Source organism: Chrysemys picta, chromosome 16 (assembly GCF_011386835.1).
Source record: "Chrysemys picta bellii isolate R12L10 chromosome 16, ASM1138683v2, whole genome shotgun sequence".
In the NCBI taxonomy this organism is placed as follows: Eukaryota; Metazoa; Chordata; order Testudines; family Emydidae; genus Chrysemys; species Chrysemys picta.
The window spans coordinates 4,152,860-4,295,603 of NC_088806.1; the positions used below are offsets into that span (position 1 = coordinate 4,152,860).

At 52.2% G+C, this 142,744-nt stretch overlaps 2 protein-coding genes across 2 annotated transcripts in view; one reads left to right on the plus strand and one right to left on the minus strand.

The window, feature by feature from the left end:
- Nucleotides 1-58,132: 58,132 nt before the first annotated feature.
- LOC112061332 (hydroperoxide isomerase ALOXE3-like) lies at nucleotides 58,133-93,288 on the plus strand. Its single transcript, XM_065569255.1, has 14 exons — nucleotides 58,133-58,397; nucleotides 59,690-59,894; nucleotides 67,968-68,052; nucleotides 69,511-69,633; nucleotides 70,397-70,500; nucleotides 70,891-71,063; nucleotides 71,189-71,332; nucleotides 75,950-76,153; nucleotides 76,849-76,935; nucleotides 79,581-79,750; nucleotides 84,778-84,899; nucleotides 86,368-86,468; nucleotides 90,516-90,686; nucleotides 92,956-93,288. The coding sequence occupies exons 1-14, from the start codon at nucleotides 58,251-58,253 to the stop codon at nucleotides 93,133-93,135; spliced, it is 2,016 nt and encodes a 671-aa protein (XP_065425327.1). The 5' UTR covers nucleotides 58,133-58,250; the 3' UTR covers nucleotides 93,136-93,288.
- A 40,933-nt stretch (nucleotides 93,289-134,221) lies between these two features.
- Nucleotides 134,222-142,744, minus strand: part of LOC101931286 (hydroperoxide isomerase ALOXE3-like) — an 84,080-nt gene continuing 75,557 nt past the window's right edge. Inside the window, exons 12-15 of the mRNA XM_065570169.1 lie at nucleotides 137,181-137,302; nucleotides 136,540-136,640; nucleotides 135,852-136,022; nucleotides 134,222-135,268 (exon numbers count right to left, since the gene is read on the minus strand). Of these exons, the coding sequence (XP_065426241.1) occupies nucleotides 135,089-135,268; nucleotides 135,852-136,022; nucleotides 136,540-136,640; nucleotides 137,181-137,302 (574 nt within the window). The 3' untranslated portion in view covers nucleotides 134,222-135,088. The remainder of the gene's footprint in view (nucleotides 135,269-135,851; nucleotides 136,023-136,539; nucleotides 136,641-137,180; nucleotides 137,303-142,744) is intronic.

Consider the following 142,744-nt stretch of genomic DNA (forward strand, 5'->3'; position numbering starts at 1 on the left):
TTTCTGGATCGTGTTATACTTTGTAAGCCGGACTGAGGAGCCCATGATCCAGTATTTGTTCCCCGTGTTAGTATCTATAGATTGGGATCAAGTCACACCTTAACCTCCCCGCATTTTTCCTCTTATATTGAGGGCCTGCCGGTTTGGTGTGAGAGATCACTCACGCAGTGCCAGGCAACAGAATTCAGCTTGTAGGCAGCCATGGTAAGCCACAGTCTTTTGGCTTCTTTAACCTTCATAGCATGTAGGAATGGTTTCAAACAGCAGCGCCTGCATTTCCCATATCAAGCGGCCATTGGGTTGGCCATTTAAAATGGGTTGGCAATTTAAAAGGAGGGGCTGTGGTTTCCGGGTTAACATGCAGCACAAACCCAACTAACCCCCCCGCCACACACACACACACACACACACACACACACACACACACACACACACACACAATTCTCTGGGATGATCACTTCACCCCTCCCCCCACCGTGTGGCTAACAGCGGGGAACGGGGAACATTTCTTTTCAGCCGAGCAGGAACGGACACCTCTGATTGTCCCCTTAATAAAATCACCCTATTTCAACCAGGTGACCATGAATGATATCACTCTCCTGAGGATAACAAAGAGAGATAAGGAATGGATGTTGTCTGCATGCCAACAAACACCGGGACCATACGCTGCCATGTTTTGTTATGCAATGATTCCAGACTACGTGCTACTGGCCTGGCGTGGTCAAGTGTCCTACCATGGCGGACGGAATAAGGCAGCCCTCCCCAGAAACCTTTTGCAAAGGCTTTGAGAGTACATCTAGGAGAGCTTTCAGGAGATGTCCCTGACGGATTTCTACTCCATCCCCATACACGTTAACAGACTTTTCCAGTAGCTGTACTGGCCGTGATTGCCAGGGCAAATTAATCATTAATCATTAAACACGCTTGCTTTTAAACCATGTGTAATATTTACAAAGGTACACTCACCAGAGGTCCCTTGTCCGCCCTCAGGGTCTGGGAGCACGCCTTGGGTGGGTTCGGGGGTTACTGGCTCCAGGTCCAGGGTGAAAAACGTATCCTGGCTGTTGGGGAAACCGGTATCTTCGCTTCCTTGCTGTGAGCTATCATCTTCCTTGTCTCCAAAGCCCACTTCCATGTTCTGTGATTCTCCATTGATGGAGTCAAAGCACAAGGTTGGGGTAGTGGTGGCTGCACCCCCTAGCATAGCATGCAGCTCAGCGTAGAAGCAGCATGTTTGCAGCTCTGCCTCGGACCTTCCGTTTGCCTCTCTGGCTTTGTGGTAGGCTTGCCTTAACTCCTTAATTTTCACGCGGCACTGCTGTGCACCCCGTTACGGCCTCTGTCCTTCATGCCCCTTGAGACTTTTTCTAATGTTTTGGTATTTCGTTTACTGCAACGGAGTTCAGCTAGCACGGATTCGTCTCCCCATATGGCGAGCAGATCCCGTACCTCCCGTTCTGTCCATGCTGGAGCTCTTTTGTGATCCTGGGATTCCATCATGGTTACCTGTGCTGATGAGCTCTGCATGCTCACCTGTGCTCTCCACGCTGGGCAAACAGGAAATGAAATTCAAAATTTCACGGGCCTTTTCCTGTTTACCTGGCCAGTGCATCTGAGGTGAGAGTGCTGTCCAGAGCAGTCACAATGGAGCACTCTGGGATAGCTCCCGGAGGCCAATACTGTTGAATTGCGTCCACACTACCCCGAATTCGACCCGGAAAGGCCGATTTCAGTGCTAATCCCCTCGTCGGAGATGGAGTAAAGAAATCGATTTAAAGAGCCTGTGGCGGGGCCAGGCTACCCCGCCTTAGCCCGGAAGGAGTTAAGCCCCAGGGACTGACAGCGGAAGTCCCGCCTCCCTGGGCGGACTGGGCATGCTCCAAGTGCTGTAGGAGTATAAAGGGAGGAAGACCAGCTCATTCTGGGCTGGAGCCCGTAGGAGAAGGACCTGCCGGGGAAGCTCCTGCAGCGGACCAGCCACAGCCATTGACTGCGCCGGGAAGAGACGCCGTCCACGGCCCGCCGGCGCCCCGGCGGTTGGAGGAGACCCAGGGGACGACCGAATCCGCCGAGTACCAAGGTCCCGACGACTCCTGGGAGACCACAATGGAGAGCCTGGTAGGAAGGGACCCCGGGAGGGTGACCGAGTGGTATCTTCCCCCCCCGGGGAAACTCAGCGTCTTTCGGTCGGAACCCCCGCTGAGTTGGTGGAAAAGCCCTACGCTACGGTTAGGGCCCCGGGTCAGGGCCCCCCTACTGGGGCTGTCACACCCCAAGTCCTGGACTCTGGCCGCTAGGCCACGCTACCCTCCACCCAAGGGTTGCTTCTTGGACTCTGACCGCTAGGCCACATTACCCTCCACTCGAGGGTTGCTTACTGGACTCTGGCCGATAGGCCCTACTGCCCGGTAACCGAAGGCTGTGTTACGGACTCCTGCCGTCAAGCCGCGTCTCCCTGAGGAAAAGGGGACGTCATAGACTCTGGCCGCTAGGCCATACGGCACTGGACTGAAGGGCTATTTGACGGATGGTGGCGGATAGTCGCAACCTTAGGGGCGTGTAAAAAAAAAAGTAAAAAAAAAAAAAAGGGCTTTGTCGTGTGGACGGGTCCAAGCTTAAATCGAGGTAACACTGCTAAATTCAACCTAAAATCGTAGTGTAGACCAGGCCCTTGTCAGGGAGGAGTACAGAAGTTGATTTTAAGAGCCCTTTAGGTCGACGGAACGGGGTTGGTTGTGTAGACGCAGTCATTTTTAAATCGACCTAATGTGGCTAAATGAACCTAACCCCATAGTGTAGTCCAGGGGCGAGTATTAAAATTGACCCCTACCCATAACTGTAACCCTATACCGCATCTCTAACCTTAAATCTAACCCCTAACCAAAACTGCAACCCTATACCCCATCCCTAACCCTAAACGAACCCCTACCTATAATTGTAACCCTATACCCCATCTCTAATCCACCAAAAGTGATTTGAGGGCTGCAGAAATTGCCTGACAGGAAGACATGGTTTAGGTTATGAAAGAGAGGATCGTCGTGTTGTGTAAGAGCCAGAAAATCCCGGAAACTAAAGGGCTTTAAAGCCTCCTGGTGAAAGTCAGAACAAGGACCAATGGCTGGCAGCTTAAACCAGACAAATTCCATTTGGAAATATGACACTTTAGAGATTAGCTAATTTACTGGAGGATAGGTCTGTCCATGGTCGTTAGCCGAGATTGTCTGGGACGCAACCCCATTATGCTCTGCGTTCCACTAGCCTCTCTGGACAACACAGGATGGATCATCCAATAATTGCCATGGTCTGTTCATTCCCTCTGGGGCACCTGGCTGTGACATTCTGTACCTTGGGGGAGCGTACTGTAACCCCCAGATTCCTCATTTCATATAATCATGATCTTACATATAAAGTGGCCAGCAGTGGGTCCATTTTCTAGGCAGAGGGGCCACGAGGCTCTGCGCGCTGCCCCTGCCTTGAGCACTGCCTCTGAACTTGAGAGGGGGGTGGTGCCTGCGGGAGAGAGTCCTCCACCTAGGAGCCAGACTTGCTGCTGGCCGCTTCCGGGATGCAGCACGGTCCGCAGTGCCAGGACATGCGAGAAACCTGTCTTAGCACCCCTGCTGCACTGCTGACCGGGAGCCGCCACACGTAACCCCGTGCCCCAAGCCTGTGCCCCAATCCCCTGCCCCAGCCCTGAGTCCCCCCAAAACCAGAACCCCTTCCTGCAGCCAAACCCCTCATCCCCAGCCCCACCCCAGAGCCTAAACCCCCAGCCCATAGCCCTGACCCCCTCCCACACCCCAACCACCTTCCCCAGCCCTGAGCTCCCCAAACCCTGAACCCTTCATTCCCAGCCCCACCCCGCATCCCTCAACTCCGCACCCCAACCCTTTGCCCCAGCCCTGAGCCCCTCCTACACCTCAAACCCCTCCTCCCCAGCTCCGTTGGGTCATGGGCATCAACAATTTTCTTCAACTGGGTCACCAGAAAAAAAGTTTGAAAACCACTGCTCTAGAAGATCCAGTACAACGACAAGTTCTGGGCCCTGTACAGAAATAACTCCCTGGCCCATGCTATGCCACAGTTCAGTCTGGAAGCTCCTGGTGGTCACTTGTGAGTCATCTTGAAAGGTGAGCTGCCAAATGAAAGTCCAGCTGGGCTTTGTTTCATGGGCCACGTGCTGGGTAGAATCATAGAAGATCAGGGTTGGAAGGGACCTCAGGAGGTCATCTAGTCCAACCCCCTGCTCAAAGCAGGACCAATCCCCAACTAAATCATCCCAGCCAGGGCTTTGTCAAGCCTGACCTTAAAAATCTCTAAGGATGGAGATTCCACTCTAGGGAACCCATTCCAGTGCTTCACCACCCTCCTAGTGAAAAAGTTTTTCCTAATATCCAACCTAGACCTCCCGCACTGCAACTTGAGACCATTACTCCTTGTTCTGTCATCTGGTACCACTGAGAACAGTCTAGATCCATCCTCTTTGGAACCCCCTTTCAGGTAGTTGAAAGCAGCTATCAAATCCCCCTTCATTCTTCTCTTCTGCAGACTAAACAATCCCAGTTCCGACATCTTCTCTGTTTGGCTGGTTTGGTTTGTCTTCGTGTGCAAAGGACCCCCAGCCTTGGGCTGTAACTGCCCTGCTCTAAGCAATTTGTCCTGAATTGGTACTCTCAGTTGTGTCCACCAAAGCCAGCATCGTTACAAGCACCAAGTAAATCAGGAGAATAATTATAACAATAACTTCAAGCTCTTATTTAGTGTTGGCTGACCTTAGGGAAGTCACCGCCCCTTCCAGTGTCTCAGTTTCTCCAGTCATAAAATGTGGATTATGATGCTGACCTCTGTTGCAAAGCGCTGTGAGATGTGCTGACGAAAAGCACTCGAGACGCGCTCAAAATTATTATAACTATTATTCTGCTGATTTTCTTGGTGCTCTCCTTGGAGGAGCTAAGAAAGTGGATTAGCACCAAGAGGTTCTGAATGTTTTTAGAGGCAATCTGCAAAGGGTGGGTGGGTGTGTTTGCCCCTTTTGCTTCTTTACCATGGAGACAGACATTTTCAATGTATTTTTAAGTTATTTTGGGGAAAGGTTTTGTGGAAATATCAAGGATATAAAATCTGCTTTCCCCCAGTGCTTGGGTTTTCAAACTGTGGGGCGCTTCCCCCTGGGACGGGGGGGGGGCATGCAACAAGGTCCTTTCCCGGGGAGCTGGGGCTGGCAGAGATGTCATGCCTCTGTGGGCGGTAGCGGTAGCATCAGGCAGTATGTGCTGGAGAAGATCCAAGGGGGGAGGGAGCCCCTTGCTCTGTATCAGTGACCCGTCCTCTTCCTTATTTATCACTCCCCAAAATTTTGGTGTCCTTTGCACGCCATATCGGAGCTGGCTTTATGCTTCCTTCCGGCTCATGGATTAAAAACATTAAGTAGCGTAAGGCTAAGAACTGAGCCTTGCGGGACCCGCTTGGCAGCACCCTCGTTCAATGATGGTTCCCCGTTGACAATTTTGAATCCATCAAACACGCGCCATCTTACTTTCTAGTTTGTTCATTGGGACATTGGTCCTGTTGCTCATTCTCAGCTTCTGGAAACTAGAACTTGTAATCTCATTATAAAATAAAAAGGTATGAAGTTAATTTGACAGGATCTAGTTTACATAAACCTTCGTTGATTGGCATTGCAGGTATTAGCTATGTCAGCTGCTTTGTTATCTTGCCTGGGAGCAGCACCAGGCGGACGGGTCTATAATTACCCGACTTGTGGTTTTTGTATGGTTTGCCGCACCTTAACACAGATTCATACACATCGCGATCTTCTGGTCTGATATCCTGCATGTTGCAGGCTGCAGAACCGCACCCACTCATTCTCCGCCATTCAGTCTAGCTTAAACCTGCAACTGCCGCATGCCCCATGCTGCAGAGGAAGGCAACCCCCCCTACCCCCGCCGCCCCCGGTCTCTACCAATCTGACCCAGGGGAAAATTCCTTCCCGAACCCAAATCCGGTGATCAGTTAGACTCTGAGCATGTGGGCAAGACCCACCAGGCGGACACCTGGGAAAGAATTCTCTCTAGTAACTCAGAGCCCTCCCCATCTAGTGTCCCATCTCCAGCCATTGGAGATATTTGCTGCTAGTCAACCTGTGATCAACTAATACACGAGACCTTTCTCCTCCTCTTTCATTTCCAACTCATACGTCCCCAGCTTATAGCAAAAATTCTTGTTGTTAGTCTCTAAATGCATGATCTTGCACTTTGTACTATTAAATCTCATCCCATTTCTATGACTCCACTTTACAAGGTCACCCAGATCTTCTTGTATGATATTCTGGTCCTCCTCCGTACTGGCAATACCTCCCAGCCTGACACTTCAGCCTGATTCCTCCACCCTGACACTTCACCTTTCAGCATGACCCATTGTACAATCATAGAATCATAGAGTATTAGGGTTGGAAGAACCCTCAGGAGATCATCTAGTCCAATCCCCTGCTCAAAGCAGGACCAACCTGTCATGGAGTCACCAGGCAATTCTCTGGAACTGCTCCCTATGAAGCCAGTCAGGACTCTCTGGGAGCCTCCTCTCTCTGAGCAGACCGTCTCCAAGGCAAAAAACTTACACGGTTTCGACCTTCCTGGATCTGACCTCGGAGCATTCAGCATCCCCTTCCACACCGTGCACATCCCATAGCGAGTCCACCCGGGTGGGGTCCTGGGGAAGCCAGAGAGCCCTGCACCCCAACTCCGCAGTCAGACGTGACTCTCAGACAGCCAGTAAAACAGAAGGTTTATTAGACGACAGGAACATAGTCTAAAACAGAGCTTGTAGGTACAGAGAACAGGACCATAGGTGTGCGCACAGGGTGTGCCAGGTGTGCCCAGGCACACCCTAATGCAGGGATGGGCAAATGGCTCCACTCCCCAGTGCGGCAAGCCGCGAGGTCCATGCTCCCAGGCCGCAGTGCCCGGCCGAATGCAGCAAGCCGCCAGCCCCTCCCCTGCCTTCCCCCCTCCCCTGGAGCCATGCTGCCATTTGCACAGCGCTCTGGGGGCTGGGCTGCGCACTATAACAACTTTGCAGAACTTGTGTGTGTGAGTGAATGAGATGTTACAGCTATAACTGATTGCTTTCTCTGATTCTTTCTGTATTCACAATAAACATGGCATTTTGCCTTATCCCATTTAATAAGTTCCTGCTGGTTTTTATTTTCTTGGTTTAACATTTTGGTGGAGAATTGCGAAAGGGGAATATTGACATATGTCTTGGCTATTGTGAAAATTGGTGTGCACACCACCAGCTCTAGAGAGCTTGGCACTTCTATCTTGACAACCAGACAAACTGTGAAGGATATAGGAGTTTGTCCACCCTCTAGGTCTTGAAGGATATATATATAGACAGGGGTAAATCAACCTCCTTGCCTTGAAGGATATGTATAGGCAGGGGTAAATATTATTCAGCTACGATTTCAGAATCCAGACTGTGTCACTCACTGAACCGTGTCAGGGGTGATGGAAAGTTTGAAGTATCGGTGTTAGTCTTGATCTGTAAAAAGCAACAGAGTCCCGTGGCACCTTATAGACTAACAGCATAAGCTTTCGTGGGTGAATACCCACTTCGTCAGATGCATCTGAAAGTTTGAACAAGCTTTTAAAAAATGTCCAAGGAAAGGCAGGGTAAGCTGTTGCCTGAAGGGGAAGTCAAACTGGAGGTGGTCCTGACCTCACCTGTTAAGGAAATCACTCCTTTTAAACAGATCTTGTTCTGTTAACCCAAACTCTGAAACATATAGGAATTTGGGCAGTGTAGGATTTTTTTGTGAGTGATATTGCGGTGATTTTACAATTTTGAAAGAAATGTCCAAGGAAAGGCAGCAGGAGGGGTGGGGGCTAGTTATGGAGCCCTCCCTCCTTCCTAAATTGGTAGTGGAACAAAGCCTGTGCCCATGGAAAGGGATGGTTCAGTGAGGAAAGCAGGATCGGGCCCAGACAAGCAGGCAGGCAACAGATAATGAAATTAGAAAACAGGTTGGAAGCCCTGAGGGCAGAATGGCAGGAGTAAAGAAAGGAGTAAGTAAGTACAGCCATGGGGAATTCAGATCCCTGGAACAATACTTGAAATGGTAAAATCTGAGTTGATAAAAGTGTCGATTTGGGAGGTATGCAAGTGATTTAAGGAAAGAGAGTGAAACGTTAACTCTGTAGAGGCTGGAGGGAATTAAGCAGTTAAACTTTGTGGAAAGGACCTAGGGGTTACAGCGGACGAGAAGCTGGATAGGAGTCAACAGTGTGCCCTTGTTGCCAAGAAGGCTAACGGCATTTTGGGCTGTATAAGTAGGGGCATTGCCAGCAGATTGAGGGGCGTGATCATTCCCCTGTATTCGACATTGGTGAGGCCTCATCTGGAGTACTGTGTCCAATTTTGGGCCCCACACTACAAGAAGGATGTGGAAAAATTGGAAAGAGTCCAGCGGAGAGCAACAAAAATGATTAGGGGGCTGGGACACATATGGGGCACTTATGAGGAGAGGCTGAGGGAACTGGGATTATTTACCCTCCAGAAGAGAAGAATGAGGGAGGATTTGATAGCTGCTTTCAACTACCTGAAAGGGGGTTCCAAAGAGGGTGGATCTAGACTGTTCTCAGTGGTGGCAGATGACAAAACAAGGAGTAACGGTCTCAAGATGCAGTGGGGGAGGTCTAGGTTGGATATTCGTAAAAACTTTTTCACTAGGAGGGTGGTGAAGCACTGGAATGGGTTCCCTAGAGTGGAATCTCCATCCTTAGAGGTTTTTAAGCTCAGGCTTGACAAAGCCCTGGCTGGGATGATTTCGTTGAGGATTGGTCCTGCTTTGAGCAGGGGGTTGGACTAGATACCTCCTGAGGTCCCTTCCAACCCTGATATTCTAGGATTCTATGAAAATGTTAAAAAGGAAAAGCGCTAGGGAAAAATAACTCTTGGTTTCTTTGCAGCTGTTCTGAAGGGAAAATGGGCCCTTTTCCAAAGGAATGTTTGTAAATAAGCCAGGCAAAAAGAGACAATCGATTAAAATCATTCGACTATGGACAATTTAGTCAAATTTGCTAAAAGAACATAAGGGGTTTCTGTTGGAACTGCCCCCAAATGTATACAAATGTAATCTATGGACACCTGTGTAAAAATTAAAGCAGTGTAAGAATTTTTAAAAAATAAAGAATATGTGGGTGTATTGATATTTTGAGTAAAATATGTCAGCTTCTAAGTGTAAGCAGAGTCAGGATAAGCTCTACCCTGACATCTGGTGGTGAATTATGGTGAGTGTGGAAAAGAACTCCAGGGGCTGATCTTGTTTGCATAGGCACACCCACTCGCCTGGCATGAAACCACAGCAACTCAAAGTGGTTACTTTGGCTGGTGTGGGATCCCCAGTTTCTCTGTTATTGGGGCAGGAAGAATAAAGTTTTGTTACCCTGATTCTGTGAATCAAGGCCAGTGGAACTGTTGTATGACAGAAGGACTGAGTGAATCATTCACCATTACCTAGGTAGCATTTGCTTGTCAAGGGGCATGGGTTACAAAACCCAGTGAATTGAGAGAGGATGGGGACAGGTATTGGTACCTGGTGGTGTGGGTCCCTTTTGTGGGCCTGAAACACCAATTGCACCTCCTCCTCTCTCCACTGTTGAATGTCAGAGCTAACTTTGATTCCCTTAGGAGTCTGAGTTCACTTTGGGCCAATGGTGCACCAGCACTGGGGCTCCCCTACTACTAGCTGAAATCACTAAGAACTGAAATCACTAAGAGCTGAAATCACAAAAGAGCTAAAGCTACATAAGAGCTGAGATCACTGAGGCTGTGTTAACTAGTGGGGGAGCCTGAAGCTATTGCTAAGCTAACTTAGCTTAGCGGGGGTGAGCGGAGCGGCTCACAGGTCGGCGAGCGGAGTGGCTGGAGGAGCAGCTAGCAGAGCAGAGCCTTGTGGGAGCGGCCCAAGGGACGGCTGGAGCGGAGCGGAGCGGCTCACAGGTCGGTGAGCAGAGGAGAGCGGCGCGGCTCGGCTCACAGGTCGGTGAGCGGAGCGGAGCGGCGTGGCTCACAGGTCGGTGAGCAAAGCGGAGCGGCGTGGCTCACAGGTCGGTGAGCAGAGCGGAGCGGAGCGGCACGGCTCACAGGTCGGTGAGCAGAGCGGAGCGGAGCGGAGCAGCTGCCAGAGCAGTTCGGGGACGGCAGGGAGTGGGACTGCAGGTGGATGGAGCAGTTCGTGGTGAAGGCTGCGGTGGAACCCCACGAAGAAGCAGCCGGTTGGCCTCGGATCACGTAAGGTGCCCCTTAACACCCTGCTCGCCCCCCCCTTTTGAACTCTGGGGCTGCACTGATCATGGACAGAGACTTTGGGGGGTTGTCGGACTTTTGTGATTCTTGGGTTGCTGGACCCAAGAGACTTTGGGATTGGTGGACTTTTGGGACGTTGGTGATTCTGGGGTCGCTGGTTTCAAGAACCAATGGGAGAGGGGTCACCAAATGAAATGAATAAGCAGCCAGTTTAAAACAAACAAAAGAAAGTATTTCCTCACTCAACGCACAGTCAACCTGTCGAACTCTTTGCCAGATGTTGTGAAGGCCAAGGCTTAATCTGCAGCGAGGAAGATTTATTTTAGATATTCAGAAAAACTTTCTAACACTAACAATAGTTAAGCTCTGGAATATCTGGTTGGTCCTGTTTTGAGAAGGGCGTTGGACTAGATGATCTCCTGAGGGCTCTTCCAACCCTAATCTTCTATGATTCTAGGCGGCCAAGGAAGGTTGTGGAATCTGCATCACTGGAGGGTTTTAAGAAGGGGTTGGACAAATACCAGTCAGAGATGGTCTAGGTTTACCTGGTATGTCTACACTACGAAATTAGGTCTAATTTATAGAAGTCAGTTGTTTAGAAATTGTTTTTATAAGGTCGATTGTGTGTGTCCCCACACAAAATGCTCTAAGAACATTAAGTCGGCGGACTGCGTCCACAGTACCGAGGCTAGCGTAGACATCCAGAGTGTTGTGCTGTGGGTAGCTATCCCACAGTTCCTGCAGTCTCCGCCACCCATTGGAATTCTGGGTTGAGATCCCAATGCTTGATGGGACAAAAACAGTGTCGCAGGTGATTCTGGGTACATATCGTCAGGCCCCCACTTCCTCCCTCTCTCTGTGAAAGCAATGGCAGACAATTGTTTAGTGCCTTTTTTCAGCCCAGACGCCATAGCACTGGGATCATGGAGCCCGCTCAGATCACCGCGGCAATTATGAGCACTTTCAACACCACATGCATTATCCTGGAGTATATGCAGAGCCAGAACCTGCCAAAGCAAAACCAGGCAAGGAGGCGACGGCAGCGCGGTGATGAGAGTACTGAGGAAATAGACATGGACATAGACTTCTCACAAAGTATGGGCCCCAGCAATGTGCAAATCATGGTGTTAATAGGGCAGGTTCATGCCATGGAACGCCGATTCTGAGCCCGGGTAACAAGCACAGACTGGTGGGACCACATAGTGTTGCAGGTGTGGGACGATTCCCAGTGGCTGCGAAATTTTCGCATGCATAAGGGCACTTTCGTGGAACTTTGTGACTTGCTTTCCCCTTCCCTGAAGCACCAGAATACCAAGATGAGAGCAGCCCTCACAGTTGAGAAGCAAGTGGTGATAGCCCTGTGGAAGCTTGCAATGCCAGACAGCTACCAGTCAGTTGGGCATCAATTTGGAGTGGGCAAATCTACTGTGGGGGCTGCTGTGATCCAAGTAGCCAAAGCAATCAAAGAGCTGCTGCTATCAAGGGTAGTGACTCTGGGAAATGTGCAGGTCATAATAGATGGCTTTGCTGCAATGGGATTCCCTAACTGTGGTGGGGCGATAGACAGAACCCATATCCCTATCTTGGGACTGGAGCACCAAGCCAGCGAGTACATAAACCGCAAGGGGTACTTTTCAATGCTGCTGCAAGCACTGGTGGATCACAAGGGACATTTCACCAACATCAACGTGGGATGGCCGGGAAAGGTACATGATGCTCGCGTCTTCAAGATCTCTGGTCTCTTTCAAAAGCTGCAGGAAGGGACTTTCTTCCCGGACCAGAAAAAATTCGTTGGGGATGTTGAAATGCCTATAGTTATCCTTGGGGACCCAGCCTACCCCTTAATGAAGCCATACACAGGCAGCCTGGACAGTAGTCAGGAGCTGTTCAACTATAGGCTGAGCAAGTGCAGAATGGTGGTAGAATGTGCATTTGGACGTTTAAAAGCACGCTGGCGCAGTTTACTGACTCGGATAGACCTCAGTGAAAGCAATATTCCCATTGTTATTACTGCTTGCTGTGCGCTCCACAATATCTGTGAGAGTAAGGGGGAGACATTTATGGTGGGGTGGGAGGTTGAGGCAAATTGCCTGGCTGCTGATTACGCGCAACCAGACACCAGGGTGGTTAGAAGAGCACAGCAGGGCGTGGTGCGCATCAGAGAAGCTTTGAAAACCAGTTTCATGACTGGCCAGGCTACGGTGTGAAAGTTTTGCTTGTTTCTCCTTGATGAACACCCAGGCCCCCTCCCCCCGGATCACTCTAGCCACCCTTCCCTCCCCCCCTTCGATCACCGCTTGCAGAGGCAATAAAGTCATTGTTACTTCACATTCATGCATTCTTTATTAATTCATCACACAAATAGGGGGATATCTGCCAAGGTAGCCTGGAAGGGGTGTGGGAGGAGGGAAAGACAAGGACACACTGCACTTTAAAACTTTAAAACTTATTGAAGGCCAGCCTTCTGTTGCTTGGGCAATCCTCTGGGGTGGAGTGGCTGGGTGGCCGGAGGCCCCCCCACTGCATTCTTGGGCGTTTGGGTGAGGAGGCTATGGAACTTGGGGAGGAGGGCTGTTGGTTACACAGAGGCTGTAGCGGTGGTCTGCTAAACCCAGGGTTGTGAGCTCAATCCTTAAGGGGCCCACCACTTACGGGGCCTATCTGGGGCAAAAACCTGTCTGGGGATTGGTCCTGCTTTCAGCAGGGGGTTGGACTAGATACCTCCTGAGGTCCTTTCCAGCCCTGATATCACTGCTCTACAGCCAAAATGCTTCTGAAATAAATGTAGTCAAACTTTACTAATTCTGGGTCACTGAGAAAGAAAATGATGCTTAAAATTGTTGATTGGCTCTAGTTTTCAAGATATGCTATTGGGTCAGTATATACGACCCTTGACTTGGGAATGGTGGGGGATAAGTGAGTCATAAAGGGAAGGGATCTCAGTTTAAACCAGAAATGACTAAAATACATCTTTGACTGGATCTATGAATAAATCTGTGACTGGGTTTGGACAGTACTTGGTTTTTAGGCAAAACAATGAATGATGCAATCTGAAGCTGGTATTGCGTCATACATGATATGAATTGCATCATGTTATTCCTAGAAGTCATGGATGATGCAATCATAATGAAGCTTACATCACTCTGCTGAACAAATTGCCCTATATCAGCTCTAGAAATCATACAGTGTCGTGCTCTCTTATTTGTCAGTGTTTGATTTTGCAAAGGGACACATTTCTGTTTAGCCAAAGTGAGCAGAGATGCCTCGTACTTGTGTGAACAATGCAGATAACTTCTGCTATGTTTGTGGTGAAGTGACTTTTGCATCACAAAAGCGCAGTATAACCACTATGGTTAAGAAAGCCTATCACCTTTATTTTGGCTGCAAAATTGGAGATCAGGACAAGAGGTGGGCCCCACACATATGCTGCAACACTTGTGCAACAAATCTTCGCCAGTGGTTGAACAGGAAAAGGAAATCTATGCCTTTTGCAGTGCCAATGATTTGGAGAGAGCCAACAGATCATACCAGCAATTGTTACTTCTGCCTGGTGCCTCCAGTTGGGAAAGGTGTGTCAAAGAAGAAAAAGTGGACTGTGCATTATCCAAACATTCCATCAGCCATACGCCCAGTACCCCACGGAGAAGGACTGCCGGTTCCTGATGCACCAGAATCATTCTCACTTGAGTCAGATGAGGAAGAGGATGAAACTTCTGGTCCTGAACCATCAATGTCACAGGACCCACATTTTCTCCCATCCTCCTCCTCTGAACCACACCTCATAACACAAGATGAACTGAATGACCTTGTCAGGGATTTGGAACTACCCAAGAGTAAGGCAGAGCTGTTGGGCTCCAGACTACAGCAGTGGAATCTCCTGGCAGGTGATGTTAGGGTTTCCATGTTCCGTGACCGTCAAAAGGATCTTGTCCCATTCTTCTTCATGGAAGGTGATCTTGTAGCCTGCAACAACATCGATGGTGTGATGGCAGCCCTCAACATCGTTCACAATCCAGATGAGTCGAGACTGTTCATTGATTCATCGAAGACTAGTCTTAAAGCTGTTTTACTGCATAATGGCAATGTTTTGCCATCAATTCCAGTTGGTCATGCAGTCCATATGAAGGAAACCTATGACAACATGAAACAACTTTTGAAGTGCATAAACTATGACCAACATCAGTGGCAGCTTTGTGGCGATTTGAAAGTTGTTGCTCTCTTGCTTGGTCTGCAGACTGGATACTCAAATTACTGCTGTTTTCTCTGCGAATGGGATAGTCGTGCAAGAGATTCCCACTACATCAAGAAAGATTGGCCACTCCGACAGTCATTGGAGCCTGGGAGGAAAAGTGTTCAGCATCCACCACTGTTGAATCAAGGAAGATTTTGTTACCACCCTTACACATCAAGCTGGGTCTGATGAAGAACTTTGTCAAGGCCATTGACAAAACACAAGCAGCTTTCAAGTACCTCTGTGGAAAATTTCCAAGGTTAAGTGAAGCTAAGATAAAGGAAGGTGTCTTTGTTGGTCCTCAGATTCGTGAACTTCTTCGAGATGATGCATTTGACCATGCACTGCGTGGCAAGGAAAAGACAGCATGGAAAGCCTTCCAGTTAGTGGCAATAAATTTTCTTGGAAACAACAAGGCAGACAACTACAGGTTGTTGGTGGAAAACCTCCTCAAGGCATACAAAAGCCTTGGTTGCAACATGTCACTAAAGATACATTTTTTGCACACTCATCTAGATTTTTTCCCACCGAACTGCGGAGCAGTGAGCAACGAGCATGGCGAGCGATTTCAGCAGGACATTGTAACAATGGAGAAACGCTATCAGGGCAACTGGAGCCCATCAATGCTTGCAGACTATTGCTGGACAGTGAGAAGAGATGCTCCATTTAATAAATACAAGAGACAAGCCAAGAAGCGCCGAGTAGACACTGAATAGGACTAAACTATGCACAGAATAATTTTTTGTCTTTTGTTTCATTATAAATTTTATTTATATAACCCTTTTGCTGATTTTTAAAGTGTTACATAAACAGGACAGGTGAAATATTATCATGTAAAGCAACCATAAACACATGAAAAGACCTAGGTTTACAATTTATGATTAAAACTCTACTATCTACACAATATACATAGACATAAAATGTACAAACTTAAATATCTTAGAAACAGTAGCCAATCAGTTGTTTTAATTGTCATATTTGAATTCAGCACATCAAAATACATAATAAATAGCACATTTTATCTCTGAAGCAGATGACTTCTCAAAAATTGTAGACCAGTGTATTCAGTGATTTAAGCAGGATTGACAGTGAAACATACAAGGGCAACTGGCTGAACAGCTAGGGCTCTTAACGAGCATCTTAATTGTCAATTAACCAGTTTTATGAATGAATGTTGTTTCATTCATAAAACTTTACTTATGAACAATTTCATTTATCAGTTCTACAAGGATAAATCCCTATAAGAACGGACCCTGAAGACTGAGGGTCTGATTCTGCAAACCAACCTCCAGGAGCATCGGATGTGCATCTGACAAGACCCTGCTCCACCCTCATGTCCAGGCCACCTGGCCAGTGGCTTGGCACGAGCAACTCTGAGGCTGGGAACTATAACAACTTTACAGAACTTTGCAGAGCTTGGCACTTCTATCTTGACAACCAGACAACAAACTGTGAAGGAAATAGGAGTTTGTCCACCCTCTAGGTCTTGAAGGATATATATATATACAGACAGAGAGAGAGAGAGAGATTTCTCAGCTACGATTGCAGAATCTAGGCTGTGTCCCCCACTGACCTGTGTCAGGGGTGATGGGAAAATTTGAACAAGCTTTTAAAAAATGTTCAAGACAAGGCAGGGTAAGCTTTTGCCTGAAGGGGAAGTAGAACTGGAGGTGGCCCCGACCTCACCTTTTGTTAAGGAAATCACTCCTTTTAAACAGACCTTGTTCTGTTAAACCAAACTCTGAAGGCTATGAGAGTTTGGGCAGTGTAGTATTTTTTGTGAGTGATATTGTGGTGATTTCACAATTTGGAAAGAAATATTTAAGAAAGGCACCAGAAGGGGTGGGGGCTAGTTAAGGAGCCCACTCTCCTTGCTAAATTGGCAGTGGAACAAAGTCTGTTCCCATGGCGGGGAGAAAGTAAATAAGGAAGTGGTCTAGGTTTACTTGGTTCTGTCATTTTTATGATTTTTATGCCTGCTTTTGAAGCCAAACTCATGGGTTCAAATCCCCCACGCGGCTGTGAAAGGGGCAGCAAAAATGGCTATTCCTTCCTGTGAAATCCCATGCCCTGCAATAGGAGATGGGAAACTAGATTATCACTGAGGATCCTTTTGGCCTGGGAAATCTGTGAATGCCCCCCCTCATTTTTACAGATGCATGAGGAAGAGAAACCTCTTTCCCATAGCATTGTAGGGCGGCCAAAGGGCCCGACAATCAGATGACCTGCCCTCTATTTCCAGCTCTTGCCTGCTGGCTGATTTCAGGCAACTCCCTTCTGCCTTTGCGTAACTCAGTTTCCCCACGAATAAAATGAGGTTAAGGATACTGGGCTCCATTGATATCGCTGAGTGAAACCTGCCAGGGATTGTCCTGAAAGCCCGAGGACGCCAGGGGCCAGGTAGGAAAAGGAAAACTAATCCCAGCCCACTCCCAGGAGTTTACAATGTGTGAGATGGGGGTGGGCGAGCAGCGAGATCCGACTCAGCTGAGTGGGTCTGCCAGGTGCTGAGAATCCACTCCAGCCCTGGGTAAATTGTCCCAGCAGTTAATTGCTCTCACCACTACTTCCAGTCTCAGTTTGCCTAGTTTCTGGATCGTGTTATACTTTGTAAGCCGGACTGAGGAGCCCATGATCCAGTATTTGTTCCCCGTGTTAGTATCTATAGATTGGGATCAAGTCACACCTTAACCTCCCCACATTTTTCCTCTTATATTGAGGGCCTGCCGGTTTGGTGTGAGAGATCACTCACGCAGTGCCAGGCAACAGAATTCAGCTTGCAGGCAGCCATGGTAAGCCACAGTCTTTTGGCTTCTTTAACCTTCATAGCATGTAGGAATGGTTTCAAACAGCAGCGCCTGCATTTCCCATATCAAGCGGCCATTGGGTTGGCCATTTAAAATGGGTTGGCAATTTAAAAGGAGGGGCTGTGGTTTCCGGGTTAGCACAAACCCAACTAACCCCCCCGCCACACACACACACACACACACACACACACACACACACACACACACACAATTCTCTGGGATGATCACTTCACCCCTCCCCCCACCGTGTGGCTGACAGCGGGGAACGGGGAACATTTCTTTTCAGCCGAGCAGGAACGGACACCTCTGATTGTCCCCTTAATAAAATCACCCCATTTCAACCAGGTGACCGTGAATGATATCACTCTCCTGAGGATAACAAAGAGAGATAAGGAATGGATGTTGTCTGCATGCCAACAAACACCGGGACCATACGCTGCCATGTTTTGTTATGCAATGATTCCAGACTACGTGCTACTGGCCTGGCGTGGTCAAGTGTCCTACCATGGCGGACGGAATAAGGCAGCCCTCCCCAGAAACCTTTTGCAAAGGCTTTGAGAGTACATCTAGGAGAGCTTTCAGGAGATGTCCCTGGAGGATTTCTACTCCATCCCCATACACGTTAACAGACTTTTCCAGTAGCTGTACTGGCCGTGATTGCCAGGGCAAATTAATCATTAATCATTAAACACGCTTGCTTTTAAACCATGTGTAATATTTACAAAGGTACACTCACCAGAGGTCCCTTGTCCGCCCTCAGGGTCTGGGAGCACGCCTTGGGTGGGTTCGGGGGTTACTGGCTCCAGGTCCAGGGTGAAAAACGTATCCTGGCTGTTGGGGAAACCGGTATCTTCGCTTCCTTGCTGTGAGCTATCATCTTCCTTGTCCCCAAAGCCCACTTCCATGTTCTGTGATTCTCCATTGACGGAGTCAAAGCACAAGGTTGGGGTAGTGGTGGCTGCACCCCCTAGCATAGCATGCAGCTCAGCGTAGAAGCAGCATGTTTGCAGCTCTGCCTCGGACCTTCCGTTTGCCTCTCTGGCTTTGTGGTAGGCTTGCCTTAACTCCTTAATTTTCACGCGGCACTGCTGTGCGCCCCTGTTATGGCCTCTGTCCTTCATGCCCCTTGAGACTTTTTCTAATGTTTTGGTATTTCGTTTACTGCAACGGAGTTCAGCTAGCACAGATTCGTCTCCCCATATGGTGAGCAGATCCCGTACCTCCCGTTCTGCCCATGCTGGAGCTCTTTTGTGATCCTGGGATTCCATCATGGTTACCTGTGCTGATGAGCTCTGCATGCTCACCTGTGCTCTCCACGCTGGGCAAACAGGAAATGAAATTCAAAATTTCACGGGCCTTTTCCTGTTTACCTGGCCAGTGCATCTGAGGTGAGAGTGCTGTCCAGAGCAGTCACAATGGAGCACTCTGGGATAGCTCCCGGAGGCCAATACTGTTGAATTGCGTCCACACTACCCCGAATTCGACCCGGAAAGGCCGATTTCAGTGCTAATCCCCTCGTCGGAGATGGAGTAAAGAAATCGATTTAAAGAGCCTGTGGCGGGGCCAGGCTACCCCGCCTTAGCCCGGAAGGAGTTAAGCCCCAGGGACTGACAGCGGAAGTCCCGCCTCCCTGGGCGGACTGGGCATGCTCCAAGTGCTGTAGGAGTATAAAGGGAGGAAGACCAGCTCATTCTGGGCTGGAGCCCGTAGGAGAAGGACCTGCCGGGGAAGCTCCTGCAGCGGACCAGCCACAGCCATTGACTGCGCCGGGAAGAGACGCCGTCCACGGCCCGCCGGCGCCCCGGGGGTTGGAGGAGACCCAGGGGACGACCGAATCCGCCGAGTACCAAGGTCCCGACGACTCCTGGGAGACCACAATGGAGAGCCTGGTAGGAAGGGACCCCGGGAGGGTGACCGAGTGGTATCTTCCCCCCCCCCGGGGAAACTCAGCATCTTTCGGTCGGAACCCCCGCTGAGTTGGTGGAAAAGCCCTACGCTACGGTTAGGGCCCCGGGTCAGGGCCCCCTACTGGGGCTGTCACACCCCAAGTCCTGGACTCTGGCCGCTAGGCCACGCTACCCTCCACCCAAGGGTTGCTTCTTGGACTCTGACCGCTAGGCCACGTTACCCTCCACTCGAGGGTTGCTTACTGGACTCTGGCCGATAGGCCCTACTGCCCGGTAACCGAAGACTGTGTTACGGACTCCTGCCGTCAAGCCGCGTCTCCCTGAGGAAAAGGGGACGTCCTAGACTCTGGCCGCTAGGGCATACGGCACTGGACTGAAGGGCTATTTGACGGACGGTGGCGGATAGTCGCAACCTTAGGGGCGTGTAAAAAAAAAAGTAAAAAAAAAAAAGGGCTTTGTCGTGTGGACGGGTCCAAGCTTAAATCGAGGTAACACTGCTAAATTCAACCTAAAATCGTAGTGTAGACCAGGCCCTTGTCAGGGAGGAGTACAGAAGTTGATTTTAAGAGCCCTTTAGGTCGACGGAACGGGGTTGGTTGTGTAGACGCAGTCATTTTTAAATCGACCTAATGTGGCTAAATGAACCTAACCCCATAGTGTAGTCCAGGGGCGAGTATTAAAATTGACCCCTACCCATAACTGTAACCCTATACCGCATCTCTAACCTTAAATCTAACCCCTAACCAAAACTGCAACCCTATACCCCATCCCTAACCCTAAACGAACCCCTACCTATAACTGTAACCCTATACCCCATCTCTAATCCACCAAAAGTGATTTGAGGGCTGCAGAAATTGCCTGACAGGAAGACATGGTTTAGGTTATGAAAGAGAGGATCGTCGTGTTGTGTAAGAGCCAGAAAATCCCGGAAACTAAAGGGCTTTAAAGCCTCCTGGTGAAAGTCAGAACAAGGACCAATGGCTGGCAGCTTAAACCAGACAAATTCCATTTGGAAATATGACACTTTAGAGATTAGCTAATTTACTGGAGGATAGGTCTGTCCATGGTCGTTAGCCGAGATTGTCTGGGACGCAACCCCATTATGCTCTGCATTCCACTAGCCTCTCTGGACAACACAGGATGGATCATCCAATAATTGCCATGGTCTGTTCATTCCCTCTGGGGCACCTGGCTGTGACATTCTGTACCTTGGGGGAGCGTACTGTAACCCCCAGATTCCTCATTTCATATAATCATGATCTTACATATAAAGTGGCCAGCAGTGGGTCCATTTTCTAGGCAGAGGGGCCACGAGGCTCTGCGCGCTGCCCCTGCCTTGAGCACTGCCTCTGAACTTGAGAGGGGGGTGGTGCCTGCGGGAGAGAGTCCTCCACCTAGGAGCCAGACTTGCTGCTGGCCGCTTCCGGGATGCAGCACGGTCCGCAGTGCCAGGACATGCGAGAAACCTGTCTTAGCACCCCTGCTGCACTGCTGACCGGGAGCCGCCACAGGTAACCCCGTGCCCCAAGCCTGTGCCCCAATCCCCTGCCCCAGCCCTGAGTCCCCTCAAAACCAGAACCCCTTCCTGCAGCCAAACCCCTCATCCCCAGCCCCACCCCAGAGCCTGAACCCCCAGCCCATAGCCCTGACCCCCTCCCACACCCCAACCACCTTCCCCAGCCCTGAGCTCCCCAAACCCTGAACCCTTCATTCCCAGCCCCACCCCGCATCCCTCAACTCCGCACCCCAACCCTTTGCCCCAGCCCTGAGCCCCTCCTACACCTCAAACCCCTCCTCCCCAGCTCCGTTGGGTCGTGGGCATCAACAATTTTCTTCAACTGGGTCACCAGAAAAAAAGTTTGAAAACCACTGCTCTAGAAGATCCAGTACAACGACAAGTTCTGGGCCCTGTACAGAAATAACTCCCTGGCCCATGCTATGCCACAGTTCAGTCTGGAAGCTCCTGGTGGTCACTTGTGAGTCATCTTGAAAGGTGAGCTGCCAAATGAAAGTCCAGCTGGGCTTTGTTTCATGGGCCACGTGCTGGGTAGAATCATAGAAGATCAGGGTTGGAAGGGACCTCAGGAGGTCATCTAGTCCAACCCCCTGCTCAAAGCAGGACCAATCCCCAACTAAATCATCCCAGCCAGGGCTTTGTCAAGCCTGACCTTAAAAACCTCTAAGGATGGAGATTCCACTCTAGGGAACCCATTCCAGTGCTTCACCACCCTCCTAGTGAAAAAGTTTTTCCTAATATCCAACCTAGACCTCCCGCACTGCAACTTGAGACCATTACTCCTTGTTCTGTCATCTGGTACCACTGAGAACAGTCTAGATCCATCCTCTTTGGAACCCCCTTTCAGGTAGTTGAAAGCAGCTATCAAATCCCCCCTCACTCTTCTATTCTGCAGACTAAACAATCCCAGTTCCGACATCTTCTCTGTTTGGCTGGTTTGGTTTGTCTTGGTGTGCAAAGGACCCCCAGCCTTGGGCTGTAACTGCCCTGCTCTAAGCAATTTGTCCTGAATTGGTACTCTCAGTTGTGTCCACCAAAGCCAGCATCGTTACAAGCACCAAGTAAATCAGGAGAATAATTATAACAATAACTTCAAGCTCTTATTTAGTGTTGGCTGACCTTAGGGAAGTCACCGCCCCTTCCAGTGTCTCAGTTTCTCCAGTCATAAAATGTGGATTATGATGCTGACCTCTGTTGCAAAGCGCTGTGAGATGTGCTGATGAAAAGCACTCGAGACGCGGTCGAAATTATTATAACTATTATTCTGCTGATTTTCTTGGTTCTCTCCTTGGAGGAGCTAAGAAAGTGGATTAGCACCAAGAGGTTCTGAATGTTTTTAGAGGCAATCTGCAAAGGGTGGGTGGGTGTGTTTGCCCCTTTTGCTTCTTTACCATGGAGACAGACTTTTTCAATGTATTTTTAAGTTATTTTTGGGAAAGGTTTTGTGGAAATATCAAGGATATAAAATCTGCTTTCCCCCAGTGCTTGGGTTTTCAAACTGTGGGGCGCTTCCCCCTGGGACGGGGGGGGGGATGCAACAAGGTCCTTTTCCGGGGAGCTGGGGCTGGCAGAGATGTCATGCCTCTGTGGGCGGTAGCGGTAGCATCAGGCAGTATGTGCTGGAGAAGATCCGAGCGGGGAGGGAGCCCCTTGCTCTGTATCAGTGACCCGTCCTCTTCCTTATTTATCACTCCCCAAAATTTTGGTGTCCTTTGCACGCCATATCGGAGCTGGCTTTATGCTTCCTTCCGGCTCATGGATTAAAAACATTAAGTAGCGTAAGGCTAAGAACTGAGCCTTGCGGGACCCGCTTGGCAGCACCCTCGTTCAATGATGGTTCCCCGTTGACAATTTTGAATCCATCAAACACGTGCCATCTTACTTTCTAGTTTGTTCATCGGGACATTGGTCCTGTTGCTCATTCTCAGCTTCTGGAAACTAGAACTTGTAATCTCATTATAAAATAAAAAGGTATGAAGTTAGTTTGACAGGATCTAGTTTACATAAACCTTCGTTGATTGGCATTGCAGATATTATCTATGTCGGCTGCTTTGTTATCTTGCCTGGGAGCAGCACCAGGCGGACGGGTCTATAATTACCCGACTTGTGGTTTTTGTATGGTTTGCCACACCTTAACACAGATTCATACACATCGCGATCTTCTGGTCTGATATCCTGCATGTTGCAGGCTGCAGAACCGCACCCACTCATTCTCCGCCATTCAGTCTAGCTTAAACCTGCAACTGCCGCATGCCCCATGCTGCAGAGGAAGGCAACCCCTCCTACCCCCGCCGCCCCCGGTCTCTACCAATCTGACCCAGGGGAAAATTCCTTCCCGAACCCAAATCTGGTGATCAGTTAGACTCTGAGCATGTGGGCAAGACCCACCAGGCGGACACCTGGGAAAAAATTCTCTCTAGTAACTCAGAGCCCTCCCCATCTAGTGTCCCATCTCCAGCCATTGGAGATATTTGCTGCTAGTCAACCTGTGATCAACTAATACACGAGACCTTTCTCCTCCTCTTTCATTTCCAACTCATATGTCCCCAGCTTATAGCAAAAATTCTTGTTGTTAGTCTCTAAATGCATGATCTTGCACTTTGTACTATTAAATCTCATCCCATTTCTATGACTCCACTTTACAAGGTCACCCAGATCTTCTTGTATGATATTCTGGTCCTCCTCCGTACTGGCAATACCTCCCAGCCTGACACTTCAGCCTGATTCCTCCACCCTGACACTTCACCTTTCAGTATGACCCATTGTACAATCATAGAATCATAGAGTATTAGGGTTGGAAGAACCCTCAGGAGATCATGTAGTGCAATCCCCTGCTCAAAGCAGGACCAACCTGTCATGGAGTCACCAGGCAATTCTCTGGAACTGCTCCCTATGAAGCCAGTCAGGACTCTCTGGGAGCCTCCTCTCTCTGAGCAGACCGTCTCCAGGGCAAAAAACTTACACGGTTTCGACCTTCCTGGATCTGACCTCGGAGCATTCAGCATCCCCTTCCACACCGTGCACATCCCATAGCGAGTCCACCCGGGTGGGGTCCTGGGGAAGCCAGAGAGCCCTGCACCCCAACTCCGCAGTCAGACGTGACTCTCAGACAGCCAGTAAAACAGAAGGTTTATTAGACGACAGGAACATAGTCTAAAACAGAGCTTGTAGGTACAGAGAACAGGACCATAGGTGTGCGCACAGGGTGTGCCAGGTGTGCCCAGGCACACCCTAATGCAGGGATGGGCAAATGGCTCCACTCCCCAGTGCGGCAAGCCGCGAGGTCCATGCTCCCAGGCCGCAGCGCCCGGCCGAATGCAGCAAGCCGCCAGCCCCTCCCCTGCCTTCCCCCCTCCCCTGGAGCCATGCTGCCATTCGCACAGCGCTCTGGGGGCTGGGCTGCGCACTCCCGCGGGGCAGCGTTTGGCTCCGCAGTGAGGCAGACATGCTCCTCGGCCCCCTGGAGCCATGCCGCTGCGCACACAGCGCTCTGAGGGTCGGGGCTCCGCGGGGAGTCAGACATGCTCCCCCCTCCTCATGGGTCATGCTGCCGCGCGTGCAGCGCTCTGGGGGCTGGGGCTGCGTGCTCTCACGGGGCAGTGTTTGGCTCCCCGGGGAGGCTAGGAACCTCATTTCATGGTAAGGAATCCGGGGCCAGGGGAGTTGGATAAGGGGTGGGGGCAGTCAGGGGACAGGGTGGGTTGGATAGGGGGTGGGATCCCGGGGGGGTGGTCTCTGGAGGGGGCAGTCAGGGAGCAGGGGGGATTGGATGGGGCATGGGAGTCCCGGGGTCTCTCAGGGGGCAGGGGGTGGATAGGGGTCAGGGCAGTCAGGGGACAGGGAGCAAGGAGGGTCCTGGGGGGGGTAGTTAGTGGGGGGTTCTCTGGAGGGGTTGGTCAGGGGACAAGGAGCTGGGAGGGTTGGATGAGTCAGGAGTTCTAGGGGGGTTGTCAGGAGGCAGGGGTGTGGAGAGGGGTTGGGGGAGGCAGGAAGCAGGGGGTTGTATGGGTCAGGATTTCTGGGGATCCTGTCAGGGGTAGGGAGCAGTTGGATAGGTGTGGGAGTCCCGGGGAGTCTGTCTGGGGGTGGGGGGGTGGATAAGGGTCGTGGCAGTCAGGGGACAGGTAGGGGTTAGGATCCTAGGGGGGCAGTCAGGAGACAAGGAGCAGGGAGGCTTAGATAGGGGGTGGGGTTCTGGGGGACAGTTAGGGGCAGGGGTCCCAGGAGGCGGTAGTCAGGGGACAAGGAGCAAGGGGGGTTGAGGAAGTGGATGGGGGCTGGACTAGAGCAGGGCAGGGGTGGGGCTAGGGCGGTGCTCCCTGGGTGCACACCCTAATGAAATGGGCTGCGCACGCCTATGAATAGGACCCCTCAGTCAGGTCCATCTTGGGGGGTAGGGAGCCCAGACCCCGGTTCTGGGCCTCCCTCTGTTTCCCCAACCCCACTTCCAACCCTGATATGCTGTGATTCTATGATTCTAAAGGTTCATTAACTAGGACAAAGGGATCGGAGAGTTATTTACAGGCAAAAGCCAGCAAACAGCTACCGACCAATGAGCTGCCAGCGAAATCATAGACTCACAGAGTATTAGGGTTGGAAGAGACCGAGGGAGGTCACCTAGACCAATCCCCTGCTCAAAGCAGGACCAACACCCACTAAATCATCCCAGCCAGGGCTTTGTCAAGCCTGGCCTTAAAAATCTCTAAGGATGGAGATTCCACCACCACCTCCCTAGGGAATCCATTCCAGTTTTTCACCACCCTTCTAGTGAAATAGTATTTCCTAATATCCAACCTAGACCTTCCCCCACTGCAACATTTCCCCATCAACACGCCTCTAGCTGCTGAAACATCCAGTCCCTGTAATGCATACAAAGTCCCGCCATATTCTTTGATGGTTTTTAAACCTGTGGAACTCCTTGCCAGGGGATGTTGTGAAGGCCAAGACTATAACAGGGTTCAAAAAAGAACTAGATAAATTCACAGAGGATAGGTCCATCGATGGCTATTAACCAGGATAGGCAGGGATGATGTCCCTAGCCTGTTTGCCAGAAGCTGGGAATGGCTGACAGGGGATGGATCAATAGATGATCACCTATTCTGTTCATTCCCTCCGGCACACTTGGCGTTGGCCACTGTCGGAAGACATTAATGATCGGGAGCATGGTGTGGACTGCACCCTCAGCAAGTTTGCAGATGACACTAAACTGGGAGGAGTGGTAGATACGCTGGAGGGTAGGGATAGGATACAGAGGGACCTAGACAAATTAGAGGATTGGGCCAAAAGAAACCTGATGAGGTTCAGTGTGCCCTTGTTGCCAAGAAGGCGAACGGCATTTTGGGCTGCATACATAGGAGCATTGCCAGCAGATCGAGGGACGTGATCATTCCCTTTATTCGGCATTGGTGAGGCCTCATCTGAAATACTGTGTCCAGTTTTGGGCCCCACACTACAAGAAGGATGTGGAAAAATTGGAGAGAGTTCAGCAGAGGGCAACAAAAATGATTAGGGGGCTGGAGCACATGACTTATGAGGAGAGGCTGAGGGAACTGAGATTGTTTAGTCTGCAGAAGAGAAGAGTGAGGGGGGATTTGATAGCTGCTTTCAATTACCTGAAGGGGGGTTCCAAAGAGGATGGATCTAGACTGTTCTCAGTGGTTGCAGATGACAGAAGAAGGAGTAATGGTTCAAGTTACAGTGGGGGAGATTTAGGTTGGATATTAGGAAACACTATTTCACTAGGAGGGTGGTGAAGCACTGGAATGGGTTATGTAGGGAGGTGGTGGAATCTTCTTCCTTAGAGGTTTTTAAGGTCAGGCTTGACAAACCCCTGCCTGGGATGATTTAGTTGGGGATTGGTCCTAGATATTTCATCATGACATAATCTTTAATTAAAGATTCATCTTTAATTCCTGGTCTCTCTGGGCCCACCCTAATTACTCTTCTGATGCAGGAAAATAGATAAGGGAGTGTTATTTACTCCTTCTCATAACACAAGAACTAGGAGTGGTCTCACAATGAAATGAATAGGCAGCATGTTTAAACCAAACAAAAGGAAGTGTTTTTTTCACACAACATACAGTCACCCTGGGGAACTCCTTGCCAGAGGATGTTGTGAAGGCCAAGACTATAACAGGGTTAAAAAAAGAACTAGATAACTTCATGGAGGACAGGTCCATCAATGGCTATTAGCCAGGGTGGGCAGGGATGGTGTCCCTAGTCTCTGTTCTCCAGAAGCTAAGAATGGACAACAGGGGATGGATCACTTGATGATGACCTGTTCTGTTAATTCCCTCTGGGGCACTGGCCACTGTCTGAAGACAAGATACTGGGCTAAATGGACCATTGGTCTGACCCAATATGGATGTTCTTATGTTCTTATGACAGTCCATCATGGCACGCCATGCAAGGTCACTTCAAGACCTGTTGGCCTCGAGCTGTGGAAACCCTTCCGTTCCTGTTCTTCCTGTTGCAAGACCTTGGTATGTAGGGCTGAGCTGCAGCTGTACCTTCCATTTCGGATGCTTCCACTCTGCAGTCGAGCATCCTGATATTCACTCTATTTGGTGTCATGTCCTTTTATATGCCTTTTAATTATAATACCCGATTCCATCAGGTTCCCTCTTCAATGATGGTATCCAGGACATCGCATCCCATCCGTGTTTGATGTTCATTTTTGAATTCATGTACATGTTCGCAGCCAGGGAACAAGCAGAAATCTCTTGAGCTGCACTAAAAGGCAGCAACGGCTTTGAGGTAGATGGAAGATATCTAACAGTTAGACCGGGATGGGGGAGGGTTATTCTCCTAGCCCTCTGTCCTAGCCTTGGGGCCAGGGCAGTTCTTCAATCGTAATAGTTCATAATTCCTGGGCCTTAATTGCTAATCAGGGTAAATTAAAGCCATAGCTGTCCTTTAACCCCTTCCTGTCCAGAGCAGGGTTTGGACACACAGGCATTTTGCTACCCATAGACACATGGCTTGGTGTTGGCTGGATGATTTCACTTGAGCCTCGTGCCTCCCTGCTGTATTGGGGAGACAACCCTGATCTTCTCCCAGAGCTGGGGAGACAACCCAGGAGTCCTGGCTCCCAACCCCCCCCCACTCTAACCACCTGCCCCCCTGTACCAATGCTGGTTCTGGTGGGACACTTCTGAGAGTGCCAATTCAGGACAACTTGCTTAAAGCAGGGCAGTTACAGCCCAAGGCTGGGGTTCCTTTACTAATAAGGCACCAAACCAGCCAATCAGAGAAGACTTCGGTCTCACCCCACTGGCTGACCACAAGTCACACAAGCAATTCCCTCAGACACTCCAGTTTCCCAGTATCCCCACCAGTGCCACTCGAGTCATTATAGGGATGAATGGTTATGAAAACCAAACCCCAGTAAAAGAAAAAAGGTTCTCCCGATCCCAAATGACCAAGCCCCAGACCCAGGTCAGTATACAAATGAGATATTACTCACAAATCACGCTCTTGCCAATCCTTTAGAATCTAAAATCTAAAGGTTTATTCATAAAATAAAGAAATATAGATGAGAGCTAAAACTGGTTAAAGGAATTAATTACATACACTAATGGCAAAGTTCTTGGTTCAGGCTTGTAGCAGTTATGGAATTAACTGCAGGTTCAAATCAAGTCTCTGGAGTCCATCCCCAGCTGGGATGGATCATTCAGTCCTTTGTTCAGAGCTTCAGTTTATAGAAAAGTCCCTCCAGAGGTTTGAAGCAGGATCAAAGACAAGATGGAGATGAGGCAGCTGCCTTTTATAGTCTCCTCCAGGTGTAAGGACACCTCTTTGTTCTTACTGTGGAAAATCAGAGCAAAATGGAGTTTGGAGTCACATGGGCAAGTCCCATGTCCATGCATGACTCAGTTCTTTACAGAGGGCAGCCATTGCCCACATGCTGTCTTGAACGTCCCCAGGAAGACTTCTTATGTGGATTGGAGTCTTCCAAGGTCCATTGTCAGTTAAGTGTTTCTTGACTGGGCACTTAACTTGCAAATTCCTTTCTCAAGAAGCTGACCAAATGCTTTACCAAGGCTACTTCAGAATTAAAATACATTGATATACAAGTACATAGCCAATATAAATAAACTAAAAAAATGATGCATGCATATGGATAGCATAATCATAATCAGCAAACCATAACCTTTTCATAGACACCTTACACGACAACCTTTGTACAATATTTTCTGTAAATATATAACAGTGGTTGCAACAATGATCTATACAGTTACAGGTTATGTCAGTAACATCACACCCCCTCTGCTCTAACCAGCAGATCCCACTTCCCTCCCAGAGCCAGGAGGAGAACCAAGGAGTCCTGGCTCCCAGCCCCCCGTGCTGTACCCCACTAGATAGAATCAGCCATTCAGAGTGGAACCAGTGTGTGGTTTATTGCTCCTGGGACAGGATCTCAGGGACAGAGTTGCCAGCAGCCGCAGGGGGCCCGTCCCTGGGGCTCGCCGGTCGGGCTCAGATGGATGTGTTGTTCTCGATTTGGTGGGGATCCAGGTAGTGGTAGGGGATGGGCAGGGATTTGTTCCTCTCTTGGATCTCCTGGGAGATCTGGGCCAGGCGCCCCTGGAAGGCTGCGATCACCCGCTTGGGCTCCTCCTCTGTGAAGTGCTCGTCGGGGTACGTGCCCAGGGATCTCTGCAAGGGAATGGGAGGGGGTGAGCGACAGCACGGAAGGGCGCCCTCGCCCAGCGCTGAGATGCAGCCACCTCTGGGGCAGGGCAGTGGTTACACATGGATCCCTCACATGCCCTGGAGCATGGGGCAGGTGTTTAACAGCTGCATAGCAACACTGGGAAGTATCAGGGGGTAGCCGTGTTAGTCTGTATCTACAAAAACAACAAGGAGTCTGGTGGCACCTTAAAGACTAACAGATTTATTTGGGCATAAGCTTTCGTGAGTAAAAACCTCACTTCTTCGGATGCATAGAGTGAAAGTTACAGATGCAGGCATTATATACTGACACATGGAGAGCAGGGAGTTACTTCACAAGTGGTGAACCAGTGTTGACAGGGCCAATTCAATCAGGGTGGATGTAGTCTACTCCCAATAACAGATGAGGAGGTGTCAATTCCAGGAGAGGAAAAGCTGCTTCTGTAGTGAGCCAGCCACTCCCAGTCCCTATTCAAGCCCAGATTAATGGTGTTGAATTTCCAAATGAATTTTAGTTCTGCTGTTTCTCTTTGAAGTCTGTTTCTGAAGTTTTTTTGTTCAATGATAGTGACTTTTAAATCTGTAATAGAATGACCAGGGAGATTGAAGTGTTCACTTACTGGCTTATGTATGTTACCATTCCTGATGTCCGATTTGTGTCCATTTATTCTTTTGCGGAGGGACTGTCCCGTTTGGCCAATGTACATGGCAGAGGGGCATTGCTGGCACATGATGGCATATATGACATTAGAGGATGTGCAGGTGAATGAGCCCCTGATGGTGTGGCTGATGTGGTTGGGTCCTCTGATGCTGAACACTGGGAAGAGTTCAGGCGAGGGAGGGAAGCAGAACCCTGTGGCCAGTTGAAACAACACAGTGGTATTTATGGGTGTTTGAACAGAATCCCCCAAATTGCAGCTGGGCTGAGACACCTGGGTTCATGCTCCAGCTCGTGTGAAATGTCAGCGGGTCCTTATTGTTACCATTAGGGGGGAAGAAGTCTGCTAATTAAAGAGACACTCCCCAGCCACAGTCCAGTGCCCCCTAGCGCCACCCTGGGGCCAGGCCTGCCCGCCTGCCAGGTGAGAGCGCCCCCTGCTGATCCCCCCACTCCCTGCCCCACAGCGCCCCCTAGCCCCACCCTAGGGCCAACCCTGCCTGCCAGGGGAGAGTGCCCCCTGCTGCCTATGCCCCACTCCCTGCCCCACAGTGCCCCCTAGCGCCCATGTCCTCACCGAGTCCCCTGGCTCACAGCAGAGGACCCAGAGGCTGTAGATGGCGACTCTTGTGCTGTTGACCTCAGGGATGGTGTCCAGGTAACTCTCCAGGGAGGTGGTGCCATTGGACTGGAGCAGCAGGTTCCTCATGGAGGCCGGGAATTTGGGCATCCAGGCTCCTAGCTCATACTGCACCGCAGAGAGACCCCCGCAGTCAGAGCAGCCAGGAACTCCCCCCCAGCCCAACCGGGAACCCAGCCCAGCCCAGCCGGCATCTCCTCCTCTCCCCGTCAAGGGGGCACAAGCACAGGGAAGGTCTGGCTCAGCCAAGGGATCTGGGCACCCGGGGCTTGGTCAGAGTCTGACCCATGGCAACGGTTAGGAAAGTCAAGGCGGGGGTTGGGATGCTGAGCGCAGCAATGGGGGAGGAGGCTGGGGGGCTGGGGCAAGGTCCTGAGGTGTCCTGGGTCTCACTGGGGTTGGGTGCTGGGTGGGGGATTGGCTGCTAGAGCAGGGTACTGGAGATTGAGGTGCCAGTGGGGTGGGGTGCAGGGTGGGGATGTTGGTGGCAGGATCCCAGGGCCCAGTGGGTTGCAGGGTGGGGGTGTCTGTGTCTGGACCCCAGGGCCCCATGGGGGGCAGGGAATGGGGCCCCGAGTGCCCAGGCTGGCCTCTCCCTACCTGCCCGTTGTTGAGGGTGGCGTACTGGGCCGAGCAGCAGTAGATCCACATGGTCAGGTACTTGATGAGCTTGGCGATGCTCTGCAGGGACAATGAGAAGCCTGCGGGATGCAGAACAGGCTTCACAGACCTGGACCGGCCCTGCCCTGCTCCGTGGCCTTGGGCTGGGACCCCACAGAGCCGGGTTTGATGCCTCCCTCTGCTGGAGCCTCCCCCGGGGAGTCGCTCCCCTGCTCCAGGCCTCAGCTGGGCCATGTGCCATCTCCCTGCCCTGCCTGTTCCCATGGTGGGGCCTTTCCCAGTGACCCCACAGCCCCATCCCACCACTGTGACCCAGGCCACCCTGTCCCTCCAGGGTCGGACACCTTGCTCCCCGTCCGTGCATCATGACTCCCATGGACAACCGCTGGGATCTGGCCCCATTGACTCAAATGGAGAGATGCCCATTGACACCAGCTGGGATCTGGCAGACTGTCATGCAGTCCGGAGATGCCCCCCAGCCACCCCCGCATGGAGCTCGATGACCAGTGGCTGCAGAGCTCTGGGTTTACATGGCCCCTACCGGACACCTCGTTCCCCAGGAAGCCTTCACGGAAGGTCTCGTCTGCCCAGGCCTGCAACTCGCAGTCGGCCAGGATGTGGGCGTCGCTGCGGTAATAGTGTCTGACGATGCCAGAGACAAAGCTGGAAAGAATAGAGATGTGTCATCTTGGTGGGGCAATGCAGGCCTCATCGCTCCCCAGTGCACCAGCGTCACTCAGCCAGCGTCTGCCAACAGCCCAATGCTACCATGCACCCTTGCCGGTACCTAGTATCCCCTCGACTTTGCCCTTTCCTAGCTGTGGGAGCATGGCCTGGTGGCTAAGCCGCTGGCCTGAACTCCAGGTGATCCTGGATCTCGTCTACGGCAGAGTTGAACTTTTCATTTCAAATTGGACTTGCTCTTGTGGAAGTTAATACATTAAACAAGAGTTGCCATTGACACAAAATGTCTTGGCTTGACTGAAAAACAAGTGTTTTCCATTCACCCCAAATGAGACCTTTTAATGGAATTTGGTTTTGGGCAAAATTCCCAAAAGTTTGACTTTTCCTCTCCATTTTTGCGTATTTACCAGTTTTCATTCATTTTTCCAAAGCCAACCAATCTACCACACAAAGTAAGTAACGGGGGTTAGGATAAAGGCAGGGGAGGGGATGTGACATATCTATCTTCTATGTCTACTGTGATACAGGAGGGCCAGGGAGCACTCGGAGAGTGGAAGAGGGGAAGTATATAGGCCCTAGGCTAATGAAGGCGTGGGTCCCTGTAGACTAAGGAGGGTTGCTACAGGTTAGTTGGAGCACCTGTACTCAATTAAGGCCCTGTTAGCAACCTAATAAAACCCCCTGTTTCAGGCAGTCAGGGGAGAAGGAGAGAGGACTGGAGCTTGGAGATGTGCTGTGAGACTTAAAAGATCAGAAAACCACAGTAAGAGACTCCCTCCCCCAGGGTTTAAGGACCGAAGGTACCCCACCCAAGGGGGAAGAGGGTAAGAACCTGCAAGTGTTGAGAGGGGCTGGGGCTCAGAGTAAGGAACAAACCCAGACCCCTCCCGCGCTTCCCTCCTTTACCACCTTCCTGGGCTACTAGCAGGGCCCTCGGTGCCCCAAGAGCAGGGGCAAGGAGGGGCATCTTAGCCCCCCACCAAGAAAAGCGCAGGACCCACCATACTACATCGGCCAACTTGTCACATGTAGTGTCAGGAGTGGGATCTCTGCGACGTGAACATAATCGAGGGTGGGTCACAATCACCCTGCCTCAAGATGGAGGGTGTGGACCAAGCACTGGTGCAAGCCACTGCCGCCCAGCAGGAAGGTACCCTGGTCCGGGCAGCTATCCAACAGGAGGCCATGGGGCTGCAGCAAGAGACCAATCACCTGCTGATGACCCAGGCCACCCAAGATCGGGCCATGCTCCAGGAACTAGTGAACCAGATGAAGGCCCTTGGGACACGGACCATACGGACCAGCTACTGTCTGCAGAAAATGACCCAGCAGGATGATGTGGAGGTGTAGCTCTGGGCCTTCAAGAGGACAGCCCTGAGGGAGGCCTGGCCCCGAGTCCAGTGGTCGGGCATCCTTGCCCCATTTTTGTGCGGGGAGGCCCAGAAAGCCTACTATGATATGACCGCAGAGGAGGCAGCAGATTACCCCCCGACTGAAGGCGGAGATCCTAGCCAGGGCAGAGGTAATGTTAGCCTTGTGAGCCCGGAGGTTCTGGCAGTACTGTGAAGGCAAGACATCGTGTTCACAACTATGTGACCTAATCCACCTAGCCGAGAAGTGGTTACGCCCGGAGGCTCTCAGCTTGGAGAAAATGATGGAGCTCCTGGTGCTGGACCACTATAAGAGGGGACTACCCTCGGGCCTCTGAGCCTGGGTAGGCCAGAATTACCCCTCCACCTATGATGAACTAGTCACCCTTGAAGAAAGACAACTCACAGCCCGTGAACTGTTCAAAACGCCGGGAGGTGAAACACAGCGTTTCAGGAAACCAGTCCCGACCCTGAGGCCCTGGATCATCGAGAACTCCAGAAAGCCATAGCTGGAAGAACAGGCACCAAGGAGCAGCCTGAGGCCCCAAAGGGACCTGGAGGCACGTGGGAGAGGGTTTGGGGAGCGTGTCAGAGGGCCCAAGACAGAGGGCAACCTCCAGAATGAGATATCACTGTTATGAGTGTGGGGAGTTGGGGCATATAGCAGCCCAGTGCCCCAACAGGGAGGAGCCCATGCAATGTAATCTGGGGGATCCCAGGGACCAATGTGGCCTAAACAGCCTGGTGGAGGTTGCGACGGCCCAACATGAGTACACCAGGCCAGTAAAGATGAACGGCATCCAGACCATAGCTTTGGTGGCCTCTGGGAATGCTGGCACATTGGTCTCAGGGAAGTTAGTGGGACAAGGCCAACTGAGCCGGGCCAAGATCACCAGAGTGACATGTATCCACGGCACAGTAAATTTCTACCCCACAATTCCAACACGGATTGAGATCCAGGGAAATACTACCAATATAATTGCAGGAGTGGTCCCCAAACTCCCTACCCGGTCTTAATTGGCAGGGACTTTCCTGCATTCGAGAGCCTACTCCCGCCCCCCCCCCATTGAGTTAAGGGAGGGAAATAAACCCTGAGCAGAGTTTGAGGTGCCCATGGATGACCCTACCACAATTTTTGCTGGGTTCCCCCAGAGTTATTTTCACCCCCCCCCGGGAAATCCCGGAAATGCAGACAGGAAAGGAGGGCAGACAAAAGATTAGGAACCAGGATCTTGCCAGCAAACCAAAGAGCTGCCCTGGTTGGGAGGAAGCTCCATGGAGACCCAGAGATGGCTCCCAGCACTAGAGGAAGCACCCCAAAAGAAGGAGGGGAGCCCAGGTCAATAGAATCAGGTCAGATCAGTCCCACACACAAATGTTTTGGGGAGGACCAAGCTGATGACCCACTGTATGCAAACATGAGGGAGGAGGTAGTAGAGGTAAATGGTGTGCAGTAGAAGGGAAAACCAAAGGCACAGGGCCATACTATATAATCAAGCAGGATCTGTTGTACCAGGTAGTGCTCTTGGTGCCACGGAAGCTCACAAGGGCCGTATTAGAGTTAGCTCACAGTCATCTGTTTGGGGACATTTAGGAGCAGACAAGACCCTGGATAGAGTCCTAAGAAGGTTCTACTGGCTGGGGATATGGGCAGAAGTCCAACACTATTGCACCTCCTGCCCAGAGTGCCAGCTGCATAGTCCCCGACCTCAGTTACGGGCCCTGTTGGTACCCTTGTGTTGTGGTCAAAGACACCCACGCAATGATTTTAGTTCAAAGACTCAAGCCTGAGGCCAGTTTATTGACGTACAGACCGAAGACTGACACCCCGAGGGCCGTTCGCAGGCGGGCTTTTATTTCGTCAAACCGCAAACGAAGTACAAACAATGTGTCATGAGTTAAGAAATTAGGGTTGGGGTCAGTTCCCCCCCCCCCAGGTACCTTCCTCATTTTTCCGAGAATTGGATGTTTATTTGGGTAGAGGGGCGCTTGGTGGCTTTCCCCAGGGGTGGTACTTGGCACCAGTTTGGGTACATTTCTCAAGACGCATGTTATTTTCCGGGGTCTTTTGGTTAAAGATTGGGGGGGGGGGTTCCATGGGATGCCTAAAGAGGATCTATGATTGGCTATTTTTGCAGATAGCTGGAATGACGGAGTGGGTCACAGATCACCCAAAGGAGAAGCTGCATGAGTCAAGAAATTGCATTTAGCTAAAGTTACCTATTGCTTCACACAAGTGGTTATTCTATTTCATTAGTGCTGCTGCTGGGGCTTTTCTTCTATTCTTTCCCTCCTTGCCCCCCCCCCCCCGGTCATGACCCTTGACCGAGTTTGGCAGGGAATTGTGCAGTCTAGTCTAGTTCAGGCCCTGGCCTGGGCCCTGGCCTGTACTGCTTTCTGTAAGGGTAGTTAGCATAACAGATCTCTGTTGGAGGGTTTATTTTGGGGCCTTCAGATTCACAGCTCTGGCTATTGAAAAGAAGGCCCCCCTGCTCTATTTCCCCACAATTTCCCTCCTCTGATGCCCTATAGGCATCACTACTATCATTAAACCAAGGGATCTAGGGGTTATAGTGGACCACAAGCTAAATATGAGTCAACAGTGTGATGCTGTTGCAAAAAAAGCAAACATGATTCTGGGATGTATTAACAGGTGTGTTGTGAGCAAGACATGAGAAGTCATTCTTCCGCTCTACTCTGCTCTGGTTAGGCCTCAGCTGGAGTATTGTGTCCAGTTCTGGGCACCGCACTTTAAAAAAGATGTGGAGAAATTGGAAAGGGTCCAGAGAAGAGTAACAAGAATGATTAAAGGTCTTGAGAACATGACCTATGAAGGAAGGCTGAAAGAATTGGGTTTGTTTAGTTTGGAAAAGAGAAGACTGAGAGGGGACATGATAGCAGTTTTCAGGTATTTAAAAGGGTGTCATAAGGAGGAGGGAGAAAACTTGTTCACCTTAGCCTCTAAGGATAGAACAAGAAGCAATGGGTTTAAACTGCAGCAAGGGAGGTCTAGGTTGGACATTAGGAAAAAGTTCCTAACTGTCAGGGTGGTTAAACACTGGAATAAATTGCCTAGGGAGGTTGTGGAATCTCCATCTCTGGAGATATTCAAGAGTAGGTTAGATAAATGTCTATCAGGGATGGTCTAGACAGTATTTGGTCCGCCATGCGGGCAGGGGACTGGACTCGATGACCTCTTGAGATCCCTTCCAGTCCTAGAATCTATGAATCTATGAATCTATAAACATCCAGTGGGATGAGAAAATTGCTTGATCTAAATGCTGCCTAGTGCAATAAGGTTTAAGATTTAGACTGTGCACTGACCTTTTATTTTCTTTGGTAACTGTTTCTAACCTCTTATGCCTACCACATATAATCACTAAAAAAAATCTATCTTTCTGTAGTTAATAAACCTGTTTTATATTTTACCTAAAACACTTTGGTTTGGTTGAAGTGCTCAGGAAATCTCTGGTACAAAGACTGGTGCATGTCCCCTCCACATTGAGGGAGGGGCAGACTGGGTAATAAACGAAAACTGGTCAGGCTTCATCGCTCCATGTCTAGTTGGCAGCTGGTATCAAGTGGAGTGCCCCAAGGGTCGGTCCTGGGGCCGCTTTTGTTCAATATCTTCATTAATGATCTGGAGGATGGCATGGACTGCACTCTCAGCAAGTTTGAAGATGAGACTAAACTGGTAGGAGTTGTAGATACGCTGGAGGGTAGGGATAGGATACAGAGGGACCTAGACAAATTAGAGGATTGGGCCAAAAGAAACCTGATGAGGTTCAAAAAGGACAAGTGCAGAGTCCTGCACTTAGGACGGAAGAATCTCATGCACTGCTAGAGACTAGGGACCGAATACCTATGCAGAAGTGCTGCATAAAAGGACCTAGGGGTTACAGTGGATGAGAAGCTGGATATGAGTCAACAGTGTGCCCTTGTTGCCAAGAAGGCTAACGGCATTTTGGGCTGTATAAGTAGGTGCATTGCCAGCAGATCGAGGGACGTGATCTTTCCCCTGTATTCGACGTTGGTGAGGCCTCCTTTGGAGTACTGTGTCCAGTTTTGGGCCCCACACTACAAGAAGGATGTGGAAAAATTGGAAAGAGTCCAGTGGAGGGCAACAAAAATGATTAGGGGGCTGGAGCACATGACTTATGAGGAGAGGCTGAAGGAACTGGGATTGTTTAGTTTGCAGAAGAGAAGAATGAGGGGGGATTTGATAGCTGCTTTCAACTACCTGAAAAGGGGTTCCAAAGAGGATAGAGCTAGACTGTTCTCAGTGGTAGCAGATGACAGAACAAGGAGTAATGGTCTCAAGTTGCAGTGGGGGAGGTTTAGGTTGGATACTAGGAAAAAAACTTTTTCACTAGGAAGGTGGTGAAGCACTGGAATGGGTTCCCTAGGGAGGTGGTGGAATCTCCTTCCTTAGAGGTTTTTAAGGTCAGGCTTGACAAAGCCCTGGCTGGGATGATTTAGTTGGGAATTGGTCCTGTTTTGAGCAGGGGGTTGGACTAGATGACCTCCTGAGGTCCCTTCCAACCCTGATATTTGAGGATTCTTTGGTATAGTTCTGGTGTGCAAGGTTGGAGAGAATTGGCTGGTGCCCTCCTCTGTGTGATTCATGAGTGGCTCAAGGACCATTCATGCAAGCTAGCTGGGTGTGGGGGCAGGTGTCCTTGAAAAAGAGCCATTTGGGGAATTCCATTTTTTTTAAACTTAGAATTCTTTATGTGTCAGGAAAGCCGTGTTTCCAAGCAACTCTGAGACGGTTGGAATTTTCCACATGCCATCTGCTTCCTCGCCATCCTCTGCCCCTCTGCCCCGGCTCCTGCTCCTTACTGCTCAATGGCCGACCAGATCTTCAACCCATCATCCCTGTAGTAGTAATTTGGAATGCAGTCAACCTCGCACTCTTGGATGTCATCAGGGAAGCAGAGGGAGGCATAGGACAGACAGGACATGCCCTTGGCCATCAGCACCTTGGTCCTCTCGATCCCCGAGCCCTGGGAGGGGACCTGAGAGAGAGCCTTCAACCTCTGAGCCACTGGGCTGGGGAGCGGGTTAGAATGAAATACCGTCACAATCTATTTCAGCGCAATGTGACAACTGACAATATGCCCTGTGACAAATGTGTGATGCGTTCCTAAAGTGCGACGTCCCCCTCCCCCCCAGTTCTCCAGCTCAGGTCTCACCAGGGCCCGACAATGACCTCCCGGGTTTTACTCACAACACTCCCATTAATACAGCCTAGAATGATATTAGCTTTTTTTCCAACTGCATCTCATTGTTGTCTTATATCTCATTGTTGTCTTGTATACCACTGTAACTCCCAGATCCTTTTAAGCGGTACAACCCCCCGGCAGCCAGTTATGTCCCATTGTGCAGGTGGGCATTGGATTTTTCCTTCCTCAGTGGTGCACTTTGCCCTTGTCTTCACTGAATTTCAGCTTGCCGATTTCAGACCAAATTTGCGAGCTGTCACAGTCACTTTGAGTTCTAAACCTGCCCTGTTGCAATGTGGGACTCACCCCTGAGGTGCCTCCTTTTGGTCTCTTCTGGGAATTATCTCATCCAGCCTCCAGAGCGCCCTCTGCAGTCCGGAGTCCCACTGCCACTTGGCCCATGTCCCTCCTGGACCCGGTGCCCCATTATCTGGTGTGCTGCCCCCTGGCCATACACCCCTCAGTCTTGGGGTCTCCCTTCCCCAGGGAACCCCCACCCACTATCCCCACCTCGCCTCAGTATAAGGCTACTGCCAGTCATTGTCTAGCCCCTGCACCCTGGGGCACACTGCAGTATCAGCCTACTCATCACTGGCAAGGTTGGGTTTGGACCTGCTGCCTTTGCCTACCCCTGGGCTGCCCTCTGCAACCCCCAGTACCTGTTGGCCTTATGCTAGGCCGCAGCCTGGGGCTTTCCAGGCTGGAGCTCCCCAGCTCCTCTGCCTTTCCCCAGCCCTGCTCTACTCAGGTACTCTGCTCAGGTCCCTGCAGCCAGGTCCCTCCCTCTCAGAAGCCAGAGGGAGTCTGCTGAGCTCCTGGCTCCCAGCCTCTTATATAGGATGAGCTGAGGCCTGATTGGGGCATGGCCCAGCTGCAGCTGCTTCCTCAATCAGCCTAGGAGCTGCTCCCCCCTCCAACAGCCCTCTCCCAGGGCTGTTTAAAACCCCTCAGGGCAGGAGCGGGTGACCACCTCACTACATGCCCGTTGAAGTGCTTGCAACCCCTCCTGCCTTGGTGTCAGCCGCAAAGTTTATCAACAAACTCTCCACTCCCTTATCCGAGTCATTCGTGACAATATTGAATAGTGCCGAACCAGGCCTGACCTCTTATGGGACCCCACTAGATTCCCTGTTTCTCAGTGGACCATTGAGAACCACTCTTGGCGTCTGGTCTTTGAACCACCCATAGTAATTCCATCCAGCCCAAATTTCCCTCGTTTGCACGTGGGATGTGTTGAAAGACTAAAATCAAGATATATCACGTCTACTGCTTCTCCCCAGCCACTAGGCCAGCAACGCTGTCCAAGAAGGCAATTAGGTTGGTTTGGCATGATTTGTTCTTGACAAATCCATGTGGGCCCTTCCTTCTAACCCTATGATCCTCTGGGCACATATTGATTGTTTAATAATTTGTTCCAGTATCTTCCAGTTAGACTGACTGGTTTGTAATTCCTTTGGTCCTCTTTGTTCTTCTTTTTGAAAGCAGATGCCGTGTTTGCCCTTCTCCAGCCCGCTGGGACCTCACCCGTCCTCTAGGAATTCTCGAAGTTAATTGCTAACAGTACTGACGAGCTGAAAGCAGAGGCTGCATCCGCAGAGCCATAGGATGCAAACACTGGGACTAACTGAGATGGAGGCTGGCCCGAAGGATCTACTCTCCGGGAGGTTCCCGATGTGGTTTTCACAGAGAAGAGAGCTTCATGGGTTCCAGGTGAGGTTGGTTCCTCAGGTGACAGGCGTATTTTACTCCCAAGTACAAGGCTTGGGGGGGGGAGTAGGGGCTAATGGTTACAGAAGAAGGGACTGGGAGCCAGGACTCCTGGATTCTCTCCCCGGCTCTGGGAGGAGAGCAAGGTCCAGTGCCTTCTCCCCTGTCATCCACGAGGTCGGGGAGGTGCTAGACCGCAGTGGGTAGAACGTGGCCACCCGCTCTTCTCTCCCGCACATCTGGGCACAGCTGGCCCCCAGGTCTCCTGTTGGCCCTGCCCCTCTGGGGCGGTGGACCAGCCCCGCTCTCACCTTGAAGAGCGAGTGGCACATGGGCTGCTGGCGCAGGGTGGCCAGGGCAAAGGCCTTGTTGACCAGGTGGGTGAGCAGCAGGTGGCTCACGGCCTCATACACCAGGACGTCGGCGTAGAGCACCCAGGTCTTGGCCAGGATCCAGTCCCACTCAGAGTCGCTGGGCAGGGAGATGGGGCTGGCGGGGCCTGGGCACTGGCTGAGCTGCGGGAGGCAAGGGAGAGACACAGGAAGGCTGGGGGGATGGATTGGCACAAACCAAGTGTGTGAATCCTGCTGCTTCCCCCAGGGGAGCCCAGGGTCTGGAACCTGGCTGCCAGGATGAGGGGAGATGATGGTGCCACAAATCCAGTGTTAGAAAGAGGACACAGAGCTGGGGTGTGCGTACACACACAACTGGGCACACACACATAGCTGGGGGTGCATATACACACAACTGGGCACACACATGCACACACAGAAGGGTGTGGGGGGATAAGGGAGCCAGGACTCCTGGTTTCTCTCCCCAGCTCTGGGAGGGCAGTGGGGTCTGGCAGTTAGAGCAGTGGGGCTGGGAGCCAGGACTCCTGGGTTCTCTCCCTGGGGCAGTCCATTAGACGGCAATGCCCTGCCCTGGGACTGTGTAGGGGTGGGGGCTGCTTGGGGGTCCCACTAGGCAGCATGTGGGGCACCAGGGGCTGTTACCTGAATGGCCACGGGGATGAGCTCCCCGGAGGGCTGCAGGTGCAGCAGCCAGAGGGGCGCAGCGATGTACTGCTGGTAGCCGGGACGCCCTCCAGGATTTTATAGTCAGCGCGGAAGACGTTACCCTTCTGCAAGGCACAGGGAGAGCAGAGCAGAGTGTGGTGGCCAGTGGGGACCAGCGCACCTGGGGTGCAGAGCAGAGACCCCAGGGTGTGGGGGAAAGCTGGGATGTCAGCACTGCGAGCTTCCCCACAGCAGTGCCCTCTCCCAGCACTGTAAGCTTCTATATAGCACTGCTCTCTCCCAGCGTTGTGAGCTTCCACGTAGCCGTGCCTCTCCCAGTGCCATGAGCTTCCCCACAGAAGTGCCCTGGGACTAGTCCCTAGAGCCGAGTGGCCAGTGTGAGCGCAGCCACTGGCTCTGGAGTAGGGCCAGCTGGACACCTCTGACCCATGGCTGCTCATGCCCAGAGCGACGCTGGGGAGGGAGCCAGAGCGAGAGCTCAGACCGTGGCCGAGGCCCCCCAGCGGTGTCCCTGGCACCCCACTTACCTCCAGCTCATCCTGCAGGCTGGTGCTCTACCCCAGGGGGGAGGCCACCATGACCGGCGTGATGGGGAAGTTGCAGGGGAGCTCTGTGCAGTGCCGGATCACCACTGGGTGGACCCTGTTCAGGAATTGGTACCTGAAGAACGTGTCCTCTCACCAGTGCACCCGCACGTACTCTGGGGGGGCACGGGCAGGGCAGCCGCGGGGTTAACGGGCTGGGACTCAAGGGAGCCGGGTTCGAGTCCTGCCCTGGGTGTCTGGGACAGTTTTCGGCATCTCTCAGGGCCACCACCTCCCCCCGCTGGAAGAGGGTCCAGCATGACGGGGGGCCCAATCTCAGTGGGGATCTAGGAAGCACCTGGCACAAGGGGGTCCCTGAGCATAGTCGGGGGGATCTGGGCAGGGCCTGCCACAAGCAGTGCTGGGGTCTGTAGCCGCTTGCATCACACCCATCCCTATCACCCTACTCTGTGCATGGGGGCTCCAGTGGGCCCAGGCGAGCGGGGTTCGGGGTGGGGGTGCGGGGTCACCCACCTGTGATCGGGGTCTTGTTGAAGCAGAAAACCTTGTTGATGTCCTCCAGCTTCACCCAGGAGTTGGTGCAGCTCAGGAAACCCTTCAGCCACAGCTCCACCTTCCTGCGGGGGCAGAGAGACATATGAGAGCCCCCAAGGGGGGTTGGGATGGGGATGGCCCTTTCTCCCCCCGAGCATAACAAATAGGGGCCCCCTTTCTTCCCCCCAGAGATGCACTGGTGGCAAAGTGGAGCCACGCTCAGGGCAGCTGCCCCGTCAGAGCGATGGGCTCAGGCTCTCGGCAGACTCAGGCAGCATGGCTGCATTGGTTACAGCTGGGTTTTCAAGCTCTTCTCCCCTACTACAAGGACTAGAGTGAGTAGTATGGGATGAATGGGAAAATGGGGATGGATAGATAGACAGATAGATTGATGGGTGGTGATGGGGAAAATGAGAGAGCGAGAGAGAGAGAATGGATGTGTATGGGAATAGATAGAGTTAGGTTATAGAGTAGGGTTAGGGATAAGGGTTAGGGTATAGAGCAGGGTTAGGGATTAGTCCCTGGGGCTGGGCCTTGGGGACTGGGCTGCACACACACATCCCTCCCACACCGCAGGAAGATGGATGTCTTGCTGAAGGGTCAGAGTTAAGATTACAGAAAGGCTTTAGGCTACACGGTTGGATTAGGGCTAGGAAAGGACTATAGGGTATAGGCAGAGTGAGAGAAAGAGTATAGGTTATGGCTTACTGTAGGATTAGGGAAAGGAGATAGTACAGGGTTAGAGCTAGGGTTTGGGTTTAGTCTCTGGGAATGACCTGGGCTATGGGGGCTGGCAGTCACACATTGACCCCGTGCTCGAGGAAGGGGGAGGTCTTGATGAAGGTTACTGTGTCGGGTTAGTGTATAGGATTAGGGTTAGTGTATAGGGTTGTGTATAGGGTTATGATTAATGTACAGGCTTAGGGTTACTATATTGTGTTTTGTATAGGGATATGGTTAATGTAGGGTTGTGTATTGGGTTAGGGTTACTGTATAGAGTTGTTTATAGGGGTATGCTTAGTGTATAGAGTTAGGGTTACTGTGTAGGGTTGTGTATAGCATTAGGGTTAGTGTATAGGGATGTGTATGGGTACAGGGTTAGTGTATAGCGTTAGGGTTAGTGTATAGCGTTAGGGTTAGTGTACAGCGTTGTGTGTAAGGTTAGGGATAGTGTACAGGGTTAGGGTTACTGCACAGGTTTAGGGTTAGTGTATAGGGTTCCGCTGCAAAATCCTACCTCAGCGCCTCATCGTGGTGCAATGGTGACCCTGGCCGTCTGACAACTATGGTAGCGGAGTGTATGCCCTGGTAGGTCTAACAATGCTACAGAGGTGTCAGACTATCCAGTCCAAGGAGGGGGATTGCTCTATCAAAGGAAAGAGTGTTTTTCCTTCTCTTTAGAGGTTGAAGGCTAACTACGCTTGAGGAGGTACGTATGCCTGCCCACCTAGCCAGTTAATGGCTAAAACAACACGAGTAAAGGGTCTTAGTTCTCTGCACGTCATCAAACCGTTCTTCGGTGGTGGAGTGGAAATTGAGCGATGATAGATTGCTAAAAATGTCAGGTGCTAGACCAACATGGAAAAGGACAACCCTCGCTGTGTGTACTGTCAGAGAAAAACAGAGTTCTCACTCTTTTGGTTGGGTACAGCAAAGTCAGATACTTTATTTTCTCAAGCAATTGCATAGAGGGAGAGAGTGCACTAGGACACAGGGTCTCCCCCTCCTAGGCAGGTCTCTCTACAGGTAAACAATTACAACAAGCATTTATACTTTTTGTTACAGACAATAATAAGCAACAGCTGCATTTTGTTTATACATAGATCATCCTGATATCTTATTTTTCTCACTTATTTAGACTCTAATCTACATTCCATATTATCTACACATTATCTACACAAGGTCACAACAACTTCTCACACAGTTCTTTCCCACCCGCCTCACACAATCCTAGAAACGTTGCTAGAAACGTTGGAGGAGTCGGATTTATCGTCAGTAAGGATTGGGTTTCGAAAGTCATATCATGCCAGCTAATATCATCAGGTTCTCAGTTTATAGGGTGGGTGCGGGACTGTCCCTGCGGAGCGAGTGCCTTGTCCCCCTGGAGGTGGATGGGAGGAAGGTCAATGGATACTGGGACACGGGCACTGAGGTGATGCTGGCCCGGCCCAAGGTGGTGGCCCCAGATTGGGTAGTACCCAACACCTACCTGACCCTGACGGGTGTGGGCAGAATCCCATTCAAGGTGCCCGTGGTGAGGGTACATCTGAAATGGGGGGCCGAGGAGGGCCCCAAGGACATGGGGTGCACCCCCATTTGCCCATTGAGGTGTTGATGCGGGGGACCTAGAGGATTGGCCAACCAATCCCCAGAACGCCCTAGTCATCACCCATAGCCAGAGCCGGCGAGGGGCACTACGCCCTGACCTCAGGGAGGGTACCTCACCGGAGACGCAGGCCCTACCCTGGTGGGGAGGGAGTCCCCAGGGACAAGGCTCAGAGGGGCTGTGGCTTCAGACCCAGCCAATGAGAAGGAGCAGGTCCCCATCCCTTCCCCAGCTGCTGAGTTCCAGGCAGAGTTACAGAAAGATCCCTCCTTGCAGAAGCTAAGGGACCTGGCTGGCCTCAGTGCAGCACATACCATGGGGAGAGGTTGCCAGGAGAGGTTCCTGTGGGAAAAGGGGTTCCTGTACCAATAATGGCTCCCCCAGGGGAAGTGGAGTCACGGGGTATCTGGAGGCAGCTGGTGGCCCCCCAGAAGTATTGCCACAAGCTACTATACCTAGCCCATGACACCCCCGCAGGACACCAGGGAATCCGGCGCACCAGGCAGAGGCTGCTACAGAACCTTTAGTGGCCTGGAGTCTTTACTACAGTTCAACAGTACTGCCGATCCTGTGACCCCTGTCAGAGGGTCGGGAAGGCCTGGGACAAGGGGGAAATGGCTTTGAGAGCTCTGCCCATTATAGAGGAGCCTTTCCAGTGGTGGCTGTGGACATAGTGGGGCCTCTCAGCAAGACGACCCGGTCGGAGAAGAAATATATTCTGGTGGTGGTATATTTCGCTACCCCGAGGCAGTGGCCTTGTCTTCCGTGGGAGATGCACTGCTGACCATTTTCAGCCGAGTGGGGTTCCCCAAGGAAGTCTTGACAGACAAAGGATCCAACTTCATGTCAGCCCTGCTCTGGTGCTTGTGGGAGAAATGTGGGATCTGGCATATCTGGGCTTCAGCATACCACCCCCAATCCAACGGGCTGGTGGAGAGGTTCAATGGAACAATGGAAGATGATGCTGAAAACTTTTATGAACCAGCACCCGCAGGATTGGGACAAGTACTTACCACACCTGCTGTTCGCTACAGGGAAGTGCCCCAAGAGTCTACCGGGTTTTCGCCTTTCAAACTATTATATGGAAGAAGTTACCTTTGGACCTGATGAGAGGCCCCTGGACCTGATCAGAGATGAATGGAAGGGGAAGGCCACTCCCGATGGAGAATCAGTGGTGGAGTATGTCTTGAACTTCCAAGAAAGACTTTGAGCTTATGGGCCTACTGAAGGAGAATCTGGTCAGAGCCCAGAGGAAGCAGAAGGTCTGGTATGACCGCACATCACGGGCCCGCGCCTACGCCACCAGAGACCAGGTGATGGTTCTCATCCCCATGAGAAAAAACAAACTACAGGCCACCTGGGAAGGCCCTTTCAGGGTTCTCAAGCAACTAAAGGAGATCAGAGGGGTGCTGCATTTGTACCGACAGCTGTTTTCCAACCGGCTTGGACTCACCCTGAGACAGAAGCTGTCCCCTCCCTGGAAACAATTTGTCTCTCTGATCAGCTAACCTCTGCCCAGCAAGCTGAGATCAGAAGGGTGCTGCATTTGTACCGACAGCTGTTTTCCAATCAGCCTGGACTCACTAATCTGACTGTCCACCTGCTGGAAACAGGATCACACCCGCCTATAAGATGCTCTCTCTTCTGAGTCACAGGGGAAACCGCTCAGGACCTTGAAAGAGAAGTCAGTGACATGCTGGCTTTGGGAGTGAACCAGCCATCTTCCAGCCCTTGGGCCTCGCCGGTGGTGCTGGTACCCAAAAAGGATGGGTCGATCTGGTTCTGTGTGGACTATCAGAAGCTTAATGCCATCACTGTATCTGATGCCTACCCCATGCCCACGCCTGACAAGCTCCTAGACAAGTTGGGAGGAGCTCACTACCTTACCACCATGGATCTTACAAGGCAAGTACCACTGGATGCAGATGCCAGGCTGAAATCTGCCTTTATTGCCCCTCTGGGGCTCTATGAGTTCCTGACCCTGCCTTTCAGCCTCAAGGGGGCACCGGCCACCTTCCAACGCCTGGTGGATCAGCTACTGAGGGGGATGGAGAGTTTTGCCATGGTGTATATTGATGACATCTGTGTCTTTAGCCAGACCTGGGAGGACCTTGTGTCCCAGGTTAAACAAGTGCTGGACCGACTCCAAGAGGCTGGGCTGACCATAAAAGCTGAGAAGTGCAAGGTGGGGATGGCTGAAGTATCTTACCTGGGCCACTGGGTGGGGAGCAGCTGCCTAAAGCCAGAACCAGCCAAGGTGGAGGCAAACAGAGACTGGCCTGCTCCCCAAACCAAAAAGCAGGTCCAAGCCTTTATTGGGATGGCAGGGTACTATCGAAGATTTGTGCCCCACTTTAGCTCCATAGCTGCCTCCATCACTGTGCTATGCAAGAAAGGGAAGCCAGACAAGGTGGTCTGGACCGACCACTGCCACAGGGCTCTCTGTGCACTGAAGGAGGCTCTGGTCTGTCACCCAGTTCTGGTAAACCCAGACTTTGACAAGCCCTTTATGGTGTTCACCGACACCGCAGACATGGGGCTGGGTGCGGTGTTAATGCAGGCTGATGAAAAGGGGGAGAGACACCCCATTGTGTACCTGAGCAAGAAGTTGTTACCCCAGGAGCAAAACTACGCAGCCATCGAGAAGAATGCCTGGCCATGGTGTGGGCCCTTAAGAAACTAGAGCCATATCTCTTTGGGCGACACTTCACCGTGTACACTGACCACTCCCCCCTGACCTGGCTCCACCAGATGAAAGGAGCCAATGCCAAGCTCCTGAGGTGGAGCCGGCTCCTGCAGGACTATGATATGGAGGTGGTCCATGTGAAGGGGACTACCAATATGATAGCTGATGTGTTGTCCCGGAGACGGGGCACTGAACTTCCCCAGGTCACTGGTTAGAATGACCCCGCTCAGTTCAGTCTAGAAGGGGGAGAGATGTGACAGAGTAGGGGGTGGGGAGGATTGACCTGGGAATGTTGCATGGGAGTTTGACTGGTACTGTCTGCATTGGTGATGGGATATCAGAGTGTGACTTCACTTGAGGGATGATACTGGATCATGTTACCTCAGCCCAGGAGGAGGCTGGGGCCAGGTGACACCTTCTGCCCAGGAAACCTTGACAAAGTCTGGAGGAGAAGCCGGGGATGTGGCTGGAGGAGATTGCTGGAGGGGGTTTCAGTTTGGAGCTGGCTAGGGAAACGGAGGGAGCCCCAGCGCTGGGGTCTAAGCTCCCTGCCCTCCAAGATGGACCTAACTGAGGGGGTCCTGTTGTCTGTACCTACAATCTCTGTTTTGGACTGTGTTTCTGTCGTCTAATAAACCTTCTGCGTTACTGGGTGGATGAGAGTCACAATGAATCACAGGACGTGGGGGGTGCAGGGCCCTGGCTCCCCCACACTCTGTGACAATTCTCAAGCCTCCCCAGGAAAGGGAGTGAAGAAGCTTGAGGGGATATTTTGGGGGGATAGGAATTCCAAGTGACCCTTCCCTGAATATTTGTGAAAATCACTTGGTGGTGGCAGGAATATCTGTCCAAGGCAGAAGACTATGCCTTGGAAGAGTTTTAACCTAAGCTGGTAGAATATAAGTTTGGGGGTCCTACCTTTCTTGCAGGTCCCCACATCTGTCCCCAGAGTTCAGATTTGGAGGGGTATACCCTGACATGGTGGTGCATCAGTGGGATCATTTTGAACCAGAAGCAAGTAAGTTAAGTTGACTTATTTTTTGTAGTGTAGACAGGGCCCAAGCCCTAAATCTTAAAACTAAAAGCTAATACTAATTCCAAACACTAAACCCTCTCCCTTAAACCTAAACCTAAACCCTACCTTAAAACTCGACCCCCAAATCCTGAACATACAGTCAAACTCATATAAGCTGCGGGAGGGAGGGAGCGATATCTCAGTGATTTCAGCCTTGGTCTGCTAAACCCAGGATTGTGAGTTCAATCCTCAAGGGTGCCATTTAGGGAACTGGGGTAAAAATCTGTCTGGGGATTGGCCCTCCTTTGAGCAGGGGGGTGGACTAGATGACCTCATGAGGTCCCTTCCAACCCTCATATACTATGAAACTGCTAACCCAGAAAATCCAAACACTTTCCTTGAATCCTAAGTCCCAACTTCAACACATCCAACCTCCTAATTTTCTACAGCAAGCTTCGCTGAGCCGCAGCACAAGTCTGGCAACCAGCCTCAGCATGGGTGGCTCAGTGGCTCAAAATGATAGACTTGTTTGTTTGCATTCCTTTTGTCTTGTAAAAGCAAAGTGTGGGAGACAGGCTCATTAATTGCTTCGTCAGTCTTCAACTTTCAGTGAGAATTTAATAAAGGGCAAAGGAATGACCTTCCTGCTTGGATAAGCAGGCCCTACTTCATAACAGTGTAGGACTGAAAGAGATCTCAAGAGGTCATCTAATCCAGCCCTCGGCACTGAGGCAGTACCAAGTATCCCCAGACCATCCCTAACAGCTGTCCGTCCAACCTGTTCTTAGAAACCTCCAATGGCGGGGATTCTACAACCTAACTTGGGAACTTGTTCCAGAGCTCAACTAGCCTTATAGTTGGAAAGTTTTTCCTAATGTCTAACCTGTATGTCCCATGCTGCAGATTAAGCTGGTTCCCTCTTGTCCTACCTTTGGTGGCCATGGAGAACAATTGATCCCAGTCTCTTCATGGCAACCTTTTACATTTTTAAAGACTCTTGTCAGGTTGCATCCTCAGCCATCTCTTCTCAAGGCTAAACATGTCCAATTTTTTAACCTTTCCTCGTGGATCAGGTTTTCTAAACCTCTTATTGCTCTTCTCTGGACTGTCTTCAAATTGGCCACATTTTATTAACTATAAAGATAGATTTTAAGTGATTATAAATCAAAACATAACAAGTCCGATTTGATCAAATGAAATAAAAGAAAAACGCATTCTAAGCTGCTCTTGACACTTTCAAGGTCCTTACAAACTTAGATGCTTCTCATCACAGGCTGTCTGGTTGCTTTTCAGCCAGGCTCTCCACTTTGATCAGCGCTTCAGTCGCTTGGTGGTGGTGGTGTCTGTAGATGTAGGTGGAAGAGAGAGAGCATGGCAAAAGTCTCTCCCTTTTGTCATATCCTTTCTTCTTTCTTGGCTTTGCCCTCCCCCGCTTCAGAGTCAGGTGAGCATTACCTCATTGCAGTCCCAAACTGTCCAAAGGAGGCGGGGGTGACTCACTTGAGAGTCCAACAGATCCTTTTGTTGCTGCCTAGGCCAGTGTCCTTTGTTCCTTTGAGGCTGGATTGGGTTTGTCCCATACATGCCCTGATGAGGTGTGAACTGCCCCTCTGCTCTTGGACAGTTTTTGCTTGGGCGTATTTTAAGCCATGAAGACACATTTTCTGCCTCATAACTATACATGTGAAATTACAACCTATAACATTACTATAGCATTACTGTAACAACAATTACAATAACATCACTATGACCACAATGTTCAGTGCATCATGAGCCTTCCGAAGACACCTGACATGACCAACTTTGCATTGGATACCACACAATCATTTTATAAGGATGAACATGGGGGTTCACGAAGTACAGAACATCACACCTACCCCGTTAGTTCACTGCAAGAGGGTTAGTCACTGACTAGCTCGAAGGCAGTTTGTGTTATAATTCTCTTGGCATCCAGCCATTAAGACCATGAGGCAGCGTGCCTCAGTTTCCCCATTCACACACAGCAAACCAGGTTTTTAATGGTTTCTCTGCTGTGATAAGCTTTAAACCTGTTTACAGGTATTAATTGAAAAGTAGCATTATCATAAGGTTTAACATCCATGTCAAAATTCTTATCCCCCAAACTTAACATTAATACCAACATTTTGATCCCAGATGGGTGTTTACAAGTATCTCTATCATACCATGCCCTCTGTTCAGATAGTGTAGTTTGAGGTTGGTTTGTTCATTACTCATGGTGTCCTTTGACTCTCTCCCATGTAATCAGTCACTGGCTTTTCTTTCCCTCCAGGGTTCCTTTCTGTGGGGGCTCTTAATTTAATCATGTTTCTGGCATTTTGGTGCCTCAGGGTCTGGCAAGACAGGTGTTCAGGGGGATCCTGCACATTGGCTGGCCCTTTGGGGAGCGGTCTCCCAACCTTGGGGACTGTACATATGCAGAAAATCCAGCTCCCCTTGTGGGGTTACCCTGTGTTTCTCCCTCCCAGCACTGAGTCCTTCCCTGCCCCTAGAGGGCTGGGATCTGTGCTCTCTGGGCTAGGTGTGTTTCCCCTTTGATCAGATGCACCTTTTCCCAGCAGCTTTCCCATAACTGCTCCCTGTCTCTCACCAGCCTGGGGGGAAACACCCTCCTCTCTGTCAGTTGGGTCATTTGTGTTCTCACAAACTACCACCTGGCAATTTCCTGGTCTGAACTCCTCTGCTGTCACAGGCTTTGGAGCTGCATGTAGATGTAAAGAGACAGTTACTTTTCAAAAACTTTTCAGAAATAGCATCCTGAAAAACTGGGACCTGGATTGGGGCACCCTCCACCACCCCTTTCTCTGTCCCTGCGAAGTCAGGTGTATGACTGCTCCCCTCCAGGAGGTCAGTTACACCGTTCCTTCTCAAAACCTGGGTCACAGGCTGAGTGCCTGGGTGCACAGATGCTGACCCAGCCATCCTCCTAGTGTCCTGGGCATCCTGCCCCAAGTGACTAGTGAGGAGACATTCCTGTACCCCCACTATTCCTTCCCAGTTTCCTCCTCTGGGCTCCCTCCTAAGACACATTTCTCTGTGCTCCCTAGGAAGGGTTCGGTCTTTTGTTCAGCTGCAGACCTCTGCCAGCTAATAACTAGGACAGCTTCCTTAATCCCTGACAACACCTCTCCTGACCCTGTGTCTGAGGGCATGTTGCCTTGCGCTGGAAAGGAGCTAGTCTCAGCCCCTCCCATATGTGGAAGCACCCAGCTTCCCTGTGTTACAGAATCACAGGAATCCTCACCCAGGAGCAGCAGGTTTGTAGAAATTTTGGGGGTGCCCAGAACGTCCAGAGCCCACTCCCCCGAACTCCACCCCCCACCTGCCTAAGGCTTTGCGAGAGGGTCTGGTGTGCAGGCCCTGGGCTAGGGCAGGGGATTGGGATGTAGGATGTATGACAGGTTAGATCACAGAACCCCCCTGGGGAGCTGCTACCTGATGTGACAAGACTACTTCTGCCCCTGCTTTCCCTGCCAGCTCGGGGCCCCAGCACCCTGTCTTGCTGAGCCAGACACGCCGGTCTGCTCCAACACAGACCCAGGGTCTGAATTACTTGCCCCAAAGCTGCAGACTTATCTGAAAGCAGCTTACAGAAGTGTTCTTGTCTTTAGCACTCAGATGCCCAACTCCCAATGGGGTCTAAACCCAAATAAATCTGTTTTACCCTGTATAAAGCTTAGACAGGGTAAACTCATAAATTCTTCACCCTCTATAACGCTGATAGAGAGAGATGCACAGCTGTTTGTCCGCCCCCCCCCAGGTATTAATACATACTCTTGGTTAATTAATAAGTAAAAAATGATTTTATTAAATACAGAAAGTAGGATTTAAGTGGTTCCAAGTAGTAGCAGACAGAACGAAGTGACGTACCAAGTAAAATCAAATAAAACACCCAAGTCTATGTCTAATACAGTAAGAAACTGACTACAGATAAGATCCTCACTAGTTCCAGAATGCTTCCTTTTACAGACTCATATCCTTTTAGTCTGGGTCCAGCAATCACTCACACCCCTTGCAGACACTGTCCTTTGTTCCAGTTTCTTTCACGTATCCTTGGGGGTGGAGAGGCTCTCTCTTTAGCCAGCTGAAGACAAAATGGAGGGGTCTCTCATGGGCTTAAATAGACTTTCTCTCTTGTGGGTGGAGACCCCCTCCTCTCTCCTATACAAAGTCCAGCTACAAAATGGAGTTTTGGAATCACCTGGGCAGTCACATGTCCATGCAAGACTGAGTTCCTTACCAGCCAAGCCACATTCCTGGGAAAGCCCAGATGTGGATTGGCGTCTTCGAGTTCATTGTTGGCTTAAGTGTTTCCTGCCTGGGCACTTACTGAGAATAGTCTTTTCTCAGGAAGCTGACCAACTGCTTCACTACAGCCTACTTAGAATCAGACAAGTATGCAGCCAATATTCATAACTTTGAATACAAAAATGATACATGCATACAAATAGGATTAATAGATTCAATAGACCATAACCTTTACAGAGATATGTTACATGGCATATGTAGCATAAAACACATTCTAGTTATGTTATATATATACACATACAGAAGCATATTTCCATAAAGCCTTATGAGTGGCAGTGACTGTCACAGGATGGTTGATAGGTTGGGCTCTGGGATGGAGTTTGGGTGCAGGCTCTGGGCTGGAGCAGGGGTGGGGGTACTGGAGCGGGTGAGGGTTTCAGGCTTTGGGATCGAGTTTGGGTGTAGTCTCTGGGCTGGGGCAAGGAGTGGGGATGCAGGAGGAGGTCAGGGGTGCAGGCTCTGGGAGGGAGTGCGCAGGGCTGGGGTGCAGGCTCTGGGAGGGAGTTTGGGTGCAGGAGGAGGATGTGGGAAGGGGTGGGGGTACAGGCTCTGGGAGGGAGTTTGGAGATGGGAGGGGGTGCAGGCTCTGGAATGGAGTTTAGGGTGTAGGCTCTGGGCTGGGGTAAGGAGTAGGGGTGTAGGAGGGAGTTTGGGTGCAGGCTCTGGGAGGGAGTTTGGGTGCAGGAGGGGGGGTGTGGGAAGGGGTGGGGTTACAGGCTCTGGGAGGGAGTTTGGGGATGGGAGGGGGTGCAGGCTGTGGAACGGAGTTTAGGGTGTAGGCTCGGGGCTGGGGTAAGGAGTAGGGGTGTAGGAGGGAGTTTGGGTGCAGGCTTTGGGCTGGGGGTGCAGGCTCTGGGAGGGAGTTTGGGGGCCAGAAGGGGGTGGGAAAGGGGTAGGGGTGAAGGCTCTGGGAGGGGGCGGGACCAGTGTTGGGGGGGAGGGGACTGCCATCACATGTGGCTTCCTTCCTCCCCTGCTGCAGCCTGCTGCCCCTCACCATAGCCTCATTGGGGGTGGGGGATGGGGCTGCCCCTTGCCCAGCATGGGGCAGGAGTGGTGGCTTCTGGGGGGGCGTATTACAGGGTCAAACACTTACCGAAACCCCAGCAGCTGAGGTGAGTGAGGTCCACTCCAGATGTCTCCCGCCGGAAGGCTCCTTGGCATCTCCTCCCGGTGGGTGCTGGGGGAGGGAAGGGCTGCCAAGCACGTGTGTGCCTCCTCCCCTAGTCCCCCTCCTGAGGTGCAGCAGCAGACAGCTGCCACAGGCACTGTGGGGGGTAGGGGCAGCAGGCAGGAGCCGGGGCCCACTCCAGGCAGGGCCAGGGGAGAGACCAAGCTCCAAACATTGGAACTTTCAGGTAGTTGAAAGCAGATATCAACTCCCCCCTCATTCTTCTCTTCTGCAGACTAAACAATCCCAGTTCCCTCAGCCTCTCCTCATAAGTCATGTGTTCCAGTCCCCTAATCAATTTTGTTGCCCTCTGCTGGACTCTTTCCAATTTTTCCACATCCTTCTTGTAGTGTGGGGCCCAAAACTGGACACAGTACTCCAGATGAGGCCTCACCAATGTAGAATAGAGGGGAATGATCAAGTCCCTCGATATGCTGGCAATGCCCCTACTCATACAGCCCAAAAATGCCATTAGCCTGCTGGGCAACAAGGGCACACAGCTTCTCATCCACTGTCCAGTTTCTCGTCCACTGTAACCCTTAGGTCCTTTTCTGCAGAACTGCTGCCTAGCCAGTCGGTCCCTAGTCTGTAGCAGTACATGGGATTCTTCCGTCCTAAGTGCAGAACTCTGCACTTGTCCTTGTTGAACCTCATCAGGTTTCTTTTGGCCCAATTCTCCAATTTGTCTAGGTCCCTCTGTATCCTATCCCTACCCTCCAGTGTATCTAACACTCCTCCCACATGAGTGTAATCTGCAAACTTGCTGAGAGTGCAGTCCACACCTTCCTCCAGATCATTAATGAAGATATTGAACAAAACTAGCCCCAGGACTGATCCTTGGGGCACTCCCCTTGATACCGGCTGCCAACTAGATATGGAGCCATTGATCACTACTCATTGAGCCCGACGATCTAGCCAGCTTTCTATCCACCTTATAGTCCATTCATCCAGCCCATACTTCTTTAACTTGCCGGCAAGAATACTGTGGGAGACTGTATCAAAAGCTTTGCTAAAGTCAAGGAATAACACACCCACTGCTTTCCCATCATCCACACACCGAGTTATCTCCTCATAGAAGGCAATTAGGTTAGTCAGGCATGACTTGACTTGGTGAATCCATGCTGACTGTTCCTGATCACTTTCCTCTCCTCTAAGTGCTTCAGAATTGATTCCTTGAGGACCTGCTCCATGATTTTTCCAGGGACTGAGGTGAGGCTGACTGGCCTGTAGTTCCTCCTTTTTCCCTTTTTTAAAGATGGGCACTACATTAGCCTTTTTCCAGTCATTCGGGACCTCCCCCGATCGCCATGAGTTTTCAAAGATGATGGCCAATGGCTCTGCAATCACATCCGCCAACTCCTTTAGCACCCTCGGATGCAGCGCATCTGGCCCCATGGACTTGTGCACGTCCAGTTTTTCTAAATAGTCCTGAGCCACTTCTTTCTCCACTGAGAGCTGGTCACCCCCTCCCCATACTGTGCTGCCCAGTGCAGCAGTCTGGGAGCTGTCCTTGTTTGTGAAGACAGAGGCAAAAAAATCATTGAGTACATTAGCTTTTTCCACATCCTCTGTTACTAGGTTGCCTCTCTCATTCAGTAAGGGGCCCACACTTCCCTTGACTTTCTTCTTGTTGCTAACATACCTGAAGAAACCCTTCTTGTTACTCTTAACATCTCTTGCTAGCTGCAATTCCAAGTGCGATTTGGCCTTCCTGATTTCACTCCTGCATGCCTGAGCTATATTTTTATACTCCTCCCTGGTCATTTGTCCAATCTTCCACTTCTTGTAAGCTTCTTTTTTGTGTTTAAGATCAGTAAGGATTTCACTGTTAAGCCAAGCTGGCCGCCTGCCATATTTACTATTCTTTCTACACATCGGGATGGTTTGTTCCTGCAACCTCAATAAGGATTCTTTAAAATACAGCCAGCTCTCCTGGATGACTTTCCCCTTCATGACAGGTTTCAGAGTAGCAGCCGTGTTAGTCTGTATCCGCAAAAAGAACAGGAGTACTTGTGGCACCTTAGAGACTAACAAATTTATTAGAGCATAAGCTTTCGTGGACTACAGCCCACTTCAAAAGTTTTTTTTCTCTTACTTAATTGGCCTCTCAGAGTTGGTAAGACAACTCCCACCTGTTTATGCTCTCTGTATGTGTGTATATATATCTCCTCAATATTTATTCCACTCTGTATGCATCCGAAGAAGTGGGCTGTAGTCCACGAAAGCTTATGCTCTAATAAATTTGTTAGTCTCTAAGGTGCCACAAGTACTCTTGTTCTTTTTCCCCTTCATGTTACTCTCCCAGGGGATCCTGCCTGTCAGTTCCCCGAGGGAGTCAAAGTCTGCTTTTCTGAAATCCAGGGTCTGTATCCTGCTGCTCTCCTTCCTTCCTTGTGTCAGGATCCTGAACTCGACCATCTCATGGTCACTGCCTCCCAGGTTCCCATCCACTTTTGCTTCCCCTACTAATTCTTCCCCGTTTGTGAGCAGCAGGTCAAGAAGAGCTCTGCCCCTAGTTGGTTCCTCCAGCACTTGCACCAGGAAATTGTCCCCTACACTTTCCAAAAACTTCCTGGATTGTCTGTGCACTGCTGTATTGCTCTCCCAGCAGATATCAGGGTGATTAAAGTCTCCCATGAGAACCAGGGCCTGCGATCTAGTAACTTCTGTTAGTTGCCGGAAGAAAGCCTCGTCCACCTCATCCCCCTGGTCTGGTGGTCTATAGCAGACTCCAACCACGACATCACCCTTGTTGCTCACACTTCTCAACTTAATCCAGAGACTCTCAGGATTTTCTGCAGTTTCATACCGGAGCTCTGAGCAGTCATACTGCTCTCTTACATACAATGCAACTCCCCCACCTTTTCTGCCCTGCCTGTCCTTCCTGAACAGTTTATATCCATCCATGACAGTGCTCCAGTCATGTGAGTCTCTGTTATTCCAATCACATCATAGTTCCTTGACTGTGTCAGGACTTCCAGTTCTCCCTGCTTCTTTCCCAGGCTTCTTGCATTTGTGTAAAGGCATTTAAGATAACTCGTTGATCGTCCCGCTTTCTCAGTCTGAGGCAGGAGTCCTCCCCTCTTGTGCTCTCCTGCTCGTGCTTCCTCCCGTATCCCATTTCCCCACCCCCTACCCCGCCTCTTCCCCCTGAGGCCCCTCCCCCTCAGCCAGGCCAGAAGGTGGAGTCCAGCTGGGGAGCCCGAGCAGCTGTGGGGAGCCGCGGACCCTCAACCTGCCCAGTGTAGAGACACCCGAGACCCTCGCCCATGGCCCGTCTGTGGCTCCGAGGCCCTGTCCCCCGGCCAGAGTCGAGTCAGGGTAAGCGCCGTGCAGGCTGCTGTGGGGAGCCATGGGCCAGGGGCTGCTCTCAGTCCCACCTACCAAGGGCAGGTCGAGGGTCCGCGGCTCCTGGCCCCTCTCCAGCCTCCAACTTGGCCAGGGGCAGGACCTGGGGGTAAAGAGAAGGGGCAGGGCTGTGGCCACGGAGGCGGCAGGGGCCCCTGTCCTGCTCTGTTGGCAATAACTCTGGCCGGGCGCCTTCGCTGCTAGCTGCATCTGGTGGCCTCATGGGGGTTCGATCGAGGTCTGCTGGCCCGGCTCTCTGCGCAGGGCCAGGATGGCACACACCGCCAATGCACCCACGCAGCCAACAACTCATGAGAGCAGCAATCCGCTGCCCGCTGGGACTGTTCCCCGGATCCTGGCAGGGCACTGTGAACTATGAAGCTCTTTGCCTTGAAATAACTCCAGTCCCTTTGTCTCCACTTGTTCCCAGCAATTCGAGGTAACTAGGTGCACCTGGGACCCCCAGCCTCTGCCTAGCAGGGGCTGTTTTGCGATTGAGAGGCTGGAAGAGAAACTGGAGTTATCAAAAGAAGGTCGTGCTGCCCTGGGCCGATGGGGGATTTTGCAAGTGGCTGCCCAGCGAGGCATTGGTGGAAAAGAGGCCCCCCGAGTTGCTCAAAGCAGACCTGAGATGTCCAAAGCCGTTGCCAGAGCACGGGGTGTGACTGTGCATGTCTGTGATAATCCTCTTTGCGAGATCTTGGCTCAGGTGAGTCTCTTCACAGGTGTGTGGGCGCTGGGAGGGACAGCACTGGGGCCAGCTGGCACCTGGCCCACATCTGGATGCAATCATCTGGGAGCAAGTCAGCAAGCCAGACGTGGTCTGCAGGGCGGAGCTGCCAAAGAACGATCTCCGTCACCCGCTGGGAGCTGCTCTTAATGCCCCAACTCACCGACTGGAGGGAGTGTGAGCAAACCACCTCCTGACATTGCCCGATGGCCACCTACACTATCTGGGTGACCACTGGGCAGGGCCTGGCAGCCAGCACCTGCAGCACTATCTCCATCACCCTGGTGGGAGCTCACGGGGAGACCCCCAAGCACCGGCTGGATCATGAAGGCAAGGACTTCGCTCCCGGAGCTGTGAGTATGAGTCCTCCCTCCCCCACAGCAGCTGTCCCCTGAGGATCTCCCAAGGGGGAAATTTCCCAGCAGAATGCCTGCAGCTCTGCATTCAGGCAATCTCATGCTTCAGGACTTCAGATGGTTTTCCTTAGGGGTCAGGAACTACCCCCCCGCTTCCCTGCTTAACAACTGGACTGGTGCATTTTGGGTTTTTTTTCCTCTCCCACCTTCCTCTGAAGCATCAATGCTTGGACACCCGACAGGGCAGCCGGCACTCTGAGCTGGCCCAGAGAATCCTCTTCCTAGCTGCCTGGCTGGTGTGCTTTGCTCACATGTTGGGGTCCAACCAATCATTAGATTGAGGGTCAGGAAGGACATTCTCCCCCAGGTCAGGTTCCTTGAGGGTGTTTCCATCCTCAGCAGCATGGTTCATCTGCTGGAATCATCTGGGCACACCAACCTAATCAATCCCCTGCCATTGCAGGGGCTGGCCAGAGCAGTGGTTACAACCGGGCCACTATCCAACAGTGGCTGAGATCCGGCTGCTTCATGAGAAATTGCAAGAGACCCCTCAATGAAGGGCTAAACTGCCCCCCCATTTGCCTCCTGACCCCTGTTGTTCAGAGCCCTGAAGCATGATGATTTCTAACCCATCCGAAACTCTTAGAAACTGATGAACGAGGGTTGTCCTTATGTGATGATGTGTCTGGTGGCAAAGGCCCTGGACTGGGACTCAGGACACCTGGGTTTGTGCTAGCTCCTTGACCAGGTCAGGTCCCCGCTCTGTTCCTCAGTTTCCCCATTGGAAAGGGAGGATAATAATTTGCCTGTTTAGATTGTGGCTTTTTGTGAGTTTTTGGTATATGTTTGTGCAGCACTGGATGCAAAGGGGCCCCAATCTCAGTCAGGGTCCATGCAAAGCCTGGAACAACGGGGGCCTGACTCCTGATTGGATCTCGCCGTGCTACTGCACTATCCGCAATAGTGCTTCCCTAGATCTCTTGTTCTCTGGAGGGCCCACTCACCCCTCCCCGCTGGGAGCAGAGGCGTGGGGCTCTGGACCTTTTGCAGGCCATTGGCTGCGTTTGACCTGGCAATATATCTGCGCTGACCCCCAGTCTCTGGGCTCAGTGTGAGTGGTTCCCCTGGAGGTCACTTCAGGCAGAGCCTCCATGAGCCAGGGCGGTTCCCCTTTTGCCCCAGAAGCTGGAGCGGAAGTGCAATGAGCAGCGTGCAGGAATTAGGGGGAATCCCTGGTGTCCCCCAACTCTGCAGGGGGTCTAACCCTGCTCTCCCTCCCCATGCCCTAGGTGGACGAATACCAGGTGCCCAGTGCACAATGCCTGGGGCCGATCGTGCTGATCCGACTGCACAAGGAGCCCTATTCCTTCTTCCCCTCGGACAGCTGGCTCTGCAACTGTGTCCAGGTGACGTCACCCGAGGGGGACACCTACCGCTTCCCCTGCTACCAATGGATCGAGGGGTACCGCACCGTGGAGCTGCGAGAAGGGGCAGGTAGGTTCCCAAAGCCAATTCCCCCACTTCACACAAGGGATCACAGGCCCTGCCTGCCCACCGCTCCCTCTTCTCTGCGCCCACTAACCCGCGCGCCTCCTGCCCGCCCAACAGCTGGTCTGCGGCAAGCCCTGCCCCCCCCCCAACATGGTGATTCCAATGGGGGGAAATTTCCCTCTTGACTTGATTGGCAGGATGTCGCCATGTCTTCCATGAATGTTCATGGATCCTCGCTTGGATCAGTAATTGGTTAACAGCTAGACAACAGAGTAGCTAGCTCTGTGACGGTCCGCTCTGATGTTGTCTGGACTGATCTGCTAGGCCTCTCCAATCCTTGACTCTGGGAGCCAGCCTTACCCTGCTCTGCTGTCAGGGCCAGCTCTAGCGTTTTTGCCGCCCCAAGCACAAAAAAAAAAAAAAACCAACAACCACAATCGCGATTGGCGGCAAGTCCTTCACTCCGAGAGGGAGTGACGGCCCCGCCGCCGAATTGCCACCAAACGACCGGACGTGCTGCCCCCCTCTTCATTGGCAGGTTTTCTCACCCCACTGGATATTGCAGTCCTTAATATACAGTCCTTAAACCTGGGCTAATCTCCTGTGTTGGAGTCTTGTCTTCTTCTCAGGGTCTTGGTTGCTTGCAGCAGAGGTGGGTGCAGCAGAAGGGCCCAGCATGTGTCCACTCTGTCTGTCTTATACCCTCAGCCCACGTGCCTGTAGAACACAAGTCCAGGCATGTCTGGGGGCAATGCTGAGTCTTTCCAAGCAAGGCTGAGCAATTCCCCTGGGGTGGCCTCATGCAGCTGAGTCATTGCATTGTAGCTCCCTTGCTGGACAATGGCTGCTCATGGGCTGTTTCACACCCCACCTGGGCGTTGGTTACTTTCCTCGCTGTTGCCTCTGGGGAGCTAATCTCTGGCTGATTCCCCCAATTTACAGCATGTTTTAGTGATGACAATTCTCATAACTTCATATACACAGATATGGATAGAGAAATGACTTTCAGAGGACCATAATCTTTCCCCTGATCATAGAATCATAGAAGATCAGGGTTGGAAGAGACTTCAGGAGGTATCTAGTCCAACCCCCTGCTCAAAGCAGGACCAATTCCAACTAAATCATCCCAGCCAGGGTTTTGTCAACCCAGGCCTTAAAAACGTCTAAGGATAGAGATTCCACCACCTCCCTAGGGAACCCATTCCAGTGCCTCACCACCCTCCTAGGGAAATAGTTATTCCTGATATCCAACCTAGACCTCCCCTACTGCAACTTGAGACCATTGCTCCTTGTTCTGTCATCTGCCACCACTGAGAACAGTCTAGATCCATCCTCTTTTGAACCCCCCTTGAGGTAGTTGAAAGCAGCTATCAAATCCCCCCTCACTCTTCTCTTCTGCAAGTTAAATAACCCCAGTTCCCTCAAGTATCAGAGGGGTAGCCGTGTTAGTCTGAATCTGTAAAAAGCAACAGAGGGTCCTGTGGCACCTTTAAGACTAACAGAAGTACTGGGAGCATAAGCTTTCGTGGGTAAGAACCTCACTTCTTCAGATGCAAGTAATGGAAATCTCCAGAGGCAGGTATATATCAGTGTGGAGATAACGAGGTTAGTTCAATCAGGGAGGGTGAGGTGCTCTGCTAGCAGTTGAGGTGTGAACACCAAGGGAGGAGAAACTGTTTCTGTAGTTGGATAGCCATTCACAGTCTTTGTTTAATCCTGATCTGATGGTGTCAAATTTGCAAATGAACTGGAGCTCAGCAGTTTCTCTTTGGAGTCTGGTCCTGAAGTTTTTTTGCTGTAAGATGGCTACCTTTACATCTGCTATTGTGTGGCCAGGGAGGTTGAAGTGTTCTCCTACAGGTTTTTGTATATTGCCATTCCTGATATCTGACTTGTGTCCATTTATCCTCTTGCGTAGTGACTGTCCAGTTTGGCCAATGTACATAGCAGAGGGGCATTGCTGGCATATGATGGCATATATAACATTGGTGGACGTGCAGGTGAATGAGCCGGTGATGTTGTAGCTGATCTGGTTAGGTCCAGTGATGGTGTTGCTGGTGTAGATATGTGGGCAGAGTTGGCATCGAGGTTTGTTGCATGGGTTGGTTCCTGAGTTAGAGTTGTTATGGTGCGGTGCGTGGTTGCTGGTGAGAATATGCTTGAGGTTGGCAGGTTGTCTGTGGGCGAGGACTGGCCTGCCTCCCAAGGTCTGTGAAAGTGAGGGATCATTGTCCAGGATGGGTTGTAGATCACTGATGATGCGTTGGAGAGGTTTAAGCTGAGGACTGTAGGTGATGGCCAGTGGAGTTCTGTTGGTTTCTCTTCTGGGCCTGTCTTGTAGCAGGAGGCTTCTGGGTACACGTCTGACTCTGTTGATTTGTTTCTTTATTTCCTTGTGTGGGTATCGTAGTTTTGAGAATGCTTGGTGAAGATCTTGTAGGTGTTGGTCTCTGTCTGAGGGGTTGGAGCAGATGCGATTGTACCTCAGTGCTTGGCTGTAGACGATGGATCGTGTGGTGTGACCGGGGTGGAAGCTGGAGGCATGAAGGTAGGCGTAGCGGTCGGTGGGTTTTCGGTATAGGGTGGTGTTAATGTGGCCATCGCTTATTTGTACGGTGGTGTCCAGGAAGTGGACCTCCCGTGTAGATTGGTCCAGGCTGAGGTTGATGGTGGGGTGGAAGCTGTTGAAAGCATGGTGGAATTCTTCCAGGGTCTCCTTCCCATGGGTCCAGATGATGAAGATGTCATCAATATAGCGTAGGTAGAGAAGGGGCATGAGTGGACGAGAGCTGAGGAAGCGTTGTTCCAGGTCAGCCATAAAAATGTTGGCATATTGTGGGGCCATGCGGGTGCCCATAGCGGTGCCACTGGTCTGGAGGTATATATTGTCACCAAATTTGAAATAATTGTGCGTGAGGATAAAGTCACAGAGCTCAGCAATAAGTTGTGCTGTGTCATCATCAGGGATACTGTTCCTGACAGCTTGTATTCCATCTGTATGTGGGATGTTTGTGTAGAGAGCCTCTACATCCATGGTGGCTAGGATGGTGTTTTCTGGGAGGTCACCAATGCATTGTAGTTTCTCAGGAAATCTGTGGTGTCACGGAGATAGCTGGGAGTGCTGGTGGCGTAGGGTCTGAGTAGGGAGTCCACATATCCAGGCAGTCCTTCAGTGAGAGTGCCAATGCCCGAGATGATGGGGCGTCCAGGATTTCCAGGTTTGTGGATCTTAGGTAGTAGATAGAATAACCCCGGTCGGGGCTCTAAGGGTATGTTGATTTGTTCCTGTGTTAGTGTAGGGAGTGTCCTGAGTAGATGGTGCAGTTTCTTGGTGTATTCCTCAGTGGGATCTGAGGAAAGCGGCCTGTAGAATTTGGTATTGGAGAGTTGTCTGGCAGCCTCCTTCTGGTAGTCAGACCTGTTCATGATGACAACAGCACCTCCTTTATCAGCCTCTTTGATGATAATGTCAGGGTGGTTTCTGAGGCTGTGGATGGCATTGCGTTCTGCACAACTTAGGTTATGAGGCAAGCGATGTTGTTTTTCCACAATTTCTGCCTGTGCACGTCGGCGGAAGCATTCTATGTATAGGTCCAGACTGTCATTTCGACCCTCAGGAGGAGTCCATGTGGAGTTCCTGTGTTGTTGGTGGGAGGGTATCTGTGTATCAGTGCGCTGTTCAGTGTTATCATGAAAGTATTCTTTGAGTCGGAGGCGGCGAAAGTAGGCTTCCAGATCACCACAGAACTGTATCATGTTCATGGGGGTGCTGGGGCAAAAGGAGAGTCCCCGAGATAGGACAGACTCTTCTGCTGGGTTGAGTGTGTAGCTGGATAAATTGACGATATTGCTGGGTGAGTTAGGGGTACCCCTGTTGTGGCCCCATGTGGCAGGAAGGATTTTAGACAGCTTACGGTCCTTTTTCCTTTGTAGAGAAGTGAAGTGTGTAATGTAGATCTCTTGTCTTATTTTAGTAAAGTCCATTTGTGTGGAGGGTTGGTTATTTATGAAAGTCTCCAGGTTGGAGAGCTCTTTCTTGATGTTTTTCTGTTTGCTGTATAGGATGCTGATCAGGTGGTTCCTCAGTTTCTTTGATAATGTATGGCATAATCTCTCACTGTGGTCTGTGCAGTATGTAGATAGGAATGGATTTTTCACCTTCAGTCCATTTGGTATGATGTCCATCCGTTTGCATTTGGAAAGGAAGATGATATCTGTCTGTATTTGTGCAAGTTTCTTCATGAGGTTGATAGATTTCCATTCCATACGGCTAAATGCAGTGCCTTGCATGGTGTCAAGTATCAGAGGGGTAGCCGTGTTAGTCTGAATCTGTAAAAAGCAACAGAGGGTCCTGTGGCACCTTTGAGACTAACATAAGTACTGGGAGCATAAGCTTTCGTGGGTAAGAATCTCACTTCTTCAGATGCAAGTAGTGAAGTCTCTCCTTGTAAGTCATCTGCCCCAGCCTTCTGATAATTTTGGTTGCCCTCCGCTGGACTCTTTCCAATTTGTCCACATCCCTTCTGTAGTGGGGGGACCAAAACTGGACACAATTCGCCAGATGTGTCCTCACCAGTGTCGAATAGAGGGGAATAATCACTTCCCTCGATCTGCTGCCAATGCTCCTACTAATACAGCCCAATATGCCATTGGGCTTCTTGGCAACAAGGGCACACTGCTGACGCATATCCAGCTTCTCATTCACTGTAATCCCCAGGTCCTTTCCTGCAGAACTGCTGCTTAGCCAGGCGGTCCCCAGCCTGTAGCAGTGCATGGGATTCTTCCATCCTAAGTGCAGGACTCTGCACTTGTCCTTGTTGAACCTCCTCAGATTTCTTTTGGCCCAACCTTCCAATTTGTCTAAGTCACTCTGGACTCAATCCCTACCCTCCAGCGTATCTAGCTCTGCCCCCAGCTTAGTGTCATCTGCAGACTTGCTGAGGGTGCAATCCATCCCATCATGCAGATCATTAATAAAGATGTTGAACAAAACTGGCCCCTGGTTGATACCTTACAAGGCCTGCTTTATATGTAAGATCATGATTATTTGAAAATGAGGAATATGGGAGTTACAGTATGCTCCCCCAAGGTATAGAATGGGCAGTTTTCACAGTGGGGAGAGGTAAATAGTGGGGTCCCCCGAGGGTCTATCCTGGGACCTGTGCTGTGCAACATATTCATAAACAATTTGGAAAAGAGGGGGGAGCAGGGAGGTGGCAAAGTTTGCAGCCACCACTAAATTACTCAAGATAGTTAAGTCCAAAGCAGACTGCGAAGAGTTACAAAGGGATCTCCCAAAACCAGGCGAGTAGGTGATGAAATGGCAGATGAATTTCAATGTTGATAAATGCAAAGTTAATGCATGTTGGAAAACATAATCCCAACTATAATTCAAAATGATGGGGGCTAAATTAGCTGTTACCAGTCAAGAAAGAGATCTTGGAGTCATTGTGGATAGTTCTCTGAAAACATCCGCTCAATGTGCAGTGGCAGTCAAAAAAGCGAACCGAATGCTGGGAACCATTAGGAAAGGGATAGATAATAAGAAAATATCATATTGCTTCTATATAAATCCATGGTATGCCCACCCCTTGAATAATACATACAGTTCTGGTTGTCAAAAAAGATGTATTGAAATTGGAAAAGGGCAACAAAAATCATAGAATCATAGAAGATTAGGGTTGGAAGAGACCTCAGGAGGTCATGAAGTCCAACCCCCTGCTCAAACCAGGATCAACCCCAACTAAATCTTCCTAGCCAGAGCTTTGTCAAGCCAGGCCTTAAAAACCTCTAAGGATGGAGATTCCACCACCTCCCTAAGGAACCCATTCCAGTGCTTCACCACCCTCCTAGTGAAATAGTTTTTCCTAATATCCATCCTAAACCTCCCCCACTCCTCCTAGAGCTCCATCCTCTTTGGAACCCCCCTTTAGGTAGTTGAAGGCTGCTATCAAATCCCCCCCTCACTCTTCTCTTCTGCAGACTAAATAACCCCAGTTCCCTCAGCCTCTCCTTGTAAGTCATCTGCCCCACCCCCCTAATCATTTTTGTTGCTCTTCGCTGGACTGATGAGGGGTATGGAACAGCTTCCATATAAAGAGAGAATTAAAAGACTGACACTGTTCATCTTAGAAAAGACATGACTAAGGGGGGATATGATAGAGATTTAGAAAATCATGACTGGGGTGGAGAAAGTGACTAAGGAAATGTTGTTTACCCCTTCACATAACACAAGAACCAGGGGGTCACCAATGAAATTAACAGGCAGCAGGTTTAAAATCAACCTAAGGAAGTATTTCTTCACACAATGCAGTCAACCTGGGGAACTCCTTGCCAGAGGATGTTGTGAAGGCCAAGAGTATAACAGGGCTGAGAAAAGAACTAGATAGGTTCATGGAGGATAGGTCCATCAATGGCTATTAGCCAAGATGGTCAGGGGACAGCCCCATGCTCTGGTGTCCCTACACCTCTGACTGCCAGAAGTGGGGACTGGACCGTAGGGGATGGATCACTAGATAAATTGTCCTGTTCTGGTCTCTGTCTGAATCACGTTGCACCAACCACTATCAGAAGACAGGATATTGGGCTAGATAGGCCATTGGTCTGACCCAGTCTGGCCATTCTTATGTTCCTATGGAATAGCTCTTGGTTGTCTTCTCCTGGGCTGGCTAATGGAGCTGGTAACTTGGAACTGGTTTTGTGTAAACACCTGGCTTGGGAGGTGGCCCCCTCCTCCCCCAGCCTGTTTTGCTTCCCCGCCCTCACATGAGGTGATGCTAAAGTTGCATCATGGTTACAATTGACACTTCTCTCTGTAGACGCATACACACATTCATAATCACAGCCTGGATGTGTAGCTCACAAGGGCCAGTCAGTTCAGAACATCACACGCTTGCATAAAAGACCTTACTCAGGACATTTTTATGGTAAAATAACACTGTATACAAACAGTTGATTGAACTTCTTATTTGGGAGGGGGGCGGTGTTCAAACATTCTGTTCTCCCCGGGGAGGAGCATCTGGACCCTGATTCTTACATCCCGTCCATCATTCATGCATGTCTGTCCTCAGGTTTGCACTGTGCACATCTGTCCGCATCTGGCCTTCATAAGGTCTGTCATCTGCACATCTGTCCCTCAAGAGGTTCGCCACATGCAATATCTGTCCACATGTACCGTGAAGCTAGCTTGCCCCATCCACATCTATATTTCATGAGGTTTGCCATGGGCATATCTGTCCACATCTGTCCTGGGCCTGGTTTGCCACATGTCCTCCATGAGGTTAGCCGCATCTACATCTGTCTATTTTCAGGTTGGCCACATGAACATCTGTCCTTCATAAGGTTGGCACCCTGCACATCTGGCCACATCTGCCCCAGGGCAGGTTTGCCCCATGCACAGCTGTCCACATCTGCCCTGCCAGCATCTGACACTGCCCCTGCACCACTGCTCCCTTCTCAGTACCCTCCCCCCCATCAGTGAAGATGTAATGATGCTGGCTTTGGTGGGACCCAACTGAGAGTGCCAATTCAGGACAAATTGCTTAGAACAGGGCAGTTACAGCCTAAGGCTGGGGTTCCTTTGCACACCAAGGAAAACCAAACCAGCCAAACAGAGAAGATTTCAGCTTTACCCCACTGGCTAACCATAAGTCACACAAGCAATTCCCTTAGACACTCCAGTTTCCCAGGATCACCACCAGTGACAGTCGTTATGAAGCAGGAACGAAGACAAGATGGAGATGAGGCAGCTGCCTTTTATAGTCTCCTCCAGGTGTAAGGACACCTCTTTGTTCTTACGGTGGAAAATTACAGCAAAATGGAGTTTGGAGTCACATGGGCAAGTCACATGTCCATGCATGACTCAGTTTGCAGGCGGCAGACATTGCCCACATGCTATCTTGTTAGAGAATGCACGCGTCCTCCCTGATTCCCTCGGGGAGCAGCAGGAGGTGCTGTTTCTCACTCTGTTTGGGACCAGCCATCCTCCACACACACACAAACACGGCAGGGTGGGCCCGTTGCGTGGCTAACACCCTGGCGTGCCATCGGCTTTCAAACTCCCCCTTCTCCCTCCAGCCAAAACCGCGGCGGAGGATGCCCAGCACCCGCTGCTGCTGCAGCACCGGCAAGAGGAGCTGAAGGCACGGCAGGAAGCCTATCGGTGAGCCGGGTGGGGGCACTGGTGAAGGAGGGTGGGATGCACCCAGGCAGGGATGGGGGATGGGGGGGTCAGGCTGGTAAAGCCATAAGCGCTGTCCAGGAGAGGACAATAATAAGCACCAGTTCTGCTTTCACTCCCTTCCCCTGCCTCCCACTTTGGGCTCTCAACTCCCCAGCTTTAACCACTAGACCCCACTCCCCTCCACAGCCGCGGAGAGATCCCAGAGGCTCATGGGGACCCTGATTCAATCCTACACCCTCCCCTCCCAAATGTCAGGATAAGCCAGGTTGTGCCGCATCCAGTCCCTCTTCTCAGCTGTCTCAGTGCTTCCTATCACTGACCTCTGGAAGGGCAGGGTCTTTTCCTTTGATCTCCACCTGGGAGGGGTGGGCAGGCTCCAGCCACTGGCAGAAGGCTGGTCAAGAGCTGGTCAAGACTCAGCTAAAACCATACCTCTGCCCCCCTCCCCAGGTAGGTCTTACTACCCCCCACTCCCCATCAGTCTCCCACACATGCTCTGGGGAGACAATGGAAGAGTTAATCCTGTGGCATCAGCAGCTCAGGCCTTCTCTGCAAGCCCCAGTGCCTGGAGTCATGGGGTTATGCCGAGAAAAAACTCAGCTTCTGTTTAAAAAGCCAAGTCACTCTCCGGACATTGTGTATGGGGAGAGCAGCTCAGAAATGTGACCCCACCTACCGGGCCTGAGGCCATAGAGTAAGTAAGACCCCAAAGGGTTATTTACTGAAATCTCAGGATTTGGGAGTCCATCTCGTGATTTCGGGGGGAGGGGGGCTGGTGCATGATCTATGAACCCCTGGGGTTTGCAACACTATTTAAACTAGCCTCTTAGGGCATTTGAAGGGAATAGAGGCAGTTCTTGGAGCAATGGGCTCAGGCTCTCTGCAGACCCAGGCAGCATCACTGCATTGGTCACACTGGTGGCAGATCTCCCCCTTTCACAGCAATGGGCTCAGGCTCTCTGCAGACCCAGGCAGCATCACTGCATTGGTCACACTGGTGGCAGATCTCCCCCTTTCACAGCAATGGGCTCAGGCTCTCTGCAGACCCAGGCAGCATCACTGCATTGGTCACACTGGTGGCAGATCTCCCCCTCTCACAGCAATGGGCTCAGGCTCTCTGCAGACCCAGGCAGCATCACTGCATTGGTCACACTGGTGGCAGATCTCCCCCTCTCACAGCAATGGGCTCAGGCTCTCTGCAGACTCAGGCAGCGCCGCTGAGTCGGGCACACTGGCTGCCCATTTTGGATGGTTCCTCTGTAACTACAAAAGCTGCAGACGGTCTTATTTTTGCTTGGAAGCTGAGTGGGAGAGGGATTTCTTCACCCTTGGGAAGCCTTCAGCCATGCCTGGGTGAGGCAGCAGAGGTCTCTGATGGGGCCCGTGCCTGCGCTCTCTTAGGTGTGGGATGGTGAGCCCATGTGCTTCTCCCGGCAGCTGGAAGGAATACGCCCCCAGGTGGCCGAGGTGCCTGGACGTGGCGAGCGTGGACGAGCTGGACTCCAACAACAAGTACAGCCTGACCAAGACCACCGTCTTCATGCTGCGCACCATTAAAGTGTGAGTGTGGGGGGGACGCTACCCTGGGGCCGGCCCTGAGTGGAGCAGCCTGGGGCACTGGGGCAGTTGGGATTTGGGGAGGGCTCAAAGGGGATCAACCCCCTCCCCAGGTACCCCAGCGGGGATGGGTTGATCTGAGAGTCACTCCAAAGAGGCCATCTTCTAGCTCAGATCCTGCCCACAGAGCAGGATTCATGCCTGCCTCTGTACCTGACATCCCCAGCCATTCCTCTCGGTCGCTATGTTATGCCAGGCCCTAGCGACCCACAGTGAGAGACAGCACATGCCCCAAAGTCCTCCTGGTCGAAACAGAGGGTCGGAGGGGAAACTATGTCAGAGAGGAGGGAAGACGAGTCTCTTCCCTCCTCTCTGACATAGTTTCCCTTCCGACCCTCTATTTAGACCTCAGGTCACCAGTTGCACAGTGGTAGGAGTGACCAACCAACTGAAAACCACTCTATCTATCTATCTATCTATCTATCTATCTATCTATCTATCTATCTATCTATCTATCTATCCCCAGACGCCCCATCTATCTATCTATCTATCTAGCAGACTGGGGGCATAGTCAGATACCTCTAGTCTGCTGCTATTCCCTGCTCCCCAGTGCCCACAGCGGGTGGATCGGGGTCATGGCTGGCACACACTGTGGTTATGGGGCCCTGGCAATGCCCTCCCTTCAGTTGGGTATTTGGCTGTGCCCCCTTTCTCTTGACTGGATGGATCCATCGGTCTCTCCTCCAAGGGTCTCTCTTGTCCCCAGGGAGCTGGAGCTGAAGCTGAAGGGTTTCTTCTTATGTACGGGGTCCTGGGAGAAGCTGGAAGACATCCGGAAGATATTCTGGTGTAACAAGAACCCCACTTCAGGTACGTACCCCGCCTCATCCCACGGTGCATGGGCATGTCCTGCCCCGGGCCCCCAACACAATCTGACCCTGTGCCCACAGACATGGGGTGAGATGGCCCTGCTGGCCCTACCACACCCGCTGGGCACGTCTAAGGGCTGAGACTCATTGTTCCAACTGGGCTGACCTCAGCACTGGGGCTGGAGGGTGAAGGAAAAACATGAGAGACTGGAGGGCAGCTCTGGCTTGCATCAGGATGTGCCTCCCAACAGCTAGTTGGGGATCCCACCACATCTCCCATAGCTAGAGGGGGCTCATGCTCCCCCATCTATTGACTCCCATGGAGAGATGCCCATTGACACAAGCTGGGATCTGGCCCCATTGACTCACACGTTGTTATCTGTGTCCCCAGAGTACGTCTCCGAGCACTGGCAGGAAGATTCGTTCTTCGGGTACCAGTTCCTGAACGGGGTCAACCCGGTGGTGATCCGGAAATGCACGGTGCTCCCGGAGAACTTCCCAGTGACGGAGGAGATGGTGGCCAGCTCCCTGGGGGACGGCACCACCCTGTGGGACGAGCTCAAGGTAAGACAATCCTGCCGTCCTCCCGAAAGCCGTCTGCGGGGCTGAGTTCTGTGGGTCCCTTTCCCTGGAACAAAACCCAGCAGCCTGCTTCATCTGAGAGATGAACCTGTCTCTCCGCCTTGCAGAAAGGGAACATCTTTCTGACGGATTACAAGATCCTGGAGGGGATCCCCACCATCCAGCTGAATGGGGAACAGCAGTACCTGGCCGCGCCGCTCTGCCTGCTGCACCTGACACCTGGTGGGCAGGTCGTGCCCTTGGCCATCCAGGTAATGAGTGTGCCTGGCCTCTGCCTGGTGCTCACAACAGCCCAGGGAGCCCTTTGGCCCTGCCAGGCTAATCCAGAACAGAGGAATTGCCCCTCTGATCCAGACCAGTGGGCCCTTCCTAGTAAGCAGGTACCTCAACATTTGGGGTGTGAAACATTTTCCCATCAGAAATCCCCCGACATGGATCCTCCCATGCAGGGTAATTTTGACAGTGTTTCTGTTACTGGATCCAAACAGGAAGTGTGATTGGACTGAAAAGGTTGGTGGAGGGTTCAGAAAGTGAAAAATGTTGGATTTGGAAGTGGGGAGTTGGTCCCCCAATTTCCTTTCCTCTTTATTCTCTTTTTTTCTCTTTTTCCTTCTTCTGCATTTTTCACCACTGAAACATTAAAAAAAAGAAAGACAGAAAACCTCTGAAAGTGGGGCCGGAAAAGGAGAAAATCCACTTTTCACCCTTTTAATAAAAATTATTTTACAACTGGGTGGGAAGGCCGGACAGATGGACATCAGGATGGATGGGCCGAGTAGATCAGAAAGACGGGAGGACGGATGGGAGAATGAATGGGCCGAGGAGACCGGAGGGATGGGATTATGGATGGGCCGGAGACAGGGGCGGCTCCAGGCAGCAGCGCAGCAAGTGCGTGTCTGGGGCGGCAAGCCTCAGGGTGCAGCGTGCCGGTCGCCGTGAGGGCGGCAGTCAGGCAGCCTTCGGCGGTGGTTCTGCGGGAGGTCTGCCGCGGCTTCAACGGCAATTCGGCGGCGGGTCCACCGAAGGCGCGGGACCAGCAGATCACCCACAGAACCACCGCCAAATCCGCGTGACCGACGGACCTCCCACAGAAATGCCGCCGAATCCACATGATTGGCGGACCTCCCGCAGAACAGCCGCTGAAGGCTGCCTGACTGCTGTGCTTGGGACAGCAAAAAACATAGAGCCTCCCCTGGCCGGGGAGACCAGAGGAACGGGAGGACAGATGGGAGGATGGATGGGCCGAGGAGACCAGAGGGACAGGAGGACGGATGGGATGATGGATGAGCCGAGGAGACCAGAGGGACGGGAGGACGGACAGGAGGGTGGATGGGCCGAGGAGACCAGAGGGACAGGAGGATGGATGGGCCAGGGAGACCAGATGTATGGAAGGATGGACAGGAGGACGGACGGGAGGATGGAGGGGCCGAGGAGACCAGAGGTTTGGGAGGATGGACGGGAGGATGGACAGGAGGGTAGATGGGCTGAGGAGACCGGAGGGACGGGAGGACGGATGGGAGGGTGGATGGACCAAAGAGACTGGAGGGACAGGAGGGTGAATGGGCTGGGGACATAGGCGCCAACTTTCTCCAGCACCGGCTCCTTTCCTCGCCCCTGGCCCCACCTCAACTCCACCCCATTCCCGCCCTGACCCCACCCCCATTCCAACCCCCATCCCCGAAGTCCCCGCCCTAACTCTGCCCCCTCCCTGCCCCTATTGGATCCCTTCTCCAAATCCCTGCCTCTTCCCAAAGCGCGCCGCATTCCCCTTCCTCCCCCTTCCCTCCCTGCCCCGCGAATCAGCTGTTTTGCAGTGCAAGCGTTTGGAGGGAGGGAGGAGAAGCAGGACGTGGCAGCGTGCTCGCAGAGGAGGCGGAGGTGAGCTGGAGCAGGGGGGCAGGGCAGGGAGCTGCCAGTGGGTGCTGAGCACCCACCAATTTTTTTCCATGTCGGCGTCAGCACCTATGGCGCCTATGGTCGGGAGACCAGAGGGATGGGAGGACAGACAGGAAGGTGGATGGGCTGAGGAGACCAGAGGGACAGGAGGACGGATGGGAGGATGGAGGGGCCGAGGAGACCAGAGGTTTGGGAGGATGGACAGGAGGACGGACGGGAGGATGGACAGAGGAATGGGTGGGTTGAGCAGACCAGAGGGACAGGAGGGTGGATGGGCCGAGGAGACCAGAGGGACAGGAGGATGGATGGGCCAGGGAGACCAGATGTAGGGAAGGATGGACAGGAGGACGGACGGGAGGATGGAGGGGCCGAGGAGACCAGAGGTTTGGGAGGATGGACAGGAGGACGGACGGGAGGATGGAGGGGCCGAGGAGACCAGAGGTTTGGGAGGATGGACGGGAGGATGGACAGGAGGATGGATGGACCGGCGAGACCAGAGGGACAGGAGGATGGACAGAAGAATGGGTGGGTTGAGCAGACCAGAGGGACAGGAGGGTGGATGGGCCGAGGAGACCAGAGGGACAGGAGGATGGATGGGCCAGGGAGACCAGTTGTAGGGAAGGATGGACAGGAGGACGGACGGGAGGATGGAGGGGCCGAGGAGACTCGAGGTTTGGGAGGATGGACGGGAGGATGGACAGGAGGATGGATGGGCCGGCGAGACAAGAGGGACAGGAGGATGGACAGAAGAATGGGTGGGTTGAACAGACCAGAGGGACGGGAGGACGGAGGGCAGGGATGGGTGGGTTGAGCAGACCAGAGGGACGGGAGGACGGGGGGCAGGGATGGGTGGGTTGAGCAGACCAGAGGGACGGGAGGACGGAGGGCAGGGATGGGTGGGTTGAGCAGACCAGAGGGACGGGAGGACGGAGGGCAGGGATGGGTGGGTTGAGCAGACCAGAGGGACGGGAGGACGGAGGGCAGGGATGGGTGGGTTTAGCAGACCAGCGGGACGGTAGGACGGGGGGCAGGGATGGGTGGGTTGAGCAGACCAGAGGGACGGTAGGACGGAGGGCAGGGATGGGTGGGTTGAGCAGACCAGAGGGACGGGAGGATGGACAGAGGAATGGGTGGGTTGAGCAGACCAGAGGGACGGGAGGACGGGGGGCAGGGATGGGTGGGTTGAGCAGACCAGAGGGACGGTAGGACGGAGGGCAGGGATGGGTGGGTTGAGCAGACCAGAGGGACGGGAGGACGGACAGAGGAATGGGTGGGTTGAGCAGACCAGAGGGACGGTAGGACGGAGGGCAGGGATGGGTGGGTTGAGCAGACCAGAGGGACGGGAGGACGGACAGAGGAATGGGTGGGTTGAGCAGACCAGAGGGACGGTAGGACGGAGGGCAGGGATGGGTGGGTTGAGCAGACCAGAGGGACGGGAGGATGGACAGAGGAATGGGTGGGTTGAGCAGACCAGAGGGACGGGAGGACGGGGGGCAGGGATGGGTGGGTTGAGCAGACCAGAGGGACGGGAGGACGGGGGGCAGGGATGGGTGGGTTGAGCAGACCAGAGGGACGGGAGGACGGGGGGCAGGGATGGGTGGGTTGAGCAGACCAGAGGGACGGGAGGACGGGGGGCAGGGATGGGTGGGTTGAGCAGACCAGAGGGACGGGAGGACGGAGGGCAGGGATGGGTGGGTTGAGCAGACCAGAGGGACGGGAGGACGGAGGGCAGGGATGGGTGGGTTGAGCAGACCAGAGGGACGGGAGGACGGAGGGCAGGGATGGGTGGGTTGAGCAGACCAGAGGGACGGTAGGACGGAGGGCAGGGATGGGTGGGTTGAGCAGACCAGAGGGACGGGAGGACGGGGGCAGGGATGGGTGGGTTGAGCAGACCAGAGGGACGGTAGGACGGAGGGCAGGGATGGGTGGGTTGAGCAGACCAGAGGGACGGGAGGACGGACAGAGGAATGGGTGGGTTGAGCAGACCAGAGGGACGGGAGGACGGAGGGCAGGGATGGGTGGGTTGAGCAGACCAGCGGGACGGGAGGACGGGGGGCACGGATGGGTGGGTTGAGCAGACCAGAGGGACAGTAGGACGGAGGGCAGGGATGGGTGGGTTGAGCAGACCAGAGGGACGGGAGGACGGAGGGCAGGGATGGGTGGGTTGAGCAGACCAGAGGGACAGTAGGACGGAGGGCAGGGATGGGTGGGTTGAGCAGACCAGAGGGACGGGAGGACGGAGGGCAGGGATGGGTGGGTTGAGCAGACCAGAGGGACGGGAGGACGGGGGGCAGGGATGGACAAATGGGTGGGAGGGATGGAGGGGAGGGACTGATGGATGCCGTCACTGACTTCTATTTTTCCAGGTGGCTGCTCCACCCCTGTTCTGCGCTGAGGCCCTGCCCCCACTCCGCCTCTTCTCATGAGGCCCCACCCTTGCTCCACCTCTTCCCACCCCTGCTCCGCCCCCTCCTCCCGGTCCCCCACCCGCCTGCCACTCACTGCTCTCCGCTCTCCTCCAAGTGCCTCCCGCCAGCCGCCAACAGCTGATCTGCTGCCCTGCTGTGGCTGGTGGGTGCTGAGCACCCCCTATTTTTTTCCATGAGTGCTCGAGCTCCGCAGCACTCGCGGAGTCTGCACCTATGGATGCAAGGTGCTGGAGCAAGGTGCTGGGCAGGAGGGATGGATGGATGGATGGATGGATGGATGGACCAGAAGTCTCATAGGAGGGCTCTGATTCCCCCTTTCCAGCTCCAAGTACTCATTCAGGAGTGGGGCCCTCCTGGGTGAGGCAGCCCCCCTCCAATTCCCACCCACTGGGTGTCTCAGGATGTCAGAGCTCACAAGCCTTAGCCCCACCTCCAGCTGCAGGGCTCTCCGTCCAGTCCTGCGCTGCCCCCTGCTAGCAACTCCCAGCACATGGTCCATGCAGGAGGGTGTTTTCTTCTCATCTCCTTTCCCTGCCCTCACAGCTCAGCCAGCACCCGGGCCCCGACAGCCCCATCTTCCTGCCCAGCGACCCCGAGTGGGACTGGACCCTGGCCAAGATCTGGGTGCGCCTGGCCAACTTCCATGTCCATGAGGTCAACACCCACCTGCTGGAGGCGCATTTCCTCTGTGAGGTGTATTGCATGGCCACACTGCGCCAGCTGCCCATGTGCCATCCTGTCTACAAGGTGAGGGGGCGAGGGATCGAGCGGGGGGAGGGGTTACCCCCTCATGTCCTTCCTGTGCCTTTGGCCAGCAGACAGCTGTGCGCCAGCTGTGCCCAACTGCATCTGTGCGCCAGCTGTGCCCAACTGCATCTGTGCCCCAGATGTGCACAGATGTGTGCCCCAGATGTGTTCAGCAACATCTGTGCCCAACTGCGTCTGTGTCTTAGATATGCCCAGCTGCATCCGTGCCCCAGATGTGCCCAGAGGCATCCGATAGCACTTCAAAATGTGCCCAGCTGGCCGTGCCATGGCCCATCACTGTCTGCACGGTCCAGGGTACCCAAGTGTGTGCCCAGCTGCAGCCCCTGCCCCAGATGTGCCCACTCTGCCTGTTCCTGAGCTGGGGGCGAAGGTGCCATCTGCAGCCAAAGGTGCCCACTCCCCACCTGGATTCATGCCCCAGTTATGCCCAGCTGCTTCTGCGGGTGCCGTCTGCACCCAGCCATGCCAAGCTGTCTCAGACCCAGATGTGCCCTGTCCCAGCTATGTCTGGCTGAGCCTGTGTCCTGCTGTGTGTGGGCATGTCTCTGTTTAACGCAGCCGTGTGGGCCCGTCACCCCTCAATGTGCCCTTTATCCCACAGGGGCTGTGTCGCTGGGGGTGGGGAGGTTGGACCAGGGTCCCAGCTCAGCCCCATGTCTCTCTGCTCCCCACAGCTCCTGATCCCCCACACCCGCTACACCCTGCACATCAACACCCTGGTCAGGACCAACCTCATCCAGCCAGGAGGGCTCTTTGACAAGGTGAGAGTTGACTCTTGTCCCCTGGTAAGAGCAGGATGGGGGCTGGGAGCCAGGACTCCTGGGTTCTATCCCCAGCTCTGGGAGGGGAGCAGGGGCTAGTGGGTAGAGCAGGGAGCTGCTGGATTTCAGGAGGTGTGGTATCTTTGCAGCTCTGCCACTCACTTGTGATGTGACTGTAGTCACGCCTGTTTCCTTCTGTGTCTCTGTTCCCCCATCTATAGAACGGGTGGTATCGTGTGACTGCTCCAGGCATTCCTACAGCACGGCTGGTGGATACATTGGCCTTTCTAGGGCTAACCCAGAACTGCCGTAGGGTGATGGCAGTTAGCGCTGGGTGGGGCTTTTTCTGTTTTTTTCGTGAAAATAAATGCGGATCTGGTGATGCCGAACATTTCATGAATTAGCGTCCATTTCACTGAGTTGTTTCAGTTAAAATAAACCCACAACTTTTTGTTTCAACCCGTTTTTAAAAGGGTTGAGATCCAAATGAAATGGTTGGATTGTGTTGAAGCAAAACCATTTGGCGGAGAGGAACCATTATCCAGTTTGTCCAAACGAAAGGTTTTGTTTGACCCAGAACAAATCTAGATTTTAGTTTTACATTTTCCACTTGCCAAACATTTCAAACACCTTCATTTTCACCTCAGTCTGAAACGAATTTTTTTCCCCAATTTTTTGGAATTTTCACTGTGCTGAAAAAGAAATTAAAATGTCTTCATTGGCCCACTGCATCGGCGCTAGGTCCGGACACGGCCCTAGGGAGGTTGTGACTGGAACAGGGTGCCCTGTTGTGGTGTCTACACTAAACCAAGAGACTCTGTATCAGAGGTTTTCAGACTTTTTTTACTGGGACCCCCTTTGAAAATATTTCAGGCTGTGATGACACCCCAAAAAAGTGACGCCCCCCCCCCCACACACACACATGCCACTGTCGTGGTCAAAGACACCCGCACATTGATTTTAGTTTACAGACTCAAGCCTGAGGCCAGTTTATTGACATACATACCAGTGCACTGGAGTGCAGTCCGAAGACTGACACCCCTAGGTCAGCACGCAGGCTGCCTTTATTTCATTAAACCGCAAGCACAGTACACATTATATGTCATTTGCAAGAAACAAGAGTTGGGGTCAGTCCCCCTTTCCCGGTACCTTCCTAATTAATTTGCGAGAATTGGGTATATATTAGGTAAGGGGTCACTTGGTGTTTTTCCTTTAGGGGTGGTACTTGGCACCAATTTAGGGGTATTTCTCGTTAAAGTACATATCATCTTTCCGGAGTTTTACGGTAACGGGCATGGGGGTTAACATAGGACGCTCAAAGAAGATACATGATTGGCTAATTTTGCAGATAGCTGGAATCACAGGAGAAGTTGGCATTTGCAAAAGCAATTTCTTCATACAAGCGGTTATTATATTTCATAAACTGGCAGTTATTATATTGATAAAGTGGGTATGCAGAGGCCTCTTGCATTGTTTACTCCCCCCTCCCTCCTCTGGTCATAACCCTTGACCGAATTTGGCAGAGAACCGTGCAGTTCAGTCTTGTTCAGGCCTTGGCCTGTACTGCTTTTATAGAGGCCGTCAGCATTAACAGTCCTCTGTTAAGGGGTCTGAATCTAGGCCTTTAGAGTCACTCTGGTTCTTAAAAAGAAGGCCCCCCAGTTCCCGTTCCCCACACCACCCTTACTTCTGTGTTGCTGCTGACAGCAGCGCTGCCTTCAGAGCTGGGCGCCTTGCCAGATGGGCTCCTCTCATGGCCCCCCCCCTTGCAACCACTTTTAGATCAGGCCCCCCCAGTTTGAGAAATGCTGCTCTATATAGCAGACGAGGGAAGGATAAAAGGAGATTTGATCACACTCTGAGTACCTGCCTAGGGAGATTTCGAAGAGCAGAGGGCTCCTTATTCAGCAGAGCAAGGTCTAGTATCTGGAAGTTGAAGTTAGATCTCTTCAGCTTGGAAGTGAGTGGCAGCTGGGTCCCAGGCTGGAGAAGAAGTATTAGAAGCAGCTTCCCAAGGCGTGGTGGAGGGTTCATTACCAGAAACGTTAGCTCCAGATTGGAGGTTTCTTTCTAAAAGATCTGCTCTCGCTCAGGCATAATTTATTAACCCAGCTGCTGCCAATCGGCACTGAGCCAATGGAACTACAGCCGATTAACAAACAATGGGGATCTGGCCCATTGACTCCTGACACCAGCTGGGGTCTGGCCCCATTGACTCCAATGGAGAGACTCCCATTGACACCAACTGGGGTCTGGCCCCATTGACTCCAATGGAGAGACGCCCATTGACATCAGCTGGGGTCTGGCCCCATTGACTCCAATGGAGAGACTCCCATTGACACCAGCTGGGGTCTGGCCCCATTGACTCCAATGGAGAGACGCCCATTGACCCCAGCTGGGGATCTGGCCCCATTGACTCCAATGGAGAGACTCCCATTGACACCAACTGGGGTCTGGCCCCATTGACTCCAATGGAGAGATGCCCATTGACACCAGCTGGGATCTGGCCCCATTGACTCCAATGGAGAGACGCCCATTGACCCCAGCTGGGGATCTGGCCCCATTGACTCCAATGGAGAGACTCCCATTGACACCAGTTTGGGATCTGTCCTCTCAAGATTTCTAGATTCTTGCCTCTCTTCCAGGCCTCTTCGACAGGTCGGGATGGGATGCTGAAGCTGCTGGCCAAGGGTGTGGAGAACGTGAGTTACGAGGAGCTTTGTCTGCCAGATGACCTGGAAGCTCGTGGTGTCAGTTCGCTCCCCAATTACTACTACCGGGATGATGGCATGAGGATCTGGACAGCAGTGGAGAGGTGAATCCAGGGGGTGGGGGCTAGTGATGCTGCGGAGGTGGGGGTGGAGAAACCACAGTGGAGCTGGGGCGGAGCAGTGAATCTCTAGGAGAAAACAGAGGTAGTGCTTTCTCAAGCCCTGTCCACAGACCAAGCCCCACCCACCGCATTCCCCTTCAATGAGGTGCTGCTCCTAGTAGAACATCACAATGGGGGTCATTTCTTTCCTCTGTAATGTGCTTTCATCCGCAGTGATGTAGTCATCGGGAGCTGGAAATTGTTGTCCTTATGTGTCAGAGTTAATGGCACATGTGGGGAGCACCTCACCACCCTCCTCTCAAAGCAATGGGCTCAGGCTCTCTGCAAACTCAGGCAGCGTCGCTGCATCAGGTTACATTCAGGTCACAGTCTGGAGGTTTTCTTCATGTTCATGAGGCCTGAAGATTTGGGCTCAATCCACAGCTGATGTGAATCTGTGAGACTTCAATACACCTGTGCTTATTCACACCCACTGAGGCTCTGGTCCTATCATTTTTATTCATAGATTCTAAGGCCACAAGGGACCATTGTGATCATGTACTCTGATCTGCTGTCTCACGTAGGCCAGAAAACCTCCCTAAAATAATCCCTAGGGCTGATCTTTCAGAAAAAAAAGCACCCAATCTTGATTTAAAAATTGCCAGTGAGCGAGAATCCTCCATGACCCTTGGTAAATTGTTCAAGTGGTTAATTACTCTCACCTTTAAAAAATGACACCTTATTTTCTGTCGGAGTTTGTCTAGCTTCACCTTCCAGCCATTGTCTCTTCTTAGACATTCTTTGATTGACCGAAGAGCCCATTTTATATATTTGTTCCCCATGAAGATACTTATGGACTGTGATCAAGTGATTATAGTTTGCTACAGTCAAATTTAGAACCCCACTGTGCCAGGCGCTGCACAGACCCTGACAAAGATCAGAGCCCGTGTTGTGCCAGGCGCTGCACAGACCCTGACAAAGATCAGAGCCCGTGTTGTGCCAGGCGCTGCACAGACCCTGACCGAGATCGGTACCATCAGGGTGCTAGGTGCTGTAGAGAGAGACACCCACGGACAGAAGGTTCCTGCCCCAACCTGCTCACAATCTAAATAGACAAAGGATGGGAGAGAGAACCAATGGAAATTGTTTCCGTGAAACTTTTGATTCTCTCAAAAAACAGCTGTTCGCTCAGCTTTTGGCTGAAAAATTTCAGGTGGTTCAAAATTGAGCATTTTTCACAAACCCCCAGAAACCCCAGAAAACCCTTTCAATGATATATTAGGTTTGGGGTAAAAATACACCAGCTGGTATCTGGCCCTGTTGATTTCAGTGGAGTGAAGCTGATTTGCATCTGGCCCTGTGGAGCCGCATCAGTTTACACCAGCTCATGATTTGGCCCCCGTGACTCCAACAAAGCAACGGGCAGTTACCCGCACTGGGGCTCGGGCCCATTGACCCCAATAAAGAAATGCCCCTTGATAATAGCTGGGAAACTGGTCTCACTGAATCCAATGGAGTGACACCCATTTACACCAGCTGGGGATCTGACCTACTCCTCTGTCTTTCCAAGTCCCTAGTGCATGGGTAGGTTACGGGGCAGGACAGGGATTTAAGCCTTTTCCTCGAGCTGCTGAGACACGGACACGTTCCCGCAGGCAGCTGGGAAATGCAAACAGCCTGGGCTAAATATCACTGGGCGTGACGGAGGCTTTCCGAAGCTAGTTGATCCACCGACGCTGAACGTGGCTTTGGAAAGAGATTTTTGCCAACAGAATTGGGGGTTTGTCTCAGGGACGCAGGGGAGGGAGCACAGAAAACGCTGCCCAGGTGAAATTCGCCTCGGCTGAAAGCTTCTGAAAGGGACAGACGCTTTCTGGGACGTCGCCCTTCCGGCGGGGCAGGAGCGATCGATATTAATCGTTGCCCCTCGCGCCGATCCTTGTCAGATCTCAAAGGGCTTTGCAAAGGCAGGCCAGGAGGGTGACCCGCCTTTGAGAGAAACTGAGGCAGGCCAGATTTGCAAGGGTGCTTTGGCATCCGCCTGACAGGGCACATCTCAGCACTGACAGGCTCCCTAAAAACCACACGGGGAGAGTTAGGCATCAAAGAAGCTACAGGCCACTAGGCAGAGCTTTGGGTGCCTAATTGAAGGCTAGAGGGCAGTGCCTGATTCATAGCCACAAATCTTCCCCTGGAATGAGGCCCTTAAAACAGGCGAGTCCTTTCCTCACAGGGAACCTCTCCTGCCACCCAGTTATTGCACAGGGGTTGGGGCACATCTAGGGTTACCATATTTGAACATTGAAAAAAGAGGACACTCCATGGGGCCCCGGCCCCGCCCCAACTCCGCCCCTCCCCCGGTCCCACCCCTTTCCCCACCCCCGGCCCCGCCCAACTCCGCCCCTTCCCTGCCCCCATTCCAACCCCTTCCCCAAAGTCTCCGCCCCCTCCCCTGAGCACCCCACATTCCCCCTCCTCCCTCCCAGCCACACGAAACAGCTGCACCAATTCTAAAGTCAGGCACTCCACTAGTATAGACTCCCATGACTTTAATGAAGCTGCTCAGTGGAGGATCTGCCCCGGCGCTCAGTTTTTGGGAGCGGTCAGGACACGCAGCTTACACTGTTCTGTTTCCCAGCTCCCCAGATGCCTTGGAGCACCCAGTTCTCCTCCCTGCCCGGTAAAATCCCGGACATTTTGAGCTATTTAATTCTTTAATTCTAAAACGTAATTCTTTATATGTAGTGAACTTTGTATTTTCGTTTTGGCATTGTGTTTGCTCCTAGGATCAGGGGCAGCCAGGGTCTCCACGTGCTGGGCCCGCCACAAGCCAAGCTCAGAGGCTCCCATTGGCTGGGAAAAGCTCCAATGGGAGCTGTCGGAGCCAGCCCCTGCAAGCCCTGCCCCCACAGCTCTGATTGGGCAGGTATTTCGCAGTGATCCACTACACTGCTGTGTCTCATCACAAATGGGGAGCTGAGTGCCATACAGCACACCCCAGCCCCAGGAGCTCTGATCCACTTGCAGGCAAGGCAGCCCGATGCCCATCGCAGCCAGAGCTCTGATCCCTCTGCACACTCCTGCCTTTTTCACACTGCCCTCCCCTCCTCCCCCACCACAGTCAGTGCTTTTTGGCGACTCCCCGGAGCAGCTCCCCCAGCGCTGCCCCCCACCTGTGCAATCAGCGGCGCATGGTACTCCCAGCTTTGCTGGCATCCCTGGCTTACCTTAGAGCAGGCTCTGGCGACTGCTGCTGCTCCCTGACTCTTCGGCTCTGTTTAAGAGCCAAGCTGCCCTAGTGCTACCGGCTTCAGGCACTTCTCCTACCTGGGCTCCAGCTGAGCTGCTCCTCCCAGCTCAGACTGTAAGAGCTGAGCTGCTGGCTTCGGGCAGCCCTCCCCTACCTCAGGACCCAGAGCTGGCTGGACACGTCCCTTCCCCGGCTCCAACTGAGCTGCTCGGCTCCGCCCCCTCAGACTTACAGAGCAGAGCTGCAGGAGCCAGCGTTACCGGCTTTGGGCAGCCCCCCCCCCCTGCCTCCGGACCTTGCACCGTGGGAGCAGCTCAGCTGGAGCCGGGTAGGAGAAGTGCCTGGCTGGGGGCTCGGGGTCCGGAGGCGGGGGGGGGGGCTGCCCGAAGCTAGTAGCGCTTGCTCGGGCAGCTTGGCTCTGTAAATCTGAGAGAGGAGGAGTGGAGCAGAGCCACAGGGGGAGAGGAAGTGCCGGCCATTTTCCCGGACATGTGTGGCTTTTCAGCAATTCCCCCCGGACTGGGGTTTGATTGCTGAAAAGCCGGACATGTCCGGGAAAAAGAGGACGTATGGTAACCCTAGGCACATCCCTGTGTTCAGATTAACAGGCTGCAGAGTGGGGCTTCAGACCTGGGTCTACCACATTGCAGATTACTGCACTAACTACTAGGCCATCAGGGGACACAGGCCTTTCAGAGCTGGTTCCTGTTTTTAATGTGAGGCCTGATCCCTTGGGTCTTCTTATGCCCATCAGATCCCCAGCTGGCATCAATGGACAAGTCTCCATTAGTATCAATGGGGCCAGATCCCAGCTGCTGTCAATGGGCGTCTCTCCATTGGAGTCAATGGGGCCAGATCCCAGCTGGTGTCAATGGGCGTCTCTCCATTGGAATCAATGGGCCAGATCCCAGCTGGTGTCAATGGGCGTCTCTCCATTAGTGTCAATGGGGCCAGATCCCAGCTGGTGTCAATGGGCGTCTCTCCATTAGTGTCAATGGGCCCAGATCCCAGCTGGTGTCAATGGGCGTCTCTCCATTAGTGTCAATGGGCCCAGATCCCAGCTGGTGTCAATGGGCGTCTCTCCATTAGTGTCAATGGGCCCAGATCCCAGCTGGTGTCAATGGGCGTCTCTCCATTAGTGTCAATGGGGCCAGATCCCAGCTGGTGTCAATGGGCGTCTCTCCATTGGAGTCAATGGGCCATTTCCCAGCTGGTGTCAATGGGTGTCTCTCCATTGGAGTCAATGGGCCAGATCCCAGCTGGTGTAAATCAGCATTGTTCTATTGGCGGCAGTGCAGGTCTGACATCTTGATCAGGACACCCAGAACTGTGAGATACCCTGTTACCCTGCAGCCTCAGCAAGGACTTCCAGGGTGAGATTTTGATGTCTGGGCTGGGCAGGTGTCAGTATAGGTGACCAGAGTGGGGTTAACTTCCAGGAATCACTGAAATCACATCAGTGCTATTAGCAGCATCCTGCCACCAAAACAAAAATCTCTATGTGTGGCAAATGGCTTACAACTGAAACTCTGTTAGGAAATGTACACTATGTATTCCTAGTCCTGTGGTGCCATCTAGTGACTTTCCCATAACATTTCATTCTCTGTAATTTATTATCTCATTGGGGTTTGATTCCTTTCTCACTGCCCCCTTGTGTAAATCAGGAGTAACTCCGCTGGAGTCTCTAGGGCTGGTTCCCCTCTCACTCACCCCAGTGTGACTCCAGAGTAACCCCATTGCATACGACCTGACTCACTGGTTTCTCCTTTAACCCTCACAGCTTTGTCTCTGGCATCATTGGGCTGTACTACCAGAGCGACGTCACTGTCGAGAAGGACTCCGAGCTGCAGGCCTGGGTGGCAGAGATCTTCACTGAAGGGTTTATGGGCAGGAAGTCATCCGGTACCATCCTCCAACCCCTCGCTCACCCTCTCCAGCATAGCCAGTGGGGTCTGGTTAGAACTCACTTAGGGCTGGGAGAGGCCTAAAGGGTACCAGGGTGTGGCCGCATCTCCCGGGGAAGGAACCGTGCAGGCCTTTCATTGTGGCCTCGCTGCTCCAAGTAGAGGCCAAACCAGTGTATAAGGACCCACGTGGGGGGGGGGGGGGGAATTGATGATGGGCTCTTCGATCTAGCAGAGAAAGAGGCAGCAACTGGAAATTGAAACCAAACCAATTCCCACTGGAATGAAGGTGTAAATTTTTACCAGTGAGGGGAATCAACCATTGGAATAACTCACCAAGGGCTGCAGTGGGTTCTCCACCACTAGTAATTTTCAGCTCAAGAATGGATGTTTTTCTGAAGGCTCTGCGCTAGCTGAACCAGGACTTAACTCCGGGAAGTTACACAGGTCAGAGCAGACTGTCACGGTGGCTTTAGCATCTAGGAAACGTTCCATTTCAACGTTCTCCAAAAGAAACATTTTGATTTTCATTATGATCTTTCAGTTCATGAAAAATTTCAGTTTTGTGTGGACCCGAAATGATTTTTTCCCCCTTGTATGGCACGTGAACCAAAAATTCCATTATTTGCCCCATTCCTCGTAGCGGGGAATCATAGAATCATAGATTAGGGCTGGAAGAGACCTCAGGAGGTCATCTAGTCCAACCCCCTGCTCAAAGCAGGACCAATCCCCAACTAAATCATCCCAGCCAGGGCTTTGTCAAGCTGGGCCTTAAAAACCTCTAAGGATGGAGATTTCACCACCTCCCTAGGTAACCCATTCCAGTGCTTCACCACCCACCTTGTGAAATAGTGTTTCCTAATATCCCACCTAGACCTCCCCCACTGCAACGTGAGACCATTGCTCCTTGTTCTGTCATCTGCCACCACTGAGAACAGCCGAGCTCCATCCTCTTTGGAACCCCCCTTCAGGTAGTTAAAGACTGCTATCAAATCCCCCCTCATTCTTCTCTTCTGCAGACTAAACAAGCCCAATTCCCTCAGCCTCTCCTCGTAAGTCTCCCCTGATCATTTTTGTTGTCCTTCGCTGGACTCTCTCCAATTTGTCCACATCCCTTCTGTAGTGTGGGGCCCAAAACTGGACGCAATACTCCAGGTGTGGCCTCACCAGTGCCGAATAGAGGGGAATAATCACTTCCCTCAATCTGCTGGCAATGCTCCTACTAATACAGCCCAATATGCCATTAGCCTTCTTGGCAACAAGGGCACACTGCTGACTCATATCCAGCTTCTCCTCCATGGTAATCCCCGAGTCCTTTTCTGCAGAACTGCTGCTTAGCCAGTCGGTCCCCAGCCTGTAACAGTGCTTGGCAAGGGGGGATGTGTGTGTGTGTGTGTGTTGTTCCCCAGGGCAGAGATGACTCTTGGTGTTAGCTCACTGCCTGTGTCATTTTCTCCACCCATCAGGTGTCCCCTCCACATTGCAGACCAGAGCTGAGCTTATCAAATTCCTCACCATGATCGTTTACTGCAGCTCGGCCCGGCATGCCGCTGTCAACAGCGGGCAGGTAGGAGAGAGTTGGGGAGAGCTGAGTTTGAATAGCCCTGAAATATGCTGCGTTGCAGGTGCCCACCCCTCTTTGGCACCCTGGGAAGCTCAGCTGATTTGGTGGGTGGATTTCTGCACTGGTCCAGAGGGTGTCTCCATGGCAAGGAATATCAGTGTCACTCCATTGACACCAGCTGGGGATCTGTCCCCATTGACTCCAGTGGAGAGACACCCATTGACACCAGCTGGGGTCTGGCCCGATTGACTCCAGTGGAGAGATTCCCATTGACACCACCTTGGGTCTGGCCCCATTGATTTTAAACTGGAAGTAAAGTGCCCAGTTTTAGCAGGGTGGATAATTCAGTGTTGGACCCTCAAGTCCTTTAACCGGGATTGTGCATCTGGTTCTAGCCCCTCCAGAGGTTGTTGGCCTCCATTCAGGGATCACTGGGCTAGGCAGCTCAGACTAGGGGCTCATAATTGTCCCTTTTGGTCTTAAAAACCTACCAGCCCAATCTGCTTGGGGTGACCCCTCTGGGGAACAGACCTACCCAGCCCCCGGCTGAGTGATTTCCCCCGGGTCACACAGGAAGTCCCTGTGCACTGAGCCCAAGCCACCTCAGGGCTAGGTGGGTTCTCCCGCTTTGGGCCCATGAAGACATTGGTGCTGCACCACTAGTGCTAGATTCACACTGTTGCCCCTTTTTGATCCGAGTGGCTAGTCAAGTTTCAGGCCCCTCAGTACGTTCCAGGTAGATGCAGAAATTGATGGAATCTGGTATTCTTTTCGATGCAGTCTGATTTATGTACCAGGAATGGATAAATGCTGCTTCTCCGAATGCAGAAAGAACCCAGGCTTCTTTAGTGAACAGTCCCCAAACCTCTCTCTCTCTAGCTTTTCCCAGGGACACACTGGGTATGTCTACACTGCACATGAAGCCCGGGGTGTCACTCAGGTTTGAGCCCAAGCCCGCCTTTTGTCCCCACACAAACCAATCTGACTTGGGTCAGGACCCAGATCCAAGGACTTTGCTGGTGGGGTAGGTCAGAGCCCGAGTCCTGCTGTGAATCAGATCCAAGCCCTGTCATTGGGCAGTGTGGACACAGCTCAAGCCGCAGGTCTAAGTCAGAAGGTCTGTGTAGTGCAATATGGGCTGGAGGCTGGGTAGCCGACTGTCATGGCTGGTGTAGACACAATAAATCCTGCAGCTTGGCAGGGGGTTCGGCTCGATGACCCTTGCGGTCCCTTGTAACTCTGTGGTTCTATGGACGTGCTGGCATGGCAGAGACCTGGGGCCAGCAATTGGCAACCCAGGTTTACAAGGCAGTGCGGATGCTCAGGCCTGGGCTAGGGTACAGCAAGTCCATACACCAGGGTCCCACTGCCCCAGGTTTACACTGCACTGTAGGCGCTCAGGCCGCGTTTGCCTTGCTGGCTTCTTCCTCTGCCTCTCGCTCCGTTCTCCTCTGGTCACCGTTTGCATTCTCTGTCACACAATGGATCCCCCCCCACGCGCTGCTAGTTTCTGAGCAGACTCTAACAGGCCTTGTTTTAGGGGTGGCCCCTTGATTGCCTCTGAAACGACGGGGGCGTTCCCACGGCAGTTTGACAGGCTTTCGCCCGGCTCCTAGCAATGCCATTCCTCTGAGCACGGCTCAGCCACTCAACACCCTGCCCTGGTGCTTAGGTGGTACCTCTGCCCGTGGCACACAGCAGTTTAGCCTCCGGAGGATAGAAATGCTTTAGCCTAACAAAACACTCCAGGGGGAAGTGGTGAAATGGACGGGCCTGTGCTAGCCAGGAGGTCAGAGGAGAAGATCCAATGTCCCCTTCTGGCCTTAAACTCTATGACGCGGTGAAATTTCCCCCCACCATCCCCAGGACAGTCCCGAGACAGAGAAAGGGGGAGGGAAGGCACAGCACTGGGCTGAGAGGGCTCTGCCCCTCGGCAGCTGCGGCGCACCCTCTGAATGGAGGATCTGCTCGAAAGGGGCCACTGAGGGTCAAGCAGGGGGAGCGAGTGAGGGAGACGCCGTCTGCAGGGTGGGAGCCAGTTTGCAGCTTCTGGGCCTGAAGTGGTGCACAGGAAAGTGTCTGGACCCAACCTGGCAGGCAGCGGCCTGCCCCTTTTCCCTCCCCCGCTCCCTGCTGAGGGAAAATAACCTGACTCAAGGATGGGGGCTGGGAAAAGCTCATATGGCTGAGTGAGTGCCTGAGGCTGATTGGGAGCTCTCCATTGCGGGGGGGCTGCGCCCACGCCCCAAACCAGGGAGGCAAGAGACTAGTCACACACATCACTAAGAGGTGAGCGAAACATTTCACACCTCTCCCTCTTGGGCCCTGGGCCCAGACCCAGTGGAGCAGGAGGGCCCGGGTCCCCCTACCTCTCTCCACCACCTATTTGGGAGAACTCTAGGGCTTGACCATCTGCTATTTGCCTGCTAGGCCTGCTGGCCACCAGGCTAGCCTGTTCCCGCGATACACCAGGTATGGTCTGTTCCCTGTCCTTACATTGCGAGTCAGCTACCGCCCCTCGAGGTGTTTTGGGGTTTATGGACTGTCGAGCCATGGCCTGCTGGCCTCTGAGTGAAACCCACTATAGATATGGCGAGTGCTCCCACAATGCACTGCATGAGCGTTCGCACGGGGGCTCAGCTTGCTGTGGTGCTACAGTCCATGAGACGTGCCCCTCTGAAGCCTCAGCCTCCCCCTTGCGCAGGACAATATGGCAACTATGCCAATTCTGCAGCACAGCACCTGCCGCAGTGCTGCCTGACATGAGGGAGGTGGTAAGTCCATCAAGGGCTGTTAATCAAGCTGGGCAGGGTGTCCCCAGCCTCGGAGTGCCAGAACCTGGGAGTGGACGGCAGCGTATGGCTCACTCAATGATTGCCGGTTCTGTTCATTCCCTCTGAAGCACCTGGCATTGGCCAGTGTCGGCAGACAGGATACTGGGCTAGACGGACCATTGGTCTGCCCCAGTGTGGCCATTCTTATGGGGCAGTCAAGGTTGGTTGGCTTGTGTTAAATCTGTTGCTGCTAAATTGTATACTAATTCCTTGACCACACGTTGGTTCATTATGAAATATAGTCAAGAGATCAAATAGTCAGTGTCAGTCAGGTTTGTGAATATGGTACAGGAAAAAGGCTCTGCACACTACCAACCTCCAAGGAGCCAGCTCGTGCAGTGATGTTACGTTCACCTCATGCGGACGGTGCGCTCCCCAATTTACACATTTCAGCTGGTATCATTGCTGTGATTTTACAAGTTACACATGTCACAAAAACCCAACCCATCAGTTCGTTCCAGTTCTCTAACTTCTTGTTCTGTTCGTATATTTGTTCTGGAGGCTAATATTCCAGGCACTGATCCGTGAAGGTTATTCCTTGGCTTGTAGTAAGACAGAGAACAAATGTATCTTGATTTTTGACAAGTTTCCTATCTGCGACAAGCGTTTACTTCACCAGATGCAAGGTGTTATGGGACACTTAGCATCAGTGACCAGGATTATGGCATTCATAGATTCATAGACTTAAGGTCAGAAGAGACCATTATGGTCATCTAATCTGACCTCCTGCACAATGCAGACCACAGAATCTCACCCACCCACTCCTGGAACAAACCCCTAACCTATGCCTGAGTTATTGAAGTCCTCAAATCAGGGTTTAAAGACCTCAAGATGCAGAGAATCCTCCAGCAACTGACCCGTGCCCCATGCTGCGGAGGAAGGCAAAAAACCTCCAGGGCCTCTGCCAATCTTCCCTGGAGGAAAATTCTTTCCCGACCCCAAATATGGCGATCAGTTAAACCCTGAGCATGTGGGCAAGACTCACCAGCCAGCACCCAGGAAAGAATTCTCTGTAGTAACTCAGGTGAGCACCTGGGCTAAGTCTGCTGTGTAGATGTACTACCACCTAAATGCTGTGTCTTTAAGGTCTAATCAGGATCCACAGCCCGGCTTTGTAGCCACTAGGGTCCCTTTCTCAGGACTCCTGGGTGCTCTGGGGCAGCTTTCCCTCCCCCAAGGCGAGGCTCTGACCCACCGGGGTGTGTCTGTACCACAGTACGATTTCGCCGCCTGGATGCCCAACACACCAGCAACCTTGAGAGCTCCCCCGCCCACCACCAAGGGCACCGCAACCTTGCGCAGCATCCTGGACACCCTGCCCGCAGTGAATGCCACCTGCGCCCTCCTCTCCCTCCTCGCCGTTGTGAGCTACGAGCCAGGAGACCTGGTGAGTGGCGCAGCCCCATGGATGCTGGCTGAGAGCTGTGGGCATGGCTGGGGGAGACAGAGGGACAGATGTGTGTGTGGGGGGGAGACAATGGCTGGGGAATGCTGGGAGAAAGAGGGTATTTATGGAAATAAGTCCATGCATATTCATCAGCCCTGCAAATTAGGGTGGTTGCGAGGGACCCATTCCCCAACTCAGCCTTCCTAGTGGAGCTGGGTCCCACGGAGAATTTCTGCCATTTTGAAATTGCTTCCTTCTGTGCTTCAGAGCTGGGCGCTCAGCCAGCAGCTGCCACTCTCTGGCTGCCCAGCTCTGAAGGCGGAGTGGAGAGATAGGGAAGCGCAGAAGGAAGGGTGGCACGGTACGGCATTGCCAACTCCCTTCTCTTTAATCTATTCATTGTATGCCATGTTCAGTTAATATCGCTCTAGCTTTTTAATCAAAATGCCAAGTCAAATGCCTTACAGAAGTCTAAGTCTATTACATCAATACTATCACCGTTATCAGCCACGCTTGTAATCTCATCCAAAAAGGATATATCAAGTTAGTGTGACAGGATCTATTTTCCATAAATCCATGCTGAGTGGCATTCATTATATTACACTCCTGTCATTCTTTATTAAGTCCCATATCAGCTGCTCCATTATATTGCTCAGGATCGACATCAGGCTGACCAGCTTGGGAAATCACATTTACTCTTTTTAAATATTGGCACAATGTTAGCTTCCGTCAAGTCCTCTGGAACTTCCCTAGTGCTCCAAGATCTATTGAAAATCAGCGTTAGCAGCCCAGTGAGCTCCTCAGCCAGCTCTTCTAAAACTCTTGGTTGCAAGTTATCTGGATCTGCTGATTTTAAAAAATGTCTATCTTTAGTGGCTGAGGTTTAAATTCCTCCCGAGATACTAGTGGAAAGGAAAGAGTGTTATCATCATTGGATGATATGACTGCAACATCTGTTTTTTTCCCCAGTTACAGAACAGAAATATATATTGAACACTTCTGCATTACAGCATGTTAAATGTTAAATATAATATATATACACTATAATATTTCAAAGTTTTGTTTCTCTAATGGCATAACACTGTAATTTAGTATTCAATAGACCCTATACAAATATATTAAAATATTTTGATCACATCAAGACACTACAGGATAATATAAAAGATATATACTATTAAATAGAATATTAAAAGATTATAATAGAATATACAAGTTTAAATGAACTGATAAAGTCAAAACAAAACATTTTCACCGGATCAAAGTTCAACAAGAAAGTCTAAATGATTTCCACTTTTTTCCCATTGGAATTGACGCGTTCCTGTGAAACATTTACATTGTGACAAAACTCCATGTTCGGATGGAAAACAATTCCTTGGAAATTTCCCTAGTGACTCCCCTCCCCAGGGTAAAAATCCAAATCAGGCGAGGTTCAACACGCACGGCAGGACAATCTCACCAGACTGCATTTGGGGTTATATGGGAAACTCAATGCCGCAGGATGGGCAGCAGGAGTAAAACAAACACAGGGAAGTCGTTTGTCACACAACGCATCCTAGGTGCTGACTCCGTCCATGCTATGGGGCTCAAGCACCTATGGGGAAAAAATAGGGATGCACAGCACTCACGCCCATGCTCCGCCCTAAGACCCCGCCCCTGTTCTGCCTTTTCCTCCGTGGCCCCACCCATGCTGTGCCTCTTCCCGCCCCGGCTCTGCCTCTTTCTCTGAGCACGTCCCGCAGCTCCCTCCTCTCCGCTCCCTCCCCCCGTCATGCGCCCTTAAGGCAGAAAGGAGGGAGCGGTTGGCGGGAAACACTTGGGGGGTCAGAGAAGAGCGAGCAGCAGCCAGGCAGGGGGAGCCTCGGGGGAGGAGGCGGAGAGAAGCGGGCGTCAGGTGCCTGGGGATGGATCACTTGATAGTTGTCCTGTTCTGTTCATTCCCTCTACAGCACCTGGCATTGGCCACTGTTGGAAGACAGGACACTGGGCTAGATGGACCATTGGTCTGACCCAGTGTGGCCGTTCTTATGTTCTGTTGGAAGCAGATATTGGAGTTGTTCTCATGGGTGGCTAGTGAGAGATTCCCTGGTACCCAAAGGGGAAGAGAAAGCATCAGTTGTGCCTGATTGTCCATTACCCAGGAGCATCAGAAGGGATCCAAGAAGTAGTACATTCGGGCCAGCTTGGAAGTGACCCTGGTTCTTCCCCTTTGCCAAGGGGGATCTGTGAGTTCAGTGCCTCCATATTCACTTCTCTCTTCGCTCCTTTCCAGAGACCCCTGGGCTACTACCCTGAGGAGCACTTCACTGAGGAAGAGCCCAAGCGGCTTATTGCAGCCTTCCAGGCACGTCTGGCGGAGATCTCCAAGGAAATCCAGCAGAGGAACAAGTCACTGCCCATTAGCTACCCCTACCTGGACCCCGCGGAGGTTCAGAACAGCGTGTCCATATAACCCTGCAGGGCACCTCCTCCCAGTGCTCAGAGCACTTTCCACCTGGCCTGAGAATGTCTCGACAGAGCCAGCGGGAGGTTTCAGGGAGATCTGGCTGGCAGTGCTCAAAATGTGACCTCAAAACCAGAAGGCAAATAAAGAAAACCTCACATATGTTAAGATTAATCTAATTATTTTTAAGCCATTCTCGTGATTATGGAGGGCCTGGCTCCTGGGATTTGAACACATGGTGTTGGCAAGACTTGCATTTAAAGTGTGCTCACTGGGCAGCTGAATTAGATGACAGAACAAGGAGCAATGGTCTCAAGTTGCAGTGGGGGAGGTCCAGGTTGGATATTAGGAAAAACTATTTCACTAGGAGGGTGGTGAAGCACTGGAATGGGCAGCGGGGTTACCAGCACGTGGTTCTCACCCCTGAGCCAGGCCAGTCAGCTGGGTTTAAAGCCCCACCAAGCCCAGCTGGGAGCATTTTATCTGTGGACAGGAGGGGGGACAGGAGGGTGGTGAAGCACTGGAATGGGTTCCCTCGGGAGGTGGTGGAATCTCCATCCTTAGAGGTTTTTAAGGCCTGGCTTGACAAAGCCCTGGCTGGGATGATTTAGTTGATGTTGGTCCTGCTTTGAGCAGGGGGTTGGACTAGATACCTCCTGAGGTCTCTTCCAACCCTAATCTTCTATGATTAGCACCCACTGCTGTGAATCTGGGAAGTAGCCCATCCTCAGGGTAATGGACTCAGGCTCTCGGCAGATTCAGGCAGCATTGCTGTGTCAGTTACACTGGGGACAGTTGCCCCCTCTCAGAGCGATCAGCTCAGGCTCTCTGCTGACTCAGGCAGGCATCTCTGCATCCACCACACTTGGGGCAGTTCCCCTTCTCAGAACAATTAGCACAGGCTTCCTGAAGACTCAAGCAGATGTTGCTGCATTGGTTACACATGGGGGAGTTCCCCCCGCTTCAGATTGATTGTTTCCCAGGCTCTCTGCAGACTCAAGCAGACATCACTGTGTCAGTTCCATTCAGGGCAGTTTCCCCTTCTCAGAGAGATCATCTCAGGCTGGCTGAAGACTCAGGTAAGCACCTCTGCATCGCTTACTCTGCTTGGGCAGTTTCTCCCCGACTATATCAATTTAATTCTCATGGTTATCAAGCCAATCTTATGATTTTTGCAGAGCCAGACTCAGTACTTTTGAACACTGGTTGCTGACAAACTCGGAAACTCTCAAACCATTTTGTGTCCCAACACCAACGCTCCCTTCCTGGCAAAGGACCCCCAGAGATTATCAGTGTTACACAAGACCAAAAATACCCTTTGCCAAGTAAGTGTTTAAGCAACTTTACACTTATGGAATCAGTAGAGTTACCAATCCTGAGCATCACGAGTGAGGTGCAAAATTATCACAAAATTGGCTTCCCAATCATAAGAATTTAATAATTAACACATAATTATGGTTCTTTACAGTGGGCTTGTGGTTTGTAAGCCTGGAGGAGTAACATTTTCACGCTGTGGTCCACAACTGGGCAGTCAAGAAATTTATTTTTTATTTTTAAATGAAAGATGAGATTCTCCAGCAAAAATCACGTGACTCCTGGAACTGGGGCATTAAGGAAAAGAGCAGACATTACGTGGATCATGACAGAATCAGGAGAATTAAAATTGAAGTGTTGTTAACTATTTCATTGCCTTCCAACCTCACTAGGCAGGTCCTCCCTTAGAACTCATGATACTGAATTGAAAATCATGAGATTAAAAAATAAATAAAAATTCTGTGATCTTTTTATCTGTCGTCTGCCTTTTGGAGATTTTAGGGGTCATATTTTCCATCTAGAGCTAGAAAGTCGAGCTGGATGAAATTCAGAATTTTTATTCCACAAGAAATTCTGAGAGTTTAAAATTCGGTCTCATACCAAATCAAACTCTCAGCCTTTGTCCCAAAATGAAATATTCAGAAACTAGTTTCGCCCTTACTGAAATATTGTGTTACACAATCCAGACGTCCAAATGAGACTGTCAAAACAAAACATTCTGTCCTTATGCAAATGGAACGTTTTGATCATTGCCGATTAAAATTCCAGTAGGAAGAAGAGAAGAAGGCTACCACCCCTCTAGGACTTTGGAGCTACCGGTTCAGTTCTCCGCTCCGTCACAGATGTCCTTTGTACATGTTTTTGTATCTGAACACCCAGTTAAGTGAAACTCCACAGGCATTACACGGTCCAGTCACTGATGAAAAGGTGACAGAAAATACACAACCACTGCAATGAATTTGTGAGGCCAGGTCGACACTGGAATTAGCTCGTCCCAGCGCTTTCACTCAGGGGTGGAAAAATCCACACCCACGAGTGACATAGTTATGCTCACTTGCGCCGATTCTGAGGGTGCTCTGGGGCTGGAGCACACATGGGGAAAAAATGGAGGATGCTGAGCACCCACCCGCAGGCCCCCTGTAAGCATCTCCCCCTCCCCCCAGTGCCTCCTGCCCACCAGCGGGCCCCACTGATCAGCACCTCTGCCTCCCTCCCCGTGCCTCCCACCTGTCACGATCAGCTGTTTCACAGGGTGCAAGAGGCTCTGGGGGGAAAGGGGGAGGAGTGAAGACTGGACGCGCTTGGGGGAGGCGACGGAACGGGGCAGAAAGAGGCGGGGTGGGGTTAGAGTGATGGGGTGGGAAGAGATGGGGCGGGGAAGGGGTGGGGCCTTGGGGGAAGGGGTGGAGGGGCAGGCCTGGGGCAGAGCTTGGGGTCGAGCACGTCCCGGCACATTGGAAAGTTGGCACCTGTGGTTACACTAACCTAATTCCCCAGCCACTCGGATCAAAAATGTGCACCAGTGTGAACCTAGCACTAGTGGTGCAGCACCAATGTCTGACATGGGCCCAGAGCGGGAGAACTCACTTAGCCCTGAGGTGGCTTGGGCTCAGTGCACAGGGACTTCCTGTGTGACCCGGGGGAAATCACTCAGCCGGGGGCTGGGTAGGTCTGTTCCCCAGAGGGGTCACCCCCTGCAGATTGGGCTGGTAGGTTTTTAAGTCCAAAAGAGACAATTATGAGCTGCCTAGCCCAGTGATCCCTGCATGGAGGCCAACAACCTCTGGAGGGGCTAGAACAGGGGTCGGCAACCTTTCAGAAGTGGTGGGCCGAGTCATCATTTATTCACGCTAATGTAAGGTTTTGTGTGCCAGTCATACATTTTAACGTTTTTAGAAGGTCTCTTTCTAGAAGTCTATAATACAGAAGTAAACTATAGTTGTATGTACAGTAAATACAGTTTTTAAAATGTTTAAGAAGCTTCATTTAAAATTAAATTAAAATGCAGAGCCCCCCGGAGCGGTGGCCAGGACCCGGGCAATGAGTGTGCCACTGAAAATCAGCTCGTGTGCCGCCTTTGGCATGCGTGCCATAGGTTGCCTACCCCTGGGCTAGAACCAGATGCACAATCCTGGGTAAAGGTCTTCAGGGTCCATTAGTGAATTATCCACCCTGCTAAACCTGGGCACTTTACTTCCAGTTTAGAGTCAATGGGGGTCTCTCCATTGGAGTCAATGGGGCCAGACCCCCAGCTGGTGTCAATGGGCATCTCTCCATTGGAGTCAATGGGGCCAGACCCCCAGCTGGTGTCAATGGGCATCTCTCCATTGGAGTCAATGGGGCCAGACCCCCAGCTGGTGTCAATGGGCATCTCCATTGGAGTCAATGGGGCCAGACCCCCAGCTGGTGTCAATGGGCGTCTCTCCATTGGAATCAATTTGGCCAGATCCCAGCTGGTGTCAATGGAGTGACACTGATTTCCCTTGCCATGGAGACACCCTCTGGACCAGTGCAGAAATCCACCCACCAAATCAGCTGAGCTTCCCAGGGTGCCAAAGAGGGGTGGGCACCTGCAAAGCAGCATATTTCAGGGCTATTCAAACCCAGCTCCCCCCAACTCTCTCCTACCTGCCCGCTGTTGACAGTGGCATGCCGGGCCCAGTTGCAGTAGATGATCATGGTGAGGAACTTGATAAGCTCAGCTCTGGTCTGCAATGTGGAGAGGACACCTGATGGGTGGAGAAAATGACACAGGCAGTGAGCTAACACCAAGAGTCATCTCTGCCCTGGGGAACCACACCCACACAAAATATCCCTCCTAGGAGGAGTGAGGCAAATAATGGAGTTTTTGGTTCTTTGACAATACTGCCAGGTGGGGGGGGATTTATTTCAGGTCTACCCAAAACTAACATTAATTGAACTGTCAAAAAATGTGTTTAGATTTAAAACTTGTTTTTTCAGTTTTATTAATTTTTCAAAAATGAAGGGAAATTGCTAAACAAAAAGTTGTTTCAAATGGAAAAATCCAAACATTTAATTTTAAAAATGTCAAAGCAATTTGGGATTTATTTTTTCTAGTGAAATAATTCAGTGAAATTTACACAGATCCGTGAAATATTTTGGTGTCACCAGATCTGCATTTTTTTTGGCACACAGCTCCATGCCCACAACTCAACAGAGAGCAGTGGGGTCGCTAGGACAGTAAAACTGGGTGGCCCCAGCTTTCGGGTGGGTGGGCAATGAGGTAGGTAGGGGGTGAGGGGCAGGAGGGAGGGGAATGGGGGCTCTGGGGAGGGAGTCAAGAAGGATCGGGGGTGCAGAAAGGATCCGGTGGCCTGAGGAGGGGGGCAGGAGGGATGGGGTCTCTGGGGAGGGGGACAGGAGGGATGGGGATGGGGACTCTGGGAAGGGGGGAAGGAAGGATTGGGGGTGCAGAAGGGATCTGGTGCCCCGAGGAGGGGCAGGAGGGATGGGGATGGGGTTCTGGGGAAGGAAGCAGGAAGGATCAGAGGTGCGGGAGGGATCCGGTGCCCTGAGGAGTGGGAGAGAGAGGGAGGGCTCTGGGGAGGGGGCCAGGAAGGTTCGAGGGTGCAGGAGGGATCCAGTGCCCTGAGGAGGAGGAGAGGGAGGGGAGCTCTGGGGAGGGGGGCAGGAAGGATCGGGGTGAAGGGAGCCGGTGCCCTGAGGAGGGGGAGAGGGAAGTGGGCTCTGAGTAGGGGGGCAGGAAGGCTCAGGGGTGCAGGAGGGATCCGGTGCCCTGAGGAGGGGGACAGAAGGGATATGGGGCCCGACTCCTCCCACCCCCTCATCTGGTCCTTCCTGCTCAGCAGGCACCTGAAGATGAGGCTGCCCGGGGCACCCATGGGGCTGTGGGGGACCCATAGACACATAGACTCATAGACTTTAAGGTCAGAAGGGACCATTATGATCATCCAGTCTGACTTCCCGCATGATGCAGGCCACAAAGCCGTCCCAACCCTTTCCCTTGACTTTGCTGTTGAAGTCCCCAAATCCTGTGGTTTAGAGACTTCAAGTAGCAGAGAAGTCCAGCTAGCGTCCCCTGCCCCATGCTGCGGAGGAAGGCGAAAAACTGCCTCTGCCAATCTACCCTGGAGGAAAATTCCTTCCCGACCCCAAATATGGCGATCAGTAGAACCCCGAGCATGTAGGCAAGAGTCTCCAGCCAGACCCTCATTGGCCATTGATACTATTTACCAGCGATGGCACACTGTTCATTTGACCAAAATCATGTTATCCCATTAAACCATTCCCTCCATAAACTTATCTAGCTTAATCTTAAAACCAGACAGGTCCTTCGCCCCCACCGTTTCCCTGGGAAGGCTGTTCCAATATTTCACCCCTCTGACGGTCAGAAACCTTCGTCTAATTTCAAGACTAAACTTCCCCACGGCCAGTTTATATCCATTTGTTCTCGTGTCCACATTAGTACTGAGCTGAAATAATTCCTCTCCCTCCCTGGTATTTATTCCTCTAATATATTTAAAGAGAGCAATCATATCCCCCCTCAGCCTTCGTTTGGTTAGGCTAAACAACCCGAGCTCCTCTACTCTCCTTTCATACGACAGGTTTTCCATTCCTCTGATCATCCTAGTGGCCCTTCTCTGTACCCATTCAAGTTTGAGTTCATCTTTTTTAAACATTGGAGACCAGAACTGCACACAGTACTCCAAATGAGGTCTCACCAGTGCCTTGTACAACGGAAGCAGCACCTCCTTATCCCTACTAGATATACCTCGCCTAATGCATCCCAAGACCGCATTGGCTTTTTTCACCGCCACGTCACGTTGTCGACTCATAGTCATCCTGCGGTCTACCAGGACTCCAAGGTCTTTCTCCTCCTCCGTTACTCCTAACTGATGCGTTCCCAGCTTGTAACTAAAATTGTTGTTAGTCATCCCTAAGTGCATCACCTTACACTTTTCACTATTAAATTTCATCCTATTTCTGTTACTCCAATTTACAAGGTCATTCAAGTCTCCCTGCAGAATATCCCGATCCTCCTCCGAATTGGCAATACCTCCCAACTTTGTGTCATCCGCAAACTTTATCAGCCCACTCCTACAATTGGTTCCGAGGTCAGTAATAAATAGATTAAATAAAATCGGTCCCAAAACCGAACCTTGAGGAACTCCACTGGTGACCTCCCTCCAAACTGACAGTTCACCTTTCAATACGACCCGCTGCAGTCTCCCCATTAACCAGTTCCTAATCCACCTCTGGATTTTCATATCGATCCCCATCTTTTCCAATTTAACCAATAATTGCTCGTGCGGTATAGTATCAAACGCTTTACTGAAATCAAGGTATATTAGGTCCACCGCATTTCCCTTATCTAATAAGTCCGTTACTTTCTCAAAGAAGGAGATCAGATTGGTTTGGCACGATCTGCCCTTGGTAAAACCATGTTGTAATTTGTCCCAATTGCCATTGACCTCAAGGTCTTTAACTACTTTCTCCTTCAGAATTTTCTCCAGGACCTTGCACACTACAGATGTTAAACTGACAGGCCTGTAGTTACCCGGGTCACTTTTTTCCCCTTTCTTGAAAATAGGAACCACATTAGCTATTCTCCAGTCTAACGGTACCACCCCCGAGTTTAAAGATTCATTAAAAATTATCGCTAAGGGGCCTGCTATTTCTCACGCCAGTTCCTTCAATATTCTTGGATGAAGATCATCCGGTCCGCCTGATTTAGTCCCGTTAAGGTGTTCAAGTTTGGTTTCTACCTCGGATACGGTAACCCCCCCTCCTGTATCCCCCTCTGTCACGCTGCCAATATTCCTAATCCCTTCACTGGCCTCATTGAACACCGATGCAAAGTATTCGTTTAGATATTGTGCCATGCCTAGATTATCCTTAATCTCCACTCCGGCTATAGTCTTCAGCGGTCCCACTTCTTTCTTTGCTTTCTTCCTATATTTATGGCTATAAAACCTCTTACTATTGCTTTTAATTCCCCTTGCAAGGTCCAACTCTACACGGCTTTTGGCCTTTCTCACTCCATCTCTACATGCTGTGACCTCAATAAGGTAAGTTTCCTTACTGATCCCTCGCTTCTTCCACTCTTTGTACGCTTTCTGTTTTTTCCTAATCGCCCCTTTGAGACGGTCGCTCATGCAGCTCTGTCTAAATCTCTTGCTTACTAACCGTTTTCCCTTTTTTGGGATACAGGCCTCCGACAGCTCCTGCAGCTGTAATTTAAAATAATCCCAGGCATCTTCTGCCTTTAGATCCATTAATATGTTTGCCCAATCCACTTCCCTTATTATTAAAATTAGCCTTTTTAAAATTGTAAACCTTAGTCTTTGAATTAATTCTGTTACTCCTTCCATTTAGTTTAAACCGAATTAGCTCATGATCACTGAAGCCAAGGTTGTCCCCTACAACCACTTCCTCAACAAGGTCCTCACTACTCACCAAAACCAAATCCAAAATGGCCTCCCCCCTCGTCGGTTCAGCTACTACTTGATGAAGGAATTGATCAGCAAGCACATCTAGGAACATCTGAGCCCTATTATTACTACTAGCATTTGTTCCCCAATCTATATCTGGGAAGTTAAAGTCCCCCATAATTACACAGTTCCTATTAGTATTTACTTGCCTAAACACATTAAATAGTTCTTTATCCATATCCTGGGTAGATCCCGGCGGTCTATAGCATACCCCAAACACTATCCCAGGGGAGGCTCTAGTAGTTCTTTTACCCAGTGTGAGTATTGCCCAGACGGACTCCGTCTTATCCCCCTGTTGGGGATCGAGCTCCACCCGTCCGGACCCCGGCCTGGGTGTCTGTCCGACTGGCCACGTGGCGTGTCCCTCTCCTGCCGGCACAGTGCACTGCTCCCCCCCTGGTCTCCGGCCCCAGTGCTAGCCCCACCCAAGCCCACCCCCATGGGGCACAGCCCTCGCGGGGCTAGCACTGGGTCCAGAGACCAGGGCAGCAGCACCTGGTAGCCTCCACGTCAGCTCCGCTGAGCTGCCGGGGGTACGTCCACACTGCAGTTAAGCACCCTGCTGGCCTGGCTCAGCGGCCTGGGGCTGTAACATTGCTGTGGAGACATTTGGGGTCTCTGAGTCCCTGCCCCCTCGGGGCTCTCAGAACTTGGGGTTCAGCTGGCCCAGACATAGGGTTACCATATTTCCTCATTAAAAAAAGAGGACACTCCACGGGGCCCTGTCCCCACCCCATTCCCCATGCCCGGCCCTTCCCCAACTCCGCCCCTTCCCCAAAGTCCCCACCGCAACTCCGCCCCCTCCCCTGAGAGCCCCACATTCCCCCTCCTCCCTCCCAGCCGCGAAACAGCTCCCCAAGCGCTACCGGCTTCACGGTTTGCTGGGCAGCCCCCAGACCTCCAGACCCTGCGCCCCCGGCCGGGCGCTTCCCCTCCCAGGCTCCGGATGCGCTGGGGGCCGGGGGCACAGGGTCTGGAGATCTGGGGGCTGCCTGGCAAACCGTGAAGCCGGTAGTGCTCGGGCAGCTCGGCTCTTCAGCTACACAGAGCTGAGGTGTCTGGGGGGAGCAGCAGCGGCCGCCGCGGAGGAATCCGCCTGCAGCTCGCAGCCTGCAGGAGACGCGAGGTAAGCAGGGGATCGGGGCAGGGATGCCGGCAAAGTTATTTTCCCAGACATGTTTGGCTTTTTGGCAATTGCCCCCAGACAGGGATTTGAGGAACAAAAATCCGGACATGTCAGGGAAAAATCGGACATATAGTAACCCTACCTAACTGCCCCCCAGGACTCCACCCCCTACCTAAGCCTCCCTGCTCCTTGTCCCCTGACTGCCCCCTCCTGAGACCTTCCCCCCATCCTAACTGGCCCCCTAGGACCCTACCCCCTACTTGTCCCCTGACTGCCCCAACTCTTATCCACCCTCCCACCTCCAGACAGACACCAGGGACTCCCATGCCCCATCAAACCACTCCCCACCCCCTGACAGCCCCCCCCAGAACTCCCGACCCATCTAAACCCCTCTGCTCCCTGTCCCCTGACTGCCTCCTCCTGGGATCCCTGCTCCTAACTGCCCTCCAGAACCCCACCCCCTACCTAAGCCTCCCTGTTCCTTGTCCCCTAACTGCCCCCTCCTGAGACCCCCCACACCTTAACTGCCCCCCTAGAACCCTACCCCTACCTGTACCCTGACTGCTCAAAACCTTACACCCCCAACCCCCAGACAGCCCCCGCCTGAACTCCCGACCCATCCAACCCTGCTCCCTGTCTCTTTACTGCCCCTCCAGAACCTCCCTGCCCCTTCTCCAACCCCCTGGCCCTCTTACCGTGCCGCTCAGAACAGCGTGTCGGGCTCCACGCGCAGCCCGACATGCTGCCGCACTCCCCCACGGAGCGCATAGCCCGGTTCCCGCCCTCACAGAGAGCTGCGGAGCGGCGCGCTGGCCAGGGGGAGGATCTCCAGACTGCCGGAGGCCCGAACATCCGGCGACCTGCGAATGCAGGGAGGGAGGGAGTGATCTCAGCTGCAGGGGAGCGGAGGGGGAAGCGGAGGAGGGGCTCTCTCTGGCTGCCGGAGCCCAGTGCAAGTGGCACCATCCAGCCAGCTGCCCTGTCAGCCGCGCGCACTCTGCATGGGGGGGGAAGTCCGGACATTTACAAATTCCCCCCAGACGCTATTTTTAACTCAGAAAAGCCAGACATGTGCGGGGGGAGGGGCTGGAGTCCCGGGGCCCGATCCTGCGGTGGGAGGGGAAGGGGCTGGTGGCACTGGGCCCGATCCTGGGTAACCCTACCCAGACACAGCCCCACAGCAAGCCTGTCAGCAGACAGGGGCAGCCAGCTTTAATTGCTGTGTAGACACCCCCCCCCACTTCCCCTCCCAGCATGTGGGACACAGCAGCTGCTAGCCTAGATGGGGGTGTGGACTCTGAGGTGGGGCCAGAAATGAGGAGTTCAGGGTGCAGTAGAGGGCTCCGGGCTGGAGCAGGGGGTTGGGGTGCGGATGGGGGGGTGAGGGGTCCAGCTTGCGGTGTGGGCTTTGGGGTGCAGGCAGGTGGGACCAAGGGGTTCAGAGGGCTGTAGTTTGCCCACCCCAATCTAGTCTGACCTGCTGTATAACACGGGCCGTAGTACCACAGCCAATAATAGCGACGTGGAACCCAGAACGTGGGCTTAGGCTATGCGATCACTTTTAGAAGCTATCCAGGCTGCACTGATTAAGGCAGCGAGGGGTGGGGAATACAGCCGCCCTGCAGAACGGCCCAAAGGGAACAGTTAGGACCTGACCAATTATTTCTCATGCTAGAAAAAAGCCAGAGGTTGTCACAGAAAGCAGCAAGGAAACGTCAAAGAATGACAGAGCTGCATGAGCCTCAGGCACACGGCTTCACGGGAGGGCCAGTAACAAAGGCAGGGGCAGCGATTGGTTGGATAATTCATCCCGCTGGCTCCACCCAGGCTACACCTGGGTTCAGAGGAGCCTCTGGCGGAAAGTCCCCCAGAGACTGCAAGCAGCACGGCCTGGTTCTCCCGGCGGGGAACAAGCCAGACCCTCCTGCGCACTGGGTCCGCTGGAATTCACCGGGAGGTGAACAGATTTTAATCCTCCCCAGTGAGGGCAGCTGCTGTAGCTTCAGCAGATGTGAATGAGCATGTGTGTGAGCCTGACCCTGCTCTGGCTGGAGTCCCGGGGCCCGATCCTGCGGGGGGAGGGGCTGGAGTCCCGGGGCCCGATCCTGTGGGGGGAGGGGAAGGGGCTGGAGTCACTGGGCCCGATCCTGTGGGGGGAGGGGAAGGGGCTGGCGGCAATGGGCCCGATCCTGCGCCTCCCCATTGTTCCTACTCGGCTGTGGATACAAATTTTGTATCTGGAGCCCGGCAAATCTGAGGCTTCTGACCCGATCGCCTGCCTCCGCTCGCTCCCCCTGTCACAGGCCAGGGGCGGGGCCGGGAGGCAGGAGCAGGGAGAACAAAGCCCAGAGCCTGGGGGCGGGGCTCTGGCACAGACCGGGGGCGGGGCATCTCCTGGGGGCGGGGCTCTGGCTCTATGACTCTAAGATTGGACGATTGAGATGATAAAGGAGCACTCAAGGACAATTAGGCCATTGTGGAGAAACTAAATGAATTCTTTGCATTGGTCTTCACGGCTGAGGATGTGAGGGAGATTCCCAAACCAGAGCCATTCTTTTTAGGTGACAAATCTGAGGAACTGTCCCAAATTGAGGTGTTATTAGGGGAGGTTTGGGAACAAATTGATAAACTAAACAGTAATAAATCTCCAGGACAAGATGCTTTTCACCCAAGAGTTCTGAAGGAACTCAAATGTGAAATTTGCAGAACTACTAATTGTAGTCTGTGACCTATCACTTAAATCAGCTTCTGTACCAGATAACTGGAGGATAGCTAATGTGACGCCAATTTTTAAAAAGGGCTCCAGAGGTGATCCCGGCAATTACAGGCCAATAAGCCTGACTTCATGCAAACTGATTGAAACTCTAGTAAAGAATAAAATTGTCAGACACATAGATGAACATAATTTGTTGGGGAAGAGTCAACATGGTTTTTGTAAAGGGAAATCATGCCTTACCAATCTGCTAGAATTCTTTGAGGGGGTCAACAAGCATGTAGACAAGGAGTACCCTCAGGAAGTTTGCAGCTGACACTAAACTGGGAGGAGTGGTAGATACACTGGAGGGTAGGGATAGGATACAGAGGGATCTAGACAAATTAGAGGATTAGGCCAATAGAAATCTGATGAGGTTCAACAAGGACAAATGCAGAGTCCTGCACTTAGGACAGAAGAATCCCATGCACTGCTACAGACTAGGGACCGGATGGCTAGGCAGCAGTTCTGCAGGAAAGGACCTAGAGGTTACAGTGGATGAGAAGCTGGATATGAGTCGACAGTGTGCCCTTGTTGCCAAGAAGGCTAATGGCATTTTGGGCTGTATAAGTAGGGGCATTGCCAGCAGATCGAGGGACGTGATCATTCCCCTCTGTTTGACATTGGGGAGGCCTCATCTAGAGTACTGTGTCCAGTTTTGGGCCCCACACTACAAGAAGGATGTGGAAAAATTGGAGAGAGTCCAGCGGAGGACAACAAAAATAATTAGGGGACTGGAGCACATGACTTATGAGGAGAGGCTGAGGGAACTGGGATTGTTTAGTCTGCAGAAAAGAATGAGGGGGGTTTTGATAGGTGCTTTCTACTATCTGAAAGGGGGTTCCAGAGAGGATGGATCTAGACTGTTCTCAGTGGTAGCAGATGACAGAACAAGGAGTAATGGTCTCAAGTTGCAGTGGGGGAGGTTTAGGTTGGATATTAGGAAAAAAACTTTTTCACTAGGAGGGTGGTGAAGCACTGGAATGGGTTCCCTAGGGAGGTGGTGGAATCTCCTTCCTTAGAGGTTTTTAAGCTGAGGCTTGACAAAGCCCTGGCTGGGATGATTTAGTTGGGATTGGTCGTACTCTGAGCAGGGGGTTGGACCTCCTGAGGTCCCTTCCAACCCTGATATTTTATGATTCGAAGGAGGATCCAGTGGATATAGTGTACTTAGATTTTCAGAAAGCCATTGACAAGGTCCCTCAGCAAAGGCTCTGAAGCAAAGTAAGCTGTCATGGGATAAGAGGATAGGTCCTCTCAGGAATTGGTAACTGGTTAAAATATAGGAAAAGGGTAGGAATAAATGGTCAGTTTTCAGAATGGAGAGAGGTAAATAGTGGTGTCCCTCAGGTCTGTACTGAGACCTGTCCTATTCAACATATTAATAAATGATCTGGAAAAAGGGGTAAACAGTGAGGTGGCAAAATTTGCAGATGATACAAAACTACTCAAGATAGTTAAAACCAAGGCAGACTGCGAAGAGCTACAAACGGAACTCTCAAAACTGGGTGACTGGGCAACAAAATGGCAGATTAAATTCAATGTTAATAAATGCAAAGTAATGCACATTGGAAAACATAATCCCAACTGTACATATAAAATGATGGGGTCTAAATTGGCTGCTCACAATGACTCCAAAATCTTTCTTGAGCGGTGATAGTTCTCTGAAAACATCCACTCAATGTGCAGCGGCATCAAAAAAAGTGAACAATGTTGGGAATAATTAAGAAAGGGATAGATAATAAGGCAGAAAATATCATGTTGCTACTATATAAATCCATGGGACGCCCACATCTTGAATACTGTGTGTAGATGTGGTCGCCTCATCTCAAAAAAAGATGTATTGAAAATGGAAAAGGTTCAGAAAAGGACAACAAAAACCATTAGGGGCATGGAACAGCTTCCATATGAGGAGAGATTAATAAGACTTACTTTTCAGCTTGGAAAAGAGACGACTAAAGGGGGATATGATAGAGGTCTATAAAATCATGATTGGTGGGCAGAAAGTAAATAAGAAAGTGTTATTTAATCCTTCTCATAACACAAGATATAGGAGTCAGCAAATGAAATCAATAGGCAGCAGGTTTAAAACAAACAGTATTTCTTCTCACAATGCACAGTCAACCTGTGGGACTCCTTGCCAGAAGATGTTGTGAAGGCCAAGACTATAAGAAGGATAAAAAAAAAAACTAGATAAGTTCATGGAGGATTGGTCCATCAATGGCTATTAGCCAGGATGGGCAGGAATGGTGTCCTTAGTCTCTGTTTGCCAGAAGCTGGGAATGAGCGACAGGGGATGGATCACTTGATGTTTACCTGTTCTGTCATTCCCTCTGGGGCACCTGGCATTGGCCACTGTCGGAAGACAGTATACTGGGCTAGATGGACTTTTGGTCTGACCCAGTATGACCGTTATGTTCCTCTCCCCCACGAATAGTAAGGCAGCAGGTATTGAGTGTTGGACTCTTATGCTTTCAGGGGCCGGTGACCTTCGAGGAGGTGGCTGTGTATTTCAACAGGGAACAGTGGGCTCTGCTGGACCCCATTCAGAGAGCTCTCTACAGAGACGTCATGCAGGAGAACTATGAGAATGTGACCTCGCCGGGTAAGGATTCCCATCCCCTCGGTTATTAGAAGGGGAAAGGAAGAGTTAATATTCACAACACCCCACAATGCCACCTCTGCTCTGCCCTGTTTCAGCATCACCCCAACATGCCAGTGGCGCACACACTACCAGAGACCCTCCCCTGCTGCAGAACACTCTGGGAACAGAGCACAGGCGCAGTACAGCACAAAATCTAACACAGTCTCTTTGCAAAGGCCAAATTTGGATATAGGTCCAGCGTAACAAACAGAAGCTTCCGACCCCTGGCCGGCACTCAAACACTGAGCCTACTGCACATGCACCAGCTTAGCCTTGCAAAGCAATACCACTCTGCAAGCCTGCGTGGTCGGCTCTCTGGGTCTAGCCTGGGGGAGGCCATGCTTCCTCGCTGTCCAGCCCTTAGCACTGCAATCAATTAGTGGGGAATTAGCAGCCTTTAGACTGCTCAGTCCACTTGATCCTGACTGAGCAATAGTGAGTCTATGAACCCCTGCCCTCAGGCAGGACAGGGCAGCAAGTAGTCAGGGGCTCTGGCAAGGCCTTCTGGCCTAATGTGGGGAGGCTGCCACCCCAGGGGTTGGGGGTTAGGGGGACCCGGGCCCACCCTGCTCCATCGGGTCCCAGCCCAGTGCCCTAACAGTGGTGGAGTGTTCCACCACTGGGTCAGCAGGGATCCACCTGTAACACGCCAACCTATCAGGCCAAAGCCCAACCAGACCATCGTCTAGTTTCCCTGGGCTACTTCCTACCACCCCCGAGCTTGGTACCTCCATGCTATAGGTGTCCTGTGTCTCCCTGGGATGGGTGGTCAGGGGTAGCCCCAGGCGTTTGTCAACACTGAGCTCTGGCCAGGCATCCTGCGGCAGTCCTGGGATCTCCTCCTCCATGTCCTGCTCCGGCAACAGGGGGGAAGCTTCCATCTCCCTTAGCAGCTCCAGCGCAAATAAGGGCCAGCAGTACTTCTGCTTCCTGTCCCACCCCTCCACGTCCGGTGGGATGGGCATGACTTTCCTGGTTCTGAAGCCCAAGGGGCCAGTTACGGTCCTTCCAGGTCTAGCTCTGAGAAAGCCACGCGTTCTCGCTACACACTCCCCTCCCGTCCCCGTGAGGTTTTCTTTGGAGTCGTTGTCTTCACTTTGACATTGATCGGCCTTGGAGTCCGCTAGCACGTATGCCCCCAGGCTGCTGGCAATCTCCATGATAAGAACACGCCCTTGTGCACCTTCACTGACACAACCTGCAACACGCAGCATGTGAATGAGGCAGGCTGGGTCCCTCAGGGTTCACATGTACCTCTCTTCATCCCACAGTCTCAGCTCTGCCAAGCTGCTCCAACTAATCCATCCTCCTTTCAATTACAGCTGACACACTGTACACAGCTGGAGGGCATGTGGATAAATGTCGATGTTCCGATCTGTGGAACACAACACAAACAATGGCATGTTCTTAGTCCTTCCTTGTGTCTATTGTAGATTCATAGATTTTATGACCAGAAAGGACTATTCGTTCATCTAATTTGGCCTGCTGTATAACACAGGCTACAGAATTTCATCCAGATACTGCCTTGTGTTTGACTAAATCATCTTCTGGAAAGGCATCCAGTCTTGACCTGAAGACTTCCTGAGATGGAGAAGATGCCACTGACCTTCGTAGTTTGTAAACCTTTGCACCAGCCTTCCTGAACTGTTTCCAGTGGCTAGTGCCAACTCAAGGATTAGAGAAGGGCAGAGTTAAGGTTGTGTTGCAGGTATGGCATCATTTTCTAGTTTTCAGAGGTTTAGCTCCCATCCACATGCTGGGAGGACATGAGGCAACCTTAACTCTGGGCAACCTTAACTCTGCATTAATGTACTTTATGGGTATTTTACCCTGATCTTTTCTTTTTAATGGATTTTTTGCCACTATAACTGTGTCTACCTTACAGCTTTTCCCGGCACAGCTGTGATGGTTAGCGGTGTGATTTTTACACCTCTAAGTGCCAGTGCTATGCTGGCAAACTTGTAAGTACAGACCGGGCAAGACTCTGCATATGGACTTTAGAGCACTTTAAAATAGGTCTCTGAACCCACATATTTTGTAATCAGAGGGGAAAACTTCCAAGAGGAACTTCTGCAGAATGCAAGAAAAAGGCACAACACACATTGCCTGAAACTATCAGCAGTCGGGCTCCATCTCAAATTCATGGGTGTGTTTAGGTTCAGTGGCCGCAGCATAGACCCTCTTGAACCAATCCAAAGAGGCAGTGGGGGCTACGTACTACCTGAGAGAAATGCCAAGTGATGGAGATCAGTCCAGGGACAATGAGAACCGGAGTTTCAGCCCCAGCTGTGTGTAAGAAAATATGACAAGAGGAAGATGATTTTGTAAAAAGCTGCCAAAGGGGGAGAGAGGAGGCTGCATCTTAGGAACCTCTTTAACAAATCTCCCCATATTTGACCCACTAACCCTTCCCTGAATGTCCATGAAAAATGTGCCCTGCTAATTTCAAGAGAATCCAAATAAACATGTGGAAGTTAGGGGAGTTAGAATAGGTGGTTTTTAAACAGAAAATAATGCTTCCGTCGAGCTAGCTACTGCCTCCCACGGAGGTGGATGACCTACGCTGATGGGAGAATCTTTCTCCTTGCTGTAGTGAGTGTCTACACTGATGCACTATAGCAGGACAGTCGCAGTGTCTCCAAGTGTAGACAAGCCCTGAGATACGACATTCAGTGACACCCCTGTCCCTCCTTTTCCTTACTGCGCTGAATCCCACCAGCCCGTGCTCACCAGTCCTGGCTTTCCTACACCTCCCATTGTCTCAGTGTTTCTCTCTGATTAAGAAGCAGATCCAGGGTGACTTCCCCTCTGGCTGGAGTCTTTACTTCCTGGAACACGGAGTTACTGACTGTGTTTTAGGAGCCGCATTGCCAAGATGGCCAACGGCATATTGGGCTGCATTACTAGGAGCATTGCCAGCAGATAGAGGGAAGTGATTATTCTCCTCTATTCAGCACTGCTGAGGCCACATCTGGAGTATTGTGTCCAGTTTTGGTCCCCCCTCTACAGAAGGGATGTGGACAAATTGGAGAGAGTCCAGCGGAGGGCAACAAAAATGCTCAGGGGACTGGGGCACATGACTTACGAGGAGAGGCTGAGGGAACTGGGGTTATTTAGTCTACAGAAGAGAAGAGGGAGGGGGGATTTGATAGCAGCCTTCAGCTCCCTGAAGGGGGGTTCCACTGTTCTCAGTGGTGGCAGATGACAGAACAAGGAGCAATGGTCTCAAGTTGCAGTAGGGGAGGTCTAGGTTGGATATCAGGAATAACTAGGTCACTAGGAGGGTGGTGAAGCACTGGAATGGGTTCCCTAGGGAGGTGCTGGAATCTCCTTCCTTAGAGGTTTTTAAGGCCTGGCTTGACAAAGCCCTGGCTGGGATGATTTAGTTGGGGTTGGTCCTCTTTGAGCAGGGGGTTGGACTAGATACCTCCTGAGGTCTCTTCCAACCCTCATATTCTATGATTCTACGAGCAATGTCTGGCTGTGTGTGTTCCCAGCAGAGATGGGGATAGTTAAATCCCTCATACACAGAGTGTTCTGCACCTTTGAGCACCTGAGGAGCTGCCCCCAGGATTTGACTGCTTTAAAATGGGCTGGGGTTAAACCAATAGACTCTTCTTTGTGAGAAATGTCCCATGAACTCCTCTGATCTCCCTTGTTTTCTGTCCCCTCAACAGGGTTTCCCGTTTCCAAACCTGATGTGATCTCCCAGCTGGAACGAGGAGAGGAGCCGTGGCTCCTGGATCTCCAGGGCTCTGAGGAAGGAGATATCCCGAGAGCTGCCTGTGCAGGAGAGGGATCATTAAACCAATTCAAAAACTCTCCGTGCCTGAAGGAAAGAGCTGGGACTCCTTAAAAAGGCCTTGTGAGCTCTTGGAGTTCAGGAGTATCCCCAGGAGGGCTTGTACCGTATGGGCAGCTATCGCTCCTGGCTTCCTACCCATCCTCACTGACACCTGGCAGCAGCTCCCTACTTGATGGGATGTGGCGGAAGAATTGTTCCCCTCCTCTGTCATCTAAAGAGAAGAGTTTAGGATAATTCAGTTACTAGGTTTTTTCTGTCTCTCCAGATCGAATTTTGGTTTGTTTTCCCCTTTTCCACCCCTAACCTACTCCCTTCTCCAGTGAGTCTTGGGAGTGTGTGTCCCTCCTGCCAGCAGTTTCCATCAGCCCCAGGTGGGGGAAATAGGGGTGACCTCAAGTAGCTAAAGTGAGCTAAAATTGACCTGGGCTTTGTCTCCTCCAGGATTTTCCAGCCTGCTGGAGGTAGCTATCCTAATGTAAACACCCCGCTACATGTGCAGTGCTGACATAGTCCAGGCACAGGGGTTAGCTAGCACCTTCCCCTTTGACCTGTCCTAATCAACACCAATTTTCCTGGTCTGGACAAGCCCTGAGCATCACATTTATACTGTCACCACACTAGCAGAGCGATTGCTACAGTCACCAAGTTCCCCCTTTGGCAACAGATTGTCTCAAGATCATAGAATATCAAGGTTGGAAGGGACCTCAGGAGATCATCTAGTCCAGCCCCCTGCTCAAAGCAGGTTGTGCTGGGCAGCAGGTATTTTTCTTTTTACCACTTTCCTTATTGAAAATCTATTTCAATATTGTGACAGGTTGGGTCACAGATACCCCCTTGGGAACTGCAAACTGATGTGCCAAGACTGCTTCTGCCCCTGCTTTCCCTGCCACCTTGGGACTCCAGCACCCTGTCTTGTTGAGCCAGACACGCCAGTCTGCTCCAACACAGATCCAGGATCTGAATCACGTACCCCAAAGCTGCAGACTTAACTGAACGCAACTTAAGAAGTGTTTCTGTCTTTAACACTCAGATGCCCAACTCCCAATGGGGTCTAAGCCCCAAATAAATCTCTTTTACCCTGTATAAGCTTTATACAGGGTAAACTCATAAATTGTTTGCCCTCTATAACACTGTTAGAGAGAGATGTACAGCTGTTTGCACCCCCCCCCACCCCCCGCAGGTATTAATACATACTCTGGGTTAATAAGTAAAAAGTGATTTTATTAAATACAGAAAGTAGGATTTAAGTGGTTCCAAGTAATAGCAGACAGAACAAAGTGAATTACCAAATAAAATAAAATAGAACACGCAAGTCTGAGTACAGATAAAAACCTCACCCTTAGAGGAGTTCCAGTAAGCTTCCTTTTACAGACTAGTCTCCTTCTAGTCTGGGTCCAGCAATCACTCACACCCCCTGTAGTTACTGTCCTTTGTTCCAGTTTCTTTCAGGTCCCCTTGTGGGTGGGGAGGTTCTCTCTTTAGCCATCTGAAGACAAAATGGAGGGGTCTCCCAGGGGTTTAAGTACACTTTCTCTTGTGGGTGGAGACCTCCTCCTCTCGCCTATGCAAAGACCAGCTCCAAGATGGAGTTTTGGAGTCACATGGGCAAGTCACATATCCATGCATGACTGAGTTTCTTACCAGCCAAACCACATTCCTGTGAAAAGCTCCGATGTGGATTGGCATCTTTGAGTTCATTGTTGGCTTAAGTGGTTCTTGTCTGGGCACTTAATTTGCACATTCCTTTCTCAAGAAGCTGACCAAATGCTTTACTAAGGCTATTTAGAAATCAAGCAAGTACACAGCCAATATTCCTAACTTCAAGTACAAAAATGGCACTTGCATACAAATAGGAGGAATGTATTCAGTAGATCATAACCTTTACAGAGATATGTTACATGGTATATGTAGCATAAAACATATTTCAGTTATCATATATACATTCATAAGCATATTCCCATGAAGCCTTATGGGGTAGACCATCACACCCTCCTCCTGAACTTAGAGCCAGAGACTTGGACACTGTCCACAGCAAGGGCAGTGCATGTAAAATCCCTGTTTGTCTTTGGTCACACTCCCTTTCAGTACCTTTAAACCATATGCTGTCATTCATAAATGTTCTAGCAAGTTTTGTGGTTCGAGGTCCCCAGGTGCCTGAAAACAGGTTGCGGTGTAGTATTTCTAACAGAATGCAGTTCTGAGGAATAGTTTTTGCCGCCCTCAATAAGGTTAATGCACTGGTGCTGAGGGGTGTTTACTGCCTCAAATAAGAAGCGGATCAGCAGAGCCCCTTCCAACCAAGACATCGCCACCTTCCTGAGCGGCTCCCTGGATGGGGAATTCGGACGGGACGGGCGCGACATCGCTTCACTGTGGTCCCGCACTCGCAACGCCACACATCACCCGTGGAAGCGCATCGGCTGCTGCTAGGAGTGGTACAAGGAGCTGGGAGTCCGGGTGCGCAGATCAGGTCCAATGACAACACCATCATCACCTCCAGCGCCAGGGGCTTGTTGGAGAGGACTCTGAAGGCCGCCATCCGCTCGCTGTACGTGGAAACCCTGAAGCGTAAACTGGACCAGGGTAAAGCCTTTGAGTTGACCAGCAAGTGGGATGCCAGCAACCCCTTCCTCGCCGGGGGCAGCTTCACCCACTTCGCTGACTGGCAGTTCATCCACCGTGCCCAGCTCAACTGCGTCCCGCTCAACAGAGCCGTCCTCCACGGGAACTGAGACAAGCGTTGCAGGAAGTGCGGCTACTCCAACAAGACCCTGCCCTACGTCCTGTGCAGCTGCAAACCCCACTCCAGAGCCGACAGCTGCGCCACAACACCATCCAGAACCGCCTGGTGAAAGCCATCGCGCCACGCCTGGGGGAGATCTCCGTGAACTGTGCCATCCCCGGTCCTGACAGCCAGCTACGATCTGACGTGGTCGTCACCAACGAGGCCCAGAAAAAGATCATCCTCGTCGACGTCACGGTCTCCTTTGAGAACAGGACCCCGGCATTTCGCGAAGCCCAAGCGCGTAAGCTGGAAAAGTACACCCCCCCCGGCTGACACCCTGAGACCGAAAGGCTACGAAGTGCAGATGGACACCCTGATTGTCGGAGCCCTGGGCACCTGGGACCCCTGCAACGAGCGTGTGTGCAGACCTGCGGGATCAGTCGACGCTACACACAGCTCATGCGGCACCTCATGGTCTCAGACACCATCCGATGGTCCAGGGACATCTACATCAAGCACATCACCAGCCACCAACAGTACCAGGAGGCGTGAGCCAGAGTGCCACCGTTCTCCCACTACGAGAAAGGGACCAAGTGACCTTCTCCGTTGGATCATATGAACTGGAACCATAAACTCCCTGAACATTAAATCTCACCAAATGAGGGTCAATCCATCCTCATCATCATATCCACTCATTATACTCCACACCCGAACATAGCCACTTTATGAACTTCATACCCTCATATCTCAATGTCTGTACTTTGACCCATCAATCCTTTACCCCCAATTGGGGATATTACAGATTATGTATTCCTTATGCCACCAGACCTTAAACCAAATTTTCCACCCTCGATAATCTGTATGTTATTCCCTGATAACCAGAAACTTCTATGCTCAAACTCTGTTCACCTTTTTTTTAAACATCATCTTAATAAAATTTTTAAATCTGTTGCTAACAGAATGCAGTTCTGAGGAATAGTTTTTGCCACCCTCAATAAGGCTAATGCACCGGTGCAGAGGGGTGTTTACTGCCTCAAATAAGGCAAAGGTTGTATTGAGTCTGGACATAATGAATTAAGGTTATTGTTAAATGAGATGCATCTAGATATGGGGAATGAATGTGTGTGTGTGTGAATGAATGAAGGGGGGCTATGAGCTGCTGACCAGGTCTAAGACTAAGCTGACTCCAGCCACCCCAGGGCTACCCCATGTGGGAGTTCAGAAAGCAAGGGGGGGGAGGGTCAGCTGAACCTTGTGACCCAGCAGAGAGGTTTCCCTTACTTATGAACTGCTGATCAGGTCCAGACATAAGCCGCTATTCGGTGGAACCCGTGGCCCAGTGGACCCTTTCCCTGGGATGTGAGAATTTTCTCTAGCTTATGAGCCACTGATCTAGGGGACAGGGCACTCCCCCCTGTGTGATTGAAATATGGGAGGAGGGAAAGGAACAGGTTAATTTGAAAATTCATCTTGGCCTAGAGATAAAGAGAAAGCTGCTCTGCATAAAAGGTCAACAATCAACACAGTCTGCCTTGCTCTGCATGCCAAGCACCAAAAAAACCAGCTGGCTGTGAAAAATATAGACAGAGGCAAAACAAAGGCAACACAAGTTACAAGACATAGGCCTGGTCTACACTACGGGTTTAGGTCGACTTTAGCAGCGTTAAATGGAATTAAGCCTGGACACGTCCACACAACGAAGCCCTTTCTTTCGACTTAAAGGGCCCTTTAAACCGGTTTCTTTACACCACCTTCGACGAGGGGATTAGCGATAAAATCGGCCTTTGCGGGTCGGAATTGGGGTAGTGTGGACGGAATTCGACGTTATTGGCCTCCGGGAGCTATCCCACAGTGCTTCATTGTGACCGCTCTGGACAGCACTCTCAACTCAGATGTACTGACCAGGTAGACAGGAAAAGACCCGCGAACGTTTGAATTTCATTTCCTGTTTGCCCAGCGTGGAGAGCACAGGTAACCACGCAGAGCTCATCAGCACAGGTAACCGTGATGGAGTCCCAGGATCGCAAAAGAGCTCCAGCATGGACCGAACGGGAGGTACGGGATCTGCTCACCATATGGGGAGATGAATCAGTGCTAGCTGAACTCCGTAGCAGTAAAAGAAATGGCAAAGTATTAGAAAAGGTCTCCAAGGCCATGAAGGACTGGGGCCATAACAGGGACACACAGCAGTGCCGCGTGAAAATTAAGGAGCTACGGCAAGCCTACCACAAAGCCAGAGAATCAAATGGAAGGTCCGGGGCAGAGCCGCAAACTTGCTGCTTCTACGCAGAGCTGCATGCCATTCTAGGGGGTGCAGCCACCACTACCCCCACCGTGTGCTATGACTCCGTCAATGGAGAAACACACAGGGAAGAGGGTTTGGGGAACGAGGAAGATGAGGATGGAGGTACTGTAGGTAGCTCACAGCAGCAAGGAAGCGGAGAAACCGGTTTCCCCAACAGCCAGGATATGTTTGTCACCCTGGACCTGGAACCAGTAACTCCCGAACTCACCCAAGACCCTCAGGGCACACAGGAGACCTCTGGTGAGTGTACCTTTGTAAATATTACACATGGTTTAAAAGCAAGCGTGTTTAATGATTAATTTGCCCTGGCAATCGCGGCCAGTACAGCTACTGGAAAAGTCTGTAAACGTGTATGGGGATGGAGCGGAAATCCTCCAGGGACATCTCCAGAAAGCTCTCCTTCTTGTACTCCCAAAGCCTTTGCAAAAGGTTTCTGGGGAGGGCTGCCTTATCCCGTCCGCCATGGTAGGACACTTGACCACACCAGGCCAGTAGCACGTAGTCTGGAATCATTGCATAACAAAGCATGGCAGCGTATGGTCCCGGTGTTTGCTGGCATGCAGACAATATCCATTCCTTATCTCTCTTTGTTATCCTCAGGAGAGTGATATCATTCACGGTCACCTGGTTGAAATGGGCTGATTTTATTAAGGGGCCATTCAGAGGTGCCCGTTCCTGCTCTTCTGAACAGAAATGTTCCCCGCTGTTAACCACGCGGTGGGGGGAGGGGTGAAGTGATCATCCCAGAGAATCGGGTGTGTGTGTGCGGGGGGGTGGTTTATTTGGGTTTGTGCTGCATGTTAACCTGGAAACCGCAGCCCCTCCTTTTACATTGAAAACCCATTTTAAATGGCCAACCCAATTCATCCTTGATATGGGAAATGCGCTGCTGTTTGAAACCTTTCCCGCATGTTAAGAAGGTTAAAAAAAGCCAAAAGACTGTGGCTTACCATGGCTGCCTGCAAGCCGAAATATGTTGCCTGGCACTGCGTGAGTGATCTCTCATACCAAACCGGCAGGCAGAGGAAAAATGCGACCTTGTAACGAAAGAGTGTACCCATTGTTCTCTAAAATGTGTCTTTTTTAACCACCTCTCCCTTCTCCTCCACCAGCTGCAAATGTTTCGCCTTCCCAGAGGCTAGTGAACATTAGAAAGAGAAAACGGAGGATGTGGGACGATATGTTCACGGAGCTCCAGATGTCCTCCCACGCTGATAGAGCACAGCAGAATGCGTGGAGGCAGTCAATGTCGGACATGAGAAAAGCACAATATGAACAAGAGGAGAGGTGGCGGGCTGAATGGCGGGATGAAAAGAGCAAGTGGCGGGCTGAAGATGATAGGTGGCATCAGCTTGCAGACAGACGGCAAGAGTCAATGCTCCGTCTGCTGGAGCATCAAACTGATATGCTCCAGCGTATGGTTGAGCTGCAGGAAAGGCAGCAGGAGCAGAGACCGCCGCTACAGCCCCTGTTTAACCAACAGCCCTCCTCCCCAAGTTCCATAGCCTCCTCACCCAGATGCCCAAGAACACGGTGAGGGGGCATCCGGCCACCCAGTCACTCCACCCCAGATGATCGCCCAAGCATCAGAAGGCTGGCCTTCAATAAGAGTTAAAGTTTTAAAATGCAGTGTGTCCTTTTCCATCCCTCCTCCCCCACCCATCCCAGGCTTCCTTGGCAGTTATCCCCCTACTTGTGTGAGGAATTAATAAAAAATGCATGAATGTGAAAAAACAATTACTTCATTGCCCCTGCAATTGGTGCTCGAAGTGGGGAGGGAAGGGTGGGGGTGGTTGGTTTACAGGGAAGTAGAGTGAACCGGGTGCGGGGGGGGCGGAGGGTTCATCAAGGAGAAACAAACAGAAGATTCACACCGTAGCCTGGCCAGTCACAAAACCCATTTTCAAAGCTTCTCTGATGCGCACCGCGCCCTGCTGTGCTCCTCTAACCGCCCTGGTGTCTGGCTGCGCGTAATCAGCGGCCAGGCGAGTTGCCTCAACCTCCCACCCCGCCATAAATGTCTCCCCCTTACTCTCACAGATATTGTGGAGCTCACAGCAAGCAGCAATAACAATGGGGATATTCTTTTCGCTGAGGTCTGAGCGAGTCAGTAAGCTGCGCCAGCGCGCTTTTAAATGTCCAAATGCACATTCCACCACCATTCGGCACTTGCTCAGCCTATAGTTGAACAGGTCCTGACTACTGTCCAGGCTGCCTGTGTACGGCTTCATGAGCCATGGCATTAAGGGGTAGGCTGGGTCCCCAAAGATCATGATAGGCATTTCAACATCTCCAACGGTTACTTTCTGGTCTGGGAAGAAAGTCCCTTCCTCCAGCTTTCGAAACAGACCAGAGTGCCTGAAGACGCGAGCATCATGTACCTTTCCCGGCCATCCCACGTTGATGTTGGTGAAACGTCCCTTGTGATCCACCAGGGCTTGCAGCAGCATTGAAAAGTACCCCTTGCGGTTTATGTACTCAGTGGCTTGGTGCTCCGGTGCCAAGATAGGGATATGGGTTCCGTCTATGGCCCCACCACAGTTTGGGAATCCCATTTCAGCAAAACCATCCACTATTGCCTGCACGTTGCCCAGAGTCACTACCCTTGATATCACCAGGTCTTTCATTGCCCTGGCAACTTGGATCACAGCAGCCCCCACCATAGATTTGCCCACTCCAAATTGATTCCCGACTGACCAGTAGCTGTCTGGCGTTGCAAGCTTCCACAGGGCTATCGCCACTCGCTTCTCAACTGTGAGGGCTGCTCTCATCCTGGTATTCTGGCGTTTCAGGGCAGGGGAAAGCAAGTCACAAAGTTCCATGAAAGTGCCCTTACGCATGCGAAAGTTTCGCAGCCACTGGGAATCTTCCCACACCTGCAGCACGATGCGGTCCCACCAGTCTGTGCTTGTTTCCCGGGCCCAGAATCGGCGTTCCATGCCATGAACCTGCCCCAGTGACACCATGATTTCCACATTGCTGGGGCCTGTACTTTGTGAGAGGTCTATGTCCATGTCAATTTCCTCATCACTCTCTTCGCCGCGCTGCAATCGCCTCCTTGGCTGGTCTGGGTTTCATCTTGGCATGTCCTGGCTCTGCATATACTCCAGGACAATGCGCGTGGTGTTCATATTGCTCATAATTGCCGCGGTGATCTGAGTGAGCTCCATGATCCCAGTGCTAGCTATGGCGCCTGGTCTGAAAAATGGTGCGAAACTAGTGTCTGACGGACCAGGGGAAGGAGGGAGGGCAGGAGGGATGGCGGGCCGAGTGACGACATGGCGTACAGGTACAGGGAATTAAAATCAAGAAAGGTGGCTGTGCATCAGGGAGAAACACAAACAACTGTCACACAGAATGGTCCCCCCAAAGATTAAACTGAAAACCCTGGGTTTAGCAGGCCGTTGATTTGACGGAGGGAGGGGGAAGCAAATGAATACAGAACAAATCTATTTTTTACATCTTAAGACGACGGTGCAGCATGACTGATAGCCCTCGGCATCTTCTGGGTGCTTGGCAGCAAATACTGGGCGCTTGGCAGTTAGTGTACTACGATGGCCTTCAGGCCTATTGCACGATCTGCTGCTCAGGGAAGATTCTGCTAATGTGCAATGATCCAACTTGTAATAGGACGGTTACCAGTCGTAATACACCATCTACTGCCAAAAGGCAAGGGGCTGGTGCAATGCAGCCCTACGGCTGCCAGCCCCACAGCTGCCAGCACCCAGATCACCGATGAAGGCTACCAGTCTACTGCACCGTCTACCGCCAAAAGGCAGTTAGCTGCTGCTGTGTAGCAATGCAGTCCCACGTCTGCCGGCACCCAGATGACATATGGTGACGGTGAGCTGAGCGGGCTCCATGCTTGCCGTGGTATGTTGTCTGCACAGGTAACCCAGGTAAAAAGGCGCGAATCTATTGTCTGCCGTTGCTGTGACGGAGGGGGAGGGGCCTGACGACATGTAACCAGAACCTCCCGCGACACTGTTTTGCATCATCCGGGCATTGGGATCTCAACCCAGAATTCCAATGGGCGGCGGAGACTGCGGGAACTGTGGGATAGCTGTGGGATAGCTACCCATAGTGCAATGCTCCGGAAGTCGACGCTAGCCTCGTACTGTGGAAGCGGTCCGCCGACTAGAGCACTTAGAGCATTTTATGTGGGGACACACATAATCGGCTGTATACAACCGATTTCTATAAAACCGGCTTCTATAAATTCGAACTAATTTCATAGTGTAGACATACCCTGAGATTACATTTGCAAAGGTTGGCCACTCAGTGAGACCCAACAGTCTGCCTTTGCGACCCTGGAGCCATTGTGGTTGGGGGACTGTGACAGGGTTGGAACTCACCACCGCGACGCCTCCCGCTGGTTGCTCCGGCAATTAGCTCAGTCCATGGGGAGCGCCCTCTGCTGGCAGTGTCCCATCCATCTCTTGTCCTCCATTGGTGTCTGGACCCACGTTGCTCCCCGCTTGATGATGTCCTTCTTTAGTCCATCCTCACCCCCTTCCAAGAGGGTGGAGGGTGTTCAACAGTCCTTGCACTGGCCTCAGTGGCCAATCACAACCTCTAAAGTCTAGCCCCTTGTCTCAAGGGCCGGTTGCAGTTTGTCTCAGCCACACTACTGCATGGCCAGGTGCAGTACAACGGGGAAGGGGAGGATCCAGGCCCTCCCGCTACTCTGGGTCCCGACCCAGGAAGCCTCTAGTGGCAGCCTCCCTGCCCTCCTTCTCTCCCCTTGTCCAACTGTCCCTGGGCCACTTCCCCTCTGGTCCCTCGCACTCTCTAGGCCCTTTCTCTCAGGGCCTGCAGTCTGGCAGGTATTTGGCCAGAGCCCTCCTATGCCCCCCCAGAGCCTGCCCAGCACTGCTCTGTCCAAGGTGTTGGTCTCCTGCTCTGGAGACAGACGTTCCCCCATGAAGATCTGGGACAGACTGCCTGCTGCTCTTCTGGGCAGCCTTTATATAGGGCCTAGCCTAGCCCTGATTGCCTGGCTCTAATGTCGGCCCAGAATTAAGCCCTTTCCTGATTGGCTGCCAGCCTGCGCAGTCGCTCTGGCCTACTCTAGCCCCCTCTCACATGGGGGTGGGGCACTTGCCCCACCACAGGATGCTGAAGAAGCCACAGGCAGTTGGCCTGGACTGGAATACTGAGCAAAGGTCTCTGAAAGGGACGCCCCAAGAGACCCCAGGGTGGAAAAAACCCAAGAGCAGAAGGAAGTCAGAGATTTTTTTGCAGTGCTCCTCTGGACAACCTGTGCACAGGATAACCTCCCATCCACCTCTCTCTCTCTCCCTCTCTCCTACCTCCAGGCCTGGCCAGCCCGGGCAGTGTGTTTGTGAGTATGAAGAGGGGGAAAAAAAAGGTTGCAGGTGGGTCTACCCCCAGTCATAGCAGGACCGGGCAATAAGAGGAGTTGGAAGAGAAGAGATGTGTACCTAACAGCTAGAGAAAATTGAACTGTTAAAAAAATGGAAAACCAGTTGGAAACCTTAAGGGGCATGGTGGCAGGACTAAGGGAAAGTAGTAAATATAGGCATGGGGAATTTAATCCCCTGGAACAATAATTTGAATGATAAAATCTGAGTTGATTGGGGTGTCCTTTTGGGAAAATAAACAAGTGATTTAAGGAAAAAATAAGTTAGTTGCTGGAAGGAATTATCAGTTATATTTTGAAAAAATGCTAAAAAGAAAAAAGAATTCTTGGTTTCTTTGCAACCATTCTGAAGGAAAAATGGGCCCTTTTCCAAAGAAATGTCTGTAAATAAATCCAGGCAAAGAGACTATTTAATTAAAATCATTTGGCTATGAACATTTTAGTTGGATTAGAAAAAAACATACAGAGTGTCTATTGGAATTTAACCACCCAAAATGTATGAAGGAATGTCAAGGAAAAGAACATGTGTAGTGTATATTGTAAAAGGGGCAAGGAAAATAAAAATATGAAGTGCTACTTAATTAAAATCCTATTAGGCTCCAAGGGGCTACAATAGGTGGTGTTTTCCTTTTTGGATCACTGTGTGTTTTTGAAAACAGGAGTTAAAGGTGACAGGCAATCAGAACTCTGGTAAAAGTTAATTGTGTCCCTTTTAAGTAAAAGATTTTAACCTGTGAATGGCTTGATACCGGCTGCCATCTAGACATTGAGCCGTTGATCACTATCAGTTGAGCCCGATGATCTAGCCAGCTTTCTATCCACCTTATAGTCCATTCATCCAATCCATACTTCTTTAACTTGTTGGCAAGAACACTGTGGGAGACTATATCAAAAGCTTGGCTAAAGTCCAGGTATATCACGTCCACCTCTTTCTCCATATCCACAGAGCCAGTTATCTCATCATAGAAGGCAATTAGGTTAGTCAGGCATGACTTACCCTTAGTGAATCCATGTTGACTGTTCCTGATCACCTTCCTCTCCTCCAAGTGCTTCAAAATGGATTCCTTCAGGGCCTGCTCCATGGTTTTTCCAGGGATTGAGGTGAGGCTGACCGGTCCATAGTTCCCTGGATTCTCCTTCTTCCCCTTTTTAAAGATGGGCACTACATTTGCCTTTTTCCAATTGTCTGGGACCTCCCCCGATCGCCACGAGTTTTCAAAGATAATGGCCAATGGCTCTGCAATCACACCAGCCAACTCCCTCAGCACCCTTGGATGCATTAGATCCGGCCCCATGGACTTGTGCATGTCCAGCTTTTCTAAATAATCCTTAACCTGTTCTTTCGTGACTGAGACTGCGCACCTCCTCCCCATACTGTGTAGCCCAGTGCAGTAGTCTGGGAGCTGACCTTGTCTGTGAAAACAGAGGCAAAAAAAGCATTGAGTACTTCAGCTTTTTCTACATCATCTGTCACTATGTTGCCTCCCCCATTCAGTAAGGGTCCCACACTTTCCCTGACCACCTTTGTCTTAAACATACAGCGAAGGGTAGCATAAAATCCCTCCTTTACCTGTAAGGGGTTAAGAAGCTCAAATAACCTGATTGGCACCTGACCAAAAGGACCAATAAGGGAAGAAGATACTTTCAGATCTGTGGGGGAAGGTTTTGTTTGTGCTCTCTTTGTTGTTCTCTCTTGGACAGAGAGGGACCAGGGCAGGGAAAAAAATCTCCTAAAACCCTACCTGAAATAAGCATCTAAGATTACAAAAATTGTAAGTAATAGCAAGGAAATGTGTTAGATTCTCTTTTGTTTTAGCTTGTGAATTTTCCCTATGCTAAGAGGTAATTTTATTCCTGTTTTGTAACTGGGGAGGAATCCTCGGGGTTTTAAATCTTTTTATTTACCCTGTAAAGTTATCTTCCATCCTGATTTTGCAGGTGTGATTCTTTTACTTTTTTAAAAATAAAACTCTTCTTTTAAGAACCGGATTGATTTTCAGTGTCCTAAAAACCAGGGATTTGGTCTGTGCTCACTTTGTTAACCTAACAGTTGGTATAGTATTCTCAAGCGACCACCACCCCGGAAAGGGGGTGAAGAGGCTTGGGGGGATATTGCGGGGGGGATAGGGCTCCAAGTGGCCTCATCCCTGAATGTTTGTTTAAATCACTTGGTGGTGGCAGCAATACTGTCCAAGGACAAGGAAAGGAATTTGTGCCTTGAGGAAGTTTTAACCTAAACTGGTGGAATATAAGCTTAGAGGGTCTTTCATGTGGGTTCCCACATCTGTACCCCAGAGTTCAGAGTGGGGAGGGAACCCTGACAACCTTCTTGTTGCTAACATACCTGTCGAAGTCCTTCTTGTTTCCCTTCACATCCCTTGCTAGCTGCAACTTCAGTTGTGCTTTGGCCTTCCTGATTACACCGCTGCATGCTCGAGCAATATTTTCATACTCCTCCCTAGTCATCCGTCCAAGTTTCCACTTCTTGTAAGCTTCCTTTTTGTGTTTAAGCTCACCAAAGATTTCTCTGCTAAGCCAAGCTGGCTGCCTGCCATATTTGCTATTCTTTCTGCACATCAGGATGGTTTGTTCCTGTGCCCTCAATAAGGTTTCTTTAAAATACAGCCAGCTCTCCTGGACTCCTTGCCCCCTCATATTAGCCTCCCAGGGGATCCTGCCCATCAGTTCCTGGAGGGAGTCAAAGTCTGCTTTTCTGAAGTCCAGGGTCCGTAACCAGTTCCTTGCCCACCTTTCAATTCTCATATCAATCCCCAACTTCTCCAATCAAACTAATAATTTCCCATGGAACTGTATCAAATGCCTCACTGAAATCCAGGGAGATTAGATCTACTGCATTTCCTTTGTCTAAAAAATCAGTTATTGTCTCAAAGAAAGAGATCAGGTTGGTCTGTCACGATCCGCTTTTTGTAAAACCGTCTTGTATTTTATCCCAATTACCGTTAACCTCTGTGTCCTTAACGTCTTTCTCTCTCAAACTTTGTTCCAAGTCCTGGTGTACAACTGAGGTCAAACTAACAGGCCGGTAGTTTCCCTGATCGCTTTCCCCCCCCGTTTCTTAAAAATAGGTACTACATTAGCAATTCCCTAGTCATAGGGTACGATGCTGCGTTCATGGATTGCTTGTCAGGTTTGCAATTTCACATGCCAGTGCATTTAATATTCTTGGATAGAAAAGAGGGAGGAGGTCTAGGAGACCAGAACATCTTTATGTTATAACACACTTTTGCAGTCGAGCAGCAAATGGGTTGATCCTGGCTTCGGGCCCACATTTCAACGGGATCCTGACATGACCCGAGAGCAGAGGAGGGTGCGCAGGGTGTGACAAAGTGGGGTTTTTCCCTTGTTATGTTGTATGTGAACCTAGGTGAGTCTTACTGTTTGGCATGACTGCTGTGCATGCCTCAGTTTCCCTGTGTATTGCACCAGTACCTAGGTGGTGGGAATAAGGGTGCATGACTTTTGCTGAGGCCCTTGGGGGCAGGTGAGGCTGCTCCAGCTGCCTGAACATAGGCTATGTCTGATTTCCTTTGGCACCAGGAGGGGATGCAACTGATTGACACGGGAAGCGAGACGAAGAGCAGAAGGAGGAGCAATGGGGGTGTCGGAGGTCGGGTCTCTGGAAGCTGGGCAGTCTGCAGCGTGGGACTGGAAGAGCGGGAGCCTAGGGCAGTCTGCGGCATGGGACTGAAAGAGTGGGAGCCCAGGGCGTCTGGGCCAGGACTCCCCGAGATGGACTTGGCTGAAAGTCACTGATTTCTGTGCTAACAAGTTCTGTTCTACGCTGTGTTCCTGTCGATTAATAAATCTCCTGTTTTACTGGCTGGCTGAGAGTCATGTCTGACTGTGGAGTTGGGGTGCAGGGCCCTCTGGCTTCCCCAGGAATCCCACCGGTGCAGACTCTCTGTGGGAAGTGCACGGTGTGGAAGGGGATGCTGAATGTTCCAAGGTCAGACCCAGGAAGATGGTAGTTGTGGAAGCTTCTTCCCCTGGAGACAGTCTGCTCACAGAGAGGGGGGTCTCGCAGAGTCCTGCCTGGCTTCGTAGGTTGCAGTTCCAGAGTATCGCCCGGGGACTCTGTGACACAAGGAACCAGACGGTCGTACAAAGCACTCGAGCACTCAGGACCCCGCCTCTTCCCGCCTCCACTCTGCCCCTGTCCTACCTCTTCCTGCCCCACCCCTGCCCTGCTGCTTCCCCCATCCTGCCTCTTCCCACCCCTACCCCACTGCCTCTTCCTGCCCCTGCCCTGACTCTTCCCGCCCCCACTCTGTCCCCTGCTGATTCCCAAATGCCCTCACATGCTACAGGTTCACTTATTAGCGGTCCGAAGTTCGGGGCCTCATTTATGCTGGGCGCTGCACAGATGACCCCAGCTGAGATTGGGGCACCCCAATTATGCCAGGTGCAGCTCAGACCCTGGCCTAACTTGGGCCCCCCCAGTGATTCTGTTTCCTTTTGATCCTGATCCTTTTCACAACCATTCCCCTTTTGCATCCATTTCCCTTTGATCCCGATTCACTTTGTTGTGAGCTTGACGAAACTTGCCAGCCCAGATCTCCTGCGTTCAGTCCGGAACCGCCAACGGTCCTGGCCTGTGTCTTCCTTCTCTGCCCTCCTTCCTTTGATTGTGGGAAATGGTTCACGGCTCGCAGGCCAAAATCAGCGTCCGTAGCAACTCTGCCTGCCTAGCAGCTTCTCAGGACCCACACGTCCGTAAGCTCCTGGCTCGGGCATGTTTTAATAAAGACAGAGCACCATTTATTTTGGTGCCTTGGGCCCAATGGCTCCCTGGCAGGAGATTATAGCCGTGGCATAAATTGCTATGAACAGGGCAACTGGCCCACATCAGTGCTCGGGCATGAAATTGCCTTAACAGCTCTCAGCTTGAGCTGCCAATCAGCTGTTTAGCGGGTGGCAGGAAGTGCACAGGGCAGGGAAGAGGCAGAGCTAGAGCAGGGCTTAGGGGGTGTGGGGGCGGAGCTTCGGGCCAGAGCCCCCACGGGGAATAATAAAGTCAGCACTTATGCTCCACGTTCAAGTTGCTTCCTGGCCCAAGAGACCAGTCCCTTACCCCAGGTCAACTGGTCCCCCCAGATCTCGCCTGTAGCCGATCCTGAAATAAACTTTCTAAAGGTTCATTAACTAGGACAAAGGGATCGGAGAGTTGCAAAAGCCAGCAAACAGCTACAGACCAATGAGCTGCCAGCGAAATCATAGAATATAGAATATTAGGGTTGGAAGAGACCTTGGGAGGTATCTAGTCCAACCCCCTGCTCAAAGCAGGACCAAAACCTACTAAATCAGTGGTTCTCAGACTTGTGTACTGGTGACGCCTTTCACCCAGCAAGCCCCTAAGTGTGACCCCCCTTATGAATTAACCCCCCTTTTTTTTGTATATTTAACACCATTATAAATGCTGGAGGCAAAGCGGGTTTTGGGGTGGAGGCTGACAGCTCGCGACCCCCCCCCCCATGTAATAACCTCACGACCCCCTGAGGGGTCCCAACTCCCAGTTTGAGAACCCCTGCACTAAATCATCCCAGCCAGGGCTCTGTCAAGCTGGACCTTAAAAACTTCTAAGGATGGAGATTCCACCACCTCCCTAGGGAACCCATTCCAGTGCTTCACCACCCTCCTAGTGACATAGGTTTTCCTAATATCCAACCTAGACCTCCCCCACTGCAACTTGAGACCATTGCTCCTGTTCTGTCATCTGCCATCACTGAGAACAGCTGAACTCCATCCTCTTTGGAACCCCCCTTCAGGTAGTTGAAGGCTGCTATCAAATCCCCCCTCATTCTTCTCTTCTGCAGACTAAACAAACCCAGTTCCCTCAGCCTCTCCTCATAAGTCATGTGCTCCAGCCCCCTAATCATTTTTGTTGCCCTCCGCTGGACTCTCTCCAATTTGTCAACATCCCTTCTGTAGTGGGGGCCCAAAACTGGACGCAAAACTCCATATGTGGCCTCACCATTGCCGAATACAGGGGAATAATCACTTCCCTCAATCTGCTGGCAATGCTCCTACTAATACAGCCCAATATGTTCTTGGCAACAAGGGCACACTGCTGACGCATATCCAGGTTCTCATCCACTGTAATCTCCAGGTCCTTTTCTGCAGAACTGCTGCTTAGCGAGCCGGTCCCTAGTCTGTAGCAGTGCATGGGATTTTTCCATCCTAAGTGCAGGACTCTGCACTTGTCCTTGTTGAACCTCCTCAGATTTCTTTTGGCCCGGTCCTCTAATTTGTCTAGGTCAATTTGGACCCTATCCCTGCCCTCCAGCGTATCTACCTCTCCCCCAGCTTATTGTCATCCGCAAACTTGCTGAGGGTGCAGGCCATCCCATCATCCAGATCATGGATAAACATGTCAAAATCCACAGAGTCACAGAATTGTACTCGGGCGGCCAACCTTCCGGGGTTGTCTCCAGGAATTAAAGATAAACCTTGAATTAAAGATGATGTCACGCGAGGAATCTGTCTAAGCAACATTGAAAACCCTACGTTGTAGTGATCCGTCAGTTCGAAGCGTCTGTCAGGGCGGCCCTGGGAGGCAGCTCTGGGGATCTCTGGCCCTTCAGAGCTCAAACAGCTGAACGGATGCCGTTTTGGCTCGTCAGGGGGTTTTATTCCTTTCCCCCAGCGGTCAAGATGAGGGGACGAGTCTCCTCTTCCCGGGTGTGGGAGTTGGGGAAACAATCAACACAGTCTTTGCAGGGCTGTCCTGAGGCATACACAGCGTATGTGGCTGCATAGGGCACTGGAAAATGTGGGGCACCCCCCTCACTGGCTGCGGAGCAGACTCCTCTCCTCTCTGGCCCATCCCTGTGCTGGGCTGGCGGGCTTCTCCCCGACCCGACCCCCTGACCCCTGCCCTCCGCCTTCTCACTCCTCAGCCAGCCAGCTGCTCACGGGGCTAGGAGCGAAAACTTGCATGTGAGTGAGCAGGGGGAGCTGGGCTAGGCTGGGAACAGAGCAGAGGGGATACCCTGAGGCTGGGAAGAGAGTGGGGGAGCCGAGCTCGGGGGGGTAGAGCCGGGCACGGGACCTTAGGGAGCAGGGGGGCAGAAGAGGAGCCGGGCTGGGAAGGGATAAAAGCAGGGGCTGTCTTTTGTCTTTGACCGAGGGAGAGTTCTAAACCCTGCAGAACTGAGTGGGATTTGAAAGGTCCCTTCAAGAACACAGCACCTTCTTCCTCCTCTGCGAGAAAGACCTTTTAAAACAGCCTTAAATGATCCAAACTAAGAGCCACGGTTCAAGTGAGACGTGGCTGCTTATGGCTCCAACCCCACCGTTGAAGCATTGTTGAAACTGTGATCCCACTGAGCCGTGTGGGGCCACCTGGTGTGCAGATCAGGGCAGAAAAAAAGATGGGTGCCTGACTATAATTCCTTTTCTTATTAAACTGCACATCCCAAGCGCCTCGTTACTTGTCCGGGTGAGAGGGAAATGCTCTGTTTTAGGGAGAACAAAAGGCCATTTGGGAGTTGATGGCCCAGAGAGGTGGCAGGCAAGGGACTCAGCCATTGGTATCAGCTATTTCTTTTTTGTCATTCAAATGGATTTTGGGTCATGGCTGACATCCCACCATCATGTAAAATGCTTCCCTGTGGCCTTTTAACATGCACACTGAGGTATCTCACTGCCCAGTCCCTATCCTAGGAGGGGAGGGGAGGGGGAAGGCTGCAGGGTGATCTCCCACCTCCATGCAGCCTGTGGCCTGTTCTCACCACTGCCAGGCTGGAGCCTCCACATTTATTTATTGACAACATTTGCAGAATTTTCAAATATTGTGCACAGAATTTATTTTTTGGTGTGGAGTTCCCTCAGGTGCTGGGCAGTTGCAGGGGGTCTGTGGTGGAGATCTCTGGGTGAGGGGCCACTGAGCATGGGGGTTGCTGGGCATAACGGGGGTACTGGGCAGGGGGGCGGTGTGGCGGGGCACCCTGGCAGTGCAGGGCCAGGGTTGGGGGCACAGGTGGGAGTGAAGTACAGGGGTTAGGGGTGAAGGCAGCACTATTAAACTGTTTCTAATAAAGTGCATGTGGCAAGATTTCCAATACCGTAAGTTTACGTTTGTGTAGCTAAGAGCAAGTCGGGCATAGGGGCACCGGTTTTATAATACTCCATAGGGCCCCATAAATCCTAAGGACGCCCCTGTTTGTCAGTTCTTAGCTCGTGCTTGTAGCCTGGGTGAGAGCTGGCACCTGGCTTGCCAGCATCACGGCATCTGTTTTAAAGCATGCCCTGAATACGTCCTCTTGTCTGCTCTATGCCCTTCTACTTTTTACTGGCTATAAGGGTGAGTGATCGGGGCCGCAAGGAGCGAGCAGGGGGCGGGGTCTTGGGGGAAGAGGTGGCACAGGGGCGGGGCATCAAGGGAAAGGGGGCAGGACCTCGGCTTGGGTGTTGGTGGTCCCCCCACTTTTAGGAAGCTTCCGCCGCTCCTGTCTAAAAGGGACCCCCAAGAGGTCACTGAGTCAAGCCCCCTGCATTGATGCAGTACCAAGTAACCTTATAATTAGAGCCAAGTGACCAAACCAGCCAAACAGAAAAGACTTTGGTCTCACCCCACTGGCTAACCATAAGTCATACAAGCAATTCCCTTATACACTCCAGTTTCCCAGTATCCCCACCAGTGCCACTCGTTATGGGGATGAATGGTTATGAAAACCAATACCCCAGTGTCACATTATTGACTTGAACTGGGACCATATAGAACATGGTTGCAATCAAGGTCCTGTAGGGGCACCAAATCTTGTATAAAAGGGGTTTAAGGAAAGGTTATGGTTTGCTGGTTATGATTATGCTGTCTATATGTGTGTAGCATTTTGTAGTTGAAGTTATGAATATTGGCTCTATACTGTCTGTGTTTCAGACTTATGTTTTGCTTCTGGGTGACACCCCAGACAAGTTGGTGTCAGCTCTGCCTAGCCTGCTTGATGGCCTATCAAGGACCATCAGCTATACAATTGACCCATTGAGAGAAGGCAGCTATGCCTTGAGACTCAGCAAAGTATGCAGGGACTTGCCCATGTGACTCCAGACTCCATTTTGCTGTAATTTTCCACAGTAAGAACAAAGAGGTGTCCTTACACCTGGAAAAGACTATATAAGGCTGATGCCTCATCTCCATCTTGTCTTCAGTACCTCTTCTTACCTCTGGAGGGACTTTGCTACAAACGGAAGCTCTGAACAAAGGACTGACTGACCCATCCCAGGTGGGGATGGACTCCAGAGACTTGATTTGAACCTGAAGTTTATGCTATCACGGATACAAGCCTGAACCAAGAACTAGTTTCAGAGGGGTAGCCGTGTTAGTCTGGATCTGTAAAAGCAGCAAAGAGTCCTGTGGCACCTTATAGACTAACAGACATATTGGAGCATGAGCTTTTGTGGGTGAATACCCATTGCATGCATCCGAAGAAGTGGGTATTCACCCACGAAAGCTCATGCTCCAATACGTCTGTTAGTCTATAAGGTGCCAAAGGTCTCTTTGCTGCTGTATCTAGTTTGCATATCAATTCAAGTTCAGCAGTTTCTCGTTGGAGTCTGTTTTTGAAGCTTTTCTGTTGCAAAATTGCCACACAGAAAAGCTTCAAAAACAGACTCCAACGAGAAACTGCTGAACTTGAATTGATATGCGAACTAGATACAATCAACTTAGGCTTGAATAGAGACTGGGAATGGCTGAGCCATTACAAACATTGAATCTATTTCACCATGTTAAGTATTCTCACACCTCTTATCCAACTGTCTGTACTGGGCTATCTTGATTAGCACTACAAAAGGTTTTTCTCTTACTTAATTAGCCACTTAGAATTGGTAGGACAACTCCCACCTTTTCATGCTCTCTGTATGTGTATATATCTCCGCACTATATGTTCCATTCTATGCATCCGATGAAGTGGGCTGTAGCCTATGAAAGCTTATGCTCAAATAAATTTGTTAGTCTCTAAGGTGCCACAAGTACTCCTGTTCTTTTTGCGGATACAGACTAACATGGCTGCTACTCTGAAACCATACATTATTAAAGGTTAATACCTAAGGTAGAAAGGAAAAGAGGGCGGGGGGGATCTCACCGCTCCCTGACGCTTGAGCTGGTCGGGGTTCCCAGGTGATAGTGGTAGCTCAGGATCCTGAGGGCAGGAGACAGGCAGAGCCCCCAGCACGATCAGTCAGGAGAAGATGGAGTCCCAGTGGAACTGATGCATAGTTTGGATCTAAGCATCAGAAAACTGACTGGAGGGTGAGTAGGGATTTTTGTAGAGAAAATACAATGGTTCAAGGGAGAACACTAGATTTGTTTATAGGTAAACTGATGACTCAAGGGTTTTCTTTAGACTAGACAATAGGAGCTGATCACTCTTGGCTATGGGTGGTATTTTCTTCCAGGGAGCTCACAATGCAACTAGGCTGCTTCAGTATTTTGGATATCAATCAAATATATCAGAGGGATAAATATCAAGGAGGGAGAGGAATTATTTAAGCTTAGTACCAATGTGGACACAAGAACTAATGGATATAAACTGGACATTAGGAAGTTTAAACTTGAAATTAGATGAAGGTTTCTAACCATTCGAGGAGTGTAGTTCTGGAACAGCCTCCCAAGGGGAGTAGTGGGGGCAAAAGAAATATCTGGCTTCAAGACTAAGCTTGATAAGTTTATGGAGGGGATGGTATGATGGGATAGCCTAATTTTGGCAATTAATTGATCTTTGATTATTAGCAGATAAATATGCCCAATGGTCTGTGATGGGATGTTAGATGGGGTGGGATCTGAGTTACTACAGAGAATTCTTTCCTGGGTCCTGGCTGGTGAGTCTTGCCCACATGCTCAGGGTTTAACTGATAGCCATATTTGGGGTCAGGAAGGAATTTTCCTCCAGGGAAGATTGGCAGAAGCCCTGGAGGTTTTTCACCTTCCTCTGCAGCGTGGGGCAGGGGTCACTTGCTGGAGGATTCACTGCATCTTGAAGTCTTTAAACCACGATTTGAGGACTTCAATAACTCAGGCATAGGTTAGGGGTTTGTTACAGCAGTGGGTGGGTGAGATTCTGTGGCCTGCGTTGTGCAGGAGGTCAGACTAGATAATCACAATGGTCCCTTCTGACCTTAAAGTCTATGAGTCATTACTAGAATTGGTCATAACTGCTGAGCTGGGTGTGTGCAGGCGTAGGTGTCACGGACTCACAGATTGTGCCCATTCTTGGCCCCGTGCGGTCCGTGGGGGGGGTGCCCCTTTCAGTGCAACAGCCCTTCTCGGGGGTCCACTCTCTCTCGGGGTCAGGCCCCTCCACCTCCTAGAGCCGCACCTCTCTGAGCCTTAGCACGTCTGTTTCTGCCGTGGGCCCCCTCAGGGAGTCCACTCACTCTGGACCCCCGGGGCCTCCACCCCCAAAGGGGTTGATGCCACCCTGTTCTCTAGACTGGAGTGAGTCTCAGCCAGCATAAAACAGGAGGGTTTATTGAGAGTTGAACACAGCACAGGAAACTCTCAGGGCCTCTGGCCTGGCCTCCCTCAGCCCAGCACATCCCAGTCTCTCTGCATCCAGGTGGGCTCTGCCTGCTCCCCCTCTCCAGCCCCGAGCCCCCCTGCTCCCAGCTGGGCATCTGAGATCACCGGCCCCAGGCCCCGCCTCTGTCCATTGTCTTCTCTCCAGGGAAACAGGGTCATAAACCGGGGCCTCCTCTCCTCGCTTCTGTCCTCTGGCTGGAACTGACTGGTTAGGTCACTGGGTCTTCACTCTGCAGCCCATTGTCCGCCCACTGGCCAGAACCGGCTGCGTCTCCTCAGCTGGGCCTCCGGGTCACCAGGTCGTCAGGTCACCGGTCGCTGGGTTACCCATCCTCCCCAGCCATCGGCTGGGTCCCCAAGTCCTCTCTCCGGTCCTCTACAAAACACACTCCCTTTCCCCTCAACTCGTTAAACCAGTAACACCCAGGGAAACTGAGTCCCACCCCCTCCACATGCAAACCATTGAAACGCCACAGAAAACAAGAAAACCCCCCACTTCATCACAGTAGGTTTATTAGCATCTGGAGTAGAGATTCCCAGGATGCACTGCTTCCCTGCTTTTTCTGGTCCCAGAGTTCAGTGCAGTTCTCTGTTCTCCATTCTATATGTAAATTGAGATGTCTTCCTGTTCCATCTTTCATGCAGATGAGGCTAGGGGAGTTGTCTCTGCTCTCCATTCTGTATGCTAATGGAGATGTCTTAATCTTGTCATCCTTGTCAGGAGGGGTCTAGGTGTGTCTCCCAATGCCCTTCACTGCTCTCTGCAAGTTTTTTCCTCTGATGGGTTTTGGTTTAAGCAGAGGTTGGGGCGGGGTGTCTTTCATGAGTCAGGCTGGATACTGCACCCTGGTTCCCCAGGAACACAGAGCTGACTGGTATCATGGCACTCTCAGTTGGGTCCCGCCAGAACCAGCATTGTTACACCCAGTAAAAGAAAAAAGGTTCTTCTGATCCCAAAGGACCAAGCCCCAGACCCAGGTCAATATACAAGTCAGATCTTACCCACAAATCACACTGTTGCCAGTCCTTTAGAATCTAAAATCTAACGGTTTATTCATAAAAAGAAAAAGATATAGATGAGAGCTAGAATTGGTTAAATAGAATCAATTACATACACTAATGGCAAAATTCTTGGTTCAGACTTGTAGCAGTGATGGAATAAGCTGCAGGTTCAAATCAAGTCTCTGAAGTCCATCCCCACCTGGGATGGGTCATTCAGTCCTTTGTTCAGAGCTTCAGTCTGTAGCAAGTGCCTCCAGATGCAGGAATCAAGATTGAAGATAAGATGGAGGAGATTCAGCAGCCTTTTATAGTCTCTGCCCATGGAAGAACACCTTTAGTTTTTACTGTGGAAAATCACAGCAGCAAGATGGAGTCTGGAGTCACATGGGCAAGTTACCATTGTTTACCTGTTAGTTTGAACGTTCCCAGTTGAGCTCAGATGTGGATTGGCATCTCCCAAAGTCCATTGTCTGTTTAATGTTTTTTGATTGGGCACTTCCTGAGAATAGTCCCTTCTCAAGAAGCTGACCAAATGCTTCATTGAGGCTACTTAGAATCAAAACATATTAAGATACAAGCACATAGCCAATATTCATAACTTCAACTACAAAAACAATACACACACACAGATAGCATAATCATACCCAGCAAACCATAACCTTTCCATAGACACCTTACACAACAACCTTTGTACAATATTTGCTGCAAATATATAACAGTGGTTGCAACAATGATCTATACGGTCACATGTTGTCAGTAACATCACATCCCACTAGACAGAATCAGCCATTCAGAGTGGAGCCAGGCTGAGGTTTATTGCTCCCGGGACAGGATCGCAGGGACAGCATAGCCAGTGGCCGCAGGGGGCCCGTCCCTGGGGCTTGCCGGTCGGGCTCAGATGGACGTGCTGTTCTCGATTTGGTGGGGATCCAGGTAGCAGTAGGGGATGGGCAGGGATTTGTTCCTCTCTTGGATCTCCTGGGAGATCTGGGCCAGGCACCCCTGGAAGGCTGTGATCAGCCGCTTGGGCTCCTCCTCCGTGAAGTGCTCGTCAGGGTACGTGCCCAGGAGTCTCTGCAAGGGAATGGGAGAGCGGTGAGGGACAGCTCGGAAGGGCTCCCTCACCCGGCGCTGAGATGCAGCCACCTCTGGGGAGGGGCAGTGGTTACACATGGATCCCTCACATGCCCTGGAGCATGAGGCAGTTGTTTAACAGCTGCATAGCAACACTGGGAAGAGTTCAGGCCAGGGAGGGAAGGAGAATCCTGAGGCTGGTTGAAACAACACGGTGGAATTTATGGGTGTTTGAACGGAATTCCCCAAACTGCAGCTGGGCTGGGACACCTGGCTTCATGCCCCGGCTCATGTGAGACATCAGCAGGTCCTTTATTGTTACCACAAAGGGGGAAGAACACAACTGAAAAGCTCATTAAAGAGACACCCCCAGCTGCAGCCCAGTGCCCCCTAGCGCCACCCTGGGGCCAGCCCTGCCAGCCAGGGGAGAGCGCCCCCTCTTGAGACACTGCCCGCTCCCTGCCGCACAGAGCCCCCTAGTGCTGCCCTGGGGCCAGCCCTGCCTGCCAGGGGAGAGTGCCCCCTGCTGAACCCCCCACCCCGCTCCCTGCCCCACAGCGTCCCCTAGCTCCCATGTCCTTACCGAATCCACTGGCTCGCAGCAGAGGACCCAAAGGGTGAGGATAATGTGGCTGGTGCTGTTGACCTCCGGGATGGTGTCCAGGTAGCTCTCCAGGGAGGTGGTGCCCTTGGCCTGGGGTGGGAGGTTCCTCATGGAGGCCGGGAAGTTGGGCATCCAGGCACCATGGTCGTACTGCAGCCCAGAAAGACCCCCACAGTCAGAGCAGCCAGGGACCTCCCTAGCCCAGCTGGGCACCCCCCATCCCAGAGGGGGACCAGCCTAGCCCAGCTGGGGATCCCCCCTGGCCCAGCCAGGGATCCCCTCCTCACCCCACCCAGGGGGCACCAGCATAGGGAAGGTCTGGCTCAGCCAAGAGACCTGGGCACCCGGGGCTTGGTCAGAGTCTCACCCATGGGCAACGATTAGGAAAGTCAAGGCGGGGGTCGGGGGTGCTGAGCACAGCAGTGGGGGAGGGTCTTGGGGGACTGGAGCAGGGTCCTGATGTGTCCGGGATCTCATTGGGGTTGGGTGCTGGGTGGGAGATTGGCTGCTAGAGCAGGGTCCTGGGGTTTGAGGTGTCAGTGGGGTGGGGGGCAGGGTGGGGATGTCGGTGGCAGGATCCCAGGGTACTGTGGGGTCAGAGTGGGGGTGTCAGTGGCTGGACACCAGGGCCCCGTCAGGGGCAGGGAATGGGGCCCCAAGCACCTACCTGCCCGTTGTTGAGGGCAGCGTGCCGGGCCGAGCAGCAGTAGATCCACATAGTCAGGTACTTGATGAGCTCAGGGATGCTTTGCAGGGATGAGGGGAAGCCTGCGGGATGGACAATGGCATCACTGACCAGGCCCAGCTGTGGTCCCCTCTGCGGCCTTGGGGCTAGGACCGCTAGAGCTGGGTTTGATGCCTCCTTCTGCTGGATCCTCCCCTGGGGAGTCACACCCTGCTCCGGGCTTCAGCTCCACCACACGCCTGCTCCCTGCCCTGCCAGTTCCTATGGCGGGGATGTTCTTAGTCACCCCACGGCCCCGTCCCACCACCATGACCCAGGCCACCCTGTCCCAGTGGGGTCGGAGACCTTGCTCCCCATCCGGGGAACATGATCCCTGCCTGCAGGGCCACTTGATATGAGCTGGGATCTGGCCCCATTGACTCCAAATGGAGAGACGCCCGTTGACACCATCTGGGATCTGGCCCAATTGACTCCAATGCAGAGATGCCCATTGACACCAGCCAGGATCTGGCTGGTAGTCATTTGGCCTCCTGAGACACGCGGTCCAGAGATGCTCCCCAGCAACCTCCGCATGGAGCCCGGTGACTAGCGCCTGCAGATCTCTGGGTTCACATGACCCCTACCGGACGCCTCGTTCTCCAGGAAGCCTTCACGGAAGATCTCAGATGCCCAGGCCTGCAGCTCGCAGTCGGCCAGGACGTGGGCGTCGCTGTGATAATAGTGTCTGACGATGCCAGAGATGAAGCTGGAAACAGCAGAGATGTGTCATCTTGGTGGGTCAATGCAGGCCTCATCGCTCCCCAGTGCGCCAGCGTCACTCAGCCAGTGACCGCAAACAGCCCAGTAGTACCACGCACCCTTGCCTGTACCTAGTGTCTCCTCCACTACGCCCTTTCTTAGCTGTGGGAGCATGGCCTGGTGGCTCTGGCCGGACCTCCAGGTGATCCTGGATCTCGTCTACAGCAGAGTTGAAGTTTTCATTTCAAATTGGACTTGCTCTTGTGGAAGTTAACACATTAAACAAGAGTTGCCATTGACACAAAACGTCTTGGCTTGACTGAAACCAAGTGTTTCCATTCACCCCCAATGAGACCTTTTCATGGAATTTGGTTTTGGGAAAAATTCCCAAAAGTTTGACTTTTCCTCTCCCTTTTCCTATATTTACAAGTTTTCATTCATTTTTCCAAAGTTAACTGTACCTATTGGGTTCCGGGAAGTGGGCGGGCGTAAGCTCCATGAAGGAGCCGCCAGCTGACATCCCCGGCGGGCCTCGGGACCAGAGTGGAATAGAGGCTGGCCCACCGGGGCTTCTCGCCCTCGACAGGTGGCAGGAGGTCCCGCCACTTTGTATCGGGGCGGGACACGAGGGTGAGGAAGTGAAGAGTGTGCAGCACGAGCGTGTATAGATGTTTCCTTGGCGCGGTCAGGAAACGAACCGGCTGCAAGTCGTGCAGCCGGCTCACGGAGAAGGGGCGGAGGGGCCGGTTGGGTCCACGGGGCAGGGGCCCGATGAAAAGGTCCGGAGGGCCAGGGGTGGAGGGTGGGCAGGGCGTGCCCTCATGCAGGATCCGGTCGAGGCAAACCCGAGCAGCGGGCGGCAAAGCGGCCCTCACCTCCTGAAGTACGCGCTGGGGAGTACAAGGCCTGGAGAGCCCCATGCGCCGAGCGAGCGTCAGGGGATCCAGCCAGTCTCCCCGGTCGTAGTCCAGGAGGTCTCCGACTCTAGTGACTTCTGCCAGGACCAACCTCTGGCGCACCGCGGGGGACTCCGCCACCTGCACACGGAGCTGGGGATTGTGTAGCAGGGGCTCCGCGAGGAGATCTGCCCCCTCGGTGGCCGCCACGGACCTGGTCACTGAGAACAGTTTCCAGGTCCAGAGGAGGTCCTGGTAGAATACCGGCAGCCCGGAGAGGTCTCGCGGAAGCCCTCTCGGATCGAGATAAAAGAGCTGCCGGTCGTATCGGAGCCCTCGGAAGCGGCGCAGGAAGGCGTGCGCCAATACGCTCCACGCCGGATTACCTGCACCATAAAGGAGCCTCTGCAGGGCCTGGAGGCGGAAGACATGAACCTGAGTGTGGAGGCACTTCAGGCCCTGCCCTCCCTCCTCCAGGGGCAGATGGAGGACCCCTGCAGAGACCCAGTGCAGTCCTGGCCAAAAGAACTCCAGAATCACCCTCCGGAGGTCGGCCAGGAAGCCCGGGGCCGGGACCAGGGTGTTGAGACGGTTCCAGAGCATGGACAGGACTAGTTGATTGAGTACCAGTGCCCTCCCACGAAGGGAGAGGCACCGGAGTAGTCCTGTCCATTTCCGGAGCCGCTCCGTCACCCTGCCCTGTAAACCTTGCCAGTTCTCCGGCGGAGACGGATGCGTGGCAGAAAGGTAAACGCCGAGATAGAGCAGCGGACCTGCGCTCCACCGGATGGCCTGAAGCGCGGGTGGGAGGGAGCTCGCCTGCCACCCGGCCCCTACCACCAGGCCAGAGCTCTTGACCCAGTTGACCCGGGCGGAGGAGGCCGCTGAGTACACGGTCTGGCAAGCCTCCACCCGCACCAAGTCGCCCGGGTCCTGGACCACGAGGAGCACATCGTCGGCATACGCCGACAGGACCAGCCGCAGCTCCGGTTCCCGAAGCACCAACCCCGTCAACCTCTTGCGGAGGAGACAGAGGAAGGGCTCGATCGCCAGAGCGTACAGCTGGCCCGAGAGGGGGCACCCCTGCCGCACTCCCCGCCCGAAGCTGATCGGTTCGGTCAGGGTCCAGTTGAGCTTGACCAGACACTCTGCGGAGGCGTACAGCACCTGGAGAAAACCCACAAACTGGGGTCCGAAGCCTAACGCCTGCAGAGTGCCCAGGAGATACCCGTGGTCCACCCTGTCGAACGCCTTCTCCTGATCCAGGGACAGGAGGGCGAACGACAGACCATCCCTACACCCAAGTTCCAGAAGATCCCGGACCAGATAGAGGTTATCAAAAATGCTACGGCCCGGGACGGTGTAGGTCTGGTCTGGGTGGATCACGTCCTCCAGCACGGACCCCAGCCGCAGCGAGATGGCCTTGGCTACGATTTTGTAGTCCGTGCTGAGGAGCGAGACGGGACGCCAATTCCGTAAGTCGCGGAGGTCCCCCTTCTTCGGCAATAAGGTGAGCACGGCTCGCCTGCACGAAAGAGGGAGGACCCCGCTTCGCAAGGCCTCGGCCCAGACGGTGACTAGGTCCGGGCCGAGGACGTCCCAGAACACGCGGTAGAACTCCACGGTCAGCCCGTCCATGCCCGGAGATTTATTGGTGGGCATGCGGCGGAGGGCTTCCGAGAACTCGGCCAGAGAGAGAGGCGACTCCAGCCGGTCCCGGTCGCCCGCGCTGACCGTTGGGAGTCCGTCCCAGAGCACTCTGCAAGCGGTAGGGTCGGTCGGATCCGGGGAGAAAAGGTGTGCGTAGAAGGCCTTGGCCCTCTGGCACATCTCCACCGGATCCGTAAGGGGGGTGCCGTCCTCCGCTAGAAGGCAGGTGACGTGCTTCCTGGCCCCCCTCCTTTTCTCCAGGGCGTAGAAGAAGCGGGAGCCGCGATCCATCTCCCGAAGGAGGCGGATGCGGGATCGAACAAAAGCACCCCGGGCCCGATGATCGTCGAGGGCCCGGAGCTCCTCCCGCTTCTCCCGGCACGCTCCGCAAAGGGATGGATCCTCAGGGCTGGCGGCCAGACGCCTCTCTAGCTCCAAGACCTCTCGTTCCAACTGCTCTATCGCCACATCCCTCCGTCGGCTGGCGCCCCGGGTGTAATCACGGCAGAAGAGCCGGGCTCGCACCTTTCCTAGGTCCCACCATCGCCGCGCCGAGGGAAAGGCACGCCGCTGCCCTCGCCAGACCAGCCAGAACTCCCGGAAGGACGCCACGAAGCCCACATCCTCCAACAAGCTATTGTTAAAGTGCCAATAGGCCGGCCCCGGCCTCTCCCCACATAGAGAGGCCGTCACGGTGACTAAATGTTGATCAGAAAAGGGGGCCGGCCGCACATCGGAGGAGTGGGCCCGTGAGAGATGGAGACGTGACAAGTAAATGCGGTCCAACCGGGAGTGGCACGACCGATGGACTTCCACCCGGACGTAGGTGAACGTGGAGACGTCGTCCGGGTGGTGGTCGCGCCAGACGTCCACCAGGGAATGACGTTCTACAATCTCCCGGAGGACGTCCGCTGCGGCCGGGCACTGCTCGGTCCCCGAGCGGTCCCGCTCCTCGAGGGTAGCGTTGAAGTCCCCGCCCAGAACCAGGCACTCACGAGGATCCAAGGAGCCGAGGAAGGCGGATGCCTGCTGATAGAAAGGCAGCCGCTCCGGGCCAGATGTCGGGGCATAGACGTTGACAAGATTAACCACAAGCCCCTCCATACGGACCCGGAGGTGCAGCAGGCGGCCCGGCACAACCTCGGCAACCCCCAGCACCTCGGGCCGTAGGTCGGGAGAGAACAGGGTAGCCACTCCAGCCGTACGAGCTGTGAGATGGCTAAAATAGACCTTGTCCCCCCACTCCAGCCGCCAGCTGTCTTCGGCGGCCGGATCCGTGTGGGTCTCCTGCAGGAAAACCACAGAGTACCCCCCTTCCCGAAGGAAGGAGAGCACCTGGCACCTGCGGAGACCCACCCTACAGCCCCGGTTGTTCAATGTTGCAAAAGAGATAGGTGGCATGAGGAGGGCTGGGGGGGATCCTCGCTGGCAGGGACGCTCGCGGCCCCCATTGGGCCGCGCAGCAAACCGTGACCCACCCCGAAGGTGAGCAAGGAGTCACGGAAGCTGCGGACCCGCTGGTAAGCCGCAGCACCCTGCTTTCCGGTCCTTTTACCCTCCCCCATGAGGGCCCTCGCGGCCCGGAGGATCTGGTGGAAATCCCCCCATCGCTGGAGAGCGAGCGGCACCTTATTGCGGGAGCCACGCACATCTTCTAAAAACTCCCGCAGCTCTTCTCGCAGCATATGGGGGGGTGGGGTCACTGGCTGCAGATCATCCCCCGTTGGGGCCCCTGGCTCGGCCCCGTGGCCCACTGAGACGGGCAGGCAAGGGGCGGACCCTCGACGTGGCGCCCGATGGACCGGCGCCACACGGTCCGCCTCAGACCCCGGCTTAATGGGGGGCGGCGGCGGAGGGAGAAGAGCAGCCCCTAGTGGGTCGGGACTGGGGAACACAAAAGCCGCTCCCTGGGGGTCACCCTCTGGGAAAGAGAAAGAGACATCCCCAGAGGCGGCAATGGCATCGTGGGAGGTGGAGGGGACAGGGCTGGGGTCAGGAGTAGGGGTATGGCCGGGGGCAGGAGTAGGGTCGGGAAGAGGGACAGAGGCGGGATCCTGGGCCCCAGGAGCTGGACAGCTGGAAGGTAGCTCCTCTCGGTCGGGCCCAGGGGTCTGAGGGTTAGGGAGGGGGTCCCCAGGGATGCCGGGCTCAGGCTCTACGGCAGATGGAACAGCCACGGCAGCAGGTGGTGAACAATCTGCAATGGGGCCCCCACTCGGGAAGGAACTCGGTTGCCCCACACCAACAAGGGATACCCCTGGTAACTCGAGTCCCGGCCGCGAGGCACCGGCCGTCGCCTGAAGAGGCTCGGCGGCCGTCAGCGATGCGTCACCCGCAGCCGGGCAGGGCAAGGAGTCCAGGGGTTCCTCGAAGGCAGGAGCAGCGGTCAGGGGAACAGGAGACGCAGAAGGGAGGGTTGAGGTGAGAGCGGCTAGATCAAGGCCCGCTGGCAAAGGGTCGTCCTCCCCCTGGGTGACCGGGGTCAGACCCAGGGCCTCGATCTCCTCATAGATAGAGGGCAGCTCACCTCCCACCACCCCGGGATCATCCCCGCTAACACCCGAGGCGACGCTTGCCTCGAGCATCGCAGAGGGTATAGGTGGTAAGGGGGTAGGAGGGGCCGCAACATGGGCCTCCGCGAGGAAGGACCGCGGAGAATGGATGGCGGCATCCTCCGGTGCTGCCACAGCTTCCCCAACCGGCAACGGTAGATGTAAAGCACCCGTGGGCAAAGCGGAAGGCTCAGCAGCGGAGCCCCCCTTCCTGGTTTTCCGGGGGGCCTCCGCACCGGATGGCAGGAGTGGAGCTCGAGCCTTCCGCTTGCCCCGCTTTCCCTGTACTAGGGTCCAGCCCTCCATGGCATCGTCTGTGGGCTGGGTGACAGGGATTGGGTCGGGGGGCAG

Bases quoted from the DNA above. Each gene is read 5' to 3' on its own strand.
- LOC112061332 (XM_065569255.1), top strand. From the start codon at position 58,251: ATGGCCACCTACACTATCTGGGTGACCACTGGGCAGGGCCTGGCAGCC. The intron at 70,501-70,890 runs GTACGTACCCCG...CTGTGTCCCCAG, and splicing joins TAACAAGAACCCCACTTCAG to AGTACGTCTCCGAGCACTGG. The intron at 71,064-71,188 runs GTAAGACAATCC...TCCGCCTTGCAG, and splicing joins CCCTGTGGGACGAGCTCAAG to AAAGGGAACATCTTTCTGAC.